Below are 144,179 nucleotides of genomic sequence, written 5' to 3' on the forward strand. Positions count from 1 at the left end.
AGCAGAAAATGAAAGACGGTTACGTTTATCGGAGCTACAAAATATTTTTGATGTACATACTGGATTAATTTGTCATGTATTGTTTGACACTATATCTTTGTCTGTTTGACTTATCAGTCACCACAATATGATGAAACATGATTTCGGTAAATGAAGGTAAAAAAAACAAACTGGTTGATTAACATACACCAATAATTAGGGTTGAAACTATCCAGGAATTTTACGTAGCTGAATTCTATGTATAATATATTTGTCGCAGTAGGGAAAGGAATACATTCCCAATACGCACGACACAGTCCATAACAAGAAAATATACCATTATTAATTGTGTTATGCGTCATTTTTAATACTTGTATAAAAAGCTTTTTAGTAGTAATGTAGTTTCTTTCTCTTGAGCATTTAACAGACATCTGGCAAAGCTTGGTTAATTGTTTTTTTTTATATATATTTGAATGATTATGTGACATAAAAAAATATGGTCCTTTCACAAAGCAAAGATTGTGTGTAAAGTAGACAATTTAATATTCAATCAATATAGTGTAGGTCTTGTCTTGGCGGCTTCTCGTGAGCAATTAGCTAATTGTTATTACTGAATCAGAAATGTCATATCAATGACTTCCACAACAGCGTTAAAGTATATACTTGATAAAATAAACTTGCCTGTTATAAATGTATAGTTAACCTATTAAGTATAAAACATTCGCAACGATTATAAGGGATCTCTGACAGTGTCTGGAGGGCAACAAAACCCGTCAAAGAGGTCATGAATGCATCTGCTATTAAAGAGCAATTCTTCCGAGTAGCCAAACATTTCAAGAAATATTTGATAGTATTATTACTTGTCAATATTTGAGTCCATTTTCTTTTTGAAGTTTCGACACACTAGAACGACGCCTGGCTATGATCGCCATGAACAGTAATAACCCATTCCCCCAAAGGTACAGTCACAATTGTAACATTCTTTGCGCAAAAGACTTCAAGCCAATTGCTAAATTGGAGAAAAATCATGCCATTAAACGGAATATGAATATAACCTCATCAACGTTTAACATCGATAACTTTCCTGACTGCGTAATTCCCTCTCGTTAGCCATGATTGTAGATCTTTGCGTAATAAGCAATCTTTTTGACCCCAAATGAACTATTATGAATTGATTATCGAGAAGGACAACTTACGCTGTTTATATTAATTATGCACGTGAGCACAGTGTCTGATTAATTAATTAGCAATAGCAAACTGTTCTTATAAAATAACAATTCCGACTTAATCCTTGGGTTATTCAAATTCTCTAGCGCAAACAAATCTTTTGAAAAGAAATGTATAAGTTCACTTAATATTAGCACAAAAATCAAAATATTTCTTATTTTAATTACGTATGTTAGACACATCGGAATTTCATCACATGATATCTTACAAGCACACACATTAATTTACTGAATCATTACTGGCATTTATCCTTGAAGCAACCTAGCGATACTTTTACGTCACAACATAACAAACAAACGAAAATACGCGCCATGAACTGCGAGTTTACAGTACAGCTTTCTTTGTTCTGTTATCTCCGGCAACAAAAGACGTACAGTTATCCTATAGCAAATAGTACATTAGTGTGGTGGTTTAACAAATTTGGTGTACGTATCGTGTACGATGACGCCCGATTTCACAGACAAGCGATGGACTTTGGTCGACATTTTCCTTTCTGTAACTTTCGTTTTGTAACTGGTTTTACAACGGACTGTGCGTGTGCAATGTCTGACATAGTGCTGACATGGTCTGTTATTAAAATTGAACTGGTTTTTATGTTAGACTTGTTTCTCTTTACCAATAATAAGTGTTTGTAGGGCCTTCAAGATCCTGCAACGGTAGTTTAAATACATTCATCATCAACGTTCTTCCAGAAAGACGGCCTCGAAAATATAAAAAAAGGAAGATAGAAAATAACGAAGAGGTGTATAGAAACTATATACACTGTACAAAACAATACTTGAACTTTCGTTTTCCTGGTAGAAAGAAATGTCTACATATGAATGAGAGACATAAGGATATCTTTCAGCTTATTGTTGGTAAGTTTCTACGGATTCACTTTGTATTACATTAATTGTTTAAAATGTCGTCTGGTTAGGGAAACACAATTTATACCAATATACTTCATGTAGTAGAAAGTCGTTTGCAGTTGAAATAAATATTCTTTGGAGAGTTCGTTTCATTTGTGCTAATTCTTTATCACTACACGACAAAGTCTTCTCCCCATAAGCAACCTTTTTGATTAAAAGCACAAGGAAAATTATTACTTAAACACATTCAAATATACTTTATCCTATTTCCTCACATATTTGTTTAACAAATTGCTCGATTTTAATAGTTTGATTCGTTAAAATGAGTCAAATGTCAAACAGAGTTTGCTTAGGCGATTACAGGCAATAGACAACCCTGTAACTGGAAAACATTAAGCAAACCTGAATTCAATGCACAATTGATTACAACTAAAATGTACTATTAGTATTAAAATATGATACATTAACAGTTCTCTCTGTCTGTAGAATCTCACCCACCATAATTTATTACTTAACACACAAAAAGTTTTGTTTATTATTTTTTGGCCAATCTGTTTGATAATTTTGAAGTGCACGGCTTTCCATATATTTTGTCGCTTATCTTTGGACGTCAAACATAAAGTGAAACACTATACAAGATTATGGCTGTAAAAAAAAAATTCGTGGATGAATTAAGTAGGTTATAATATAGACTAAAAAAGTTACCTTCTAATTTATTCACAGCTTTTGCCACACGTAGACGAAATGAAGCACGCCACAATTACAGCTGTTCTTTTTCTTCTCGCAATCGCCCAAGGATCAGGTAAGTGTATAACCTAACTTGTACGTCTACTGTCAGAAAACACAGTCGACTCTTTTGTTACCTTGTTTAAGTCAATCGGTTATATATTTTATATACAATATGTAAAACATATTTAGACTTGCACAATGTATATTGTATAAAAAATAACGGTATTAAACATTTGAATGTTTTCATTTTAATTTGTAGATCAATGTTACAACGACTAAAAATAGAATGGTAATCTAATAGATAAAATCCATTTAGAAAAGTTCTTAAAACATTCTTAATTTCCATTTATGCTAAAAACAACTTTCTAAGCAAACCCACCAATCTTGTTTAGCTTATATCGATAATCCATTGGTGAAACCCCCGGGATAAAAAACATATCACAAATAATGCATTTCGTCAATGCGTGATATAGGTGAAACCTGCTAAAGCTCTTTATTTTGCATATTGTTATATGTTTCATGTTTTAAAGGTTGATATAGTCTATGCTGTATCCAGTAGCGGAATTCAACTATTTTGGCCTCAGATTTTGCAGGACACATTTCTCTTACAAGAAAATGATAACGGATTGGAAGAAAACCACTTAAATTGTAAAGACACTAGCCTCGTTAATGTTATGTGCATTTTCTAAGCCTCGGTCTTGTGTGTGGATAAACGTTAAACTACAATATCTCTAAAATGCTTCAAGAAGATATTTTTTTACCTACCGAAAGATGTTTTAATTTTACGGTGTCACATGTAACTTGCCATAGGTTATTTATCATCTTGTTTCATGTATTCCTGAAATTTTGCAATTATGAAAAGAACGAATATCTTTTATATTTAATTATTCACTTCTGTTATATTATATTTGACAGCCGATTTCCAATGTCCGTCAGCCACATTTGTAGAGCTTGGGAAGGACGTACTTATTGATTGCTTAATTTCTGACGTGAACGACATATACTGGTTGAGAGGAACCGAGGAGGATCATTATCCCATCGTCAAAATAGAAATGGGTCTAAAGACGATAAGTAAAGTAGCACAGGATCATTTTGATATCACTGACGAAGGCGCCCTTGTAATAAGAGACGCTTCAAATAACCTTACCGGAAGTTACGTGATGTTACACTATCGAACAGACCTTGTTAGAGAGGTCGACACTGTGACCTTAAATGTCACAACCTTAGGTGAGTTATCGAAAAGGAGCATCTGTGGCACGTTGCATTTTCTTGCATTATTGTTTGATACTGAAGTGTGCAAACACATGATATCCACATACTATTCGGGATCTGGCTTTATAAGAAATTGCTAAAATGTAACGATTGAAAGTTCGATTTATCAAATAATGGATGCAAGCAATGCAATTAAGATTCATGATGAGCTCACACAAAATTAATTAAGAGAAAAGAAGAATAAAAATGATCGAGGTAGAAAACTTGCATAGATACGAACATAATGGTGCTCAGTGGTATAGGAGAAAAAAGAACGACATTGTATGCCCAGAGGTTCGAAACCGATAACTGTAGTCATTATACACATCATACATATATATATATATATATATATATATATATATATATATATATATATATATATATATATACAAACATTGTATTTATGATTTTCCTCCTTAAAAGGATTTTATATGTGATTTTCTTTTCGTTTCTTTCCAGTTGACTCTATCATTATACAGGGACCCACGGGTGGAGTATATCCAATAGGTAGCACTATAACCCTGTCTTGTACATTCCAAAAAGGATACGTAGTTGGATGGAACGAATACGAAAACAAAGACATTTTCGTAGCGGATACTAAGGTTACGGCTGATGCTAAATATGATAACTTTCGTGTAAATTTGTCAGACCAAATATCGAGTCTAAAGATCATAGGAGCAGATTTAGAGGACGCTGGGAATTATTCGTGCAATAACAAGTCATATGCTTTTGTGGAAATCGAAGGTAATTCAGCTAATCAATTTACAGTTATTGTTATATAGAAGTTTCGATTGATGTTGCTTAGTGTTAATCACTTTTGGATACAGGTTTTTAGGTATTAATTGGTTTTGATGATTTATGGTCACTTGGATATATGCTCATTTGTATTTCGGGTTAACGTGTTCATGCTGGAGTAGATACCAGGAGAAGGAAATAGCCCAATCACGATATTTAACGAGAAAGATACTGAAAAATCAATCACGCATAACCTTCGTTCTATTGGGAAACCATCTTTTCATGCTGTGTTCAAAGTGTTCATGGAGGAAGTTACCATGCACATATTTGATGTCACAAATTTACGTCTGCTACAGGATTTTTTTTTAAATTATTCTATCCCCCACTCTTATTTCTTTAATTGATATCCCATTAATGCGTATTTTTTTTATAAAACTTGTTAATTACCAGGGCACTACAGGTATTGAATTATGAACACGTATCGCTTTAACCTGAAAACAAACAAACAACAAATATTATTACAAAAGAAACGAAACTACAGCAGTGTAGCCATCTTATGACACTGTGAAAATATCAAACCGCAGTTCTCGAAACCAACATCCGGGATTACCCATTTATATTAGCCAATAATTAATGATTATCCGGCACACGAACTTAGTGCAGTTCTTCCCTGTAGCCCACTTGGCTATGAATATATATATATATATATATATATATATATATATATATATATATATCTTTTAACTTTCAACAGCTCCATCTTCATTGAGTATAATGTTTAATTTTACTGACGATGAAGGCAATAACTCTACAGAAAGTCACGGTGTCATTGATATAACATGTACCGCCAAAAATGCTAGACCGGCAGTGATGATTCGCTTTGAGACTGGTGGTAGCGAATGGATAAATCCGTCTGAAACTTGGACCGTATCTAAAGGCATGACATTTGATACATCTGCTACTTTGAAGTATAGTTTTCGTAAAAACCAAACCGACGTTTTTGTAACATGCCAATCATTTGGTCAAACAACTGTTCCTCCCATGAAGAAAACAATACATCTTTGTAAGTATATTTAACTAATTAAAATATGTGGTGAATGGAATAAAATCATGATTCGTATCTTATGCTATTCTTGATGACACTGTACAACCATGATATTTTGTGAATAAAGCAGACACGATGTATATATATATATATATATATATATATATATATATATATATATATATATATATATATATATATACGTATAATACTAAATTCCTTCGTGAAAATTAAATGACGTAAGCTTAAATTGTCAAAAGAGACTAGTTGGCATGTACTACTACTATAACGAACTATATTGATTGAATATCAAAGTTGTAAAGAAGAATTGTTACCAAAGAATTCACACCTGCAAAATATTATTTTGTTAATTCTTGCTGAAGATAATCTATCGCGAGATCATAATAACAATTAGCTTTTCATTTAACTTTAAATCATAGTTAAATAAAACATTGATTTAAAACTAGGAATGACACTGAGCTAGATTCAAATCCTGAGAACTGAAGAATTAAAAGTAAGGGAAACCCTTCGTTAGCTATATTAGTTTGAGCTAGGTAGTGGTTGAAGAATGAGAAATATATTGTTACGTTAGGAGGAAGTCACGGTTACGTGCTAAAATATTTGTGGTAATGAAGGAATGTAAACCTTGTATTAAAGACACACACTAGGTTCATATCTTTTCAGTTTTGGGCCTTTGATATTACGTAAAACAACACCAAGGAGTGACAACGTCTTCATGATCTCCATACACACATTTGTTCCTCGCTTGCTAACTTTACGAAATACCGTAACATGACATTTACAGTCATTACATTGTAAAATCTTTTTTATACCCATTGTGATATGTTTCAGTTCAAATTTGAATGTATTTCCACATTATGAGTTATGATCCATATAATAAATACAGAATTACCAACGAGACTAGAAACGTTAACAGAAAACAATGGTAATATTAACTAAAACACCAGTGATAATAATATTTAAACAAAAGCAAATTCATTTAATCATCTTTTGTGGTGTCATTTAAACTATTCTAGATAATATTAGAAAGAAAATTGTCAAGACATTTGAATGGTGATCGAATTTGAACGAAAGTTTATATTTAATAACCAGTGCCATACTTACTGATATAATGTTTAATAAGGTTTTTAAGAATAGGACTATTATGAACATGTAACCAAAACATCAAAGATTAGTACATTCGAAATAAGCAGTTTATTGTAAGAACTGTAAGCGAAATTTTGAAATATTATACAAAAACTATGGCAGCAGTACAACTTGGACTTGATACAGGGGTTGTAAAATTGTTATTACAGTATTGAAAATTGCTTATGAAGGATTGCATTGATTGAGGTATGTAAATAAACGGTATCAGTTTTATAAGGCCAAATTACAATCTGAACTTTCAATTTAATGACTATTGAAATAAAAAAAACATGTTGTAACTTGTGAGTCTGTGCAACAATCAAATATTCAGCTGATAGATGAAACCCAGGCTGAGTCAGATTCAACTAATCGTTGTCTTTTTATGGATTATTCCTTTTAGTCGTAATATCTTGTTAACATTATTTAACAATATTGAGACTACTTTATTTTGAACCATTGACATAGTCACACCAATTTGCAGTCTCGAAATTAACAACAGTGAAGCAACCTGCAGGTGTATATCCAACCCTCCTGTGTATCAGTACATGATATCAATCGACGGAAAGCTGGAAGTCGGCGAAACCCTTAATGTGGATAATTTGAATGGTTCAAACATTAGTTGTACTGGCGAGAACTTCATCGGAGTTGGAATATCTACTTCCAGAGTTGTAGGATCAATAAATGGTGAGTTAAACTTCCATTTAACGTATTTAAAACGAAGATTTGGATCTATTGTCTCAGCGGACACTGTAGAAATCACGATGTAAACCGTGTAACGGATACAAAGAGTTCCTTCTAATTCTTAGATATCGGTAGAGTTATACTCACATAATATGTTATTACCTTCCTCAAGTTGTTAATGTGGTAATTGAAAAATATCTCTCTATCAACAGACCCATCAATTCATGTTAATGTGATCATCATCGTAGCTGCTAGTCTTTGTGCTGTCATCGCATTAGTGGTTTGCTGTTGTTGGAGGAAGAAACGTAAATCACAAGCAAGTGAGTGTCGGCAACAGTCATTATTTTGTCTTAGTACATTACGTGCTTGACAAATGTTCATATAACTTTCCATATGAATGAAAAAGCAAAAGGATCCAACAATCATATTTAGCTTAATCTTTTGATCAATAACTTCCATAAACAGCTGGGAAATATCTCGCTCCATTTAGAGATATCCTAGTTTAAAAGTTGTGAGTGGTGGCTGCCACTTTGTAAATAGTAGATGTCATTGTGCCGCTAAGGTCTGCAACAATTTGTTTTGTTGTTTCATTTCATATTTCAATGTACAATCTTAACAGTTTTGACAATAAAATCATTGTCATCATTATGTGTATAATTAAAACTTTTTCCTAAATGTGATTGGTCCTACCTTAATGTGCGGAATTGTTGTTCCTCACAGTTATCTTTCCGTATCATAAAGATTAATGATGATGGTGTTGTGTCTCGTTTAAGTTTGTGCTGCTGTTGGATGCTCTATGTCCTATGATGTTTTCTGCCGTCTAGTTGCAACTCTCTGTTTAAATGTTTAATATTGGTAAATATACTCATATAAGACATTATTGATATTGTCATTTGATTTCTGAAAATTGTAATGTGGAAATCGAAAGTACAAACACAAAATGAAGTCATTCTACCGACAGAAAAATTAGTTGTAGACGTGATCACCATTGTATTCTTTGTAGTGTTCATTGTCCCATTATTCTTCTTCTATTTGTGTTATAAACCAAATGGTAAGTACCGGCATGGATTATTCTTCTTAGAAGCTTACGTGCTAAGCCAATTTGGATGTTTTTATATACCTTTTGCAGTGCCTTAATATTGATGAAAACAAATCTAACTATACTATGAAGCTTACTCTTTCTGATATATAACTTTCACAGACAGCTGTAACATATCCTGTTCTATTTGGAGACATCCTGTTTAGGCGATGTCATTCTGAAAATATTTGATGTCGCTGTGCCGTTAAGATCTTAAACACTTTGTTCTTCCTGTTCATGTTTTCAATGTACAATGTACACATTGTTAACACTAAAACGATTGTCACTTAGACTTGCTTAAATCCTCTGCCTCGTGTGGAAAGGGACTGGAACTGTCATATCCCCTTTATGGAATATGACCTACCGTAGAAGTGCAGGTAGCTGTTTATCATAGTTAAGAAAGTTAGTAAAATTTTTATTTTCCTTAGAAATTGTGTACTTACTTATATCGGAATGAACAATCCTACTAATCCTTATTCAGAGACTAAAATTTAAGAAAGGTTTCCAAGTGAAACGACGGTTGGACGTTTAGGAAAAATGATCCTACGTATTATACTGGTGTAGGCTACCGAGTATTCGATAACAAATGTTTCCTTTCTCAGTGTTATGTCATATATCATCTCGTTAAAATCATTTTCGTTTGGGTAAATTATTGCCATCTGAACCTCCGTATTATTTTCAATGAAATATTAATTCATACCTGTGTATGATGGTATATTTTCACCTGTTTCAGGTTATTATTTGCACAAAAGAATTTTGTCAGGAATCATCTTGTTTCGGATTATTACGTCTAAACAGATTCTGACAACTCAAACGAGTCCGCCGAAACTTCTAAAGAGCCATTGAGTGGTAACTTCTTTTATTGCAGCAACTTTCCATTTCGTAGCAATTATTACATCAACAGATATATCCAACAAATTTTTCAACATTTATCAACAAGTTAGAAAACCTTGATTTAATTGCTAAATGTACTTGCAGATAGTTTGTCAGAGTATGTGATTATGTGTAATCTTTGCATAATATTGGAGGCATGAATTGTAAAGAATATATATAGTTTTGAGGAGTTTTCGTTTTTACTCAGGAGATTTAAGTTTGTTTTGTTTCATATTCAGATCGCCCAAAAAAATGGACATTATATGATTTAGGTAAGCAGAACATTCATATGATAATGTTGTGTAAGTTGTATAATATTAGAAAGAATTAAGATGTTACGCTAAATATACTAACACGTCTGTGCTGTTCCGTTAATAGTTACTACCTAAGAACCGAGCACTTCATAGCTGCCAATACGATTAAGAATATCACTTATTGTTCGCAAAGAATAGATTTTTGGCTTAATTCGTTTTTAACTGATATATATACCGCCAAGACCACATTTAATTGGTAACAACGGACTACAGAACTTTATATTGTTAATGGAAGAAAACGGTTAAATTGACAAAAAAGAAGCCACTTGCTTCAATCTTTCATTATTGTGTTGATAGACAAGTCATGGTCATTTAGCACTAGCAGCTATTTACTCACAATGGACAAATACGGGCGGTTTTTGGGAGTGATGTGGGATAAGGTACTAGACATCGATATGTTAGTTGAGGTGAAAGAAAGTAAGTAGATTGCCGCTCGTCCTTTTTTTCGTACTTGTGTCATGGGTGGATGGGGGGGGGGCATAGACTTCGTGGGGCAATGGGACCTGTGACGTTGGATTGAGTGGCAAACCACATTTAAAGAATGTTATCTTCGCTTCACTGTAATGACAGAAATAAAACAATTCCGCATTCAAAAATAGTAAAAAGTTTGTCGTGAGTCATTTTCTACAACCTACTGGTAAGGAAGAGGCAAGAGAGATGAAGTAACATGACTCTTTCTCTTAACAGGCAGCATTCTCATTGTACCGCCACTCATATTGATTTGCAAAACACTTCGAAAACTTCATAGTTTTAATATTTTTCAACACCAAAAGAAAGATACAACAAAATAACCATTCATTCGATTAGGCATCTTTCTGAAGTGATTCCGTTCGGGTGTGAGCGTAGTTGTGTGTATGTTAAGAGGAGCTTATAAAACAAAGATCAATATATGGAAATGCAGCTCCAACTATTGGCAAAATACTCTTAAATAGAATGTCGTCTGTTGCATGTATTCTAGCGTTTCACGCAATGAATTACATAGAAGATATTTAGTTTCGTAATTATTATTATCTTTTCAGTACCAAGCTGGCTAGTCTGAAAATGGTAGGTGGTTGAACAGCTTAACAATCCGTAAAAGCAACTTAGTTTTACTTTGTTGGTAATTAAAATTAATACGCACCACTTTTTGGAACATTTTTTATTCTGATTCATATCGATAAATTGATTCTGAACATCATGCTTGATGTATTTGTGTTGATTGTTTTGAAACCAATCGTAAAGGATTAAGTCAAACCCAAAGAATTGTAAATTGTTTGGATCAAAACACTTGTTTTTATACTAAGCCGTGATTAAATTGCTTGTTTTCAGTGTTGTGCCAACACAAAAACGTACGAATATCATCCAGTTATGTGTAAGATGAACTGGTTTAGTCGGATTGCCGCAAATTTTAAAACCGAGGCAAACGACTGCATCGGCAATTAAACTAAAGACGCTTTATCACTAAAGAAACTTGTTTCAGAGGATGGCAATTCATATGATCACTTTGATATGTGTAATAATTAACTTTATGTTACCTTGAAGAGTTACTGGTAAAACTTGTCATTTTAAGCCAAAGGATTGAATTTTAGCTGGCGTGTTATTATTTGCTAAGTATCTGTTTAGTATTTCTTCACGTCCTGTATGGACGTTTATAATTGTTTACTTATGAATCATACTTTATCAAGGGGGAGGGGCAGATCTTGATGTAGTTTTATGTTAAACCAACATTCTCTTTCAAAAATCGATATATTTTCATATAAAAACATTGTGTCTTTCGTTGTAACATGTAATCATAAATGACGTTCGTAAAATTGTTACACATTAAATACTTAAAGGTAATACACCTGTTTGTTGGATTGTTTATCAGGTAATCAACGAAAGGAAGGGAAATAAACGGAGAATACGACAACAAAGACGAGGACTTTCTTTCATCATATCATTCAAGAGACTACGCTGCTGTGATCATTGTATAATTGTGATTTATTTGTGGTATACTGTAAAGAAATTGTTAATCATACACCGTTAATCGCAGCTATCATTGAATCAAGATTCTTTTTGAATGAATAATTGGAATCGGTTAGTGAACGTCTACATATTCTGCTAAGTTTTTCATGTGAACCTGTTTATCTTCGACGTTACATAGTAGGTTTCAATTACTGATGGCCTTCTATGCTTAAATGTGTTATAGTACGATGTTATAGTACAAGGTGATTCTTAATTGCAAAAGAAGTGAATAATGTCATGTTTATCCAGTTAATGGAAATATTATATACATTAAAATATTTAAACTTTCCAACAGCTGAAGATGCCTTTTTTAATTTTTAGGTTTTTTTAAGACACAAGGGTTAGTGATCTGTTGTTGGTTTTGGATAATACTCCAACCACCCTTATAACTGTTTAAGTTCATAAGTAAACGACGATGTCACCAACCTAAAGCTGAAACAAGTATTTGTGTGTGTGTGTCTCTAAGCATGAATAATATGTGACAACGTTTTTGCTTGTGATTATAGTCAATGTCTTCTCTCAGTGTTGGCGCTATTTCATTGTGTAGAATATTGCAGGCCGTGGAAGGAGTGATAAAACTAAAATAGTTGCTATATGAGATGATCGCATGGATTAATACTAATAACAAGGTGTCCTTACCTGTATTACCTTACCACGACCAAAACTATTCCATTGTTGTATTGAGTTATGATGTTGATGGTAGTTACAAGTACATTGAGTTCAGAAGTTGTTGAGCGTACATGTACGTTAATGTTAATTTGTTTCAACTTCACGATATACAGGCTATGACTGTCAACATTCATCAATTCCAGCCTGCAACTGCCTCTCCAAACCATTCCCATTAATGGCGGCAGCATTGGGTCTTGCAATTAAAAAAAAAAACAATAAAATATATGAAAAGCCTTAAGTCAAAGTACTTTAGAAGCAAAAACAGAAGGAGTTTTTGTTTGATTTTCAACTGCAGGCTGTAGACGTTGGGTCTAATGATTAACTAGCTATTTTCATTAACTTTAAACTACAAAGTAGGTTTATATAAGTACATTCACCAGTTTGTATGAACCTGGGGTATGCAAACACGAGTAAATCATTGTTTATTTACAAGAACGATACAAAAGGACTGATAACACAGCTGCAATCACTAAATTCATTAACGAACTGTGAGTTTAATGGTATTATATTGTCACTGAGTTACAGCAACCTCGATAAATACGCATTGTTGTAATCTTGTTAACAATAATAACTTTGATATCCTGACAGATCAAAATATGAACATTTTGAAACACATAAACAGCAACAGGGCAAAAGGGCGTTGCTATGGGACAATCCTCAATGAAAGATGTGGACAATAACTGGACGACTCCCCCCTCCCACCGATATACCAAGCCATTCACGACAGCACGTTCTTTAATAATCACACCTGATTGGAGGGTGGGAGGGGATGGTCGACACTATGTACAATCGTAACACGTGCGTAATACTCTCTCATTAGCAGTTATAAAAACCCTGTTATATGCATTCACATCAGTAGAATCACCTCACGCGTCCCGTAAGGTCTGTTATACGAAGGTCCGGTGTTCGGTTCCAACCTTCCAAGGAAGGACAGTACCGGTCGTGAAGTGGAATTTTACTGGTACGTTTATCTTTTATATTATAATAATATATGACCATTGCTGTGGCACTATTGAATCAGGGTCCATTTTACAAGAATAATGGAATCGTTTAATATCTGCGTCAACATTTCTCGAATGATTATTTAAATTTATAGTCACACCTGTAACAGTAAGAGGCGTTTTGCTGTATATGATACTTATAATAAAGAACCATGAATCACAATGAAATTAGACAATGATATTCTCATGATAAAGGTTGGGCGAGCCTGTGCCACTATATGATATGACGCGTTATCGTGTTCAACAAACATTTTTGTTTATAAATCCAGGTGTCCATGTTTTTTTTTACCGGGTCTAGTTTGTCACGTTAACCCGGCGCTTGAAAACGGTTGTAAATTTACTTAATTCACTTTACGTAAATTTAAATAGTAATTATGTACAAACAAGTAAAGAATCAGAATATAAACGATTTCACTACGTATATTTATCTTCCAGATCTCTTTAAGACAGTTTGCACTAAAGGGAATCTATAACGGTAATAAGTATATCGTTTGTAGTTACGGAAATGATCAAGTAAGGGAGCTTAGTCCATGAAGTATGTGTATCAAACTACATGATTAGATAAAACTGGTAAAACTCTGTTAATAATGAATAATTAATAATTAAGTAAACTAAGTGTCTTTAATATTGTAATAATTTACAGTCCGAACTAATACTTTACTATGAGTGTACTGAAAATGTCATTTAAATACTCAAATACAAAGTATTATAAATAAGCCAATTTAAGTCATTCTAAAATGTACAAGATTTTATTTCTGATCTCAAAAGGTACATCGAACTCCTAACCCAATTCTTGTTTTTATGTAAGATGGGTATATTCTGTAGGGTTGTTTTATCACCGCGAGTGAAGTTCTCAATATTGTACTTAATATTTTGAACTAGTGTAACACATAGTATATTTAATTGAGAGCAGCAAGGTCATAAATACTTGCATTTTACTTAAAGTACTTATGTATCAACCATAGCACATTTATACACAAAATTTCAATTTAAACAATATTATGAAAGGAAAATAATACCAACAATAATAAACCTACGACGTAGGTGATATTTTCTCTCATTTCAACACAAAGGATTAATTCCTTAATTCCCATGCAGTTCTAACTCCAAGTATCATGAAAGACGTGTTCTGAGGTTTCTTTATAAGCATTCGAAGTTGTCATAGGCATGTGTGCTGATGGTACTGGTACCTCATACGATCTGTCAGTCAATACCAGTTAATATACGTGTTCTGAGGTTTCTTTATATGCTTTCGAAATTCTCATAGGCATTTATGCTGATGGTACTGGTACCTAATAAGCACTGTCAGTCATTACCACTTAATACACGTGTTCTGAGGTTGCTTTATATGCATTCAAAGTTCTCATAGGCATGTGTGCTGATGGTACTGGTACCTCATACGCACTGTCAGTCAATACCACTTAATACACGTGTTCTGAGGTTTCTTTATATGCTTTCGAGGTTCTCATAGGCATGTATGTTGATGATACTGAAACCTCATACGAAATGTCAGCCAATATCTGTCAAGGAATAAAAAGGTGAATTATGCCAAAGTGTGTTAAAGGTTACTGAAATTTTGATTGAAAGTCATAAATATCTACATTTTAGGTAAAGTACACTTGTATCAACATTAGTACATTTAAAAATTACAGTTTAAACAATGTTACATTAAACAATAATATGAAATAGATATAGATAATATTTTTCTCATTTCAACACTTAGTTCTAATATACATGCAGCTCTAACTTCAAGAATTATATATATGTATACTTGTTCTGCGATTCCTTTATAAGCATTCGACGTTCGCATAGGCATGTATGTTGACGGTACTGCTGCCTCATACAAACTGTCAGTCAATACCTCCTGATATACCTGTAAAGAAATAACAAGGGAAATATGCCAAAGTGTGACAAAGGTTACTAGAATTTAATTAAAAGCAGCAAAGTTATACATATTTACAATTTACACGAAGTACATTTGTGTCAACCTTAGTACATTACTACTAAAAATTACGGTTTAAACACTAATATCCACGCAGCTGTAATTCCAATTATCATATATACCTGTTCTGCGATTCCTTTGTTTTTATATGAAGCTCTCATAGGCATGTATGTTGATGGCACCGTTATCTCATACGAACTGTCAGTCAAAACCGTCCGAAATATCTGTAAATGAATAATATGGACAATGATGCCAAAGTGTGTCAACTGTTAATTAAATGAATCCAAACATCATTACGTTTTTCTATGTACGACACATTTACTATCCTCTCAAAAAGATTATTAACACTACAAACTGCGAATTCAATGTTTGTCAACTATTTGCGCTAGGTAAGTTTTCTACTGTCAAACAAAGTTGTTGAGACTTGAATGTTTCAATTCACTTTCAACAAACCAGTTTCTTCTTTTTTTGTACTTCGTCTAAACATAAAGAGTTAAAGGTTATAAATAATTATTGATCTTATTGTTGTATTGTTATTGCTTGAAAATGTTTTAATTATTTATTTGGTTATAACTACTTAGTTGACATCAGTGGTGGCACATGAGTTTGCTGAACGACTCTTTTGGAACATTAGAAGCAAATTGATGAAATCAATGTTGATGGCTCTCGATATTTCTTTGGGGCCTAGTATATGTACGTTTAAAATAGATGTAGTGAGTCATTTTTGGGATATATTTAATGCATATTGATCATTTAGTTGTGATGTTTTGGATTTAAGGTAAATATGTAATACATGTACATGCAACACAAAAAAAGAACAATGGTTTTCTTTCTTATCATTCATATTGCCATGGAATCTGGAACATTGTAGTTACAACACGTTATAACAACAAATATTGTTCTGGAAAATTATCTTAGGTTGATGACTTACTTTCAAAAAAGATCCTTTTAAACTACCAATCATCGGTCGATGAGAAGGGTTACGATTCCAACAGTCAAATAGCATTGTGTTTCTGTAGATGAAGTCAGTTAGTTAACATCGAGACAGTTCTGATTTCGAAACGCAAGTCGCAAATACACAATGTTGCTTTTCCGATAATTATCATTGTTAGCTATAAATACAGCAATGTTACTTATTGGAGCTATAACAAACGTCTATTATTTAAAATAATCGTTGCAATTTAAAATCCTTGCATAACACTTTGCTTAAGGTAAGCGGGGAGTTGGAAGATATTTATTGCATGGAATAAATATGCGATCATCAAACATCACTGTTTCAAAAAGTCTTCATCATTAACGATATCGTCATCATCTTGTTGATAGGATGGTTAGTAACCCACATGGGTTATCATCAAACATCACTATCGTACAAACTACCTCTTGAACACAAAACGAAAACCTATATGTTACTAAACAATAAATTGGTTACTTTAACTGCAGATATTTCTGTGGCCAAGTAAAAGATGGTTCGTCTGACATTTGATCCAAATAACACTCTTTATCGTCAGGAAAAGGTAGCTTTCCTATAAAAACAAATTGGAAATAAGTGACAAAATAATACTAATAATACCACTACTACTTCTAATAATAATAATGGACATTTATATTGCGTCGGTATCCGTCGAAAAAGACGCTCACGGCGCATTGACACAAACAGTGCGACAGCAAAACAAAAAACAGTAAACATAGTACAAGACAAAAAAATGCAAGCAAAAATGGGCAACATTGAACAATTAATTAAATTGTTTTTATCAGATAAGTCTTGAGAGTGCGTTTAAAGGAAGGAAAAGATGAACTGTGTTTAGCATGTTCTGTAAGGCTGAACCACAGATAAGGGGCAGCAGCAAAAGCTCTTTTGCCTTATGATTGATTTGAGCAACTTTCACACAGAAGTAATATATTGTGTGATCTCATGAAACTGCGATTTGCGTGATATGGTTGCAGAAATTGCAGAAGCAAAATGGCGAAGTAATAACAAAATAGCGATATGAAAACACAATATTTTAAAAATAGTCATTTCCTTTCCTCATTTTAACTTGCCTAATATCATCATTCAAGTGTCTCATTGTAGAGATATAAGAAAATAGTATGCATTATTTACATACCTGCAGCCATGATCTCCCATATCACTACTGCTACAGACCACACATCGCTGGACACGTTATATTCATTCAAGCTCAGAGTTTCTGGCGGAAATTGATTCACCGTAACTGGAGTAACCTATTACACAGGCAGAAATTAAAAAAAAAATAATACATATTCGTATGTGAACACAGAGTATTTTTTTTCTCTCAATTACTGGTTGCTTATATTAGACTACAAACATAATTTTACATTTGTTTACGCTGCTTACTGTGGTGACCAACGGTTTGAGATTGGAAAGCTGCCAATGAACAAAGCCAGAGAATAAGGTAAACAAATGTCCACGTAAGCTTAAATCAAAGTCGGTTCCAGAAATGGATAGCCTGCATAACTGTAGCTAACGGTTACTTTTGTATATGATTATGGGAGTTTGATTAAGGAAAGATTAAAGTAGATAAAGACAGTATAACTTCATACTCACATCTGATTTCTTTAACTCAGCTATCTTCGGTGCGTCATCAGCCAGACAGAAATCGTAAAATTTAACTTGTCCTTCCTTTGTAAGCAAAACCTTCTTGGTAGTTAAACCGGGGTGGAGAAACTGTGGTTTCAATCAGAATTAAGTGGAATTCATATAAATCATATCCTAAAATATGTTTTGCTACATTTTCTGAAGATATATGGTATATGTTCTAATTTTAAAGTGTTCATATCAGGAATCTGTTATGGTTTTCATGTTTTAGATTCTTCTACCGTGACTATTCCATCTTCTTAACTGATTGAGTGGTGTATATTTGCAAAACTTCGGCTAAATTGAGACTTATAACATAGACTGGTAAGACAATAATCATGAAACACAGATATTATCTTTATGTGTACCAACCATGACTTAGAGTAAAAGAAGAATGCAGAAGAAACGCAAAGAAAAGAGAAACAGACAAACAAACACAAAGAAAGAACGCTAATCCTTAAAATTGAAATAAAAGAGAGAAGGGTTCTTTTCAGAGAGCTTACTCCAAATTTGTTAATGACATCTACTCCTTCTAGCACACCGGTTACGTGTTTGATGACGTCAGAAACGGTCAGTGAAATAGAGCAGTAGTTATTTTTGGTCAACATACTATGCAAAGTTGTGCAGTCGAGGTGCTCACTTATGAGATACATATTATCTAAAGAAAGTAAGGAAAATGGACGATTGAAGAATTCCAAATAGAATATGCTACAAATACACTTCGAATTTTATGCTATAGTCATTATCTGACATACAGGTACTGCACTCTTATTATTTCCGGTATACTTTTTGTTAAAGCTGTAACTTCTCTTCATACGGATGTTAATGTAATTTGATGCAATATCTTGAGATTATTTTCGAACATTTCGCACAATTGCGATTGTCTAGATACTCAAATTTCCTGCAGCTCTTACTTTATATAACAGTTCGTCGATATATCGTTGCTTAATCTGGTCGTGTTATCGGCTTTGAATTATAATTATAATTGACAGACCAGTTTTGTTTGGGTTTCTCGAGGATTAATGGTTGTAGAGAAATGCAAATTCAATTGTGATAGGATTATTTTAACTTGTTATTTCTGTAACAAACCAGTGTTGAGCTCATGCAATGATCATATATAGTAGAAACTCACCGCTTTGGATAGATATCGCCTCGATGGTCGTTAGATTGTTTGACTTTGGCAATTCAAGACTATTTCTTAGGAAAGCCTCCCATTGGATGTCTTTTGTCCTCCTAGCTGTGTCTATAAGAAGAAAAAACCCCATAGAAAACAAAAACAGAAGCAAATCATACAAACTTTACACAAATCACACGTAGAAAATATATGCAACTCTTAGTGTATATTAACAAGTCAATTACTAGTAAGTAACTTTATCATGTTTAATTTATTTGAATTTTACGTGCGGTTGGTAGTTCCGTCTACTTTGGAATATTTATTAAAAATGGATGACAAATGTAGTACGACTATTGATGCTACCGATAACCTTTCTATATTGTGTACACCTTGGTGCTTTGTAAAGTGTAACTTAGATAATTGTGTCTAACCTGCCATCGTTGTTATTACAACACAATTGTTGCTTCTCCAGGGAAGATCGACGGATCCCACCCATCTTTTGTATATTTTTCCCATCTTCAAATTCAAGATGATTGTAATGTCTTTCTCAGCAACCATCTTTAGATGTCTCCTTTTTTTAACATCTTCTCTTGTATAGTAATCTGGAACAAATGCAACGCGAATAGGTTGTGACTAGAAAACCTGGATTGGTGATTATGAAAACGACCACTCAAAGTTGTGTTGTAATGATGAGATGATATCAAATAAAGTGATGCTGATGTAAACTGTATTGGTGTGACGTGATCAATTAATTTGCTGAGGAGAAAACAATCAAAATAGACCCACTTCGTGTCCACCTTAATCTTCATCAATAAATATTTAAAATTATGTATGATATATGTAAATAAAATAGAACATACTTGCTTGGTTAGGATCAAGGGTACGTTTATCAGACTGGCACATTTCATTATTTGAAGTAGAGTCTCGGTTTCTGGATGAAATGAAACATACAAAGTACACAAATCGTGCAACGTGGAAATCCACAAGAGGCAGTTTTATTTGTAATTCCTAACAAATATGTTTACTTTTATTGAAATACACTAATATGCTAATCACGTTCAACAAAATATTACTTACGATTTTCCTTTAAGAAATTTCTGTAGAATGGATTGACGAGAGTTCAAATTGCTTCTTGGTGGCTTACCTTTGTTTTCGAAGTTTTATAGAACCTGTCAAAGACAGAGGAACATTATCCTGGTAACATATATATTGTAACACTGGAGTTCACTCTAGTCGAAACGCTGACTCGGTGTTATTTTCCTAACAGTTATACGGAACACGTAAGTAAATCAACTGATAGCATTGAAGGTCAATAAGCTGTTACACTATATGATGTGTGCTTTGAAAGATTTATTAATCGGAATCAAATAGTTTAATGCTGTTAAACCGGCTTAAATTTCATTTTGTAGGTACTGAGCGGTCAGGTGTCTCATTTCGTCAAGCAATTAGGCCCAATTGTAATTCGGTGAATTACCAGATATTGGTAATTCAAAAAAAAATGTTTTTAAAGGATAATATATATAATTACTCCAGCTGCGTAACGATGCAACCATTATAACATATGTTAGAGTTGTAAATACCAGCCAGTAAATATGTCATAACTGATTTTTACTTCCACAGATCATTTAAGATTACACCGTGAAGTTATATCGGAGAAGAGTATAAACAGGCCAAGGAATTCATAGACTAGTATAGATTATCTTTACCAGGCAAAGGATATCATAGATTAGTATATATTATTTTAACAGGGCCAAGGAACTCATAGACTCATAAAGATTATCTTTAACAGGCCAAGTAATTCATATATTAGTATAGGTTATCTTTGACAGGCCAAGGAACTCATAGATTAGTACAGATTGTCTTTAACAGGCAAAGGAAGTTATATATTAGTATATATTATCTTCAATATTTCATGTTTACACATATCTCTGTATTGGTGTAACTTTAAAGAATGTCAATTACTGAAAAGAAACCAAAAGCCTTCATTTTCATGTCACAGCATGTGTATCATTTAGCCATATTTTTCAAAAAATTGTTACAGAGGATAACCCACGGCATTATATATTATTAACATGATGCAGATAATTATATTCGTTATTTATATCCTCCACGTCTTAGCAACGATACTTTTCGATTTGAAAAATAATTCTCACAAAACTTAAAATAAATTGGACTACTCATGGGCAAGATGAAATTATAGTAGTACTTACTATTCCTCTTTCTTTGTGACGAAACAGCTTGATTATGACTTATACGTAACAGGCAAGCGATGCCTGTACTGCCAAAGCCAACGACCGCCAAACATGCTAGGATGATTAAAAGAACAGGAAGTAGGGTACCTGGCAATGTAATGAATGATTTTTTTATTAGTATCATTTTCAATTCGTCCGTTGATTACCTTTCTTCTCGTTAGAAAATCAGTGATGTATTGATCGGCGTATTATTCAATATGTCAATGGTAATTTTGCCTTAGTTTCTCTTCCATTTCGTTAAATATTGTTGTTTTCTTGTTTGAAAGATGTAAAACTACTTAAACAGAAATAGTGACAAGCTTTTTTTGGTAACTTTCTCCTTACTTTCCTATAGATGAAAAACAAGAAAGGAGGAATTTTCAACAAACTGTCCTCCAACTGCGAAAAGCCTGTGTTGGCAAATATATATGAAAAGTAGAGGGCCCAAGTTTTCGATCTTAGGAGGAACCTCTTTAGAATGAGAATTCTGGGGGAACCATTAAATTAGGCCCAAATAACCTTCAAATTAAATAAAACTAAAAACCCACCGTATTTTGAATCCAATACGATTTTATTAGACTTTCCAACGCCAATGTAGCTCACTCCAAAACAGATAACTGTTGAAGCTTCCAAGCCTTCCAACTTTAGAGTTCTCCCGACGACCATTTGTCCGTCAATTGATAGGATGTACTTAAAAACGGGTGGATTTGCTGTACAGTTGCAATTTACTTCAACATAATTTCTATGCAGGTTACAAGTTGGTGTAGCTATAGGAAATCAATTATAAACATGTGTTTATATAACGATATGAACAGAATGATGTTGATAACCAGTGTGGTAAAGGTATGCTATTATGACAACGCGACTTTTTTCCATTTCATACAGGCAGAGAATTAACCATGCCATTTTAAGTTTCAATCCTCCACTAGAAAGTGTAATTTACGTTAAAAAGATTACAAAATTGCTCAGTGTTAGTACTTTTCAATACTGCTTATGTCTGATACATGTACATTATTGTAACAAGTCTTCTCAAAGTCAATATAATTGATAGTTTATTTTCTAACTGAGCATTCTACGTATTTATTGAAGTAATTGAAATTGAAAAGTAAACATATATAAATAGGTCTTATACCCTTTGAAGTTATATATTCATCTCGAAAAAGGCAACAACAAAACAGTTATATTTCAACATAATGCATTAGGCAAATATTGATCTTTGCAGCGTTGATGTGGGGTGTGATAGCCTCCTTGGTTGGTTAGATAACTTTGGTATCATACTCATATGAGCTACGGATCGGGAGAACAGTAAATGTAATATCCGATCCATCAACATATAAAAGGTACGAACATGATTGTCAAGGTTTCACTCTGTGTCCATAAACCAAACCTAGGTGGCCCACAAACGCCATGGAGAAACGGTACGTATGGTTATCTAGAAGACTTACAGGTGTTTAAATAAGAGTTGAAAAAGATTCTGGAGAATATAAAACATTCCAAATACCTGATAAAAACTCTGTTCAAATTTTACATATAGTCACTTATTAGGAATGAATAACTTGTATTAAAAGTCTCGAAAGCATTACTTACTGGCATTTATGAACCACATCTCTATTCAATTAGTTAATTGTATCTCGCTTGACTTATCTCATGATCTATTGTAAAGCTACTAGTTCTAAGTATCTGGTGACCTTTCATTTAAATAGGTCAATTTTTCAAGTTTTTCAAATCAAACTATTGTTATAATGGAATTGCTATTATTTTAATATTACTATTATTTTGGGGGAAGTGGAGGGCGGGTTGGGGCAGCATGGTCCAAGAAACGAGGTCCTATAATTAATAAAGGGGGTGAGGGAGCTGGTGGTACGTTTCAAATATCACTTTCTCTATAACCTGTAATCAATTATGTGTATTATTATATTTTTCGGGTTATTAGTTTTAAACTTACACAATACTTGAGTCTCGGTTATCGGCTTAATGCTGGATTGTCCCGAAGTCTCACAGGTAACAACTGTTCCGTTTGGATCGTTAATGAATTGAAAGTTCAGAGTAACAGTAGTATCAAACACTGATCCACGAGTTAGTATTTCATTGTTTTTCGGTCTCAGCCAGTCACTTCCCCCGACTTTACATCTAATCGACACCGAGGGTTTCGCACCCTCAGCAAGACAAGATATTATAAGATGAGAAATTGTGTTTGGGAGCGTAGGACCTGGATTGCCAAATCCATCATATGCAATACTAAGTCTTGGTGCAACTGGAAAAGAGATAAATGAATGACAAGTGCACTAAATGATATGAAATGAGTGTAAGAGGAAGAAAGCAATGCACTGTTATAAATTGATTTGTTTTTATTATCATCATATTATCTTGCGGCAGGTGTACTTAGCAAATTAAGCTGATAAGTGTGCGTTACTCTATCTTTAATACGACGTAGCTTAGTGTCGCATATCATTTAATTTATTCAGACCTTCCGGTCCCAGTCACATTTAAAGCAAATGGTGGTGTTCCATTAGTCTAAATCAAACTGTTTTCAAAACAAGTATGATCACTTAATACTTATCTAGAGCGTCCAGGTCTCACTTATAACGTGTCTCAACACTCACTTGTCCAAAATGGTACAAGAAACTTACCTTGCAATCGTCGGAAAAAAAATAAAGTAAAATATCAGTCTACAGTAACAAAGGTGAACCATTGAAAGGTAAAAATATACTTACCATTTAAGTTACCGATAATAGAGAGATTATTTTATTTACATCTGGATAGGGGAGTTTAGCAGAATCTTTGTCAGTATAATATTGTAAAACAGAGATATTACACCTGAATAAAGTAGACTTTAGGAGCTGGGCACCTCAAACACGAGATGTGATGGCAGGGAAAATTCAAAGAATATTTTTTATTTACATGTTTATTTGTTAATGGTTAATGATTTATAGTTTCACAATATTAACAAACCATATCGACCTTACCTTCAATTTTCACTTGAATCGTTGCTTTACTGATAGTGTCACTACAGCTGTAGTGTCCTTCGTCCTCAAGTGATGCATTAGTAATTATCATACTCGATAGATTTCCTGAATCTTCTAATTCAAAATTGTTGTATATCTCATTCTTCGCATACCTGAGTTCTTCGTTAAACAAAATATCACCAGTGGAGGATGTCCATATCATACCCCCGTCTTCATTGACACAAGTAAGCAATATGTCGCGTCCAATTGGAAAAGTAGTGGTATGTGTTCCCTTCAATATTACCAGTTCCGCTATAAAAATCGTATAGAAAGGCAAGGTTGAAAAGAATAAACATTTATTCCGCCACACATTTTCAGTCAATAGACTTCATAGTAATATTTCTACCACAAAACGCCAAAAAAAAACCCGGATTATTTTGACGTATAATTCATACTAAACACTTGTTTTATCATAATTGATTTAACTAAATAAATTTAGATGTTGGAGAATTGAAGAAAAAAGTATATTAACAGTGAGAATATTGACCTTCTTTAAATGTATTAACTTTACCTGCATAAAACTGCTGAGTAATGACCAGTAGAAAGATTAGCCTCATCGTCTGGAAAAAAAGTGTATGCAGAGATGTGGATATTTAAAGTGTCTGGAAAATTATTTCGGATAATAAACACGACGGTACATCATAACTACAATATTAACCCCTAAATGCTTTTTGGTTTTTAGGTTAAGATAATTTCACAATCGAGTTAAACGATGGCACTGTTTCTCTGTTGAGAACTGATCTGTAGATTTGGACCGCAATTTCTGGTTGCACTTGATTTGTATATATGTTTCTTTTCATTGGGTACGTTATTTTTTTATTACGTTGATATTAATGTCGATTTCTGAGAATATACGCAATTACATGAAATAATAATGGGTAAAACTGACTCAGGAAATAGATGAACTGCATAATATATCTTAAATTATATACCACTTGAAATTGATCAATTTGAGACAATTACCGAGGCGAATGTATGAGTTTATTTCATTCAATGTTTTTCTATTTTTTTCTAAGTTCAAGCCAGCACTGTTTTAATAGCTGTATACAGTGAGTCTAATGTCATGTTAAAAATGACATTAGATACCACCTTTACGAACAGCAACCATAGAAGAGCTGTTGCAAGAAAAAGGTAGGACATATCAAGAAGAGGTTTGAAAAGGCTTTTTCGTTTTAACAACTCAAGTGATTTTGTTTTACGATATAACGATGAGTTAGTATTTATATTTAACTTCGTTGCAAGAAGATTTCAATCATCAACTTTAAGTACACTGTTCATAACTTAAAGAGATGTTCCTTTTGTTGAGGTTGAACACAAGCTTAATACAAAACTCAACGCGTTCTGCGTCGGTTTGTCAAAATCGCATCATCATAGAATTTTGGGATTGGAAAAAAAAGTACAAATTTTAAATTTTGTGTTATTTGTAAAAGCATTTGGCATCAGCAAAATTCACTATGTCGTATATTTGGCTATTAAGGTTTTGGTTTATATTTATTGTATTTTAAACTTACCTATCTATCCCAATAAAATACATTTTTGATGAAATTCTCAATATAACATCGACATTTAAGGAAACATTGCAATTTCAAGGATATATCAACACGGTATTATAATAGTATATATTCGACAATTAATTTTTGAGAATTTGTATTTTCCGAGCTTGTCATAAAGACGGTTTACGCAGAGATTATATAAAACAGGAGTCTTTTTTTACATGCACATTTACTTCCTATTATTCTGAAAAACGTTACATATTGTTTAACGAATGACAAAAAAAGTTCACATAATAATATCATAAAGTGATCGATTTTTTTAATATACATTTAAAAATATTTAAAGAGTTTTTTCATACCTGCTAATGATCTAATCACAACCAGAACGGAAGAATTATTGTGTTGAGTAATGTAGTAGTCTAGCAATGCAACTTCACAGGTTCATATAGGTTGTTTCTATCACCAGTCTTCGATCAATATCTAAAAACCATTCTATTCCCTCTTCATTAATAGTTCATTCCTGGCAGCAATGTTTTTCCGTCTAATTTGAATGAAACTCCCGGAATTTCAGGGTAGACTAAACGCTGCTGAGAAAATGTTTAATGTTTAATAAGTAACAGTGAATTTACATGAGCCTTTAAAAAGTAAGTAGGAAAGTTAATAATATATCGGTGTTTTCGTTTCGTGCAATTTATGCGATCTGGTAGCATTGTTCTGAGTAACGCAGACTACAGACATTACAATCAATGTAAATGATAACGACGGCTATTTTGGTAAGACATTTTTAGCTGCTTCCTTGTTCCTGGAGTACTTACTGTACTATAGTAATCAAGGTTTCCTAACAATACACATAAGAGAGTAACTCTTAACACTGCAGTGACAATAAATCCCTAGTCCCCAGACGACTCGTTCGTTATTTTTTTTTACTGATATTTAAATGGACTAACTGACTCTGTGTTACTCATTGACTCATTCCTGGTTAGTTTATATATTTACATGAATCTGAATCAATATGCGTCGTAATTATTGTCCACGTCTCCCTACCACTTATTTCAATGTAATGTAGAAGGCTCCACGTAATCAACAAAGGAAGTACATATCACAGTGACTCGACTCTACATTGAACACCGTTAAAGGATAAGCTATGGAGCATATATAAATATATTGACCCAGTTCTTGTTAAAATGGATGGTACTGTCATACATTTAAGATCCCAGCTCTTGTTAATGAATGGTAATGCCATTCGTTTGAAATCCCAGCTCTTGATAATAAATTATATTATCATATATATTTAAAATTCCAGCTCTTGTTAAGATAAATGGTCCTGTCATACTATTGAGATCCCAGCTCTTGTGAATGAATGACCCTGTCATAAATTTGAGAATCCCAGCTCTTGTAAATGAACGGTAATGTCATTCGTTTGAAATCCCAGCCCTTTATAATAAATGGTATTGTCATATATATTTGAAATTCCAGCTCTTGTTCGGATGAATGGTCCTGTCATACATTTGAGATCCCAGCTCTTGTTAATGAATGGTACTGTCATACGTTTGAAATCCTCGCTAATGTTAATGAATGGTACTGTCATACGTTCGCGATCCCAGCTCTTGTTAATGAATGACCCTGTCATACATTTGAGAATCCCAGCTCTTGTAAATGAACGGTAATGTCATTCGTTTGAAATCCCAGCCCTTTATAATAAATGGTATTGTCATATATTTGAAATTCCAGCTCTTGTTAAGATGAATGGTCCTGTCATACATTTGAGATCCCAGCTCTTGTTAATGAATGGTAATGTCATTCCTTTGAAATCCCAGCTCTTTATAATAAATGGTATTGTCATATATACATTCAAAATCCCAGCTCTTGTTAATGAATGGTACTGTCAAACATTTGAAACCCCTGCTCATGTTAAAGAATGGTATTGTCATACATTTGAGATCCCAGCTCTTGTTAAAGAATGGTACTGCCAAACGTTTGAAATCCCAGTTGTTTATAATAAATGGTATTGTCATACATTTGAAATCCCAGCTCTTGTTAATGAATGGTATTGTCATACGTTTAAAGTCCCTCACTGTCTAACGTTTTTACATATTGCATACACAACTTTATAGCTTTTTCAAAATTCAAAATTCACAATTCACAATTCTGAATACAATTAGTACCTCCTTATAAATTGAACATTGGTGACATTTTGGAATATACCGTTTCTCATCACAATGCAGCAATACAAACAGAAAAAGACATAATATAAAAGCGATACATAACCCCCTAATCTGGCATTGTGTAATATACCATTAGGTCCCAGATCTACTCTTTTTAGCCTCTATTTAAAGAATAGATACTACTGTAATCAGTGTATCTCCATAGGATGATATATTAATAATTTATACAAGTATATCCACAAGTCGAACCAGGACATTGGTCTACACATGTTGTCAATAACTATTCAGTAACCGTCAAATCCAATGAATTTCTCGTTATTTACTATTTAGTAGTAGAAACAATTTTGGAAACAATCTACGGGTGATACAGTAACTCAAATATGAATATATATATATATATATATATATAATATATATATATATAAGCAGTTTTTAGTACTGTTGATATTTGACAATATGACCGATCTCTTCATCTATTTTATCGGTCAGGCTTTGACGAATGGGAGATTAACGTGTGACTGTGCAGTCCTCTAGTTCTAATTATCTAGCAATTTAATGTAAACCTTAAGTGTGCTTAGGTTATATACTTTTAAGAAACAATCACATCGTGACAGAAGAATCCAAGAGGCAATAAAAGTGCCTCTATCGATATTTATTACTAGAGCACCAACGGCAGTGGTTATGAACAAATAATGTGGAGGGGGAGAGATACGTTTACTCACAAAGCAATTCCATTGTTTTATTCGAAATAACAAAATGTTAATAGGTGTTGTTTTTATTGCTGGAATTTCTTGTAGCTGTTATCCGTATGGAAAAGATACATTTGTGAGGATTTATTTAATTCACAAACAACCTCTCTCGCTAGCGTAACAAGTAAGCAGCATTTCATGCATTAATTCTTTAATATACTGTAATATTGTTATCAATAACATTGTAGCGTGAGCCAATCACACAAAGACGTATTAAGAAACCAACGTGCTATTTCTATGTGCTAATCAGATTCATTGTAGCGTAATGAAATCGTTCAGTATTATTCCACTTTCTTGGAAGTAACAAATAGCATGATATTGTAAACATATTGTATATTTACACCCTTCAAAGAAAATCCTTAACTGTGGTATTTGTTTGAATGTCATTTGGTGACATTTTGTGGCCTAGGATCCCTTTGTGGCAAAGAATGTCGTTTTGTGGCCTAGGATCCCTTGTCCAAGTCTTCCTTGATGTACCAAAAGAACCCGGGTGGATGCAAAGAGGGTCAGTTAAATCGAACAGAAGTGTACTAGGTGGCGTGCGTGGAACCTTGCTTATGGTCAGAGAGTCTAACTAAGCACTCTTCATGACCGGTATGAGTTCATCGTATACTGAATTCATGGCCAGATGAGTGGCTACTCTCTGAATGTGGAATATACGGATATTTTCAAGTGGCATTATAGTAGTTCTTAGTGTTAACTTTTCAACTAGTGCCATGATTTTTTCACGAAGTGTCAATTCTCTATGTTTTTGGTTCGTTTGTAACATCTTAGTTGACATACCAGACGTAATTCAATTATCTGTCACGGGGATACATAGGGGTTTCCATGAACCTTTGTGAAATCATTTAGTTGACAAAGATACACTAGTAACATTATATCATATGCAATAGGGGCAACCCCATCCCCGTTCCGTCTCACCTTTATAAATCTATAGAGGATATGGCTGAAAATGTTCACTGAGATTCCTTTATATTTTCTTTTATAATTGAACAGCAAAAATCTCTGTTAATCATTTTTATAAATTGAATGAGAATATTTTCATTTTCTAAGTATGCAGCCGACTTGATGTTGTGCATGTCAGTCATCAAACTGTGATAAAGACAGAATGTTAATGGTTTCTGGTTGTCATATTCATTAACTCTGCAAGCTAATGGATTTAAATTCTGAGAAGCAATGGAAAGCTACTATTATTGAAATGCCAAGCTTTCGGTTAGAGCTCCTTATTTTATACCTAAGTTATAACCTAAATATGCCTAAGAATGCACCTTTTGACTTGTTCTATGTTTCTTCTATGGAAGAACCCCAGAATATCTATAGTTGAGAGTTGGTGTCAATGGCCCACGGCAGCACACCTCCTTCGTAAACTACTTCATAAGCATCTGTCCCTAATATGAAGGCTCATGCTACAACCTCAAGTCCGGAAAAGTTGCTAATTTGGCTCCCCGCCTTTTGAAGTCATGTGCATTGTTAAAAATGAATTATTTAGACAAGATTGTCTGCGTTTTAAATCACTTAAAAAGAACATTAACTATCTACAAACGATGCAGTTGAAGTCTCCAAAATTGTGTGTTGGTACCAGTCTAATGCAGATCTGCACCAGTAACAGTCTTCCTTTCAGTAGAAACGGGTTATTCAAAGTAATGATTGCTAAAACAGAATTAATTTACAAGACGTATTCATTTTCTTGTAAATTAGATTGGAAATTACATATTGACAAACATTTTCTCCGACTGAAAGGGTGTCTCCTTTTATAAATGACGTTCTTCTTAGCCCATTGCGAATAAGGATCATATATTATTTCTGTCTTTTGTTATCTCCATTGTTCGCATATTTATTTAAGATTTAAGCTGTGTTTGGTATGAATTGTTAAGTTAACGATGAAAGAAAGCAAAGAGTCAAGTGTGAATTGACGTACATGTTTACACAAGTATGATGACATCTCTCTTCCACGTTTATCTTGGAGTATTGTTGGATTCGCTCCATGTCCACGTAAGCATAAATGTTGTTTTACTATGCATTTCTCACTATGCCTTTCATATTTTTTTAGACCCCATTTACTTTTACTACTGGGTTTACGTTAGGCTAGGGAACACTTTGAGACTACAAGTCAACAAGTTAACCAATTCAAAGTGATCGCTTTGTTCAACGAGTACCTCACTCTTACAACAAAAACTTCAGTTAGTAAATTATTATTATATTACTCGTGAATGCCACTTAGATTAATATTACTACTTATATTCATACCGTACGATAATATATTAATTTCGTTTTCATTTCCTGGTTAACGATTTGTAAATTTCACGGCACGGCAAAGTAGGAAGGTGCTACTAATGTTAATGCAATACTATACTGATGTTGACAAAACGATTTGCTTAACAGTTGCAAAGGGACGAATTTTGTCTCTGAACTCACTTCTTATATGAGTATAAGGAAAAGCGGACAGAATTGTCACTGCGTAAATGTGTTTTTGCACAACAAAAATATTTCTCTGTCCATTTTTTGTTTAATTTCCGACTTTTTAACTCGTTTTTTAAGGACTAACTAAGTTACACTTGTGAAGTTGTGTTAAAATGGTCAAAGAAGTTAAATTTATCAAAATGACTCGAAAACGAAAGCAAAGTAGGTAATTAGCAAGCTTCGACAAACACAAAGCTTCTGGACAATCAAATATTGCTTTCATATATTCACTTTTAACGAATTTTACGAATTTCGAAACTCGTAAAAAAGACAGAATGTATTTACATTAACATACATAGACATTTTCTGCATAGACTATTATCTAACGTAAGTGAACAACGATTAACTTGGATAATTTTAAATGTCCGATTAGTTCACTTGTATTTTGCAATGTTCATAGGTAATAGACAGCAAATAGTACTATTTCTACTCGTTACCTCAAACTAATTTTAACTTTTCAAAGATTTTGCCTCCAATGTTTCACGCTTTATCCTAAAATTGTGTTGCCCATTTCATCATTATGAACCTTTCTTTTAGACGTTTGACATGTTATCTCTCAGTATTATGTATTATTCCAAAAGTATAATATTTATTTCCACGATTGCGACCTTTCGTCGAAGTTATGATTTGAGATATTCACTTATTACGGTTTTACTCTTCAACAATTTGGCTTAATAGTGTTTCCTAAATATTGTAATAATTAATGTCAAGTGGTGATGATACTATGATAGCTTCAAACATTAATCATATAAAACCATAAAATATAGTTTCATTGTGATTGTTCAACTTTGAAATGTTCACGATCACATTCTTTCATTTTCAAGTATCCAGTGGACATGGTGACACATTGAAACAGGTTTGAGCAGAAGTCAATATTCACTTTAACAGCATTATGACGGCTTGGAAAAGGTAGGAATGTAACTATATAACCTATTATATCTAGCACAGTGGTTATCTGCCAACGGCCTTTGATCCTTAACGTAACATTGATGTGTTTGGTACTGTGAAATAGATGACAATTAGTGTAGTAATGGTACTTGTTACGTACTTTATATTCTCAAATTGTATGTTTGGATTAGCTAAAAAATATAGTGTTAAGTTATAAAATTATCAAATGATTAAATGTAAAAGCAGTGAAAGCAGGTTGACTCAAATGCGTTTATGAATGTCGTAACAAACAAATATGACTGTTTCCATTATAGCATACTTCTGGTCTGTTATTAATAATACGGCAAAATACGTGTCCCGGAGGCGTTTAAAACAAAAGAGTCTGGAAATGGCATGGCACTGAATAGACACTGAACAGAAATGTTGCTATCATGTGATAGTAAATCAATGAAGTAATGAATGTCTGTGACTACCTTTTCAATCTAAATGATTACGGCGAATCGGCGTGCGGGGATCACCAGTGACTGTAAACAGCAACTATTGACACGATTACCACTGTGTGTTTCTTTCCGTTGTTTATGCATGTACTGTGATGCTTGGAAAAGTTCAATGCAGAGGAATACAGAGTTAATAATACTTGTCCAATTCATCATTTGAAGTAAAGTTGTAAATATTTTCAATTACTAACTATTCGCAAAACCAAAATTGTGTACAGTAAACAAAGCAAAAGAAAGGATGCGTTTTATCTTAAATTTTGTTGATAACTGTCAAATAAATAATGTCACTGTTTTTTTTTTTTAAATTATTATTAGATTTTGAAAAGGCGTTTGAATGGAACTTAATTTTTGATTGCTTATTTAAAAAAAATGTTAACAACAGTTTCATTAGATGGATCCGAACGTTTTATTCTAACTCCTCAGCTTGTGTAATTAATATTGGCTTTTCTTCTCCATCCTTCAGAATTTCTAAGGGGGTACGTCAAGGCTGCCCTCTTAGTCCATATATTTTTACCATTTGTGTAAAGGCACTTGCTATTAAAATTAATTCTTCTCGTATATTAAAATGTATTTCTATTGTAGGTACTGAGTGTAGACTTATTCAATAGGGTGATGACACCTGTATTGTATTAGTATTAACATTTTGGAGCTTTCTTCTGGTTTAAGAGTAAACTATGACAAGTCTAATATTTTCCCGTTAGGTCCCCTTGCTTCTAAGATGCCCTATTTCTTAAGGAATTTCTCTTTGTGTGGACCTAAGGTCATGTCACGGTCTTGGAAATTGCCTTTGATAACTGTCAAAATATTCTTTTTCGCCTTTATCATCCCCAAATTTATCACGTCTAAAATATATTTTAACCCTATGGTCCGCTCGTGACCTTACCCAAGAGGCAAGTTTACAATCTTCAAATATTTGAGTATTTCTCAGTTTGTCTTCTCGTTCCAGATCCTCCCTGATCCCCCGCTCTCTTCATCAAAGAGTTAGAGAACTCAGTTTTTCGCTTCCTTTGGGGTGGTAAACCAGATAAAATAAGCGTTATACGCTCTCTGCCACTACTAGTTTGGGTGGCCTAAGGGCCATCCATATTCTTTCTTTTTATCCGTAGCTTGAAATGTGTGTGCCACTGGGTGAAATGGTACACTGAAGCGGTAAATGCTGATTGGAAACTTTATTTTGACCTTTATTAGAACAAATATGGAAAGGATCTTCTTTTTAAATTTAACTATTCTTGTAAGGATATTGCTATTCCTAATTCATGTATTAATGATGTACACTTTGCTTGGGCTAATTATAATTTTAAACTTGTGGAAGATAAAGGTTGTATAACCATCAATGATCTGTTAGATGACGGTTATATAGCTTTAAACTTTATTAACTTTAAACGTATTCATTTTATAGAGGATTTCCCTTTCACCTTATTTTATGGCCTTATTTCTGCTCTCCCCAGGCACTGGAAGAATATTAGGACCCCACTGTTTCCCATGTTTCGCATACGACCCACGTTGAAAAGATTCAGTGTACTCCTTTCCTCTCCAGGTGTATTTACAAGAAGTTAGTTAACTCCTATATTTCTCCCCCTACTTGATCCAATAACTGGACCCGCTCCGGTGATTTAGATTTAAGTGATGATCAGTGGCGAAATATTTTTCTCATTTCCTTTCTCTTCTGATGAAAGTTAAAGGTTCAGTATTTCCAGTATTTTTTTATCTATCGCATCATTGGCACTAGTTACCTTCTTCACCGTATGCAAATTAAGACTAATGCTCTATGCACTTTTTGTTACAGATGTGAATAGACCATTGATCATTTTTTTCTGGGATCGTGAGATAACCTCCAGCTTTATTTTAGGGGAACAGTTTGTTTTCTCAAAGCAGAATCTTGTTTATGGTTATAAATTAATTCAACAGCAACCACATAATTTGTTAATCTTGCACCTGAGGTATTATATCTTTAGTAAAAAGTTGATTTATGAGCCTCATAGTTTATATAAGTTTATGTACAAGTTTAAGTTCTACATGCAAGCTCAAAAGAACATCGCCAGCGGTGGTAGCACTCAGCAGTTTTCTTTCAATGACTATGATATAGCTTGTAAGAACGGTCCCTTTCTGTGTAATTAATTGGCTCCTTCTATTATTCCATTCAGTTATGTTCATTACATTCAGATACAAATTATATGTATTGTGTTGAAGTAAGAAAAAAGAGTACTATGGGTGTCACATATGTTTGTATTATTATTACAACATTGACAGAATAGAAACGAAATATGATTGTTACGTTAAGAGAAGTATTATGTTCATTATGTCACATTAAGAGATATGTAAATATTGTAGTATAAAATTAACAAACGAATCATAAACGAGTTGAGGACTAAAAACAAAACAAAAAACTATGAAATGCCTGGCCGGCCTATGGAATGCTGTAAACTGATAGTTCCGGCACTGGCAGCAAGATTATAATCGTCATTGAAGTATTGTTTGGTAATGAAAATGCGAAAAAGCTGCAAGAAGGTTTACCGGTAGTGTTATTTCTTTTATCTGTTATCTATTAGAACCATGTCGACAACCATATTGCTGCTACTTGCAACAATATCAAATAAAGGTAGGTAATAAACTTTCAATGAAAAGCTTTAAGTTTGAAGCTGTTATGGATTAATACGTCCTTGCTTTGAATCATAAACGTAAACTAACTTTAAGCACTGTAACTAATAATGTATTTACTTCGTTTATATTTTGAATTCATTGAGACTGCTCAGAAACAGTATGTCAATAAATTGACCTTTATATCTAATCCTGTAAATTATTATTGTTCTAGTGCATGCAGATATTACTAAGACTCCATCGAGTGGTGTCTTCCTGGAAGGTAGTGATGTTACATTGACATGCGTTGTTGAAGGAAATGAAAACGTTATTTGGGAAGATTTCAGTGATGCTACATCGATTTTCGTTGGCAAGGAAAAGAACACAGTAAAGAAGAAATATGACAACTTTGAGATAAGTTCAGTTGATGGAGATTTCAGTTTAATTATAAAAGACGTCCATTCATCAGATGAAGGGACCTATATATGCAAAGACAGAGACAGACTTGCAAATGCCACAGTGTCAATCGGAGGTAAAGCATTTCAAAGCAATGAAACCTATTATAAACTAAAACAATCTGGAATAGGGTTCACATTTCTAGCAATTGAGGAAAACAAAACAAACGAGGGAACAATCATTCCCTTTTGTTTACGGAACATGATTAACTTTATTGTCGTTTTTTATTGTTTCAGTTATCTGACAATTATATAAATAAATGAAAAATATGCTCAATCATGTATTCCGACAAAGATAAATACGTTTTTAACTGTTACAATCAGAATCGAGGTAATAACCAATAGGAATATAGTTTGCAGTTGATATTCGAAAATCATGACACCCAGAGAGGCAATTATATATAATGCAATAGTTTATGTTTAACTTGTGTAACTTTTATTGCGTTCAAGCTGGGGCCTATAATATATGTTAATCTGTCGAAAACGTATCTAATTTGACAGTATTACCGTACGTGTACCTCTCTGTAAAGCAGTCAGAAGCTACACAAGCATCACAGACTAGTACAGAGGTAAACATTACGTGTTCTGCATACAACGCTAGACCTGCAGTGTCTGTGTTCGAGCTAAGTGTCATTGGCAGTGAGAAGACGGTGATTATTACAGACGATAAATCCAATCTAAACGAAGATGGGAATACCTATAATTCATCAGCTTCTCTTCCTTACATCATGTCATCGGAAGAAATGTCGGTATGCTGCCGAATATTTAGAGACGGACTGTCTCTCAACCACATTGAAAATTTCAGTAAGTTATGTGTACCGTTAATACATTCATATAAATCAATGGAAGATGAGATTTTTTAAGGTGGTTGAGGATGACTTGGTGCAACTACAAACAATTGCTGGAAACAGGATGGAACATAGGAAACAATTAAAGAAACGTAAAATGCAGAATCGTTAAATCTATGAGCAATCACAACATTTTTGAAATAATATATCAATGTGGAAATGCTGGTTAATGTTACATTTGATCCAAGTATCTAATTGGTACCTTCTCATGTAAAATTGTTCTCACATACGTTTTAGCACAACATAATTGTAAATGTTTTAGGAGTTTTGTTCGCAGAATTGATGATTAGAAATTCAATTTTCTTCAACATCTGCACTAATTTGATAAATAAAACGCTTTGATTTCAACACTACAGATCTACCGAGATGTAACATAGCAATCACTGGTCAAGAAGTTAGATGCGCATGTCAAGGTTATCCACCGGTGGACACATATTGCATGGATTTTAACGGACATATACACGAAGGAGTTTTGGATATTAAAAAAAGCAACTTGGCGAATATAACATGCTTTGGCAGAAACGGAATTGGAACCGGACGGTCCGATCTTTTGCTTCCTGGTGACAAGACTAGTAAGTACAGGGATTGTTATAGAGGAATGGATCATGTATGGAAGAAATATAAGGCTTACGTTAATTCTCATCATAGAATTTGATATATACGTGCTTAAGAAGTAGTTTCTCACCAAGAATTATCGGGTTTAATTTTAAATGTGCTTATTAATTTTATGTTGTTCTAAAAAGGATAATTCTTTTTCTTTGTTGAGACAGCTCTAACCATTGCTGCCATATTCGTTACGACTGCACTTGTTCTCACGGTTATTGTTGTTGCTGTTATATACATAATTCATCGAATCGGCTCTAGGAAAAAGGAGTCATGTGGTATGTAATATATCTACTGATAGATGGGTAAATGGATGGGTTGGTGGATGGATGAGAGGATGGATGTTTGTATATAGACCTACACAGAAAAAATGATTTGTGGAATGAAACTGGGATGTGAGTTGTGGTTCACGATGTACAAACTACCATGACATTTATGATTGTTTTACCAAAGCTGCTAATAAACAAAACAGCCCGGTGAGGTTGGGCCTGTATTTTGTTAAACAAGTCAGATAATATGTGCCTGTTTTTGGAATTAAATTACCATTGTGTCACGAGCTAGTTCTGTTACTGTTCTTTGGTTGAGAGATTTCTGGGCTTTGGGCAGCTAATTCGAAGCTTCCCCTATGTTGAATTTTGAAAGAATATGTTCAGACTTAATAGAGCACCCTAAATTGTATGGATGACGGTAAATTAGAATAAGAATGGTCCAGTTACATTTATGAACAAGAGTGGCTGACAGGAGTCAGCACCAATTCTCAGTGCAAAGTATATATCAAAATGAATGATATTTTAACCGAAATGGTAAAATTAAAAGGTAATACAGAAACGTTGACTTCAATTATGTCTTCATTAAAAGACAAATTAATAATATTTGTTTAAATACATATATAAAGTAGTGTTTATCAGGACAATGCCCCGTCAACAATATCGAAAATCTAAGCTATGACTACTATTTTTCAATATGCTGCCGATATTTAACATGGGTAGAAAATGGTATTTTTCGAATATTAATTTTTGATGATATGTATAAGTTGTTGATCTAACATCACCTTTACACTACATTTGTTCATAAACCACTGACGAACAGAACACTGACTTATTTGGATAAATATATAAAGCTAGTTTTACCCTGACATGTGTCATATTCATATTAGGATACTTTGACTTTCTCAGCTGCTGTTAAACTTTACAACAAAATGAATTTAACAAACATAATGTATTATTATCAATATTTTTATTATGAATATACAAGTGCCGCTAAGGTACGTTTTGGTTACGTAGATTAACAGTTTCAACTAAAAAACCAATCATATGATAGATGATGGTTTGACTATTCGCGCATTATTCGCGCACTTTGCAACGTTTGCTGTCATAGTTAGAGTTTGTTAAGCTAGTCGATCTCCCACATTATCAACACTGGCTTTCAAATCAAATTTACCTCTACAGTACCTTATGAATTTTATCATCAACAGCTCCAGTAAAATGGCGCAAAAGGGAAAAGTAAGTTATAGAATTCTCTCAACAACGAGAAATAGACGCAGATGCCTTCACAGGAAGTTCCTGCAATCTAAACATCAATAAGCGTATGCAGTTATAGTTAAGACACTATCTAACACTAAATGACATGTCCTTACTTACAAAAAAAATTTAAAAAATACAAAGTAATGTGAAAAAGAAAAAAATGGAAAAAGAGAACAAGTGATGGGCCGCAAGACTGTACTTTTCAATTATAATATGTATTACTTGCGGTTAAACTGTTGTTACGTTAAAGTAGTTACATACGTGATAAATTAAGCAATGTGAAAGTGTGTACGCTTATTTCGTCTTTATTTAAGGAAAGTTTAGTACTTTCAAATCAAATCAAAGTCATAATCCTCAGCCTGTCTCCTCAGATATTCTTCCGCCACTTGCCTTTGGTTCATTATTGTTTGCTGCTACAAAGTTTGACTGTTAAATTTCTAATTTTTGTCTAGAAATGAAAATACAACAAAGCATCAAATAAACATACAGAACAACGACGTTCTAGAAACTGACGAGCTAAGTACGTTTTGTTTTAATTTTATTCCTTTCGACAGAATTTCAAAACATTAGTTGATAAGTTTCAAACAATATCGTTGTGCATGCTGATATGCGAAGGCAACTGATTGCCAGACAATGTTGTTCATTATGATTATTAGTGTTAACAATTCCTTTAACAACAGCGCATCAAGGGGATTTTCACTTAGAACAAAAGTTGAAGGGTTGAGGGCAGAAAAGTCGAAATTTCCTTACACTGTGTTAAAAGTTCGTGACTTTTTATCGACTAAGAAACATTATGTATAGTTTCTGCATGTTTAGTAAATTGTTCAAATTGCCTGTAAATGGCTAACACTTTTGAAACAGCAGTCTAGCAGTCAATATCTGCCTGCGATTTGGGTTTTTACTTTTCGGGCAGATATATACCTTCCCATGTCATTGTATCAAACAATTCTCTCACAGATTACTATTCTGCAGCTGATGTAAAAGAAGGAAGAAGCCCAGTTATTGTCGATGAGAAAGACATCTCCATCATAAATAGTATGAAGATGGGGAATATATACAACAGATGGTTGGGGACCGTCAATCTCCCTAGTAGATCTAATACTTGTGTCGTAATAACGAGCATCACAGGTTAGTGGAATAAAAACACAAAATTAAGTTGCGGCGATCACAATATCAATACCGTAACTCAATAAAATAACAGTTTTTGACAAATGATGTGAACATAATGTAGTTCATAAATATTTAAATAGATGGTGGAGTCTGTAAACATGTCATTGTGGCCAAATTTAATTATTCATTGCGGGAAGAATGAAACCTGGAAACAAAATATAATATCTCCGACACGATTGCTGATTTCTTAATGTAAATGTTGTAACAACAGTTCCTGGTATTGTATCTTGGTGAGATTTGGTGACACGGAAAAATAACCATTTTTATATCATCTTAGCAATTAATTTAACCGCTTTCAGCAATTTCTATATCGATACAAATTGTAATACCACTGTTAGTGTTATATGTCACATGAAGTATGAATCTATGAAAAACACGCGTAAATGGTCTGTTTTGGTATTGTGTATAATTGCAGAAATAGTTAGGAGAACCGACAACATCCATTGGGAAGCTTTTCTGAGAAAATGTCTTCAGTTGCCGGAATCGAAGAATCTTACGAACATCGAAGCAATATCTATTCAAAGTAGTGAGTTTTAATTTTAAATGATTAACTGTGAAAACTGTGAATACTGAGGATTTCGATATTCTTTCCATAAAAAACATAACAGCGCAGCAAAGTCAAATTGGTTTCAATACTATCCCAACGTTAGTCACTTTAAAATATTGTGTTTATTCGCATTCATTAATCTGATTTCCTCCTCTCTTTTAGATAACCTGTATCTCGTGAGCGAGCATCTTGTATGTGAAACTTTACATTGTTTGTTGACTCGAGAAACAGTAGAAAAAAGGAATGTATATTGTTGCAGTTCTCTGCCTGACGTCATTAAACACGTCACTGGTCTTTTGGAAGGGATGCATATCATAAATACGTATGGGGTAAGTTATGAAAATCTTTCAATTTTATTTTTATTTAGAGGTTTATGGTTGCTTAACGTAGCATTCTTTTTATCTTCTTTGAAATGTTAAAAATTAAAATATTTTAACTTAAACGTCAAGCAAGCGTAAATACTACACACAACCATATCTTTCTTGTGAATTGTTGATAGGTAATTTATATCATAATGTTGTTATAAAATAAATTTGCAAACGAAAGTGTCGAAATAATTATATTTTTTATTACTTTGTTACTGTTATTATAACCAGTTCCTTCATCCCGGCTTAACGACCAGGAAACTTTTGGTCACCACAGATGGACAACTTAAATTGTACGACTTCTGTCTCGATGGCGACGCACCAAGCATAGCTGCTCTGAAGAGATCAACGGTTATTCTACATTTTTTCTCAAATAATTGAACATAGTAGCATTATCAATCCCTGTTTCTGTCCGTTAGTATTAGTTAGCCCAAAATAACCCACAATGTGCTTTGCATATACTCTATAAGCAACGTTGCAATGATTAAAGCGTAGATTGATATATTATGACCACAAACTACGTTATAACTTTGATTAACAATCTTGAGGTGTGACCACTTAATAGTTCGTTACCTCAAGGTTCTCTCGGGACTTGAAAGAACCTCAACTTAAAGTTGGGTACTAGATAAGGCTGTGACTAACTTTACTGTTTTTTGTATTTATGTTCATATTTCCTTGGTGAAAGTTAATCGTGGAAGTATTTAATTCATTGAAAATTGTTAGGTGTTTTTAAGAACGTCAATATTTTCGATTTGGTCATTTAAAGAAACTCATTATTATTATAAATAAGCAAACAACATAAACATTGAGACACATGTGGCTCGATGGTGTTTATTAATAGCTTTCTTTAATATTTGTTCACGTCATCGATCTCATGTGAGAGTGGTTATTCAACTTGTGATATCTTCCAAAATGTCGGAATTTGTCTGGGACTAATGCATTTACTCAACCCTCACAGTAACAACAACCAAAACTGCACTTACAATGGAAATTTACCCTCTATTTATATTATTATCCTTCCACAATAGATGATTTCAGCTACTTTGAATCAATTTTCACCAGAAACGTTGATTTCCAGCGAATACACAGAGTCAAGTGACGTGTGGTCTCTGGCAGTAACGATATGGGAAATCATGTCCAATGGTAAAACAAAAACGTACTGTTATTCTTCCATGGATGTGAAAGAGCATATCCAGATTGGGTGTTGTGAATAGTTTGAAACTTAGTCAAGCAGGACTTGTTTACTGATCAAGGGGATTTGTGTACAGTTAGTCAATAGCTCTTCATGCATAATATGATATCATTCACATGATAAGTGTCATTGAACAATAACCAGGAAACGAAATACGAATCTAAACTTGTTAAGTACTTAATAGCATACGATCAATTCGCTGAATATGTCGAGGAATGTTATAACACGGATCCTCTTTTTCCTACATCAGAATGTTACAAAAGCTCATAAGGTTTGTAAATACTATGTTATGTCATTGAATTTAATTACAGGAAAGTCACCTTTCCCTGGTGATACAGAAATTACGTCGCATAAAGAATTGTTTGAACCATCATTACCTTGGCCGGAGAAATGCATCCAGATAAAGTAATTATAAATTCCATTAATATGGATATTGTTTTACTTTGATGGAGGTTATGTATATGATTGTTGTATTTATCTTTTGACATAAATATTTTAATATGGATGAAAGGATAATTCATTATTATGATTATGATGATAACCCGCAATTAATGTGATGACGTGGAACTTGAAAATACGATGACTAGGATATCCTTGAAAGAAAAGTTGATCATGAAATGTTCCTTTGAAATAATTTCCGCAGACTGGTTTGCTCCATATAACTTAAGCAAAAGGCAAATTGGTAATGGTGCGGTCCCAGTGCCGACCTTGCGCTACTCGACCTACTCGACCTGAAGGTCGAGTTGGAGGTCGAGTTGGTCGAGTTTGAGATCGAGTTAGGTCGAGTCAGGTCGAGTTAGGTCTAGTCAAGTCTACTAAGTTTTTGAAAATTTTTTGACATGTCAAAAATTTTGGCCGATTTCCTCATCGACCTTGTGTCGGAGATGGGGTCGAGGTAGGTCGAGAATAGGTCGAGGTAGGTCGAGAATAGGTCGAAAATAGGTCGAGGTAGGTCGATTAGAGGTCGGGTTCGAGGTCGAGCTGGCCTGACATGCCGATCTGTGTTCGCCTCTGAATCGATCTGTACAGACTTGTTCTCGACCTTAACTCGACCTGGGCTCGACCAGAAGTCGACCAACTCGACCTGAAGCCGACGTATCTCGACCTCAGCTCGACCAGAAGTCGACCAACTCGACCTAAAGCGGACGTATCTCGACCTCAACTCGACCTAATCGAGTCCGCGCCGTACTGCAAGTCAGCGTGTGATGCCCCTGTTGCCAAGTGACGTAGCGTTACCGCCAGCTTCAGTCCAGGCTCCAAAGGAAACCTACAAATACAGATAATTTTAATAAACATCCTGAATAACAATCAGACTTGTAGTGTGAGTACAATAGCTGAGTACGAGTACAGGACCTATTTGCTGATCGTGAGTACGAATACGAGTACATAGCCCAGATTACGAGTACGAGTTGCACTAGCGTCAAGTTCCAAAAATCCTGAGTACGAGTACGGGAACATTTTAAAATTCACGAGTATGAGTACAGCATTACTTCGTTGCATGTGTACTCGAGTACGGACTCACTACAAATCTGATAACAATCATAAGTAACAATTCCATACAACATTTCATAACATCTATTTAAACAAACAACATGCATAAGTATGGTAGGTTTTTGTACTCACATAAAGTTGGTGGTCTTCTTGGTGATAGCTGGAGATATCCTGTCGAGTATGTACCCAAACGTGTCAGCATCTACTCTCAGGAAATTACGGCAACATCTGGAGTCCTCTCTGTTGAGCTCGACCAATAGATGCTCGTACTGCCCAAAGAGGGGTCGTCTGGCCAGCCAGTCTCTGACCACAAGTCTTCGCCTCCTGGCCCTCCGACGTCGGCGGCCCTGCTGGGAATGATGTGCTTGCGGCTGAGGAGGAGGGTTGGCATGCTCAAGTTCATCCGCCAGTTCAAGCAGGTGCCAGGCAGTCTGCACCCACATTGTAAGCAGTCTGCGCTTCTCTGGGCTCAACAGGTTTACGTCAAGGTTCATGATGGTGATGTTACTACTTTGCAGTCCCCAAATTTAATGGGTACCTGGTGAAAATTGCCGCTGTAATTTATACAATTTGGAAACCAAGGGGATTCTCGGCAGACAAATCGAATTTCCGTCGCGAACCAGTCGCCCGGGTCGAGCTCAGGTCGAGTAGAGGTCGGGTCGGTCGACTTAGGTCGATATAGGTCGAGTTTAAATCGAGATTTGGTCGAAATTAGGTCGAGAAACAGGTCGAGTTGGTCGAGTATAGGTCGAGTACAGGTCTATCCAACTTGGCCGACCTGAGTCGAGACAGGTCGACTACGTCGAACTAAAATCGAACTAAGGTCGTTATAGGTCGTTGTGAGGTCGTTATGAGGTCGGCTCAGGTCGAGATATCCCCCAGGTCGAGACAGGCCAAGTAGTTTGTGGGGTCGCGTCGGTCGAGTTCCCGAGATCGCCACTGGGACTGCACCATAATATATCCAGGTTCACACCTTGCTATTACCTTTCCAGGTACTAATGAGAATATCTTGGAAAAGAATTGAACATTTTTTTTTCTTCAATATCATGATTGATGATACATAACCTGGAAGTCACGCTACACAGTAGGAAAATGTACCAAACCACAGAGGGTCGTGTGGCATGCTCCCATGTGCTACGAACGTATCGTACACAAAATTGTCAGTTCGAAGTGCAAAAGTTGCCTGGACAACAAAACGCCACTAAAACGGGGTATTCAGGTACACTTGCTAATTATTGCTTAGGTTTGAATGATAATGATGTTGAGATTTACCCATTTGTATCGATATATGCAGTCAGCGCCTTACTGATTCAGCGTGGCGGTATCATGTTACGCACTTGTTTCTTGCAGATACGGCCATAATAATTGTATTGCTAAGGAACAGCGAATCCGAATCCTATCGTTTGCTGATTATGTCTTTGTACATTGCGTGTAGCCATAATGTAGTAGATGCGTCCTTTCTGTAGTTCGATTGTTTGCAAGAACATTTTTGAAATTGAAAGTTGCGGTGAAAATTGAAAAAAAATCTACCACTTGGCTAGGTTTCTTGTTCACGTAGCTTTACTGGGAATGTGAAAGCCATGAGATCATGACGTTAGTTGTTATAACGTACACAGTCAAGAAGTATTATGAGAGTTCAGTGCTACAGGAAGCACGTCACATGACCCTCCATTCCACGCTTCTCCAAGTTGACGTAAAGAAAATCATATTATGTATACTTCAATGAATTAACTTGATTGTATTGCACTGGGTTCATCTGCAGAAATACACTACTGTACAAATGTTGGAGCAATAACTGTTCTTGTCGACCATCCATCCATCGTTTGAAAGGAACTTTCATGGAAGTAAGAGAACCGTTCTTCATTCTATAACTGCAATAACGTTTCTTATGATAAGGATATATATCTCGCATAACTGAATGAGGCATATCACCAATGATACTTAATTAAATGATTAAATGATTAAATTAAATGCTATTAAATTATATTACAATATGATATACAATATATCTGGAAATTATAAAATAGCAATAAAGAAAAACAGCAAAGAAGGTTCTTTTAAATGGCTTTAAAATATCAATTAAAATTGCGCCCAAGCAGTTAATGAAACATAAAGCAACACGAAATTTGTTGGAAAATAATGGTTGCATGTACTTTTTTTACATTATTTTCATTTCATATAATTTACTTAATAAGTGAATAATATGTCCAAATAACTCTCAACAGATATTTCAGAAGTTATTAGATGACAGTTCTTATGAGATACCGATGTCAACGACGTATGTGGCTATGGGATCAGCGAATATTGCTGAAGATACCTACTCATAAGATATATATCATGCCGGAAAGTAAGACTGAACTGAACGAGAACTAAAGAGCGATGTGCTGATTTATTCATGATTACATATATCATTCCGTAAAGTAGGACTTTGTAAGAATGAAATGATTTCGCAGTATGTGAACTGTACGAGAACTAAAGAGAGATATGTTAGTTTATTTATTATTTCTGCTGCACAGTTTTACCTGTCATAACTTTTGTTTTGGAAAGACCATGTTCAAGTGTAAACAAGCTATTTTTGTAGACCAGTTGAATGCAGTAAAATTTAAACTTACATGTGTTATATCTTGTGTATTGTATATGCTTGGTAGTGGATAACTAGAACTTGAACGTGATTTAGAATGTAGTACTATGTGGCTATGCAACCACTTTTCCAAGTAATATATTTATTGGGTGACATTCTTAATGATAACCGTTGTGATTTTATGTTTGGCACACTTAAAAAAAATGATTAAAACCTTTGTTATTGTTAATAATGCAACAAAAGTATTTACATGTTTTGGATTTAAAGAATCAATTTCCAGCTTCAATTCGTAAAGCTATTTTCATATGTTTAAGAGATAACGACTTGTAATATACGGTATACAATAACGTGGAAAGCCTTGCAATAAGAATACATTAACTAAATTATTTGACTCAGTATGTACTGATATTTGTGACAAATTTCAAATGTTGAAAGCTGAATAAGGTATTGTATATATAAGATATTCAGTTTCATGTAGATCAATTGTCGATTATTTTATGAAAATGCCGCAATTGGCAATAGAATAAAAAACTATTGCTTGATGATGTATATACAAATGCTTTGAAAAGAACTTTCACCTAATGTGCATGTATTTTATTTATCAAGGTTTAATAAAATTGTGTCTTTGTATAATCGAGAGCGAGAGTGAGGTGCTCGTAAAAGGGAGATTTAAAGAGTTCTACGTGAGTCATCCACATGGTCTGAGTGCTATAAAAAGCATTGTCCTTGTAATTATATAGGAGTATCAGAAGTTAACGCATTGTAGTTGAAACAAGTAAACAGTTTGAGTATGTATCATAAAAGAGTGTCTGGTTCTCTATATCCTTTATTCTGATTAGGTTTCGAATTTTCATTCACTTTAGATATGAGCAAGCTAACAGCTAACGAATAGCGGGTAGAAAATATGAGAAGTGAAAGGGTCTCAATTCTTAAATTATATGGTCATACGAAAGATTTTTTTCCGCCATTAAACTGTTTCAATCAATATTGCTCCCCACTAATTATAGGTTACCACAACACGAGAACACTTATCTGTTTGTCTTATGTTATATGCATGGAGTATTTTCTGTAAACTAGCCCAAGCTCATTCAAACTGCTGCATGAGTTATAACAAAACGACGTCGTTCTCAAACACTGACATAAAAATCCTTGAGCTGAACGAGAAAGTCAGCAATGCTCGATAGCTTTCTAGAAACTGAACCAAATATTGACGTCGCGTGATCATAATTCGACGAATAGCATACAGTACTCGTCTCGTAACATGGCCAGTAAACGGTATACCGTTGGATAACTGCATCGATCCTTCCATCTTTCTAAAGACAAATTTTTTGATAGAATTCACTCTATCTTCGACGTTTTGAAAGTAACTACAGTGCATCATAACAACATTCTCGCAACATAAATCAAGTAAAAGTTAAATATATCCCCTGCCACAAGGCAAACTAAACTATACAGGAAATACAGCTTCTCACTACAACAGATAGATTCACGCTATGAATGGTTATACCACCCAGGGATATTTGATATCATTATGCATAACCTAGAAAATGCACTACACGAAAGCATGTGAGCTGAAACCGGTATTAATGTGTTAAAGAATAAACGGGGAAGGGTTGGTTGCTATTACAAAGCAGACTCAATAGCTTTTGGATCAAACAAGATCAGACTATACCATTCAACACAGGCAAGTTTAACATGTCATATTTATTTTGTTTTAGGTCACTTATGATGACATGGCGTTCTTTTAAAATCAACAGAGTTCTCCCACAGTTAACGTCAGAATGTAGCACCGCCTACTCCACTCTTCAGTTGAATTATCAATATTTAAAGTACCATTTTTATCACTTTGTTTAGATCAAGACAAGCCATTATCATACATTGCAACTTATGAAACGCCAAAAGAACCACAACTGATGATGAGAATGTAATTTTATATGATTAAATAGTCATTTTATAGGATGTTATAATGAGTGTATACTATAATATACAAATTAAACTCGATAATATACACAATGTACACGATGATAAGAAACTTCATGGTGATAATATGAATCTACACGATGATAATATGAAAAAGTACATGATAATACTACGAAACTATACGTCTATAATAAGAAATTACACAATTACAATAAGACGCACTGTGTCTGCATATGTATGATATTCGGACATCTGTATAATGTATAAAGTATATGTAGATATCCTATAACTTGTCAGCAAAATACACGGTATGATGTTGCCGCCGTGGACTGGACAATACAAACTTATGTATCGTAAGTAATTGGTCATACGATTAAAAAAGTCACACACACACGCACACACAACAACATTCTACAACTGTGAAAACATAACAATAAGCTAACCTTTATGCGAGTCGTGAAGTTTACCTTATGAATTATATGCACACGAATTTGCGTATACGTACAGATATGCATACGCCAGTGTTTTATATCATAAGCAGTTTTAATAGTATCGTGTATTCGATTGTTATCATCGTGCGGTTCTTATTATTATCTTGATCATTATTATTATCATCGTGTAAACTCAGTATATTATGGTGTATTTTAAGTATATTATTATATAAATTTATATTATTATCATATAGTATCACATTATCATCAGTTGTGATCATTTTGGCGTTCATAACAATATGGTGTATTGCTAATAATTTAGATCTTGAACTCTCTAATTCCTCCTTGTGCAAGCGTATAGTGCTTCATTTGCTAACCGTTGAATTATAGGCAGAACACAACATCTTTTGTATTACGGGTTAGGAACGCTACGTTAGTACGTATTCTGTACATGGTAGCATAGTATTCCCGGTCATGAAATTAGCGGGGACATCAGCCTAAGCAACGATACAGTAAGCGAAGGATGATCAACTGTTGTATCCTTTGTTTGAACAGCGATAACGTAACAAATTCTTCATTCTATTTCATATAATTTCTATCATATAATTGTAGCGACATCAAAACTGTGGTAAGGCAAAGGATTCATACAAACAATTATTGTTAATAATCCACCCTAAATTTTTAAACTAAAAAAAAAACAGTATGTATGTGTACTTTGTCTACATTGCAACTGATATCCATTGTTTCAATATTCTTTGCATGAAAAATATGCCTTCATTTGTAGCATTTCTAGCTCTCTAATGTTGAAAGAGATTGACCAATAAGGATTAGTTTTCAGCACACGATGGTGACGGAACAGAAATCAACCTTTGAGAATGCAAGTGCTTAATATGATATTTTCCAATACTTATTGTTAATACTAATAATTGTTTTTCGAGTTTTAGAAATATTACCGCTTAATATTATCGTAACTTACCAATGCTTCTTAGATAATCGTTTAGTTTAACGAACGGTATACGTATCATAATGTAGGAAAAACAATTATAGCAAGTACGATTTTAATTTATAATTTGCATAAACTCTTCCATTTTGTCTTTTGCTTAGCAAGCTACGTTAATGCTTCTGTTTCTAGCGAATGCCAATAATTTTAGTTTAATAGGACGGCTCAAGAATTTTTACAAATAAGAGCGTTATCATCCAATTATCATAGAATTATCAGACGCTGTTTGGCTGTCGGTAGAAAATTGTTACACATGCTACAGCTGTTACAATAAGAACTGTAGTACAGCTGTGTAACTCTTGTAAAGCTCAGAAAATTAATAAAAAAACGACCGGTGATTGGATACTATAATGTGTTCATTTTAAAGAGAGGAAAGCACGCAATGATGATAGAGAAATTGAAAAACAGTCAATACTATTAACAACAATATAACCATAACAATAGCCGAGGAAATCATTTATGCTGTTAATTTAGGAAAAACAGGATGCCGATAGACGAAACATAACGCATGACGAACCAAGACATCATGTGTTATTTTTTACTTATATATCTGAGAACAATATAATTGAACCTTTCTAGACCTTTTTATCTAACGATGTTAGTCCATCTGTTTCCCATACATGCTATTTAAGTAACAATAGTGGTAGTAACGCGATTATACGATTGAGACATTGTATATTATTTCGTATAATTTAAGTCAGATAAACCCACTTTTATCCCGTTTGATTGATAGTAAGTGTTGCATTTATATCTTTAATGTGAATCCTTGGCTTAGGGTAATATGTTGCTTGCATACACAAAGCAATAATATATATAGTTTAAGAGCAACTATAATTTATTATTTAAAAGTATTATTGAACTATCTAGACCTTTTTATCCAATGACGTTAGGCCGGCTGTTTCTCATACATGCTAGTTAAGTAGCAAGAGTGGTAGTAACACGATTATACAATTGAGTAATTGTAGAGTATTTCGTATAATTTAAGTCATATTTGACTGTTTGATTGGTAGTAAGTGTTGCATTTATATCTTTAATGTGTATCTTTGGCTTAAAAGAATATGTCGCTTGCATACACAAAGCAATAATAAATATAGTCTAAGAGCAACTATAATTTATTAATTTCCAAACATTTGCCCACATGTTGCGAAAAAAACGCTACATACTGTACCGCATAATTCCTGATATGTAGGTACGCTCTTAAATGACAAAAAAAGCCTCGAAGATATTGTTTTTATCTTATCTTGGGGTGAATTATTTGGGTACAGCGTATAAATGTGAATAACCCATGATAGTCGTTCCATGACGTGACGGCAGGTAATCTGTCTATGTAATTATCACCATTAGACCTTGAACTTTGTCAAGGCTTTTATTCAACTTTCGTTTTGCAGTTTTTATTGTACTGTGAAGTACCGCCATCGTTGACTTACATACATACCGCTATGGAGCCTTTGAAACGGTAGGAATATAACTTAATACCTTATGACATTGTTCAACATTAATTTACAAATAATTATGACAAAGGATAAAATTAAATTTATTTGTTCGAGTTTGGTGTTGCATTGCATTTACTTACAATTTCTACACTTTAATGAATGCTCACGTAAGAATTCAACATGAGCTATAATATTGCAATAGCATATATTAAATGTTGGAGTAATATATAGGATATAGAACTCTTGTAAGCTGAAGTAAATAGTAAGATAAATGCTATATAAGCACGTGACATAGGTACGTTTAACCATTCCGTAAGAAACAAACAGTGAAATAGAGGTTGAACACAGCTTAACGTAGCAATGTAGCAGTGGCTAGCAATACGTCCCAGGCTAATATCCATTTTTGTGGTTCCACGAGGAAGTTACCATTGTTTGTTGTGGATACCTGCTGCAATTAATCATTAGTAGTATTTGTTAAAACCAGTAAAATAGTATATTACTGCAACTGCCGACTGATCTGACATTCAGATTGATTTTATTAATAGCTATCTGATACTATCTGATATAAGTTTAGTTCATTTCAACATTGGCTTACTCTTCATCTTCTCTTTAATCTCGTTCGCTGTAAGGACCATTCTGACAATCGTATTACTGCTACTTGGATTAATATCAACCAACGGTAAGTTAAACATATCTATGATAAAGTGTTCAATATTTGGTGGGTATTCGTTTCATGCTTAGGAGATGACGCAAGAACGAACTAAAATTTCTCTATTTATGATTCAGATTAATTGTGAGTATACAGAACCGAAATCGCAACATGTTGACTTTAATACCCACTCATTATGTGCATCTTGTTCTAGTGCATGCATATATTACTAAGGCTCCATCGAGTGGTGTCTTCCTGGAAGGTAGTGATGTTACATTGACTTGCGTTGTTGAAGGCAATGACAACGTTGTATGGGAAGATTTCAGTGATGCGACAGAGATTTTCATTGGCAAGGACAAGAACACAGGAAGGAAGAAGTATGACAACTTTGAGATAAGTTCAGTTGATGGAGATTTCAGTTTAACTGTAAAAGACGTCCAGATATCAGATGAAGGGAACTATGTATGCAAAGACAGAGACAGACTCGCAAAAGCCACAGTGACAATCGAAGGTAATACATTTCAAAGCTCTACAACCTATTTAAAGCTAAAAAAGCATTAAAGTCCTCAGTTTCAAGGCAATAAGGAAAACAAAGCTCACTAGACAAAAATCATCGTATTGGAGCATGATCAACCTTTATGTCTCTGTTATTATTTTAGTCATCTGTCAATCATATCAAAAATATTATGTTCAACCATATATTCCCACAAAGGTATTAACATATTGAGCTGTTACCATCTGAATCAAGGTAATATTCAATATGAATATAGATTGCAGTTGGAATTCGAAATTATGATGCCCAGAGAGGATACTGTATTGCAGTAGTTTTAACTTGTGTAACTTTAATGCGTCAAAACTAGGGCCTATCATATATGTTAATCTGTCGAATACGTATCTTACATTGACAGTATTACCATACGTGTACCTCTCTGTAAAGCAATCAGAAGCTACACAAGCACCACATACAAGTACAGAAGTAAACATTACGTGTTCTGCATACAACGCTAGACCTGCTGTGTCTGTGTTCGAGCTAAATGTCGTTGGTAGTGAGAAGACGGTGAATATAACAAACGATAAATCCAATCAAAACGAAGATGGAAATACCTATAATTCATCAGTTACCGTTCCATACATCATGTCATCGGAAGAAATGTCTGTATCTTGTCGAGTATTTACCGCTGGACGGTCGCTCAATCTCACTGAAAACTTCAGTAAGTTATTTGTCATGTTAATCAATGGTATATATTTAAGCTGAAAATGGCGTGAGGGAAAAATGAATAGAATGAAAAATGAAATGAATAGAAAACAGCATCAGAAGGCCTAGGAATGGAGCTCGATGGAAAATCTACCACAAACTATCAATCTGTCAAGTACTCTTCTATCAATTGACTACAAGAACCTAATGCACAATTCTTTTAAGCCTGTCGTTGATAACATTTTCAATTCACAGGTTACTAGTTTCAATAAAATCGATGTAGGCTGGTTTAACTATGGCGTAATTCAAAAGTAAATGGCTTAAAGTTAAAAACAAATTACAAATTGTAAACTTAATTTTAACCTTTAATTCACTTTTGATGTAGGACCTTATAAGTACCATATTGGGCCATTCATATTCATTCTGTAAGACAAACTGAAGGATTGTCGCGTCAGTAGTACAACAACGGACATGAAACTGGTGTCAATGATTAGTTAATAATAGTTCTCCACGAACCTTGTCCTGATCAATGACAAAAAGCTTTAAACTTTAACACAAACAGATATACCGAGATGTAACATCACAATCTCTGGTAACGAGGTTAGGTGTTCATGCCAAGCTAATCCACCAGTGACCACGTATTACATGGATGTTAATGGATATAAACATGATGGGGATGTTTTGTCTCTTGAAGAAGTCGAACCGATGAATATTAGATGTTTTGCTACAAACGAATTAGGAACCGGGCAGTCCGATCTTCTGTTTCCTGACGACATGCATAGTAAGTGTATGTGTTTCAATAGAGGCATGGACCCTATATGGAAAGTATAATGGGCAGTGCTTCTTAATTATTTGTTGAAAAAAGAAAGAAAATAAGCTAGGACCAGAAACTCATACTGTTAATCACTTTTCATGATAGTGTCCTAATACCAAAATGTATGTACAACTTGCATTTTGTTTCCTTAATGAGGGTTTTTGGTCAAAAGGAATAAGTCTAATCATCTCACATGTTTTGCTCTATGCTCCTTATCTAATGGGAAATTATTCAGAAACCGAAACTCATTTTTCAGTAGACAGAAAGAAGATGGCCCTAAACAGATGCTTCATTTTTTTTTAAACTAATCGTAAACTTTTGAATTTTTATGATATGGTTTATAAACATTTCTAAATTGTTCTCATAAATCTTTATACCAGGACTTTAGGTCAATACTCTGTTATGTGAAGAAACGAAAAACCATCTTTTTCAACTTTTCTCCCTGAAAAAGGTTTCAGTTTAGTCCCAGTAACAGTGATCGTGTCAGTTGTTATCTTTCTGGTGGTTCTAACAGTTATTTACATCAGATGTCGACCCGGTCCGAGGGAAAAAAAATCAGACGGTAATTTTGTATCTTTGTACATATAATCGGATGTAATTATATGAATTCATGGACACAATATTTTATGGAAGGATGAATGGATAGATTGGTAGGTGGGTGGGTGTTTGAGTGGGTCACTGTCTGCGTGTTGATATTATGCATGCCTGGCTGGATGTAATCATGCAGGTGTGAATGTGGTTTCCTTGATCGATAAGTGAGCGGCTGGGTACAAGAACATATGTGTGAATGAATGGATTGATAGATGAATGGATGGCTGGTCGATCGGATTGCAACATAAATGGATGGATGTGTTGATGGAAGAATATATATCCATTTATAATTGAATGATTAAATGTATGGAAGAGATGCATATTTGATATGGTATATAATTAATATTCTATTTTACTGAAAAATTATATTTTCTGTCAATGAAATATATCAACAGCAGTACTCGACCTTCATGTGATACGATGGCAACAAATACCTCTGATGTGAATGTCTCTGAATAGAGAGTTTTACTTACGTTGCAAAGCAAAACCATATTTTCGTTAATATGAACTAACAAATGGTTCACGAAGTCGAAACATTAATCTTTAGTGCCATCAACAGTGGTCAAGTCTTTTAATCTGTAGACGAAAGCTGCTAGCTGACGCTACAGTTTTATAATAATCTTGAATGCGTAAATTATCTGGCCTGATAAAACAATGATTTCCAGATTTTGAGGAAGAAAACATTCCGCGGTTGATACTTTTGCTACAATTGGCTCGCGTGTTCTACACCCGGCTTTGAAAATGAACAACTTTCGTAACTCTAAGTCTGAAAGCGGACTGCTAATTCGAAAACGCACCGTTCAAATTATTTTGCACAATAATTAACACTACAAATAATTACTTCTTAAACACAAACTACAACTGCTTAAATACCCTTAAATCGTTAAGTCGTATGATATGCAATAAAAGCATTTATAATCTACTACTGATCATTCTAACTGGATACCCATCAATTAGTTTCGCATGGAGTGTAGTTTGTAATTTTGATGTATATATTTTTCAATTTAAACAAATAGTATTGACATTGCTATGATTAACTACATAATGTTACACAGGCCTTAGAAGCATACAAAGAAAATTCCTAGTTAGATATATATATTCGTAAGGCCAGCAAGTTCTAACTAATAGTATTACACTACATAAGCCTATATTATACATGTTTGTGACATTCATCAATATTACATTGAGGTGAATATTCTTTGTCCCACGAGATAAGTTAATTCTCAAATTAGTTGCATACCTATTAGAGGTTTTCCTTTGAGAATTATGAAAACAAAATAGGTGAGGCAATTTGTATTGCTGGTGCTTTTCTTAGTTACTTACAATGATATCCACGATATGGTAGGAATGTTGGTTAGACGAAAAAAATTGTATTAAATCAACTGTTTAATTGATTTAGAACTTATAAATCCTGTTGGTACCGAAAGTCCTTTCGGTACTGTAGTAGCAGAGCTCGATTCAACTTGGATAAATACGTCCAACAACAGGTGTGGTACTTAGATACTCATATTGTAAAAAAAGAAAACACTCTTTGTCTAATTTTCAGATCTAATAAGGTCATGAGAATAAGTTTGGAAATCTTAACTCAATATTTTCGAGTCACGATAGTACAATGTATGTAACATTTTATGCATCTGATCTAGTAGAATGCATGAATGAAGATATCATTCATTACACCGAGCTTGTAATAATTACATTAGTATTCATTGCCTTTTTTTTATTAGGAATGTCGTATTCAAAATGTTTCGTTTTGATAGAGATAATATTGATGATTTTCTTCCCACAGAAGAGCAACGTCAAGAACATGGTGCTAACAAAGAAGAAAGTGTCAATCTAATCCTTAAGTCGTGAGTAACTTGAAACAGTGCAGAGCGCAATATTTAGTACAATTTTTTAAATGGCATTTGTTACTTTAACCTATCTCTACATTCGTCCCTTTGTTACTTTTGCATAATATACATTCTTACGTCTGTTCTTACTATCTAGATGTGATTTGTATAACAGTACTCCACATCAGCTGGAAGTTTTGTTAAACATTGATACTAACCTGTTTGCTTTTTCCTGTTTTCTTAGAGAACACAAACCACCTGGCAACGAAGGTAATTATAATATAAAGTATATAAAACAACATTTCATCTGCTTCTAGCATATAACTTTGACTAAGATATAAGAAATGTTGGTATCGTCGCACGTTTCTTTTTGATAGAGATAATATTGATGATTTTCTTCCCACAGAAGAGCAACCTTCAGTACATGGTGCTAAAGAGGAGGAAAGTGTCAAACAACCCTCTCAGACGTGAGTCACTCGAAACAGTGCAGAGCGCAATATTTAATACAATTTTCGAAATGGCATTTGTTACATTAAAATAACTCTACATTCTTGTATTTGTTACTTTTGCATAAGTATACATTCTTATGTGTGTTCTTGCTAACTAAATATGATTTTGATAATAGTTCCACATCAGCTGGAAGTTTTGTTAGACATTGATACTAACCTGTTTGCGTTTTTCTTCCGTTATATTAGTGAACAAATACCACATGGCAACGAAGGTAATTATAATGTGAAGTATATAAAGCAACATTGCATCTGCTTCTAGCAAATAACTTTGACTAAGATATAAGAAATTGTTGCATGGCCGCACGATGAAAAGTAAAATTGTTGATGGACATTAATTATTGTACGTAAAACGATGCATAACACAAACTCTTCACAATCCTGTGTGACCACTACATACTTTTTGCACAAATGGATATTAAGAACATTGTGTTGCTAAGAGTACGCCTACATTTCTTCTTTTCTTCTATAGAAATGTCCGATAGAAAAAATACAGACGATGAGGAAGCTTCAAGTATTTCCCCTAATCTGGGAGTACTGGACTGTTCTATCACAATTAACAAAAGTATAATATTCAATCATTCACTTCGAGAAAAACAAATGCATCGTAATTTAACAATGAGAGCACACTTGTTTCTGCTTGTTATTTCCTTCAGTGACTCGTCATTTCCACAAACGGATCTAACCAGCGACTCCAAAGGTACATATTTATGATTTTACTTCATACCTCACATGACCTATGTTAACAAGACAATACCATTAACACTCCACCATACAATAATTACTACGTACTCTAGTACTAGGAACTGTTTTTTTGTTAACAAACTTGATAATGGTAAATCCAAAATTGAGCTTGGTTGTCTTGAAAGCATACCAATAGGAACAACAGATTAGACCATGGTATTTCAGTAAAATATCTCATAGTTTCCTCTACAACCAAAGACAAAGCTGTCGTCACTCGTAGTTCTTAGAATGCACTTGCCAGTTACACACTTTGCCTAACAATAATTACTCATTCAGGGTTACAGTAACTTAACACTTTCTGATATTGGAGACGTGAATGTAATAATTGTTTTCAACGTTTTATCATCTCTTGATCTGAAACAATGCTATGTGGACAAACATTTTTTTCAAATGAAAACGCTTACATTTTAGTTTCTAAATTTGTCTTTAAATCTGTCTTCAGAGGTAACAATATGGTATGATAGACAAATTCATAAGAAACAAAAATAAAGTTGGCATTTTAGGCAGTTGTGTTTGATCAAATTACACAAACTTAACTCATTGTCTTCAAGATACATGTATTCATTTGTTGGAGAGTATTGGCTAGGTACTCATCTTCAAGAAAACTATCGAGGATATAATATAAATAATTCAACATATATTTCCACCCATAAAGATTTTCAGCCCCCAAAAATACTGTACTTGTGGGGTTATTTAATTTATTGTTATCACAACATAAGTATGACATATGACATAGAATGAGATAAGAAACAAAACTTATACAAATACTATATTTGTGGGGTTATTACAAATATCTTTTCAGAATGAGATGTCACACAATAGCTTATATATGTCTAACTAACAAGAACACGTGGATGACACAGAATCAGTTCCTCAAAATAAAGAAAGCCTGTCAAATGTAGACGTCTTTCTACGTTATGACAACACCTATAGTACCATAATTAAGTAGTAAAACAAGTTAGTAAAAGCATACGTTTGGAGTTGCCCTGACCTAAGCCTTTCATCCCTAAGAAATTAATGATATATTATGACTATTTTCATCAAAACATTGTGTGACATTTAATAAAGCCCGGTCAAAAAATATGGCAAATATTGTTTGTTTATTATGTCCATTTAATTTCATAGATCCAGAGAAGTTCATAAGTAAAATTCTATTGCAAGTCAATAAAGACTGGGAAATTTTCGCCGTTGACACTTTAAACATATCAGAAAGAGTTGTGAAAGAAGCAGTGATGAAAAATAACAACTTAGAAGGTGAGAATTTCATTATTTTGATTAAGAATTGGTATAGACGCTAACTGGCAAATAATATAAGAAAATTATCTATTAAATTGTTTTGGATTTCACCAGAATTTTTTTATAAAATTAATCGTCCGCATGATTCTAGATTATATTCAATTAGATTGTACCTTGCATAGAAATAATTCTTGCCATTGAATTCATCGCAGACCAAATAAACGCAGCTACTAAAAATATGACATCTGATCACATCGAGGTATTAGACAAAAATGCAGAATTGTGGAAGAAATTTGGCTTTGAATACGTTAAGGGAGAAAACGGATGCTTCTTACAACACATTACCAACACACAAGCTGGTAAGTGTATTAGTTAATTTGCTCTTTTGTTGAGAGCAACCATTTAATTTGAGTTTGTGGAAACCTAAGATCTTAGTAACAGGTTATTTTTACTAGTGTCTGCAATGTCTCTGCAAATTTATTTCTTACCAAACTACTTGTAGTGGGTGGGTAAATATTCCCTTTACCACCGCCCGGCTTCGAAGCCAATTAAAAGAGTTCATCATGTAACTAGTTTTATTCTAAATCACTCATTTCTTATTGTTTAATTATTACTCTGCATGTAAGTCTGGACGTGTCGTGTAATTATGTATTATCATGAGTATGTTATGCAATATTGCTATAATACTCTTCCCATCTCCCTTTTTGAATTGCAAGGGGCTCTACAAACATATTAACTCTGATTTTATTTTGTCTTTAATATCTAAACATGAAGTGCAACTCGTTAACATCCCGCTTCCTCTCCGCTTTAGACTACATTTATCGTGTTTTTTTATAAACACAATTGGATGTGGTAGTAGATTTCTGCTACTTTTATAATGTGCAAGTTTTTAACGATATTTGTGCTTTCGTGGTTTATTTTCTTACAAACGCCTTTTTCTAAAGTATTTATTATTGATAAATTCAATTTTAAATTTCAAGAAATTTTTCATTTTAGACTTAATGCTAGAAGCATCCCAGGAGAATGCTGTTACGAATATTTCAAGTAGGTTCGTTTGACTTTTTCTCTTTAGTTGAAATAAGTCTTAAAAGTAAAACATCATACGATGACTGAGAGGAACGAAATAATCCAATCAATATTACATGACATAATGTAGTCATTGAAACAAGACAGTTCCAATTGAAAAAAAATGTCTACACATTTTTCTACTGCTACTTTTAGTCCCGGAAGTGACGACATATTAGTCTCATGCGGAATCAGAATTGGTAAAATTGGAATGAAAAATCTTTTGAAAGCATTCGGCGAAAAGTATACTGGAAGTGAGGATGGTGCCACTATCTTGAAAATGTTAGAGCATACGAATGTGATAAGGAAACCGTATGTCAATCTTTTGCGAAAACTTACAAAGTGCAAAATCTATGGAGCGAGGAAAATACTACTTTTCAAATTCGAAACAGGTTGGTGAATTATGATATTGCAAAGTAACCTACGACATTGTCAAGGTCGCACAAATTTACAACTTGTTTTTAGTTCTAACTTATATTTCTACAAGGTCACAGTTTTTGAATGTCAATGTGAAGCTTTTGTATGTTAAAAGCAATTAATATGATATGTGTTAATATTATTTGATAAGTGAGAATATATTTCGATTTAATATCTCACTTGAAAATAATATCACGGTATCAGCGCTATTGTTTAAGTTTGTAATAAGAAATAAAGGAACTAGTTCGAAACGCATTCCTATGACAGTACATAGTTTTACGGGTATTCAAATATCTTAATTCGTAAACATTTACTATATTGTGATCCATAATTTACTATATAATGTAGTTTGCTCTTTGAAGTCATTGTTTCCTTCCGTAGCTTTGGTTGCCTTTGTAAGAAATTGAGATTAAAGTGGATTGTATGAATGACACGGTAATATGGTTGCAACATCACCATCACAACAATGACATGTCCAAGTTACGTTACTACCTTTTCAAATTATGTATTAGATTTACAGCAACTAAAAGCCACCATACGAAACTATGTGAAGAATGACTGGGAAATATTTGCAATCGAAATTTTAGACATACCAAAAAAACTTGTAGAGGATGCGGTTATAAACTACGACACTTACAAAGGTGAGATGTACTATTTTGTTCTTATTGTATATATATATATCGATGTTAATTATTAAATATATACAACCTAATAAGTAAAATGGAAGAATCATCTGAAAGAAGAATTTGTCTTGAATCTGAGTTCCAGTACCGCAATCATAGATTCTTTAGTGTTAAATCCTCAATATTATCCGGAAATGACAAATATTTCCTACGATTGTTTGTAGATCAAATTGAGGTAGTTATAAGAGAAATAACAGCGGAGCATATTGGAATGATGGATGACATCAACACGCATAACAAGTTGGAGAAAAAAAGGATACTGTCGGAGTTTAACCTTCAATCTGTTGAGAAAGATGGTAGATATAACTTCAGAAACCTGGACAGCACACAATCTGGTAAGACTGTTTGATGTGTTTCCCACTATTAAAAGACTTTATTTTTAAGCAATTACGAGTTTTTATCTACATATGAGAGTTAGTAAAACCAAAACCGACCAGATCATATAAGATGGCTTTTGAAATGTTTGTATACTCCACTCCAGAAGTGGTTACGTGTCAACAACATGCATGTATACATTGTATGTGTGTTTGACCGTACAAGTAAGTCGTTAAGCTCAAGTCATCACCATTCACCTCGCACGAATTGAATTACACTGTGAAGGTGGCATTGTGTCCGGTAGACAATTGAGTCCCGTTTGGGTGAGTTTCAAACAAGTGTACACGTAGCTTTGTCGTTGGATTAATATTTACAAGTAGCACTAGTATATAATATACTAGGGTCTTACTCTCATACTGCAATTATCGACATTTCTTTGATTTTCAGAGGCTAACTTAGTATCTTATAAACAATAATTGCGAACAATATCATGTGTATGTTACTGAACTTATTTAAACTTCAGAAAAGTCGTCAAACGAAGATATCATCTGCAAACAAGATCCACCAACGATCGAGAGCAGGTCTGTTAACTTTCTCTATTTGTCCTATTATGTGTATTATATGAACTTTACGTTTATGTCTTCATGTGGCCGCAATGTATACGCACTAGCAATGTAATAAATGCAAAAGCTAGCACATGTTTCAAAACGACATTTTGTGTTTAATTTTCTATTCTCATTTCTTATTCTATTAACCATCGACTTTGGTAACAAAAGAGACGATATGTTAAAATTATGCAGAGAAAGAATTGGGAAAGTTGGGATTCGTAGACTTTTGGCAGCATTGACAAAAGGCGATATTGAAACTGAAGATGAAACCAACGTCTTGGAGAAGCTGCATAAAGATGGAACAATAAAAAAAGACTGTGCAAATTTGCTCTCAAACCTTTCAGACTGCAAACTGTTTCGAGCAAGAAAGATAGTGATTGCTTATTTAGAAGCAGGTTTGTTATAATTTTTAAATTTAAATGATATGAAGATATGTGATACAAAGTCTCAATAAAATATCTTGAAAATTCTAAAATTGCTCATTTTTTTAACATATTGCGTTGATGGGATATGTATTGGTAATACTGATATATTTATAATTATCATAATATCATTATTGGTTCGTTTTGATTTCAATTTGGTAATCTGACTATTTTTAACATACTGCTCCATAATTGTAGAATTGTACCATTCGTGCTACCAAATAAAGCTATTTTGGTATAACTGTTGCCATTCGTACCATCAAAAGTTATTGCGAATGTGTTCCTTGACTTGTTTGAAATGCCCGTCTCCGTAAGTATGTACGCGTACATTTGGAATGATGTAAATGTAATATAAAATACTGGAAAATTATCAAAGTCCATATTATTAGAGCTGATGCCCTGTAACTAAAGTTAACCACTCCGGATCTGATATATTGGTGCTAATACGTTACCTTCGAAACATATGTTAACTCTCACTCATAAAAATGACTATTTCACCACAGACCTTTGGAATTACATCACCGATAGCATCTGTCCACAAATATCTTTGGACTGGGAAATTTTTGCAGTCGATGTCCTGAAGTTGCCTCCTAGAAAAGTTGTGGATATAATTGAACACACTAAGGACGAGAATGGTAAATCTCACTTGAAAAGCGCTTTGTCGTTATGTTTATTGAAATGTAGCACAATTATATGTATGTCTAGAGTATTAAATCTAAGTTGAGGGGGCACAGAAGTTCATTACCAATAGTAAATATGATTTTGATTTGATAGTTTATCACCAAAATAACTGCCCGGTATAATGCATATTTAATGCACTCAACAGCACAATGAATTATTCCAGTTTGAATGTTTTAAATTGAAACCGCACTGTTTTTACAAACACTCCCTCTTTACTCATCTAAAAAATGTTTTATTCAATGTTTGGCAAATGACGCGATTCTTAAAATAATTAATTTTAATAAAACAGAGAGCTAAACTGTAAATTTTTCATTAACCTAAAGGTCTACTAGTAGTTCCTACACTGGGTAGCTTGATGTTCCGGTACCCGGAATCACCCAAACCTCTGCCTCGCCCCCCCCCCCCCTACCACGACTAAGTACTTTAATACCCTGTTCTCATACAAATAGACTCGCTACCAATAATTCATCCAGAAAAACATACCAAACGATCACAAAGGAGTTTGGATTTCTATTTTAAGTTGTTGTAAATCTACGTGGATAGAGCACAGAAGTCCAAGGGCAGGAAGAATGTGATATTAAACGAAATCTATAGAAATAACTTAAATAACCGCTAAGCACAGTGGATCATCGGTGCTTTTTTTCAACAAATGACAACAAATTTTTGGTTCTAGGTTTAATGGATTCCCACACATGGCACTTTGTGTTCTAATTGTTGACTTGTTATCAATATCTCCAAGAAATGTCTGAATTAAAAAAGAAAAGAAAAAAAAAAGCACTTTTACAAGAATCAAACAGAGAACAAACGGGTATTGTTTAATGTTTAAGGAAAAGGGTAACTTACAGTTGATGTAAAGATCACTGGACCCCGACACCCTTAATATCTTGGCTCTCCGCCCCTGGCCGATTATGTTAATATATGTGTTCTCGCACATAAACTCAATACTCCAATTATTTGTTTGTATCAATGTTATTTCGACGACAATGAAACAAATGATTCACACTGTATTCCATTATGAAATTTTGACTATGTATTATATATATGTATATAAAGTAAAGGTTTAGTGACATAACATTGAGTAATGAACAGTTGAAATAAGCTGTAAAAATTATACAAAAAAAAAAACATTTAAACGGCTGCAACTGAGTCTTAATTTATCATAAACAGTTTAAGGATAATGTTTTCTTCATAAATGTTAACTAACAAATTATTCAGTGAGCAAAATGATGCTAGTTTGTTGTATAGCAACTTCCTATTTCGGGAAATGCGTTCTTGAATTCTCGAAAACCTGCCTTAATTCAAATAGGGAACCATTTCTTATGTAAAAGATCAGACGATATAAATCAATATATTTGATTTTCTGTTAACTTTTCAGGGCAGGTGCTGAGCATGTTTAGAAAATGGAGGCATGCGTGCGGTCATGAGACGGGAATTTCGAAGCAGTTTCTGCAAGATCTCATCAACGCCAGAGAAATCAGCAGTAAAACACTGTCAAAAGACAACAGACCAAACAATTCAAAAGGTACAAAAAAAGACTTAAATTGTATTATCAGCCTGATTCATTGTAGAAAATTGTAATCAAGTATGAATTTAACATAAGTTCTGATAAGTAGATACCAGAAAGTAAATTGTCTTGACGCAATGTGTAAGTTTACTTTTGGAAGTCACAAACTGCCAGTAAGTTAATTTACGTATTTGCTTCGGATAACAGGTTTGAAATATTTAGCTTCTTGAAAACTTGCTTCGCTTAATCAGTTTATTAGCTACATTAAGCGATGCAATAAATGTGTTATGAAATAATAATTTTCTAGATGCGGGTCTATGGCATTAGCACCTGGCATATGAATTCACAACGGCTTGTATTTGTATTAAAATGGGGAGAGGATAAAAGGAACTGATTAGAAGAACTTTTGGGGGAAAATGTTCTTATATATAATATAGGCACATTATTACTATTACTTGACTTGCACAAGGAATTTCCTAAAGATTTACGTTTGAAAAAAAAAGTGATAAGTATACACAAAATCGTGTCTAGCAAATCCAACACATCTTTCAGCCGAAATACTAAATTACTCAGGTCACGTTTTACTTGATATACTCAACGGAATAAAATGAATGCCATCAGAAATAATTGCATATTGAATAACGTGTATTGTTTTACATATAACTGTCAGGAAAATATGGGGGCAGCCAATTAGACCTGCAGAGTGCAGAATATTTGTATCTTAATTTATTACTTTTTATGTCTCAGACCTCACTTTGCATCAAAGCTATTATCACTTTGAGCATTATAATTTCAGAGACTTTAACATTTTGAATTATTCTCAACATAAACCATAAAATTATCAGTTGTTGTGATACGTTTCTCATTTTTAATCAGTATGTTTGTTGTTTTATTTTCTTTTATAGGGAAACCCACCAACGGAGGTGATTGCAGGTATTCATTTTCACAATATTTATAACTGTGTTTATTCTTTTTATTTGCTGTGATCAAATGTTCCTCGCTATTTAGTTGAACCTAATACAATGTTAAAGGATATATACCTGTATTACATGGGGTTCCTAAAATTCAATGTATTATAACCGTGTTTTGTTTTTATTGACAGTGAAGAGTTTTCGAAGATGTTAACACATTTAAGCAAGAGAATTGGTGTTTTTGGAAGAAAACGATTGGAAGAAATCAACTCTAAGGGTGTAAAAGTCAGAATTTTTGGACCACCAGAGGAGTTTCCAGTCAATGAAAGCTTTAACTCTCTAGGACAATTGTGCTTTATGTTGTATGAAGCAAACCTATTTACAGCAAGAGATGTAGTCATAACCTACATTGAGAAACGTATGATACTTTTTCATTTTAAATTAAATTATCTTGGTTGATGCATTATCAATAATGGAATCTTCTATAGTTTACACTTTTTGCTGTATGGGCAACTTTTAGTGTATTGTTTTCTTAATTAATATCTACATTTGCCCCTAAACATGAAGGTGAAGGGAATATAATAACATGGTAAGTCGGCCATATTAAAACTAACTGCATTACCATTCTAATATGTGTGTTATGCTAAGGATTTAAGAGTAATTCTTGGTAGAAATTCAATCTCGCCATTTGCTCAGATGGATTAAGGTGAATCAGTCATTGTTAAATAGTGTCGACATTATTCCATCAGGAAAATCTTCTCAACCCCTTAAGAGCCTGGGGTATTTGTCCTCCTAATTTTATGACAATCCACACCAGTGCTCATATCATATTTACATGTGCTACTTCAGATTGAAAAAGTACCATCCATATATTCGTAAAATGTGTCCTTTCCGCATTAAATTGACATTTATTTTCTTCAAACATTTCTCATTTACATCAAAGTCACATGTTCACCTACAAATTGCACGCTCTTCACGACCCATTTGTTTGGTATGATCCAATATAAATGTCATGAGGTCTATCCTTTTTCAATCTCATTCATATACTTAGAACTACATGAGGTAATAGAAACCATTTCGAAGAAAAGAGCATCTGATTGGGACGAATTAGCATTGTATGGCTTATCCCTATCCGGTAATGATGTTGCTTACCTAGAGAGAGCAGCCGAGTCAAACGAAGGCAAGTAGTTTGTGATTCATGAACGTTGAATATGTCAACATCATCTATAATCGGTACACTTTAAGTTTGGCATTGACCTTGCTTTAGACTGAACTTGTTCTTTTTAAAATAAGAGGTTTACTCTTGTGTTATGTAAAGTACCTCACTGCAATTAAGTGCACACTTCTTATGTGATACATGTGACATAATTGTCATGAACTGAAAAAGTACAATGGGAAACTATTCTTGTTGCCATCAGTATTTGTTTTATATCCTCAAGGGGACTGTCAAGAGTATGTTATAGGATTATATGTTGATAAAAAGAGTCCAATATTAACATTAACTTCATTCAACAGTATTTATTTACGTAGTTTTTACTTGTCTATTACTTAGCACGAGTACTCATGGCTATCTGCAAGTGGATGAGAACAAAGAAAATCAATAAAGATGTTCAGAAGACCTTGCAACAAAAAGCCTCTGATACTATATCTAAGATTAGGTACTGAATAAATAAATAATATATATATATATATATATATATATATATATATATATATATATATATATATATATATATATATATATATATATATATATATATATATATTTATATATATATATATATATACATATATATATATATATATATATATATATAAAGAGAGAGAGAGAGAGAGAGAGAGAGAGAGAGAGAGAGAGAGAGGTGGAGAATGAGAGAGATGTGGAGCCCCTTTTGGAGTTGCTTACGTAGAACTTGTTATCTTGGGATTCTTGGCGGCACTTTTATATGAGTTCCAGACGTTTGTTAAGGTGGGATCGTTTAGCTGCGATGATGGGGTTTTTTTTTGTTAGGCAAATGTACCACCGCTTCAATTCGTTGTTGTAGGCTTGTGATATGCTGGCGATCGACCACTTGATGGTGAATGGCTTGCTGGTTTGCTTCAGCTGCCCATCATGTTATAGAGTTCCGTAGGGTTTTGTTGTTTTTGGTGGTTGAATAACTGCTTGCGGTTGTCATATCTAAGCTTGAAAGGAGTTTCAGTTAGACCTATTTGGGTCATAGAGATGTAGTTTTGTTTGGCTTTGGCTTCAAAGATGGTGTTAGCTGCCTGACAATTTCCTTTTAGTGAGCAAATGTCCTTTTGTCGGCAGTTGCTAGCTTCCTTTAAGTTCTTAGTGTTAGTGGCTGAAATGTATTTGTTGTGTCCTTTTATTATGTTGGCGATGTTGGGCATGCAGCTATAGCTGATCTTTACCATGTTTCTGTTGAATATCTTGTTAAGTACTGACGTTTTGGGTGAAATGTTTGTTGAAATTATATTTCTACATATTTCGGATCGCTAGCGTTATCATGCACATTTACAAAATTCACTTCAGACAATTCGAACCTTCATCATTGATAGAATCGACAATGATGCTGAAATTATATATCGAATAGTGCTTGATTTAGCAAGGACATTATTGCAGAACACGCATGACTCATGTTGTTGTTTTCCTTCTTCATCCAATGTATTTTACTGGTTATTTTTTCGATGGTCTTTTTAGTCGTAGACTATTCAGAAAATCTGATTTTTATAAGTGAAAATAAAGGGAGCGATTGGAATAGGTTTACATATCAACTGTTTTTTTTTTTCATCAGGAACTGATGCTTGGCAACTTTTATCAGTTAACAAGTGAGTGGACAGACATATGGTGATCGACATAAAAAATGTCCGCTTCAGCTGCTTGTTTTTTTTTTCACTTTGTGACCGCTAAAATCAAGTGACATGATATTAGAGTTGCTTGAAATGGAAGAACAGAATTGACAACAGATATACTGATGTCAGTTGTGGGTTCACTCCAGAGCTGGTAGAGACGTTATCACTTAGTTATGTAACGCACTTACACCTCTATTTGTTGATATTAATCATGTATTAAGCTTTTTTGCAAAGGAACTTAATTCTTCTTTGAACATAATGTTTACAATTTTGTTTACCTTTACAAAAGTCAGTTGCTTCCTGATACGCTATCGTAAAAATGCTTTGTTTATTCACCAGAGCTTGTGAACACATTTTCACTGTATATACTCATTGTATATATGAACCGATGCATTGTATATATTAACCGCCTAACGATCATTTTTTTAATTATTTGTTATCACACTGTCCAGTTTCTCTCATATGTGTTTTCAATTTGTGCTATCTCAGACGAAATAAATTATCAAACAATGTTTTTTCTAGATATCATTCCCCCACCCCGTATTTAAAGTGTTCTTACTTCTTAAAAAACACAGAGTAGTGTAAACTCGTTAATAGTAACGTGGTTTATTTTGTGTATATACATTTAAATTGAGAAGGCACTGATCTATCCGTTCACTGCGCGTACATAATTGTCATGTTGAAACTAAATATCAAACAATTGACGACACAACACAAAGCATGTACCTCTCTATGAAAATTGTATAAAGCTTTGTGTTTTGGGTAACCATTCAATCACATCTCAAGTTGATATAACGCCTATAAAGACGAATACTGACAGCAATAGGACTATTCCTTAAATTACTTCAGAACCGATTAAGACTAATTATTCATTCATTTTTGAGTAAATTAAACATTTCTTTTGTGATTCTAATATGACGACTTATTTTATCGGTATCACAACTATAAGTTAACCGTTAAAACGGGATTTCCAAGGAACTGTCCTAAATTACCCAACAGGAGCAATTTTGAGCAGAACTGCTCATTAATAGAAAATACGTGTTGCTAACGGTAAGGAAGTACTTTTGAACAAATTCATTGTTTAACTGAGAAGTATTCGTAGAGATATTAAATTTCCTGCTAATGACTTTATGAATATTAACTTTCCCTTTGCTAACGGTAGTAAAGCATGGGCGTCAGCAGGTTTCAGAAAGTGAGGGGGGAACTATACTATCTAAGCGGAGCGCCACCATTGGTTGGCGCGTAGCGTACCAGAAAATTTTGGGTACATAAGACCCCCTAGATCGCAGGAGACGGCCTTCCTGAGTCGTTTTTAGTTACATCAGAACCAGATCTGTGAGGAGAAATTTTGTCTCACAAAACTAAATTCCGACAGAAAGTACTGGTAGAAAGATGCCGTTCTGACACCAAGGGAGACGAATTACACAGCGTCCATCTCAAACGAAATATTGAAAAAGTGGCGCCGTCACCTCCGGGATGAGTGGAGTGGTATATATAATACATGCATGTAGGTGCGAGACGTCAGTTGTTATGTGCCTAGGTACTTTAATAATAATAATCAGAAAAAAGGCACCGCGCGCAGAGCGTGTGTAGCGCCTAGCCGGCACTCAACAATAAAGATCTACCATATCCGGCGAATACATGTAGCCTTAATTACTTAACCCCTACACCCCTATTCGTCCGTCCAGTCCAAGGGACTGGAGGTAGTGATATGAACATAGTAACTCATCACCATCTACCTGTATGGCTTACCTAATCCCTTGGAACCCATACAAACAACATGTGTGCAAGATTCAATACACTTTCGAATGGTCTCTCCCCCCCCCCCCGAACGAATTAAATGGGCAGATTTAGGATATTGGGAGATAAATGACGGTGCAAGTGATAGATAGCAGGGGCCCAGGGAGTCCAGATTTCTTGACCTTAAATAGAAAATCGCGCATATGCATGTGATTTTTTTTAATAACTACTCTGAAAAGTGGGGGGGACAAATGATATGATATCCCCTCCACTTTTGAAAGTGGGGGACATGTCCCCCCGTCCCCCACCTGTTGACGCCTATGTAGTAAAGTACTGTTGTAAAAAATAATCTTCTTACTAAAAGTATGCCTAGAGATTATATCGCAATAATTGGTTTCCAGCTGATAAATCTAAGAATATTATTTTCTCTTTACCGCATTCCAAAATTGGACATGTTCATCACTATGTGACCTATCATTAAGTCTGTTACATCGTTAATGTTGTTTGTTACAAAAGATCCGAATGGATTTTATATTTTTTCTACAAAACAACGACATTGCAAATGAAAAAGAGATTGATCACGGGCTTCTGTAAATTGAATAGTACCCTACAATTGATTCTTTCAATGGAATCACTAAGATCTGCTTATTATTTGCCTTCAACTAGGTGTTTGTTGAAAAATGAACTGATGTAAACCCTAATACCATAAAGCTGTTTTCGTATATAAATATCAGGATATCATGTTACAATGCTTAGTAAGTATAGTCCCAAGATAACGGACTGATTTGCATCGTATAACACAAACGACTTTCAACGAATTTTAAAATTAACAAAAAATGTAATATAGTAGTGGTGTTTACGTCTAGCACACACATATACAGTATATGCTATAAATTTACAACATTCAGTCCAGTTAACAATTGATATAGCAATAAAATGTCATATAGAATGATAAAGTCGATTTTCTGTTGCTTATAACATAGTTTAGTGTACCAGTACTTAATTTTATCGATCTGCCACCCAAAATATATGTTGAAATCATGTTCTCTCTGCATAGAGCTACATCAAATGTGACATTTGAAAGTCATGGGGTAGTTAAATACACCGATTCTTTGAGAAGAGCGGTGTGTTTAATACAATTTCTGTAAAGAATCTGATTAATTAGCTATAATTATCTTATCGCACAGCTGTTGCTATCTTTTTAATGCCGTACACAAGCAACAGGATACACGTTTGACACCATGCACCAACTGACAACCTAAATATATGTTGAAAACCTTCTTCTCTTTGTGCAAATACAAATTATCTAGAGATTCTTAATTATAAGCTTGAACTATTTTAATGCACAGATGTTGCTAATTTGTATCAAAATGCCGTGAAACAGCAACAATATACACCTTTTAGCACCATTCTCACTTACATGACATAGCGACATCCGAACACCAGCAACAATTACCACATTCTATCTGGATGCCCATTTACAAGACCTGACGACGTTTTCGATTCTAGAAGTATCTTCGTTGAAAGCAACAACAGAGGGCCTGCATGGATCGACACGCCTGGCTCTTCTCACTCTTTCGCAATGAAAAACATATATATTGCAAAAGATCATTATTGTCAACTTTATTATAGTTCTTCCTTTTCTGAATACAGCATATGTGTATATGATGGTATACAATTCTGCACGCAAGCTAAATATTTCATTTAGTTAATGGATATTCCCGTAGCTGGAATGCTTCTTATGTTTTTTTGTTGTTGTTATTTTTAATTATTTTTAGGCAATGATATTCATACATAATTAATAAAGAGAGAAAGGGTAACGTTTTCACATTAGGACAATACAGCTTTTAGAGAAAAATGTCATGATGACGTCATAGAACACCTGATAAGATCCACTACCAAGAGTAAGGAAAAGTAATCTGCTAGAAATATTGCACATTAAAAATGATCAAATATGGTGTTAAGAAGGATTTAGTATGCTGTTTTCAGAACATTTCCCTATCCACTTTGGCACCGAGTTGTGTGCCACCAGAATATCCCTTGCAGAAACTAGTCACTTGCACATGGGTGATGCAAAGCACTTGAATCAATTATGCGTAGTTCACTGATTGGTACATTTTTTATTCCGAAAAAAATCAAGCTTACTCAGAAACCATTCCTATCTTAAAATATATAAATCATGTGTATGGAATCATACAAAAGTAGGGTGTACACCAACGGATACTTCAAGAAGAAATAGTAAACCAAGCTATGTTCTGTATTTCATTGGAAGCTTCTGCTGCAGATGTACACATACTTACGAGGGTTACTCTACGACGATGTTTTACGGGTTTAGTGCATGTTTAGCATCGGTCATTGCATACTACTTTATAAATAGGTGATGTTCAAATAAAGTACCACCATGTCTGCATCATCGAACCAAAACAAAACTTGATGATTGTCCACTTTACATTAATGGACTATCGTTCAAATGTAATTGCTTTACTTGATTATTGCCAATACAATTACATTTCTAAATGTTAAAATAGCAAATAGCTCATTCACTTTCCTTTCAAAAGTCAGCAATATTTATTGTAATAACAAGGATTAAGTTATTACAAATTGCACAAAATTATGACTAATGTTTTCTTACTCCCATATTTTACACAATGTTTAAAAAATGTGAGTGTAAGAAGTGTTCTGCTTCACTTAATTAACACATAACCTTAGAGACAATAATGTCACGATTGTAATAAAGTTAAAATACTGGTAATGTATTTTATACCGAAACAGTTCTGAACGGCCAAGGTATTTTTTTAATATATTTTGTTACATGTTTATTACGAATGTATTTGGAAGTGACACTGCACTAATTATTACAAATCGTGGAACACTTATCTCAGTCGTAATCATTTTTTTTCTTTAGAAATAAACAATTAACGAGTTCACCTTAGTGTGACTTGTGAATTATCAACAGAGTAAAGGACCCCAAATTCTAAGTTTGATGCTTTTTGATGAGACTATTACAATAAGTAAAACTTATAAGAAGAGGCAATATTCTATGAAACGTTTAGTGTTGTATTTCTGCGACGTTGTAATAACCGCTTATCTTACACTAAAAAGTCTGCACGATTGACTATATCGTGTGAAAATTGCGTTTGCCAATGAATTTGCTCATTTTAATGTCACTCGTGACTTATTAACAGAGCCAAAAGAAATATCGATTAATCTGTTGCTTGCTAATGGGGCTGTAACAAGAAGTGTACTGATACGAGTACTGAACATTAGTCTATAGAACGTGTCGTGTTGTATAGCTTCGACCCCTTGATTACGCTTATCTAACACCTAAGAAAACTCACATTTACACTGCCGTTGATTGATGCAGGATGCAAAAAAAAAGCTGTCCTTTTGCATACGTTGTCGATTCTTTAGTCTTTCAAATATTGCATATAAATGAAATATATTAACTTTTGTATTGTACGAACGGTGTTGCCTACTTTCAAATGTCTTTCTACATTTACCACATCAAATACCATTGCACTTTAAATTTGACGACGACACTTAGAACCAATCATGTACTCTACTTTGTTTTGTCGCTGGCCGCCACCCCACTGTACATCAACATTTCGTTGCAACTAATGGAGGTATGATCGTCGTTCTCGGTTTTGGAAAATGTTCGAATTGGAAACTACAGCAATTCAACAAGAGACTACAAATCTTCAAGTTTCCTACTGTCTGACAAGTAGCTCAATTCTAGTAGAAGAAACGTTGCCTTTATATTGTTATGTTACAGAGAAAACTTAACGGGCTGCAGTTAATTGATATTGATCACGAAGGTAGCAAGAATGGTTCATCGTATGAATAAAATTGACAATGTGCGCGAGTTAACTACTATTGTTGGAACTACGCCTTCAAATGTCACTTCTCAGAGACAATTGAATGTGTATGAACAAAGCGTAACAAAATGTTGATATATCAAGAAGATTCACAACAGGGCAGCAAGCTCAAAAAACGAGTTCTAGTGTTTGCTACCGTTTGAATTTGGTCAAAGTGTTTTCCATGTCCTTGATTACACAGGAAATATTTTTTAAACAAGTTTCGTCTCAGGAACTTAAACAAATTCCTTTGATGTTCCTTTTTCAACGATCTTTCTTTTTTTTCATTTCAATAAAGAACATGTTCTTTCGACCTTGCATAGTTAGCGTTACTTTCTTTTCTGCTACAGATTTATTTAGTTAAGATAGTTTTTTGGTTCATTTTCTATAAATACTCTCGCAGTAATTCATATTCCAAATATAGGCGTACTGAACAGTAACAACAGTAACTCTAATAACGTATTAACTAGTAAATTTCAATCCAATGTACCATGGCTTTTCATTGGCTCCCCATCAAAGAAATGCAGCAGAAATAGGAATCGCAACCATATATTTTGCACGCTATATGAAGATGCAAATTATTGTTTTGTCAATATGGAAGACAAATGACTGTATTCACTGTAACGTAGGAAAACAAGGTAATAATCTTCAACCAGACCTTTGTTTCATTATTCATTCGTTGGTTAACCGAAGTGGTTTATAAGCAGAACAACCAGGTAATACTGGGCCAGTATTGTGCTAAAGAAGTCATATAACATTTGTCTTCCTTTGGATATAACCTACAATTATGTCACCAGTTAGTTTTCTGTAGGTTTCTTCGGTTGAGCTATTTCTGGGCGTTAGGCAGCTTGTTCAAAGCATCCCAACGTTGAATTGTGGAAGAAAATATTCAGACTTAACAGAACATCCTAAGTTGTATGGATTGTGGTGAATCAGAATGTCACAAAATATTAAATACAAATGACTGGCGTAGTAAGTTATTAATGGTACGGTTATATTTATGAACCAGAGTGACCATTAATCTAATTCGTTGTTTTATTCACATTACTGTGCCCATTTCTTATGTATATTATATTTGTATGTTCTTTATAATCCTTTCTTATATCATTTTGTACTTTTATTGCTGTTGTTATTACTTTTAGGTTTTCTTAAGTTTGGTAATTTTATTTTCCAGGTTTTGGTTCTTTTGTACAGTGCTCTTGAGCATGCTTTATTTCTTGATAACAGCACTTTAATATATGGTATTTATTATTTATTATACTAGCAGGAGTAAGCAAACGTTCTCAGTGCAAAGTATGTCTCATCATTAATCATAGTCTAACAGATAAATTAAAATGGTCACATGGATACGTTGACTTAAATTATGTCTTCAAAAAAGACACATTTATAAATATTTGTTGGAATACATATATAAACTACTGTATAACATGAAATTGCCCTGTCACTAATATCGAAAATCTAAACTATGATTGTTTTGTCAATATGGAAGACAAATGACTGTATTCACTGTAACGTAGGAAAACAAGGTAATAATCTTCAACCAGACCTTTGTTTCATTATTCATTCGTTGGTTAACCGAAGTGGTTTATAAGCAGAACAACCAGGTAATACTGGGCCAGTATTGTGCTAAAGAAGTCATATAACATTTGTCTTCCTTTGGATATAACCTACAATTATGTCACCAGTTAGTTTTCTGTAGGTTTCTTCGGTTGAGCTATTTCTGGGCGTTAGGCAGCTTGTTCAAAGCATCCCAACGTTGAATTGTGGAAGAAAATATTCAGACTTAACAGAACATCCTAAGTTGTATGGATTGTGGTGAAACAGAATGTCACAAAATATTAAATACAAATGACTGGCGTAGTAAGTTATTAATGGTACGGTTATATTTATGAACCAGAGTGACCATTAATCTAATTCGTTGTTTTATTCACATTACTGTGCCCATTTCTTATGTATATTATATTTGTATGTTCTTTATAATCCTTTCTTATATCATTTTGTACTTTTATTGCTGTTGTTATTACTTTTAGGTTTTCTTAAGTTTGGTAATTTTATTTTCCAGGTTTTGGTTCTTTTGTACAGTGCTCTTGAGCATGCTTTATTTCTTGATAACAGCACTTTAATATATGGTATTTATTATTTATTATACTAGCAGGAGTAAGCAAACGTTCTCAGTGCAAAGTATGTCTCATCATTAATCATAGTCTAACAGATAAATTAAAATGGTCACATGGATACGTTGACTTAAATTATGTCTTCAAAAAAGACACATTTATAAATATTTGTTGGAATACATATATAAACTACTGTATAACATGAAATTGCCCTGTCACTAATATCGAAAATCTAAACTATGATTGTTATTTTTCAAATTGCTGCCGATATTTACCAAGGGTATAAAAGGGTATACATAGGGAAAATAAAGGGGAAAAAATTCGTTTTTATGGTGTGTATACGTTGTTGATAGGATATCCCTCCTTCATAACAAGAAAATTAACAGACCACTTATTTATATAAATATTCATTTACTTTTGCGTGTATCATATTCAAATAAGGATATTATGACTTTCTCAGCTGCTGTTATGAGATACTCTACAACATATTGAATTTGACTAAAATAATGTATTATTATCAATATTTTTATTTCGTTTTATAATTTCGAGAATTTTCAGTAATCGGAAAAATGATATCACATGTGATATTACATGAACTGTTATAACTGTCATAACTGCCGCTAGGGTACGTTAAGGTTACGTAGATAACAGTTTCAACGGTCCAACCAATCATATGATGATGGTTTGACTATTCGGGCATTATTCGCGCATTTTGCAACGTTTTCTGTCATAGTCAGATTTTATTAGACTAGTCTATCTCCCATATATATCAACATTGCATTTCAAATCAAATTTAACTCTTAAGCACTCTGTTCATCCTTTTTATCAGCAGCCCCAGTAAAATGGCACAGAAGAGAAAGGTAAGTTATAGAAATCACGTGGCGATAAGAAACCGACGCAGTTTGCTTCATAATATGTTCCTGCAGTCCAAATGTCAATTAGTTCATTACAGCGACAACACAGTTATAGTTTATACGATATCTAAGACAAATTGACAATTGTCGTTTACAACAACAACAAAGAAACGAACAAACAGAAATGTGAAAAAGAAAGAAGTGGAAAGGGGAAAATTAAACTTCATTACCTACTGTGCACTAGAAGACGAAACTTCACAAGACTAATATGTTTTTTTTTTGCGGTTAAATGGTTGTAACGCTAAAGAAATTACGTACATACTAGAGTTCGCAAAGTTATTTCGTGCACAAAGTCTTTTTTAGGAAAGTTTACTTTTTTAAACATCAAATCAAAATCACAATCTATTTCCCCTGCCTATTTATATATACATCCGCCGCTTTAGCATTATATCATAGATTTATATATTTATATAAGATCTGACTGTTTAATTCCTATTTTTTAGAAATAAAAGTATCACTACAAAGCATCAAAAGAACATACAAAACAACGACGTTCTCGAAACTGACGAACCAAGTACGTCTCATTTTAATGGTATTGCCTTCGAAAGAATTGCATTATATAAGTATTATGTTACAGACAATGTCGTTATTCATTGTCATATACGAAAGCAGTTTACTATCTGAAGCTAGTCTAACTGTTAGTGTTAAATATTCAGTAACTGACTGTGTTCAGCGTTAGTGACTTTTTATCAAATAAGAAACAAAATGTATAGTTTCTGCAACTTTGGGAATGCTCGATCTACTCATTGGTACATGCAGGTAAAGTGTTTAAATTGCCTGTAGGCTTTCTGCAGCGATTTTGACTTCACACCAGAAATGGGGAGACAAAACAACCCCACTCTGCCAGGAGCTGTATTATGTTTTATAAAGATAACATTTTACTGATAATGCATGTTGTGTATATATATTTGCAGATTTATCAGAATTTCAGCAAAACGATGCCTGTACTAAGTTGTTTGTTTCATAGCATGTGTAATTAGGTTGGGTATCGTTGGTGTAACCTGCATATATAATTCACATTATGACGTTTCAGTTTAAAAAATAACTGAATCTACTGCTTTTCAAGCTATGTTGTTACAATCAGCAAAAGTTTTCAAGATCATCTTCATGAATTACGCAAATAGCAATCCACTAATACTTCGTAAAGTGAAGGAAAACTGAATTCAATTTCATTAGCGTGGATCTTCATACCCATACACTCAACTCTAAGCCTTCTATATACATCTTTTCAATTATTTTTAAAAGATGCATACAATGGCTGCCATAAATTGTTCTTAATCTACTGCAATCCAGGCTTCAGGCTTTGTCTTTGATATAGCATTCTAGCAGTCAATATGTGCATGCGATTTGGGTTTTCGCTTTCCGGCCAGAATTATACCTTCCCATTGTATAATCAATTCTCTCACAGATTACTATTCTACCGCTGATGTAACAGAAGGAAGAAGCCAAATTATTGTCTATGAGAAAGACATCTCCATCATAAATAGCATAAAGATGGGGAACATATACAACAGGTGGTTGGGGACCGTCAATCTCCCTAGTAGATCCAACACTTGTGTTGTAATAACAAGCATCACAGGTTAGTGGAATAACAACACAAAGTTAAGTTGCGTCGATCACATCATCAACACCGTATCACAATAAAATAACAGGTTGGTGGCATTAAACGATGTAGTTAATAAACATGTAAAAGGACAGTGGAGTTTATAAACAATGTCATTGTAGCCAAATTTCAGTTTTGTTGAAAAAAAATGTAATTTGCCGAACGTTTGTCTGTAATTGCATGCACAAGAAAACCTGGAAACAAACTATAACATCTCTAAAACGACCGCTGATTTTCGAATAGTAGATGTTTTACCAACAGTAATGGTATTGTTTGTTAGTCAAATTTGGTGTCACTGAAGTAGAACCATTTTTTTTATATCATCTCAGCTTTCATCGATATCGATCTTCAGCCAACACATTTATACCACGGTTAATGTTACCTATGTCATATAAGGTATGACTCTATCAAGACACATGTGTACATGGTGCGTTCTTGGAATTGTGTATATTTGCAGAAACAGTTTGGAGAACGAACGAAATCCATTGGGAAGCATTTCTGAGAAATTGTCTTCAATTGCCGGAATCGAAGAATCTTACGAAAATCGAAGCAATATCTATTGAAAGTAGTGAGTTTTAATTTTAAATGATTAACTGTGAAATTTTGCTGTGAATACTGTGGAATTCGAGAATCTGTTCATAAAGAGCATAACAGCGTAGCAAAGTCAAATTGGATTGCAATACTTTCCCAATGTTAGTCACTTATAAATATATGACTTCTTTGTTTGTATAGTTGCATTCATTGATCTGACTTTATCCTCTGTTTTTAGATAACTTGTATCTCGTGAGCGAACATCTTGTATGTGGAACTTTACATTGTTTGTTGACTCAAGAAGCAGTAGAAAAAAGGAATGTCTATTGTTGCAGTTCTCTTCCTGACGTCATTAAACACGTCACTGGTCTTTTGGAAGGGATGCATATCATAAATACGTATGGGGTAATATAAGAAAATCATTCTATTTATTTTCATTCAGAAGTTTATGTTTGCTTTGTGTTGTATTATTCTGTCTTCTTTCTTGTGGTAATTTCAGAACCAAGCACATACAGAAAATGTTCATTTTTAAAGCTTAAATGTTACGGCAAACACGCAATCGTAAATACTACACCCAACCATAGTTTCTTACGACTTGCTGTTAGGTATTATATATCATAATACTTGTAACTAAAGAATTAAATATTATATATTACATTTTATTATTACTGTTATTATGAACAGTTTCTTCATCCCGGCCTATCGACCAGGAAACTTTTGGTAACCACAGATGGACAACTTAAATTGTACAACTTCTGTCTCGCTGGCCACGCATCCAGGATAGCCACTCTGCAGAGATCAAAGGTGTACTATTAACGGTTAATTCTACATTTTTTTCTTCAAATAATTGAAAATAGTAGCATTAGCAATGTCTGTATCTGCCCGTTAGTATTAGTGAGCTCAAAATAACCCACAAGTGCTTTTAATATACTCTATATGCAACATGGTAATGATTAAAGCGTTGGTTGATCTATTATTACCACCAATTACGTTATAAATTCTTATTCTCATTCTAGTGTTACAACTAAATTGTTTGTAACCTCAAGTTCTCTCGGGACTTGAAAGAACCTTAACTTATATTTGGATACTAAAAAAGCTGTGACTCATTTTACTGCCTGTTGTATTTCTGTTCATATTTCCTAGGTGAAGGTTGATAGTAAAAAGTACTAAATTCATTGCCAGTATTAGGTGTTGTTAAGAACTTAATTATTTGAAGTTCCTTCATTTCACAAAATAAATATTGTTATAAATAAGCATACAACATTAAAAACAACATTAAAACTTGAAATTGTTTGCTCATTTATAACAATATCAATTTTATGAGACACATAGGGCTCGATGGTGTTTATTAGTAGTGTTAGTAGTTGTTCACGTCATCGACCTAGTGTGATAATTTGTATTCAACTTGCAATATGTCCCAACATTTCGAATGCTGTCTGGGACTTAATGCATTTACGTAATTCAACCTCCCAGTTAGTAACAAAAACCAAACGGGCACTTACAATTGAAATTACCCTCTATTTATACTATTTTTTACTCATAGATGTTTTCAGCAACTTTGAATCAATATCCACCAGAAATGTTGATTTCCAGCGAATACACAGAGTCAAGTGATGTGTGGTCTATAGCAATAACGATATGGGAAATCATGTCCAATGGTAAAAAATAATGTTTTATTCTACTATGGATGTGAAAGTGAAAGATCCAGATTGGGTGTTGTGAATAGTTTGAGTCAATTAGGACATCACTGATCAAGTGGATTTGTGTACAGTTATTCAATAGCTCTTCATGCATGATATGATCTTAATCACATGATAAGTGCCATTGAACAATTACCAGGAAACGAAATACGAATCTAAACTTGTTAAACAGTTCATTGCTCGGTTTCTTTTGTCCCTACGTCAGAATGTACATGATGTCATTGATTTTTTTCTACAGGAATGTCACCTTTCCCTGATGATACAGAAATTACGTCGCATAAAGAATTGTTTGAACCATCATTCCCATGGCCAGAGAAATATTTTCAGATAAAGTAATAATTATTACATTCAAAGTTCATATGTATACTGTTTTGTTTTCATAAATGCTGTATCTTTGATTGTTGTATTTATCTTTCGATATAAAATACCTTAATATGGTAGATATGATCATTATTTAATATTCTTGTGATCAATTATAACCCGCAATTACTATGACGACGGTGGACTTGTTCTATAAAACTAAAGCAAAGTTAAGTTAGTAATACATCCAGGTTCATAACTTACAATACCTTTCCAGGTATCTTGACTACACAATGACTATGATGACGGTGAACTTAAAAAATAGCATAACGAGGATATCCTTGTAAGAAACGTTTATGATCAAGCTTGCCTTTGAAACAACATCCACTGTTCCATATGTTTTTTCCATATGTTTGTACCATATAACAAGCCAAGTAAAGTTACTAATTAATCCAGGTTGGAAACATCTTATAGGTACTACTAAAAATGTCTTGGAAATAATTACTTGTGTTTCCATATCATAATTAACTGATCGAAATATAAATAATATGGAAGTCCGAAGTCATAAAAGTGCCTGAACAAGAAACCCTATTATAAAGGGGCATTCAGGTACACTTGGCAGAGATTGCTTAGGTCTGAATGATAATGATGTTGAGGTTTACCCATCTGTCTCGAACATACGCAGTCTGTGCATTAAATATGGAAGGTGGCGTTATCATGTTACGCGTTTACTTCGTGTAGATACAGCTGTGATACTTGTTATGATAAGAAACAGCGAATCCGGTCGTCTGCTGATCATGTCTTTGCACATTGCGTGTAGTCATGATGTGGTAAATGTTTTCTATCTGCAGTTCGATTGTTATAAAGGAACTAGCAATTCTTGGAATTGAAAATTGTGGTAAACATTGAAAACATCCTCCACTTAGCTAGGTTTCGTGTTCGGGTAGCTCTACGAGGAATGTCATAGCTATGAGATCATGACTTTAGTTGTCGTAGCATACACAGTCAAGGGGTACAATAAGAGTTCAGTGCAACATGAAGAACGTCACATGACCCTCCATTCCGGGCGTCTCCACATTGACGTAATCGGCCCAGATTATGTATACGTTAACGGATTTATTTGATTTTATTGCACTGGTTCATCTGCAGAGATAAAATCCTGTACAATTGTTGGAGCCAAAACTGTGCTTGTCGACCATCCATCCATCGTTTGAAAGGAACTTTCATGGAAGTAAGAGAACAGTTTTTCTTTCTAAAATTGTCATAACGTTTCTTATGATAAGGATAAATATCGCGCATAACTGACTGAGGCATATCACCAATGTTATCTAAGATACAGACCGGTACGACACGCCACACTCATTGTACAACAGAGGCTCAGCGAGAGAAGAAGAAACATGTTGAAACATGCAACCTAAATGTCTGAAACATATGGCTGTGAAATTGTGATTACATCTTTATACCTTCTTAATTGAAATGAAATATACATAAATTATATTACAATATGACATGGATCATGTAAAATAGTATCATGAAGAAAGGCACATAAAGATCGTTTAAATGACTTGAAAATATCAATTAAAATTGCGCAAAAAAGCAGTTCATGAAACTGTTCAAGATAATGCAACATGATATTTGTTGGAAAATAATGGTTGCATGTACTTGTTTACATTATTTTCTTACGTTAGAGTGTAATATGTTCAATTAACTCTCAACAGATATTTCAGAAATTACTAGATGACAGTTCTTACGAGATACCGTTATCAACGACGTATGTGGCTATGGGATCAGCGAATATTGCTGAAGATACCTACTCATAAGATATATATCATGCCGGAAAGTAGGACTGTGTAAAAATGAACTGATTTTGTAGTACGTGTACTGTAAGAGAACTGAAGACCGATGTGTTGATTATTTATTATTTTGGCTGGACAGTTTTACCTGGCATATTGTTTTTTGCAAATATCATGTTTTCAAAAAAGTAACAAAACATTTATGTAGACCTGTGCAATACAGTTCACTTCAAACTGCTATGTTTTATATGGTGTATATTTTACATGCTTGCCAATGGATAACAAAACTTGAACGTGATTTGGAAGGTACTACTATGTGGCTATACAACCACTTTTTAAGTATTATATTTATTAGGTGACATTCTTTATATGATAACCGTTTTGATTTTGTTTTGTTTTGCACACATACCGTAGAAATGATTAGACATGAAACAAAATTATGCACATGTTTTGGATTTACGGAATGGATTTGTAACTTTATAGCTATTTTCATTTAAAGGCAAATATTTGCAGAAATAAAGAATTTTTAATATATACACTTAAGTGGGAGCCTGATCATAAGAATGCACTACCTAAATAGAAGGCAACACATTTTACCCATTATGCACTGATACGTTTGTGACTAGAGGTGATTACCAATATTGAAAGCTATATAAGTTTTCTATCCAAAATAATAGGTTGAATGTTGACCAATAGTCGACCATTTTATTAACAGGCAGCAACTAGCAATTGAAAAAGCTATTGCTTAATGATGTATATCAAAATGCTTTGAGAAGAACTAACCACTAAGTATTTTATTCTGAAAGGTTTAATGAAATTCTGTCTTTGTATCAAATTTACAATATGTATATATAGAGAGAGAGAGAGAGAGATGCACGTAAAAGGGGCTTTAAAGAGTTTCATGTAAGTCACCCACATGGTCTGAGTGCTAGAGAAAGCATTGACCTTGTGATTATATAGGAGTGACAAAACTAAACTCATTATGGTAGTTGAAACCAGTAACCAGTTTTATTATGTATATAGCAAACAAGTGACTGATTCTATATGTTTTGTTTTTATAAGCTTTCAAAAGTACTTCGTCCACTCTAGATATGAGCACAGCTAACACAAGTGCAGCGGTAATGAAAATGAGGAGGGTGTTTAATGTTAAACTAATTTGTTACACGAAAGATAATTTTCTCCTTCAAACTGTTTTAACCGAATTAGCTTCTCAAATGTTAAAGGTAAGCACAAAACGAAACTACTTAATTGTCTGTATAGTGTTATAAGCATGAAGTACTTTCTGTGAACAAGCTCAAAATTATTCACAATGCTGCATGCATTATACCAAAACGCTGTTGTTCTTGATTCCAGTGACAAATAAATCCTTGAGCTGAATGAGAGAGTTAGCAATGCTATGAAGCATTTTAGAAACTGACGCAAAGATTGTCGTCACTTGATCAGAATTCCACGAATACGATACTGTACTGGTCTTGTTGCATGGCCAGTATACAATATACCGTTTGAATACTTCATCGATCCTCCCATCTTTCTTAAGACAACTGACGTTAATTTTCTTATAAAACTCGCGCAACACGGAATGTGAACTAGTACTCTTGCAGTCCACAACACAGTCATATAGATTAGTAGTTAAATATATCCCCTACCGCCAGTCGCACCATGGTAAAACTAAACCGTACAGGGAAACCGCTTGTCCCAAAGGTTACCAAATGAGTTGCGTTATATTTTAGTAACCACCCAAAATCAATATACGATATTTATAACCCAGCAAGCTTATAAATGCAATTGAAGAATTATAATTTACTCAAATTAACTGTGAATAATTTCAACCTTATACGACAACATTAAATGAAGATCCACTTTCTCGAATCATGTGATCAGAAACCGGTATAACTTTTCAAAGAACAAACGGGGAGATAGTGGTTGTTATTACAAAGTGGAATCATTTGTTTGAACAAAAGATCATGCTATATTCATTTACTTTGAAGTTATTTCTGATGACTTGGCGTTCTGCTTAAATGCAACACAGATCCCAACAACGTTAAAGACGTCAGACAATATAATTTAAGGGGCGTACATGTGTAAAGGGGTTCTAGTCTATGCTCATCTGTGAGAGCTGTCCTACTGAGCGATGCGTAAAGATAAAAAGGACACACACACGATGTGCTTCGTACATTAAGTACATATATTGACGATCTGTCTCACTCCAAACTCGGCACTTGAATGCCCTCCAAATTACTAACAATTACGATTGCTCCTGCAAATAATATACAAACAAATAACAGAAATACCATTGACCAACACAGGGATCTATATACTTTCAATATGCAAATGATCTTTACTTGACAATATAAACAATTTAAATCACTTAACGTGCACTCTTACATCACTCCCCCGCCCGCCCTGCCCCAACGTTTATGTTTGGTTTAACCTGCTTGTGAAAGTGAATGTGTTATTCCACTATCCTCATGATACATTTAACACTTTAACCAAGCGCACACATGACGGCATTAAATACATATACATACAGTTACCCATGCCTTACACCTGGCATTTACTACAGCATCGTCACAATTATTTCTAGCAAACAACTACAGAATTGTCCAGCTGCTACTTACACGATTATGTAGATAACTATTTTAAAGGCAAAGTTCAATTAAGGGTGATATCAATAGAAATCTTTCAAACGAGCAAGGGTCGCCGTCGTGTTGTTCATTGTGCCGGGTACTCAACCTGCGGGGCATTTGCATTAGGATATGTAACATTCTGTATTGCCGTACCAGCCCCAGAAGATTGACTACAGACTAACGGAAGGGGTCCTGATTAAGCGGACTGGGATAGTTTTGATAGTCCTGTCCATTCTTTGAAAACGATTTCAACTCGACTGACCATTTGTACGGTATTTAGGACCTGAAGGGCTATCGCCTGTTATAATGTGCTGTACGGAGGGGTTTCAAGAGATTTCCCAAATCGCAAGCGTGATATGCTACAGGGCTTTCGACTTCATTCTGAATTACTTTCATTACCACTAACGGGCCTTCCCGATTTCATTCGGCTTTTCCTAGGGAGATCGATTCACACCTTGTCCGTACGGGAGTAACCCTTAAAGTTGACTTTCCTTTCATAATTAGACTTTTGAAGGTTCTTTAAGTTCGAATTGAATTCTCCCGCTTCCTTAAAAGTTTGTCTCAGATTTTGGTGTGATGACACAACATAATCTGATGGATTAACCGATGGAGAAACACTTGTCACATGTATATAATAACACATGTATATAATAAGAAATACCTGTACTTTGTACTAAGAAAAGCCATTACAATACATTGCAACGTATGGAAAGAACGTATGGAACAAAATGACCCGACTGATGAAACACAAAAATATACAGAAGATACATGATGACAATTATAATCTACACGATTATCATAATTAAGTACATGATGATCATCTAAACTGATTACTATACGAAGTGCTGCGTCTCCATATGAGTATGCATTTGCATGATAGTTTTGACATTTGCATTATTTATATAGGTTATAGAATTCCTCTTAATCGCTTTCAGCACAAATGTGTACCCATAATATTCTGTTGCCATCGTGGACTGGATAATAAGAATATCTGTATTGTAATTTGTGAGTGGTTTTACGACTAAACTCATGAATATTTGCATATGCATACGAGTATTCATACGAATATGCATTAGCGCGTTTTTATATTGTAAGTAGTATCGTGTTTTTTACTATCATCGTCGTGTACAATAGTATGATCAACGTGTATATTATAGTGTCTTTTCTGAATATAACCATACAAATACATATGTTATTATCATATATTACCATCAGTTGTGGTCATTTTGGCGTTCCATAGCAACATAGTTTATTGCTTACCATTTAGACTTTGTACTGTGTAAGTGCGAATTGTACAAGCGTAGTGCTTCAGTTACTCACCTTTGATTTATTGGCAGAAGACGACACCCTTTGTCTTAATGAACGGTACGTAAGTACGTTATATGCACATGGTACATGGTGCTGTTACGTTATGCTTTTGTTTTGGCAGAATAAGATGAAGACATCAGGAAATTAGCGAGGTTGTTGAATTAGCCTCAACAACGATAAGGTATGCAAAGGGTATTCAACTGTGAATTCGTGTTCACGCCGACTATCTCTTCCTTCTAGTTTTTTCAGAAACCGATGTAGCTATAAACCCTGACAAAGGTAATGAACATGGCTATCGTTTGTCTGAAAATCAATAACGTAACCGATTGTTCATTGTATTTCTATCATATCATTTTAGCTTCATGAAAACTGCGGTTAAACAAATGATTCATACAATCATATATAAGTAGTAATTGACCCTTAATTTGTAAACTAGAAATCAGTATGCACGTTGTTTAATTTGATTTCCATTGTTCCAATATTCTTTGCATGAAATACAAAAATATGCCTTCATTCGTAGCTCTCTCTCTTGTTGACTGTGATTTACCGATACATATTCAGTGCATGCTGTCAATGGAACAGAAATAAACTTTGCGTCTCTCCTGCCTTGTTTATTAACCCTTTTTGTAAATTATTTTACATACCGTTCCCGTTTGTAGTGCTGGTCAATCTTGATAGTTTAGTACCAATACTTTCTTCTTAGAAACTTGATTAGTCTATATGCATCATAATGTAACGTGTATCATTTAAACTCATAATTTGCATAAACTCGTTCATTTTGTTTTGGTTTCGCTATCTCCGTTACTGCTTCTGTTGCATGCCAATATTTTTAGTTTAATAGTCAGGCTCAAAAAATGAGAAAGTTAATATTTAACTGCGATTATAGGCGTAGGAGCCCAATTTGATTTGGGGTAGCTGTAACTACTTGACCGATACATAATACCAACATTTTTTGTTATTACATCGCATGCCATGTACATACAATCATTTGCCGTGTTATTCCCTTCCATATCGGTTAGAATTTTGGGAGGTCCTTACAATGATAATGCTAATAATAAGAGAGGTTTAACCATTGAACAACACATTCCAATTTATTTTGCTTTCAGTAGGTGCCCGAAAAACTCTCAGCATAGTGCTCGAATGATGCAACATGGGCTCAACATTCAGGAAGGACATGACTAACATTTCTCCTGCCCCCTCCTTCTCCCCTTGTTCCCCCTCCCACCACTCCTCTACTCATAGCTCTCTTCTTTTTTTCTCCACATCTTTCTGTCCTTGTCCTTCTCCAGTTTATTCCCTCCCCTTCCCTTAACCCTCTCTCTGTCCCTTCACTGTTTATCTCCTACCTCTCCTCTTTCCTTGTTGGTTTCTTTCTTTCTCCTCTTTATCCCTTGTCTACTAATTCCCTTACATACATCTCTTAGTGTTCACCATGCTCATTAACCTGTCTGTATTATGTGCGTGTTTTTTGTCCCTTCTGTTACTGTTACTTGTCATTTAGCCTTTGACGAAGATCCTGCTAGGATCGAAACGTCATGCCAACTTACTTTTACACATTCTCTTACACGGGCTCTCTAGTGGATAAGCAAATTTGCTTACAGTTTTATTTAATTTAATATTAATTTTTATTTTGATTCAATATTCAAGCAGTACAAGAAATTATAATGACTCATAAACGCCCAACAAAGTCACAAAGTTACTTCAATCGGTCAATTTAGGAATATTTACATAGGCGGACGAATACTGCATTAATTGTGGTAACCATGGTTCTTTACTTTGTAAATATGGTCAGAAATATTACCGATGACGAACCATGTTGCAGTTCGTCCTATGCGAATTGCTTGTAATCTCTGTTATGTACAGTAATGGTAGGTCAGTGAATCTAGCATTTGAAGTGCATTTAATTAACCGTCTTCCCTGTCCCCCCCCCTCCTTGATAATACTGCAGTCACAAGCTCTTTCGTTTTCATGGTAATTGTAACCACACTGTCACGATTTGCTTGATTGCTTCTTTCGTTTTTATGACCTAGAAAAGGGCGTTTCAGTCATTAGGTATTCAAAATTGCAAGTACTTAAAGATGTAGTATTACTGACTAACGTTTGAAGTGCGGTAACATGTATTGTACTGAAAACCATTGCGAGAGGTACAAATTACCAAATAGAAGAGTTTGAGCAGTTTTAATTGAAAGCAATCAAGCGATAAGTACCTTCTTAATGTAAATCAAATTCAGAGTAAACACCGGTTACGTATAGTGTAATTAGGTTTTGAAATATCCATAATGCTACAGTAGATGACAAGTTTAAATCGATGGCTACGGGAAAGCCGGAAAATTCTTCTAATGGAGCAATTAAATATTTTCGTTGTATCATGATGTGTGAAGAATTTTCGATGCACATATTAGTCCAAATGCTTACATGTTGGTTCTGTTGATGTGATATATAATTTCGATATTACAAAAAATATTCATTTACTTTTCTTAAGTTAAGTGAATATCTGTGCGATCATGGTTTATCTAGTTCCCGTAATGGTATTCCACGTTAGATACCTTAATATATGTTTCGAAACTTTTTTTATAACGGTTCCATGATATTGGGATTTGCAAGGTATTATTTTGTAATGTGGAATGGCCGAGGCCGGAAGGGTTCGATTTGAGTGTAGTGGACCATTTATCATTAATTACTGAAATTAAAAAAAAAAATCTTTGGAAAATGTTGCAATTTCGTCATATATATAACACTTCACAGGATTACAAACAACCCTGTAAACTTTGCAATACGCCGACCAGGAAATCACTTTAAACTAATATCCTTTTGTTGAGAATTATAGCAGATAGAAGTAGCTTTCAGTATTAGCTTTCCTTTGTGAGTGCTTTTCAAAAGAACATCCAAACATTTCCTCATACTAAATTACTCTGTTGTTAAGCTGTGTAATAATTAACACAATGAGGGAAGGGTATGAAACTCTTTGTAAGAAAATGTTATTGTTATGAAGAAGATTGTAAACTAGATTACTTTCTGTGTGAGTCTTTTAAGTTCAATCAGAAATGGATTTTGTTAGCCGATCAATTGTTTTACTCCGCCATCTTCATTTGTTTGAAACTATGATCATGCAACAACACACCTATTACCAATTCATAAATGTAATGACATTGAAGGGGAAATATTTCGGTCAGTTGGCTGTTGCAGCTTGTAAGTGCTCTATCGGTTATCATAGAACGGTTGCCATATAATGGATTTGACAAGTACCGGGACTAGCTAGGAATTCTGTCATGCATGGTGAAATATGAATCAATGCTGTGGGTTCCACTGGTGGATGTGGTGACGAAAAGTGTCCGGTTTGTCTATATGCGTTTGGGTGTTGTGTAAGCGCTTAAAAAAGTGTTTCCATACGCCGCCAACCTGTCACGCCGATTGACTTCAAACTTGTGGGTATATGCCTGGTCATGAGGCGAACTGTCTCTTTGACCTTTTAATAGGATTAAGATTATACCAAAATGCCAAATAACCCCCAAACAGCATTTTGGTCATCAAGCGCCAAAACGACTGAAACTCTCAAAACCATGTTAAATATCAGCCTTGACAGTTGCTAACTATGCATCAATAAACGTGAAATACCAAATGGTGCACGGTCAGTATAATAATAATCAAACATCAAATAGGGCCAAAATTGTACAGAAAGGGGTTTATATCCCATCTACAGAGGAGAAGGGGTAATGTCTGCTTTGATTAAAAAAATACAAGCATTAACTTCGACAGTTAAATGATGGAATGAAACTCTCGGAATTAGCCTTCGTGATAAGAATAAAATGAACATTATATATTTTTCCCTAGGAAATGTGGGGCAAAAGTTGGCCAAACTAGGTAACACCAATACCCTCTCATATCCTCCACTGTACCAGCCATCACAATTAACTATGTGGGCTTTCCCCCTGTTAACCACAATATTAATTCTTCAGTTACATTTGCTTGCTATTGTAAGGAATCAATGAAGTGTAAATCAATTGTTGACTTGATGCATTGTAGCGGAATGTACACGCAGTCAGTAAACATTAAATGTTCACAGAGTTATGCTACTGTACGTGTACAATTATGATATCGTAAGATACTGCAAGGGTGATCTGACGATGTTTTATAAAATCAGGATAGAAAGGCACATTCCATTCTCCACCTTTATGTTTCGTGTAATGCTGGATAACGGCAACTAAGTATTGGATGTAATTTTGGACTTACATTCTTCTCTTGGTAATGAGTATTTAACAGTTTCACGTTTGTTAGTCACGGCCATATTTTTAACAAGTTGGTAAGGCAATTCATTACAGGACTCGAAAAATATTTCGAAAAGTGGCAGCCCGTAGGGTTTTTACTTTCGACATTTTTGTTGCCCGACGACTTTTTGTAGGAGCCTGAAATTTATGTATGCACTTAGGACCGATATAGGTAAAGGAACACAATCATTCTCTTCACAGGTGTAAAGTTAGGGTCTCCGATTTTCCGCGACTTTGCTTTTGTTTGCCGCGGGATAGCACACAAAAAGAGAGGGGAAGAAAACGTACTGACTATTTTTATCAAGAAAACACAAGAAATGAGTAGACAGCGGGAGCAGGAGGTTAAGTTCTCAACACTTAGCTACATCATCGTTGTTAAACTTCATTTCTACAAAAAGTTGCCCACTAATATCGACCAGATAAAGCATAAAACTGCCGAGTTGGTAAGCCTACAGTTTGGAATACTCTAACAACGTTAGGGTATTATTAGGATGTTAACAAACAAACAGACGTGAGGATAAAAAACGCTACGTGTCAGAATACCAATACACTTAAGGAAGCCAAGAACCTCCTAGACTACTCATTGAGGCATTGTCTACATGTCATCGGACATAATTTGCAAAATATATCAAAATGTAAGGATTAATGAGATACGTTTGCTGTCATTCGCTGCCATGCGTTTTGCGAGGGGAATATTTTCATTGCGTAAAAGATCACTTTTATTTAGTTCATTTGGCTAGCGTTTTCAACAGAGTTAATAAATAGTTTGCGACCAGCCTAGCAAACCGAAAATAACCGAAAATATATTGAAAAAAAGCCGTACCAAATGTGTTAACGTGGTTTTATCTTCCTTGCCCATATACAAAAAAAATACACTATCGAAATCTGCTTTCAGGCGGCCTTACTCTAGGTTCTAAAATCATTTGTACCCAACATTACGTGACTGTGCACAAAACAAATCTTCGTCACAATATACATCACGAAACATTTCTGACATTTCAGGTGATTATTATGGATAGAAGCCAATGTTTAATTCAGGTTATTAACATTCAAATCACCGACAAATTGGTGTGTGCTAGCAATTGGAAAACCACTAGCATGTCATTAACTTCTGTTGTATGATTCGTTACTCGGTTTGACGAACTACCTTCGACACTTAGACATTAAGTATTATAACACATGTAATCGAAGTGAATCACGAACTTGTTCGTAAAAATTTTAAATATAACATTATATGATAAATAAAACTAATTTCATGTAGAAAAGACATTAGCGTATCCTAAATAAGAATTTTAACTACTCCTTGTGTTTACCAGCATGGCCAAAGTAGCAAGTATTTTTTTTAAATCTCGTAAACAAACGGGTAAAATATACGCCAACTTTATTACAATCCCTTTATCATTCATTGATGCATTCATGATATTTGCAGCAGTTCAAATGATACCCACGTTTTGGAGTCATTTAGAAAGGATTTTCCTTGTCATGTCACTTTTTATAAACTAGGTCTATACAGTTCAAAAGGGGTGCTAGCATTGTCTTTGTACGTATGTAAAGGTTGCATACATTGCAGCACAGAACAGAGAACTCCAATGGACTTCCATGACCCCACGACGTCATATCTATTGGCCGATACACGGTGCAGAATTATCTCTGCCAAATCGAACGTGCAAATGTTAGCTAATCCAGACAGGACGAAATATTTTTAGACGGTGTATCTAATATGTTTGGACTTGACTGCTTAGGCATATATGGTCGGGTTTAACGTGTGCCACATTACTGTAGGGCAAAAAATACCATATGCTAAAACATAAGTAGATAAAACAACCAAATACAAAATACAACCAAATACAAATTGTAAAGGTTGTCATGAATCTTAACTGCAACTTTATTCAAATGATACACTTTATCTTAACATGCCTACTCTAGGAAATTATCCATAAAAAGTAGAATCTCCCCAGACATAGCAAGTTCAAAAATGAATTTTCAGATTTTCAAATGACGAAATGAAAATAACAGAAATGCGCAACGTTTCGCAATGATTTCAATGATATTATGAACAGTTTCAGTGGATACGCTTCTGTTTTATCTTGATTCTGTTATTTGCAGTTAGATATTGTCATCAAGAATGCTGGGAATATGTTTCGTCTGAGGAGTTTTCCACATCTGGTCTCGTTATCTCTCTATGCAGTATATTTAGCAGAGGTACGCGATATTTGGCAGTAACGAACTATACCCTTAAACAAAGCCCCAATACTATATTTATAATAGTCCAATACTTTATCGAGCCAATCTCAAAACCTCTATACTAACGTTGGAAAAGTACGATATGACTGTTTGATTGTATACTAAGTTTGTACTTTGTACTCAATGAATGCTTAGTTTTTTATGGCGTGACTGTTTGTATTGATTCGGTTGAAAAGGACTTTATTCGTAACTTGCCTATCGCACGGATTACATATTATAGACTATATATTGCTATATGCAGACTTCCCAGATCAGTATCGTATGACTACAAGATCGTTTAATTTATGACTCGTCATATCGTGACTTTTAGTGTCGGTTCTTAGCACAATCGGTAAACACTCAGAGTAGTATAGGTTATTCCATTGCATATTTGGGTTGCATTCTATTAATCCATGAGCAGATCATTTGAGATACATGGTCATGATATCCATGTTGCTTGATAAGCTGAAATCAATTGATCAAGAAGGAAGGCGCCGTGTTTCAACCTTCATTTTGTCCATCCCATGTTTTTGTAAGTTGTTATCTTGCTATGAAAAGGATTTTAATCACAAAAGTCATGTGTGAGATTAACCTTTAACTATTCATTGAAAGAAGCCCGTAGCATGGTTTTCATCACTCGTTACATTCACCACAACAATTACTCCACACTGAGTCATGTGTCGTGTTCACGTTGCGTCTCACCTTAAAACGTATTAACTCAATAACTCACGATAATCTTATGACTAATAATGATAATGGTACAACAGTACACATTTTATTCTGCACCTTTCAGAAGTGAACACTACTGTCAATGTCATAAATTAATGCCCATTCGTTTTTTTGTTCAAGTATGTTTTAGATATGTCAATGTTTTCTTCTATAAACCGTTTATAATAAACACAACTTCGTTAACTGTGGTAAGTGTTGGCCACTTTAAAGTGACTCAAAGTGAAAGCAATATTACATTAGCATGCACAAGAGGGACTTAGGCGGCTTTCTGGTTACTGTTACCATGGACGTAAAAACAGAGTTCCATGGTGTTACCTACGTCATATACGCCAATGATGATTTCTTTGGCGGCGACCAGTGTAAATAATGTTGTTTACAAAACACGTCCAGAGGAGAAGAGAGTTTATAAATAATTGTTGTTTACAAAAACACGTCCAGAGGAGACAAGAGTTTATAAATCGTAAGCGTTAGCTTTTCATGTGGATGATACAAGTGTGGAGTAGGTAGTGACGTCTACTCTACGACGAATGTTACAAAAGAGGGGATGTGAAAGTCTTGTTTTATCATTACTATTATTATTATTCTAAATTGAGCAAGATCTATAACAAGAAGAAAACCCATATTTCAAACTGCTACAGCTTGGGTGGGTTTCGCCATCCTGCAACATCTCAAGAGCTTATGTACACTATGATAACAAAAAAATTGACATGAATTTTCGTCCCTTAAATTCGCTACAGGAGAAGAATAAGTCTCACAAACGTTTCAGCGTACGGGTGAGTTGCCCCCTGGACAAGGCTCGAAATTATATTCCGGAGCCATTATTCCTCTTTGCAGCTTTTGGGAACCTCGCAGAACCCTTTCACTCTCAGCTAATTATTGTGGAACAATCGCAAATATTTCTCAAACGACTGACAATGCAACTCTTACCCTCCCCCCCCCCCCGCCCCCCCCCCCCAAAACAAAACATATCAACAGAGATAGGCCCAACTATATCAAAAAGATTAAAGTATCTTTCGTTGCCAACAAAAATGGGAATTCATAAAGAAAGCCTGTCATACACATGTAAAGTCTCAGACTACCATAACCGGGCTTTTTGAGGTGCCATATTTGATAATAATTTCACAAAAGCCCAAACCAAGCTTGGTGAATTTGGAATCTTCTTTGGAAGTCCAATTATATTGCTGCATAGTTAAGTTTTAAGCAAATTCTCCAGCTGACACAGTTCTTTTTACTGTTAATCACTTAATTTATTTTATGATAAAACATATCTTGAATTTGAACACTCAATTTCTGCAAGTAAAACAGAGACGGACTGGAGATATTTTGTCAGACATATGTTCCAAATGTTATCAAAAGCGTGACAACATGTAAGTTAATTGTATATCATAAGTGTATATTTAACCTTCGCAGAATACCCTTGTGTCTATTTTGTTCTTACAGAGTTCTTACAGAAAATTATGTTCAATAAGTTCCAGGTAAAATTTATCACTATGTTTGTATAATTACATATTGTGTTATTTTCATATATTTAAATGATAATATTTTAATAGCTGTTATCAACTTCTTATGCTCTGTATTTCTCGGCAGAATGTAATAATTGACAAAACATATCATCTTAACCAAATATGTAATAAATTTCCCTGCTAAATGTAATCTTAACGGAAATGTACCTTTTGGCACAAAATTTAAAAATCTCTTAACGAGTTTAATTATAATTTTTTTACCCAAAAATGTAATAAGAAATAGCGAGAAATTCTAAAAGCAAAATGTACTCACAAAATGTAGAACACTTTGTATAGATAGACGTCATAAGTCACGTGATCATTTTAATAATCCAGCTATAGCCCATTGCTTAATTTCTGTCCCTATTTCCATCCAATTGCACCCTCGAATATCAAATCATTGCTCTGAATGGGAATAACACACTGTAGCCCATGGTCTCAACAGACACTGAAACAGGCAAAGTAGTCAAAAAATAGTATTTTGTTAGGTTTCTTTATTACAGCCGTTTGTTGTGCTGTCTATGTGAAACGGCACATGTTACAAGTATATATTGTACAATGTTTTTACGCTAAAAATATTTCATGATGTCGCTACTGTTTTTATGGAATAAGACTTACATTACATTTTTATTTATTATTTGGCATAACGGACCTGATCAAATTAACCTGTTTAGACTTTGAACTTCAGCTCCAATATCCTCTTTCGTTTTGGTTCTTTCGATTTACATACTAATCTATATTGTAGAAGTTAATCGTTGGCAAAATGGCGTCAGATATGCAGATCATTGTTTTCTTCCATATGCAGTGACTGTTACTAAGACTGTTAGACTGTTAGACTATCTTTGTCTTTCTTCTTGGAGTCATCGTTAACGACTTCAACTTACAACATGATGTGAGTATGCTGTTTTCTTATATTAAAAAATGGTTATCGACCATACCGAGTATACGAGATGTAATTGATGCAATGATTAACACCCTCTAAGACTTTACAATCAAATGATGGTTAGTGAGTTAGTAAAGTACTATATGTATATCATATTATCATTACCTTTCGTCGTCCAGATCCGTTTTACTTATAAATAAATATTTACCATGCGTTAGTTGAAAAAAAAACCAACGATCCACAAATTTAAGAAGATCGCAATCGTTTACAAGTACGCACAATTGAACAAAGCTACCGGTGGCAGTAAGGTAAATTGCATTCTAGCTATTGACACAGTCATATTGCACATTATCTGCATTATATACTTTTGACAGCTTAACATATTCTGGGTTTAGTGCATTTATAATAAGGACTAGAGTAAGATGTACCCTGACATAACATTGGAGTTTGTAATTTGAAAGAAACAATTGCGGTATACACTGTGTTAATAGTAAACTAACTATTTGGGTGTAACATCATGAACTATATATATATGCATGATCTTGAGAAGTAAATATACAATAAATCACGAAGAAGAAAAAATGCAGTTTATATGTAGTAGGTTAGAATCAATTTAATTGAATTAATCGCTAAATGTCTCAATCGGAAACTTTATACCTATGGCTGACGGTATAGTACCTGGTCTTTGATATTATGCTAGCTGAACATATGAGATTATCCATTCATATAATCGCTCTTTCAATATTATTTGAATTTATATTTTATCTTCTGTTTAATAAAATTGTCAAACGAAAGATTATTTTGCCATCAAACTGTTCCAAACGAAATTGCTTCTGAGATATGAAAGGTACCCACAAAAAGAGAACAAATAAATGTTTGTTTTTTAGTGTTTTAAGAATGAAGTACTTCTTTGAACTAGCTCCAAATCATTCAAACTACTGCATAAATTATACTAAACGATGTCGTCTCGATTACAGTGACATATAAATCCTTAAAAAGTAAGGTCAGCAATTCTCTATAGCATTGTATAAACTGACGCAAAGACTATCGTCACGTGATCAGAATTACACGAATAGGATACAGTACTGGTCTTTCAGCATGGCCAGTAAACAATATACCATTGTATTACTTATCGATCGCTCCATCTTTCATAAGACAACCGACTTTCACTCTATTCTCGTCGTTTTGAAAGTAAATACTCTGCATCGTAATAACATTCTCGTAACACGAAATGTAAACTAGCACAACAACAACCACGACACAGGTAAAATGGTACTTAAATACATCGAATACCGCCATGCGCACCATGGTCAAACTAAACCGTAAAGGGAAACGACTTCTCATAGGCCACCCAGGTGATATCATTATGCATTTACGCACTGCTCATGACGATTGGCTTTCATGAAATCATGTGAGCAGAAACCAGTATAAATATGTTAAAGAAGAAACGAGGAAGGGTTGGTTATTATTACAGAGCGGACACATTAGCTTTTGGATAAAGAGGAGCAAACTATACAGTTCAATACAGGCAAGTTCAAAATGTCATATTTGTTTCGTTTTAAGTCCCTTAGGATAACTTGGAGTTATAAAATTCAACAGAGTTGCCATACGACGTTAATGTCCTATAGTAGCACCGCCTACTCCATCCTTCAATTGAATTATAAATATCTGAATTCTTATTTCATCACCTTTTTTTAGATCAATCATATATTGCAACGTAAGGAACACCAAAAGAACCACAAATTATGCTGATAATACAATTTAATATGAAAAAGTAATCATTTTATAGGATAATATATTGATTATATACTTAAGTATATATTTTAAAATCGATAGTATACACAAGATACACGATGATAATATGAATCTACAAGTCTACAATATGAAAAGTACATGATAATAAAACGAAACTATATGTCTATAATCAGAAAGTATACGATTATACAAAGAAGCGCTGCGTCTGCATATGTATGATATTTCGGACATTTGTATAACTTAAACAGGATATAAAGAATTCCCTCTAACTTCCCTCTAACTATCAGCAACATACCCGGTGTTCTGTATCCGTCGTGAACTGGATGATATGCACTTATGTATCGTAAATGCTGCTTAGTTATACGATCAAACACGTCAAACACACGAAACAACACTCTACAACAGTGACAGTGAAAATAACAAGCAGCTTACCCGTATGCGAGTCGTAAGGTCCACCTTATAGGTAATAAGCATATGCATTCGCCTTTTCATACAGTTATGTATACGCCCGTGTTTTATACCATATGCATTTTAAATAGTATCGTGTATTCGATTATTATCATCATGGGGTTCTTAATATTATCTTGATCATTATTAGAATCATCGTGTAAACTTATTGTATTATAGTTTATTTTTGTATATTATTATATAAACTCATATCATTATCATATCATAACACATTATCATCATCATCAGTTGTGATCCTTTTGGCGTTTTATATATGGCGTTTTGTATTGCTGACAATTTACACTTTGAACTCTGTATTTTCTCCTTGTACAAGCGTAGTGCTTTAGTTACTAACCGTTGCGTTATATGCAGAACATGACATTCTTTGTATAACGGGTAAAGACATAACGTTAGTACGTAATCTGTACATGGTACACAGTATTTCTAGTCAGGAAAGCGAGAACATTGGATTAGCCTAAGCAACGATACGGTAAGCGACGGATGATCAACTGTTCATTCGTTTTGGCGATTATGATCTCTTCGTAATTTGAAACCTTCAAAAACCGATAGCGCTTCTAAAGACTGACAAAGGTAAAGAACATGGCTATCGTTTGTTTGAACAACAATAACGTAACCAATTCTTCATTGTTTTTCCTGTAGTTCTATCATACAATTGCAGGGACATTCAAATTGTAATTTGGAAAATTTCTCATACAAACAATTATAATTAATAATCGACCTTTAATTTGTAAAATACCAAATTAGTATGCACGTTACTCTGCTTACTTCGAAGCTGATCTCCGTTGTTCCAATATTCTTTTTATATAAAATATGCCTCCATTTGTGGCATTTCTAGGTCTCTCATGTTGACAAAGATTAACAAATAAGGGTTATTTTTCAATAAATGCATTTTAGAAATGTTACCGGTCAATAGTATCGTAACTTAAATTTGGCGTATTTACTTGCTTTAATAGTTTAATAGGAAGGCTCAAGAAATATGTTACAAATGTTAATCTTTTGCTTACGAAACAAAAAGAGCTTTATCATCCAATTATCATATAATTATCAGAATAAATCGGTCTTGGGTTGAAACAGTTCGTCAGTTATTGCAGATGGGCTGTGGGAAGAACACGTGTTACAGCTGTTAAAGTTTGAACTGTAATACAGCTGTTTATTTCATGAAAGGCTTAGAAAAGAAACATTCAGTAATGGGGGATTTTATTGTGTTCATTTTGAAGAGAAGAGAACATTGTGATAGTTAACCTGATATACAGTAAATACGATCAATATCTACATAACTATAACAATAACTGAGGGTATGTTTCCGATAGTGCCGATTGACTTAACATAACGCAGGACGAACAAAGACATCACGTGTTATTTTTAACTATGTTGAGTTTTATTTTATTTGCGTATAGCTTATACATTAGAGTAATCCTACATAGCTGTTCCCTGACGTGACGGCACTTACTCTGTCTATATCATTATCACCATTAGAGTTTGAACTTTGTTAAGGCTTTAACTCTACTTTCATTCTGCAGTTTTTATTGTACTTTAAAGTACCACAATCTTTGATATACATAACGCTATGGCGCCGTGGAAAGGGGTAGGGATATTATTGCACATTAATACATGCTCATCTAAGAATTTAACAGGAGCTATTTCTTACTATAGCACACATGAAGTTTTGCAGTGATCACGAATAATTCAAGCAATTTAAGCTGAAGCAAATAGTAACATGAATGATACATAGACACTTGTGCCATAGATACGTTTAATAATTTTTTAAAGAAACGAACAGTACCATAGGGTAGAACATTGCTTAAAGTAGCAATGGAGCAGTGGCTAGCAATATCCATTTTGTGTGGTTCCACGAGGAAGTAGCCATCATTTGTTGTTCATATCTGCTTCATTTATCATTATTCGTAATGTTAAAGCCACTGAAATAAAATAACACTGCAATTGCCGAAATAACTGAACTAAACTGGTATTCCAAATCGATTTTATTTAAAGCTATCTGCATGTTTTAGATATTTATTGATGAAATTATATCTGATCTTTTGTGCGACTGCTTGAACATTGTAAGGTAGAAATTCTGTGCTGATATATATTAGTACATTTCAATATTAGCTAACTCTTCATCTTTTCTTAATCTCGTTTTCTCTAAGGATCATGCCTATAATCGTTTTACTGCTACTCGGATCAATATCATCCAACGGTAAGTTAAGCATATATGTGATAAATATGTTAATGTTAAGTGGGTATCCATGTCATGCTTATGAGATGATGCCTAAACGAATAACGATATGTCTATTTATATTTTAGATTAATTGTGCTTATTCAGAACCAAAATCACAACATGTTGACCTTTATATCCAATCCTGTAAGTGCTCGTTATTCTAGTGCATGCAGAAATTACTGAGACTCCATCGAGTGGTCTCTTCCTGGAAGGTAGTGATGTTACATTGACTTGCGTTGTTGAAGGCAATGACAACGTTGTATGGGAAGATTTCAGTGATGCGACGGAGATTTTCATTGGCAAGGACAAGAACACAGAAAAGAAGAAGTATGAAAACTTTGAGATAAGTCCAGTTGATGGAGATTTCAGTTTAATTATAAAAGACGTCCAGATATCAGATGAAGGAACCTATGAATGCAAAGACAAAGACAGACTTGCAAAAGTCACAGTGACAATAGGAGGTAAGACATTGCTAAGCTCTCAAACCTATTTAAAGCTAAAACAATGCAGTAGAGCCCTCAGTTTTAAGGCAATTGAGAAAACCAAAGCTTACGAGAAAACATTCATTGCCTATTCTTAAGAAAATTATCAACTTTATTGTCTTTTTCATTATGCCAGTCATCTGCCACTCATTTAAAAAACATTATGATCAACCACATATTACATACACGCATTTCAATATGGAACGTGTGTAACCAGGATCAAGGTAATAATCATAAAGAGTATAGTTCGCAGTTAAAATTCGAAAATTATGACACCCAGCGAGGCAAATGTATTGCAGGAGTTTGCATTTAACTTGTGTAATTTGAATTACGTTGAATTTTGAGGTCAATTATATATGTTAATCTGTCGGATGCGCATCTTACACTCACAGTTTTGCCAATCTTGCAACTGTATGTAAAGGAATCAGAAGATACACAAGATTCACAGACAAGTACAGAAGTAAACATCACGTGTTCTGCATACAACGCTAGACCTGCTGTGTCTGTGTTTGAGTTAAGTTTCATTGGTAGTGACAAGACGGTGAATGCAACAAGCGATATGTCTTATCAAAACGAAGATGGAAATTCCTATAATTCATCAGCTACTGTTCCTTTCATCGTATCATCTAGTAATATTTCAGTACATTGCCGAGTACATACAGCTGGACAGTCGCTCAACCAAACTGAAAACTTCAGTAAGTACTGTGTCATGATAATCAATGTAAATGTTTAAGTTTAAAATGGCTGGGGTTAATATGAATAGGAAACCTTTAGAACCACAGGAATGAGAAGCTCCAAGGAAAATCAAATTAACAACTAGAAATCGAAATTATAAGTTTTCTGTCAAGTACCAACACAATCAAAATGTCTACGAGAAACCAGAGCACAAAGCTTTTACAATCTTTTTGTTGACGACCATTCCATTGCACAGGTCCAATGCATTTAATGTAGACTAGTTTAATGCAGTAGCAATTAGGACGCTTATGGCTTAAGTTTGATGAAATTAGAATTGTGGATTTAATTTTAACGTTTAAGTTCCTTTGGATGTATGGCACGAATTAGTACCCTTTATGACATTTAATATCCAGTCTGTAAAGGCACAATGAAGTACTATAGCATCCCTGATACAACTACTGACTTATTAAGAATAGTGTCAGAGTTAAGTTCGTAATTTGTCTCCACAATACCTCCCATGATCAATTAAAATACGCATTTGCTTTCAATACGAAACAGATCTACCGATGTGTAACATAACAATCTCTGGTAACGAGGTTAGATGCACATGTCAAGCTAATCCACCAGTGCATAAATATCGAATGGAACTTAATGGAAATTCACAAGACGGAGATGTTTTGTATATTGAGGAAAGTAACCTTGCGAATGTAACATGCTTTGGTACAAACGGAATGGGAACCGGACGGTCCAGCATTCTGTTTCCTGGCGACAAGGCTGGTAAGTACAAGCATTTCTATAGAGGCTGAACAACAAATGGAAAGGTAATTTGTCTTTGCTTAGTCTCAGAATTCTAAATGAGTTAGTAAAACAATAACGTTGTTACGCTAGGACCAGGCTATCATTTCGTTCATCACTTAACTACATTACTAAATTGCAGCTTGTACTGTATTTGCTGATGATGTTTTCGCTGCGTGAGAGTAGTTCGAAGACACCAACACTTTACGATCCAGAGACCTTGTCTAATGAGGCAGCAGTTATGTTAACAGCGATTTTGCTTCAGTAACTGAATTACAGTGAACAGAAGCAGCATGGCCTTTATTTAACAGATGTTGCATTATTTTCGAACAATTAATGTGAATTCTGATCAAATATAATTTTTATTTAAAGCTTTACACAAGGTTTGAACATTAATCGAATGCTACTCTAACAATTTCTTTCTGGGACAGGTTTTGGCATATTCTCAATCGTAGTCATGATTTCAGTTGGTGTCGTGCTCATGGTTCTGGCTGTTATATACATCAAACGTCGATTGAATTCAAGAAGAGGGAAATCAGACGGTATGTTTTTATATACACATGTATTCGTGCGTGGATGGATTATTCCATTGAAAGGTCAACGGTTGGATTAATACTGAACTAATGGGTATACGGATGGATATGTGTGTGAAAGACTGGCTGCCTGCCTAGCTCCCTGCATGGCTGTATATATTTACTATTGGTTTATTGATCGATGGGTGACTGACTACAAGCATGTGGATGTTGCGTATGTTTGATGGGTTGCAAGATGAATGGATGGCTGGAAAACTGTATCCAGTGATAAATGAATGAACGGATTAAGTACATAGGTGATACTGTTGATTGTGTGCGCAATAAATAATGTGTTTGCCTTAATTACTTATTCTGACGATGAGATATATTAACGGAGCAGTATTCCACCTTCAGTTGATCAATTACTACTCCTGATGTGAACAAATCCGTATGAAGTATTTGGCATTAAGTTGAGAAAGAAAGCCGTATCTTATTATATAAAATAACATGATAATGTTTCATGACTAAAACAAATCCTTTTATTGATGACAACAGTAGCACTAATAATGTTTGCGTTACATTTATGGTTTACTTGTCTTAGCTGATTAAATTTAGATTCCAAATTTGAGTTAAAATATTGGAAGCCACCAGACTGAAAAGTTGTAATCCATAAGCCCTTTGTGTTCTCCTCCCACATTCGTGTTCGCTTAAGCGTCGTAAAATAACTGCATGTTATATTATTATTACATCTGGAGACGACATAAAGCTTGCTGAAGCTATATTTTATTGAGAATATTGTAACATTTCAATGTGTTGTCTGAAAAAATAAGGAAATGTGCGATTAATAACAAGGAACCAGTAAGGACGCTGCCAACATCTTTCTGAGATGGTGAATAATAAGTGTTCGCATTCGATCATATATCAGCCAAGTACTGATACGTAAGCTATGTGCGCTTGTCCTCGAACCATGAAGCTGGAACACTTTTGTTACCATGGGTCTGAAAGGATAATGCTTGTCGCGTAAGTAGTCTCTGTATTTGGAAAGCGCACTGTTTAAATAAATTTGCACACTAATTTTTGCTTATTATACACAATCTTTAACCTTAAATGTCAAAAATTCGTTAAGTCGTATGGCATGAGACTAAAGTGGCATGCAACAGAGACATTGATATTAAATTAATGATCAACCTAGCATGTCATTCATTAAGTAGTTTGGAGTGCAGCTTTATATATCGATGTATGTAGTTTACCTAATTTAAACAGATTACCTTGACAATGGGCAATTGATAACATGTTTAGGTATCAAGGAAAGAGGAGTCCTACATTTTATATTTAGAGCATCAAGTGCAGCAATTGCAAGCAATAAAATAAGCTTATATATTGCATGTTTTTTATATATGTATAATTTTTATACGAATATCGATATCTATTCGTGGTTAGACGGACGCAATGGTACTACAAATAGTGATTCAGTTCATTGTCACGTTACAATGCCTTTCTGTATTTAAATTATTAGCAAACAAGTGAACTTAGGACTAATGTAACTATGTTTACTACACTTCCCCATTGTCTGCCCGTTATGCACGTAAACACATATTTCTCTCTTTGTTAATGCAGCTCCTTTTGTTGCCCGTTTAGGAATTTATCAAGCTAGATGTTGTTGTACCTACATAACTGAACAAGGTTTAATAAATATGTTTTTTGTAACTAATGCCCATTCATGAACATCTCAACTGAATTAGCAACGTGCTGCACTACAGCTTTTTACAACTATTTTGATACTCAAATGCTCATAATGTAAAAAAGTACTCTTTGTCTCTCACTTTCAGAGCAAATGAGATCATAACAATAACGTTAAATTGCCGTGTCAAATATTTTTGAGTCATTATACTGCGAAATCTATTGGGAAAAAATTATATATTAAATAATCTACATTTCAAGCTCTTAATATATAACTTTACTATTTGAGTATTCACACGTAGTTTCACGCTGTATGTTGCTTGTCAACTTTATTCTAAACAGTTTTGCAATATTTAGGGATATTAAAAACACTAAAGTTAACTATATAATTATGAACGGAGAATCGTCTTCAAAATATTTGGCTTCTATAGAGCTGTTGATTTTCCTTCCACAGAAGAGCAACCTGATGAGAACGAAAAAATCGAGTTACTCCCGCAGTCGTGAGTAAATCGAAACCTTGTAGAGAGCTTCATGGCTACTTTATACACTTATATAATTGAATTTGTTACTTTTTCATAACAACCGCATACATTCTTACCTTTGTCCAGGCGATCCAAATGATTTTATTATTGACAATCATGATCCACATAAATGAACTTAAGAAATATGTTATCCTTTTTAATGTCCAGGGGAGCTATCTCAAATGACACAGAACTATCGAAAGATACAAAAGGTATTGAATACATACGATGAATACTACAAATAGTAATACTTTATGAATTCATTTGTCAATTTTTGATGAGGTCATTTCTTTCTACTGTAAATCAAACTTGATACAGTAAATTATAAAATACGAAAACTGCGGATATGTTTGTGTCCCCTTCCTCAACGATTGGTTTTCATCATTCTCACTTATGTTGACACCTAATATTGTTGCCTGGATACGAAAACGAGGAATAAAGAATAAAATGATGTTAATGTGATAGTTGCACTAACCACGTTGAAATGTGTATATCATTTGTTTTTATTTGTATTTGAAAATGGATTGCCGAAAACTGTGAGATATGTTTAAAAATTGTCACAAATGCCCCTCCTTACCCTTTCAGTGAATTCACGATGAAACAATGTGTAGTAAGGCTGAACATATAACTACAGAAGTTATAAAGGGTGATCAACGAAAAAACAAAAACAATTAGGGACTTTTAAACCTAACTCTTTATTTTTCGTAAGTCGGTTTAGTTTACGTTATACTCTAAAAGCATACTAAAATTAAAACAGACGTTTACAACGTAAACATCTTACGAGGCAATAATGTTTGTTTTAATTTTATTTCTCTATAAAGGAAATCCTGATGAATGCAATGTGACGGAGAACAGTCCTGTCTCGTAAGCTGTTAATTTAAATATATCATTAAAAAACTTCGATATATACTGCATCTGTCAACACAATGTCATTTTATCACGACTAATATTTTATTGGTGTTCTTGCCAATGTTGTTTCTAAATTACTACACGGAAGTCACATAAGCTGGTCATGTGTCTTCCATTTAGCAGTGCTGAATGCATGTCTTGCTCTCTTCCGTTCGTTAATCCAGTGAAACGATATCACATCAAACACTGGTGTGCCACAAGATACGGTTCTAGCACCATTTTTATTTACGAATATCATTCACAAAATGGAAATTTGCAATCTACAATTAGCAGATGATACCGCCCTGCTTGTTGTGATATCAAATGGCGTTGATGTTGCATACGTGGATCAGACAAGTGATTTTGTTCACTATTGTGGGCAAAACGTTTTAGAACTTACTGTTAACAAGACCAAAGAATAAGTGATCGACTTTCCGAAGTCGACGAATGTTTCCATTGAAGTTATTATAAATGAAAATATCTTTGGAAAGGGTGGATAATTAGAAGTATCTCAGGGTGGTGATATATAAACGGCTTTCCTTGCATGCACACGTAGATGTTTTATTGAATAAACTAACTAGGGTATATTGTCTGCGAATGATGAACAAAAAAAATGAGTAAATAACAGTATTTTTCCCATGTTTTATAACTCTGTCATTCGTTGGGTATGGCAATATAATTTTGTATCGTGGGATGGTAATGCGATTATGGAAAATAAGCACCGTATTGAAGTCATTATTAGACAGGCAAGTCGTGTAATCGTCGTCTCGGAGGATCGAAGAACATCACACAATACTGGCCTTGTCCTACCAACAGCTTCTAGATGGTAGAATATACACAATTACGTATGATGATGGCCACCCATTGTGTGTGCTTCTGGACAGGGCGATGATCCCTCGAAGTGGTAGGAAGCGGTTGCCACTGGCCGGTACAAATCGCCACTTGTCCTCCTTTATTCCACAAACCTACATTTCAAACGCTAGAACTGGCCTGTGCGGTACATTATGTAAGGACTGTTCAGGTTTCTTGCCTTGTCCATTGTATTGTTTTAGATGTTTCGAATTTTTCGAACACGAAATATATGTCTATTGATTACCGCCGTAATACGATTTCCCCTCCACCTGTCATTGTTAAACAGACTGAAGTACGTCGTATTTCTTTTTACAGGTATCTTAGAGGAGTGCTGAATGATAAATTGACCAATTTTGATAGTATGATGAAAAAATTAAACTGTACATTGTACTGCCTCAGAAAACTTTCAATATTCATACAGAAATTTTAAATATATTTTATATTTTTGATTTTTGTGGTATTTGGAGATATTGCTTGGTTTGCTGTTGTTTTAATGTTAGTAACACGGAGAGGGATCGTACGGATTCTATCATCAAGGAAGCTGCGTCAGTTGACTCTGTCTATTGGTGCCTTCTTCAGTCCAAGTTGAGCACTTCAATCACCCTTTGCACGATCATTTCCATAACAGGCAAATTAAGAGAGAATTGGTAGACTGAAGCTTCCACATCTGAAGACAAACCGACACCGCATTTTTTATCCTTGCCAGTATCACAACACCTTGCATTTTTTGAGTTTTGGGTGTATTTTAGTTCTTTTTTTTCGTGGATGTGTTTCTATTCTTGCCTTTACTATTCTTTATTGATTGTACATTATATTTTGATTTTTAATTCCATTTTTCCATTCTGCAATTTTATGTCCAAGTGTCCGAATTTCATTCGGAGAAATAAAGTTTTACCTTTTTACTCACTTGTACATATCTTTATAATTTTATATTTTTAAACATTTTTGTATCATGTTTTCTATTTTTCTCTTCTTTTTAGAGCATACAATTTCCTTTTATTGGGATTTAAATAACCATTTCTTATATTTCACTTTCACCGACACTTGTTATGTTTTTCTTGTCTTCAGTGACTCATCATCAGGCACAATTAAGCAAACATGCGATGTAAAAGGTACAGTAATTTTTTCATACCTTCTTCTCGGGAAAGACGTTAAGAACAATATATCATCAAGCCATAATACTATCTATTAAATGTTTGTTGCAGTCTGTGCTACAGAGACTTTTACTTTACACAAAGTGTATATTGTAATGATCGTTAATCTAAAACCGTACTTGAAGTTATTGAAACATGATGCGGGATGTGATAGGGTAGGGTATTGTCACAAGCTGATATCCGAATGCTTCAACTAGACTATCAAAACACACAGCTGGCGTCACTGGTAGTTGTTTGAATGAATGTTACACACGCGTATTATAGAATATTATATTAACACATTTCTGATATTGTGGACGGCTTTATAATTAGAAAGTTTTATCACTCTTTGATCTTAAACTATCTTATTTGGATAAACATTTATTTCAAATAATAACGTTTTCATTGATATATTGTATAAATTCTCTCTGTTAATCCATTCTCATTCCCTTCCTAATATAATGCAATATTCAGAGATATGTTCGAACAAATGTAGTAAGTACACTAATCAACGTTTTCATTACAGTGAAGTAAGAACTATTAATATTGCTTGGTCGAACACTGACAAATGTTTTGTATTCTTTTATTTATTACCAAAATTTACTTTCATAGTTCCACAGGAATTCATAAGAGAAATTCTATTGCAAGTTAAGAAAGACTGGGAAATATTTGCCATTGAAATTTTAGACATATCAGAAAAAGTTGTGGAAGAAGCAGTAAAAACAAAGGACAAATTCGAAGGTGAGAAAATGATCAATTATTAAAAAAGCGTTAGGCTAAATTCGTTTGAGTGTTTGTGTACTGCCTACGACAATTGTTATTCAATTTAAAGAAAATAACACTTTTGTATGTTTCTCGGATATGTCTGACTCGAATGTAAAATTGAATGGGACTAATTCTTGCGATTTGGAATCATTATAATATGTGATTTCTTTCAGAACAAATAACTGCAGTTACCGCAAATATGACTGCTTATCACATTGAACTAATAAAGAACATGCTCAACAACAAAAAATCAAAAGAAGCAAACCTGTGCAAGCAATTTGATATTGAATTTGTCAAGGATGAAGGTGAAATCTCCTTAAGGAGCAATAGCAGAACATACGGTAAGAACTGTTTGTCTTAATTATTTGTAAAATCAAGGGCTTGCTTTCACATTTACTTGACTGAGAGAGTAGAACCGTCAATATATGTCGGAGCACATAGTATAATCATTTGAAATTTGAAGCGGATACTTTTTGGTTTCTCCTAGCGATTTTAGACTCAAGTAAAAAAGGATGATTTCTCGGACATTTTACCTGTTAGCAAATTATTGGAGGCTCTTAATAAAGTTAATTATAACCGATAACCCTATCAAAAAGCTTAAAGGAGAAATAAACCCTAGCTTTTTTTTACATCCATTCTTACGTTTTGACAGATGTTCTTTCCAGTAAAAGCAATAGAAAAGCATAAAAATCCCATCTTTGAGATGAATAAACGATTTGAATGTAGTTAATGTGTCGCCCCATTTTGCTTAAATTGAGCCAGTTCCCGGATGTACCGTGACGAAAGCGAGCCACTTGGCGTATTTCAAGAAAAAATGGTTGCCAATCCCTAAAATAATTAGAATTGTACTTTCAACAATAGTAATGAATAAAATATCAATCAAAAAATAATTTTGTTTTTATTGATCTGTAAAAAAAGCTTAAAAAGTGTGTAAAATTAATCATTGTAAGGACTAACGAGTATCAGTGGAAATATAAATTTTGGGATCTTTTCAACGATTTGATTTTACCGTGTTTAGATTGCTTTCACCGCATACTCAGTCCTAGCGAAAGCGTTACTTACATCAATCATGGCACTCCAAAAGTTAAATCATTTACTGTCGAGCAAATATCTTGAAAAAAAAGAAAATGGAAGCCTTTGGATTGAGATCGTATCTTTTCGAAACAGAATATTCAGAGGAAGAACTGAGACATTGAGAGGGGGAGTTGTGCAAAGAATCACAGTCCGCGACTGTTGGTGATGTTGGCTCGAATTCCGTTGCTGATACGAGTACCAGTTCCGCAAGCCACTGCGAAGAATAGTATATGTGTGCGCTCTGCTCGCCATTGGAAAGCGAGAAGAAGATATTGTTCAGCCACGAAATGAAATGGGGGTGTAGGCGGTTTTACACTATCTAACGCAACGTAGTGGCCAAGAACCTGAAGTATTTTTAAGGGAGGGCCCGAAGAACATGAACTTATAGCATGCTCCTCATGGTGAAAAATAATTGCACCTATTAGGTGAATTGAGTGTACTTTTAATAGTAGGAAAGACTAGCGTAGGTTCTTATGACCAACTAGACCGGTTTCTGCTCTCAACTTTTATAGGAGGAGCTTCATCAGTAGTAAGCCTTGAATTTTTTTATATTCGGCATGAGCGTCTCGTTCTCAAAATGCATCTATTTTCTGTGCACGAGTTTTTATGGACTCATAGTGCATCTATAAGAGCATCTAAAAGTGCTTCGTGTGAACCTTGAGAGTCAGCTGATTCTTCGTTAGTACAAAACCTTGAGTTAACAAGTAAATCTTTGAGATTTTGGGCCCTTTTGTAGGCAAGAATCGGTTCTTTTGGAAACAGTTTGGATAATTCCGCGTGTTGCGAAATTAAGTGCCAATGTTTCAAAAGTGCTTTTTTTCAAATGTGTGGTTTTGATATGGGGTGTATAGGTAAGCTTGAACACCAGTGGTGGTTCCTTTTGTTTAGGATTGGTAGTGAGGTAATGCCTACGGTTTTCAAATGTTATGCCTTTAATGGCTGTGGCAATTTCCTCTTTACTTTATCTTTTTTCCTTTTACTGCTTCCTCTTCCCCTGTTCGGTTAACACAACCGAAAACTTGGCATTCAGGCATTTTAACCGGCGAAATAAGCTAAGCGAGATGCTCGAACATAGTGTGAATAGACTTAAACTCGTATGCAAAGCTTCATTGTTTTGAAGTTACGAAGTGGCTCACCTACGTCACTTTTGAAGCACCCTCGATCCTCAAACTAACAAATGACCTTGGTTCAAATGGGTCAAAAAATTAATTGGGAAATTCTGGTAAAATTCAGGGAAACTTTATTTTGCTTAGTTTTTTTCACAAATGGAATAAGAAAATTATCCCCTACCGCATGTACACTGCAAAAACCCATAGTTTATTTCTCCTTTAAACTTTACCATTTCCCTTTTATTTGTCACGTGAATCTACATGTGAAACGAGAAACTGTCAGTCAGTTTGAATTTGTATTAACAAGTAGGCATATTCTATGTTTTAATTAATGTTTTTTTAAAGGAATAGACATTTGCGACAAATGAAGTTCGATGTTCTGTCTAGTCTAAATCACAACAAATATGATTGTTTAAGCTCTGTTCCATGCTTTACGAATAGTTTCTTACAATACACAGCCTTCTCCTGTCACTATAAATGTTCACTATAATATTTCTTAATAACGGTATTCTTGTTCATCGTATATATTCTGTCTTGTTAAAGGTAATGTTTAAATGCATATATTATCTAGATCCGGGCCCAGAAACAAAAACAACTAATAAGCAGGCTACAGGAACAGACGAAGCTAACGACCAAGCTACAGTAACAGAAGCAACTTACAACCACGCTGCAACAAAAACAGACGCAACTAACAACCTGGCTCCAAGAACAGACGCAAGTAACAATCAGGCTCCAATAACAGACCCAACTAACAACCAGGCTCCATTAACAGACGCAACTAACAACCAGGCTCCAAGAAAAGACGCAACTAACAACATTGCTCCAAGAACAGACGCAACTAACAACCAGGCTCCAAGAACAGACGCAGCTAACAGCCTGGCTCCTAGAACAGACGCAAGTAACAACCTGGCTCCAAGAACAGACGCAACTAACAACCAGGCTCCAAGAAAAGACGCAACTAACAACATTGCTCCAAGAACAGACGCAACTAACAACCAGGCTCCAAGAACAGACGCAGCTAACAGCCTGGCTCCTAGAACAGACGCAAGTAACAACCTGGCTCCAAGAACAGACGCAACTAACAACCAGGCTACAGCAAAAACAGACGCAACTGATAACCAGCTCACAGTTACAGACGCAACTCACAACCAAGGTTGCACAAATGATGCAACCAGGTTCGTTTCCTTTTGTCTTACCTTAAGGCTTAAAAGAGGTCTAATTGAACAACATTTTAGGACTTTTAAAAGGATAACGGTAATGATGGTTTTTATTATAAAGTGTTAAAGTTTTAAGGAAATAATTTATTTGAAGACTTTCTTTACATTTTCTTTGGCCATAATAGAGACGACCTATTAGTTTCATGTGGAAAAACAATTGGAAAAGTCGGAATCAGTAGACTTTTGGAAGCATTTAAACTAAAGATTGACACTGATGACGGTGCGGCTCTTCTGGGGACACTAGAAAAGACGAAATTGATAAAGAAACCGTATATTGATCTCCTGGGAAAACTTTCAGAATGCCGACTATATGTAGCCAGAAAGATAATACTATACCATTTAGAAACAGGTATGCAAATTCCAGTACAACAAAGCGTTCAATCGTAAAGCTCTCAACAAATAAAATACACGTTTTCATTACCCATAGTGTAGTCAGATTGTATGTTGTCTTAGTTTATATGTGTTAACTACTTTAAAACTTGAATGTAACTCGTCATCTGATCAAACAGACTCATGTTTATAACTTTTTGTTATTCTTCGACCGTATCCAACTCTGAAATAGTAACCAAATTTCTACTATTCTGGTTAAGTTTATAAAATATATCCTTAGTATATTACTGTTTGTACTAAGAATGCCATTATAGTAAGTTTGTCATACATTTTGATATCTTATTTAAGAATAGAGCCCTACTTCAAGAAGTTGCACTTAGAAATTTTGCAAGCCACTGTTTTCCCCACAACCAAGCATCCAAAAGATAAGTATTTTCTGGGAAAGTTATTTTACTTTCCATTTCATTTATTAGATGTACAACAACTACAAGACCTTATTAGGTATCGTGTGAAGAATGACTGGGAAATATTTGTAACTGAAATTTTAGGCATATCAGAAGATACTGTGGCGAATGCGATACACAACTCTGACAATTACAAAGGTGAGACGTGGAATTTTGTTCACAATTTTGTTCTTAAAAAATCAATGATAAACATTACATATCAATAGAAAGAATGCATTTGTGATGAATCGCAAAAGTCTGTTTGTGCTATCATGAACTACTTGGTATCTCTCTATTGTTTGTTACTTTCTACATTTCTTATTTGTAGATCAAATTGAGGAAATAATTGGAGAAATAACAGCAAAACATGTTCAAATTATGAGTGGAATATATAATAAAGAAAATCATGAGAAACCAAATATCTTGTCGGAGTTTAACCTAGAATGTGACGAAGAAGAAGGTAGACTTAACTTCAGAAACCTCGACAGCAAGCAATCATGTATGTACTGTTTAAGTATTTTGTTCGTGTCCAATTTCTTAAAAGAACTAAAATATAAAACGTATTATCTATAACTAGTATTTAAAATATGTCTCATCATATTACGTAATATTACCGTTGACGTTGTTAACATTTCTGTTTGTATTCTCATAAATATCTTTTGTATGTGTTATTGTATATTATCAACATATATTTCCATGTTCATGTGTCTGACCACACATGTTGGTAGTTTCTTTTTCCAGTCAACATCATCATTCACATATTATGACTCGTATTAGAATGTGAGCTGGTATTGTACTATATGGGAGCTGTTATCATTCATGTTCTCGACATAGAAATAAACTTAACCTGCAAAACTTCTATTCACCAGTTTTATTACGTATATTGATTATATATATATATATATATATATATATATATATATATATATATATATATATATATATATATATATATATATATATATATATATATATATAAATATATATATATATATATATATATATATATATATATATATATATATATATATATATATATTCAGCATTTAAGTCTTTTATTAGGAGACTCTCTTTAATCTTCCTCCTGAACCACTGGGATTCATTACCAAAAGCGACACAATGGTCAACAAAAGTAGGAAGATTATGTTTGTGTGCAGTACAATGAAGGTTAATAACGCCTTTCTGACCACCAAAGGAGCTCATCAGATGTTCTTTGAATCTATCCTTAAGCCGTCTATTGGTTTCTCCGACATAAAAGGAATCGCAGTCTGGGCAGTTTATCCTACATACAACATTGTTGGCATAATCTAACTTATAAGAATCCTTGAAGTTGAACAATGCAGAAATTTTCTTTTGCAGAAAAATTATTTTGATATGAATGTTGTGATCACAAAACCCTTCAATGTAACTACATAAAGTCTTAGCTAGTTTATCACTGCTGGGGCAACAGTATGGTAATTTTACACAAACTGTATTTTCTTTGGTCTCACCATGATCAAATTTAATCACAGGACCCATGCCCAGTTTTTTCACAATTTAGAAGCACAGTTCTCCTTTTCATGCAAAAACTTCCTAGGGTAGCCATGTAAAGTCAAAATGCGTCTAATAAATTGCAATTCATGAATGAACAAGGAATCCGACGAACACAATCTACGTACGCGTTCATGCAAAGCCTTAATAACCGCAATTTTATACTTTTTGGGGCACCAGGATTTCCAATTAATAAACAACCCTGTAAAAGTTTTCTTACGGAAAACGGAAGCGGCGATTGTTTCTGTACCGCTGGAACCAACCATTCTGAAAATGTCTATATCTAGAAAAGAACATTTACCCCCGTATTCTATTTCATATGCAAATTGAATAGATTTATGGAAAGAGTTCAATACCTGTAGAAAATTATCCACATAGCCTGCTGAAATAACTACAAAAATGTCATCCACATATCTTCTATAAAATTTAAGTTTAGGACAAATTTGGATCAATTTCTTCTCAAGGTGGCACATAAACAAGTTGGCTAAACAAACACTCAAGGAAGAGCCCATGGCACACCCATCAATTTGCTCATACATGGAATTGGTAAAAATAAAGTGGGATGTAGCTGCTTTAAGCAATAATTTCCTAAAACCAGCACGTTCAATTGTACAAACAATGCGTTTTTGTATATATATATGTAATTCAGAATAACATCAATTGTATATTCAATAAGAACATTGGTGAATAAAGAAATTACATCAAAACTAGCCATTGGCAGTCAAATCATTAGTTGTAAAAACTGTTAATATGAAAATTATAATTTGGTTTATCCCTTCAAGAAGCCGCGAAAGAGAAACGACGCAATCTATGTTTAAATCCATCAATGAGTGAATTTTGGGATGGTAAACCACCAAGCCTGTTAAGATTACGGTTCAAGTCTTCGAATGAAATTTTCACATCCACTAGATTAGGAGTGAACGGAATAGATGTGGATAAGCCAATTTTCAATGCTTCCTTCTCTTCAGACGGAAGCTCTAATGAGCTAAAGTTTTGTAATGGCGTTATTTGAGTCCAATTCCGTTTGAATATGTGATGATTTAGTCGAAGCATTCAGACTGGATAGTTTTTGCTGTGTCTCTTTATGTAAAATTACCATACTGTGGCCCCAGCAGTGATACACTAGCTAAGACTTTATGTAGTTACATTAAAGGGTTTTGTGATGACAACATTCATATCAAAATAATTTTTCTGCAAAAGAAAATTTCTGCATTGTTCAACTTCAAGGATTCTTAGATTATGCCAACAATGTTGTATATAGGATAAACTGCCCAGACTGTGATTCCTGTTATGTCGGAGAAACCAATAGGCGGCTTAAGGATAGATTCAAAGAACATCTGATGAGCACTTTTGGTGGTCAGAAAGGCGTTATTAACCTTCATTGTACTGCGCACAAACATAATCTTCCTACTTTTGTTGACCATTGTGTCGCTATTGGTAATGAATCCCAGTGGTTCAGGAGGAAGATTAAAGAGTCTCCTAATAAAAGACTTAAATGCTGACTTGAATAGAAACGAAGCGAGCTATTTGGAACTATTTTTATACCTACTCACTTTTATTGCTGGTTTGTGCTAATCATTCCTAGTTTAAAAATTCACTCATGCTTATCACTATTGTCGTCTTCGGATGTATATTAGCCCTTGTATTTAATTGATCTTGTACAATTGCCTGAGGATGGAGTGGTAATCTCCGAAATATAGCAGTACGTCGTTGTTAAAGATATTCGCTTGTTTATCTTTTATATTATCAGTATGGACCACAACTATCTATCTATATATATATATATATATATATATATATATATATATATATATATATATATTTATATATATATGTATGTGTGTGTATTATATATTATATACTTTTGTTATATATTTCAGACACATCAAATGAAGAGAGTATTAACCAAGATTCGCCAATTATCGAGAGCAGGTTTGATAAATATCTATTTTTCTTGTGATGAGGCTTTGTGGTGGCAATGTTTCTCGTCCTTGACATGAATTAAAAAAATGTTTTGTTTCATTTTCATCTCATTTTTTTTCTCATTTTGGTTAGAGACGAGATGATAGCTTTATGTAGGGAGAGCATCGGGAATGTAGGAATCCGTAGACTGTTGGCAGCGTTCAAACAAAGTAATATTGAAACTGAAAAAGAAGCCAACGTCTTGAAGAAATTGGACAAAATAGGAGTAATAAGCAAAGACTGCAATAATTTACTTCGGAAACTTTCACATTGCAAACTGTATCGAGCCAGGAAAATAGTGCTTGCCCATTCAGAACGAGGTTTGTTGTTTCATTTTGTTTTAAAATTCAAATAATATGAAATGATTATAAATAAATGAAAACGGTGTGTATATTTAGCACAATGTCAAGTTGTATGATATCACTCTATGTCTAATAAACTGCAACCGAGTCCAGCTAAATGAAACATAAGATTCTGTGCTACCAGTCTTTGAAAATTTAGTACATTTGTATCCGTGCTGATTCATTTTCTTTCAAACATATGCATTGGTTTTCCTCGATACTTTACTATCAAATTTTCAATTATTTATGCACCACAGATCTTCTGAGACACATCACTAAACTCCATTCAAAAATATCGGTAGACTGGGAAATATTTGCAGTTGATGTGCTAAAGTTAGATAAACTTGATGTGATCGAGATAATTGAAAATAACAAGGACGATAATGGTAAGTTCTCCGTTGTTTATGACGATGTAACTTTGAAGCAGTCTATACTTTTATAATATCATTTATATGTTTACTTATTCAGGTTGGTATTTTGTAATTAACCTGTGTAAGCATTATAAGCCGTTGACAAGAACAAAGGCATTATGACAAGTAGAATATTATAAAATAAGAAAAGTAAACGGTATTTCTCATCTCGCACATGGCATCACAATCGATCCTGCTTATTTTTGCTTTAAAATAAATCCTGGGTTGAGGTATTGTATCCACAATTGTTAGCAAAACTAAGCAACAATTTGGTCTGTCCTGTTCAATTAACTAAAACCTGATAGCTTAAATGATATGCTATCAATGAATATGCTTTCGTTACCTATTTCAGGGAGGGTACTGAGCATATTCAGAAAATGGAGGTCCACCTTCGGTCAGACAGATGAAGACTTAAGCCTGATTCTTCATAAGCTTGTAACCGGCAATGAATGTGCTGACATAATACTATCGGAACAGAACAGAAAACGAAACTGTTCTGCATTAGCAGGTAAACGACATGCACTGATTAAATATACGCCAATTACTTAGATATGTCTTTATCAATAAATGTAATAAAGGTGACAATGAATGGCGGATGAAAGAGGCACCTTTTCTTTAGTGTAATGTTGTCATTCACTGTGAAAAAAAAGTCTAGTAGTGCACAGCAAAGTGAATTACAAAGTAGCTAGTTTTATGGAAACAACCATAACATTGCCAGAGATGTATGAGAAACACAGTGTTTAAGACTTAAAAGTAAAACAAAATGTAATAATGAATTCTTCCACGGTGGGGGAAATAGGTTGAGAAAGTATGTTCATAGTTAACTATGATATATTAATAACTAAGTTCATAGACAATACAACTAAATTGCAACACAGCTCTTAAGTGATAGATATTGAACATATTATTATTATTATTATAGTGTAACGTTAAACTGACCCTTAAACATCAACGGGATTGTGTAATCATTAACAAGCTCGAGAATAAAGCCAAAAGTTGAATAGATAGAGAATACGAGATAACACATGATAAACGTTTCCGAGTAATGATCAAGCGGATGTTACCCGAAAACTTAAATCCATATCACCGGACATTTTGTCAAACTAAGCTATGTAGAAATAACAAAGACCTGAACATTAAGTTTTATCACTAAATACATACAGTTTCAAGCGTGTAATCACGATGCATTGTACATGTTTCATAATGGAAATGGATGCACATTTTAGAGTCGATATCAATTGCCCCGGGGAGTATAGTATTAACAGTGCAATTCAAAAGTCATACACTTGACAATAGCGTGTGTGTATACCAATGAGTTACTCTACTTAAAACCCCTACAGAACAATTTACGTTAACACAACACATTTTAACCTATTTATAGCTACAACATACTTTATCATTGTATCACAATAAGATAAAATATCATTAACTGAATCTGTTCTGCGTCCTTTCGCAAGGTGTTCACTTTCGATATTTATTTCTTCAACCTTACTCACCGTTTTTAAATTACTTTCCAATTAGGTTTTTATATGTTTACGTGTCACTGTATTTTATTATTATTTATGCAGCTCTCTTTTCTGTTCTCTCGTTTTCTTTTTGCAGCAAAGCGTGGTGACACCGACACCTGCAGGTATAATTTCTGTGCAATATCTTGTAATTTCCGTTTCCATAACCACATATTGTATGCCTTAAATTTTGGAACGCATAATCAAATCATACCGAAGTATTGAACGTGTCAATGTTTATGTTTATTAATATGTATGATTTCCATGTATTTTGTGCTATTGCTTACTTTCAAAAGAATACAGATATAGCCTCCCTTTTTTCTCTTTAAAATTTCCAGTGAAGACTTGATATCGATGTTATCAATTTGCAATAGCATGATTGGAGTCGCTGGAACGAAGAGACTTGCAGAAATTTCAACCGAACAACGAAGTTATTGGCAAAAATGGATGTTCAATAGGCAGAGTGAAACACCAGAGTGGCAATCGATTACGTACAACATTGTGTCTCTAGGAAGATTAAGCTCTATTCTATACAAGGCAAACCTCTTCAGTGCAAGGGATGTTGTCATACAGAATATTGAGAAAGGCATGTGTAAACTTTGTATATTCAAACAGTTCAGGTATCAGTTAACGGAAGTAGAATGTTTGTATTAAATAATAAGCGTAAAACGCTTTTATTACCATGGCTGTGGAGCCAAAGGTCATAGAACGATAATTCTAGAAATTTGGAACCATTTTCTCTTCCTGAAGTGTTGTTCTTAAAATCGCTAAGACAGACTACGTATTATCTCAAAACGGATCAGCTTCTGTCGTTTTGATTTCTCTTTCTGTTCTAACACCTTTTATCTCCAATAAGTGCTTTGTTTTGATTAGCACACACATTAAAACGGTGCAAAGGTTTTAAAGTATCAACATGATGTCTGATTTCAATTTTTTTCTTCACGAAATTATCTTATGCATTTTCAGTACTACAAAATGAGATATCAACGATTTCGAAGAATAGAGCAAGTAACTGGGACAAACTCGCAAAATATGGTCTATCCTTATCCGATAAGGATGTTGCTTGCTTAGAAACAAAAATTAAATCAAACGAAGGCAAGTACTTTGGAAATATTTCACTCCATTACCAGTTGTCAAGGTTATATATCTAGCACATAAAATGTATGATGTATACATATATATGTATATATATATATATATATATATATATATATATATATATATATATATATATATATATATATATATATATATATATATATATATAAATATGTTGAGACTAGTTGAGACTAGTGGAACACTAGTTATTGTTACTCGGAGTTTCACGCGTTGGGCGATCTTCAGACAACTGATAGCTGCAAGTTATGCTCCTAGTATATATAGGCTCCTCGTCGGGATTACCGGGGATTATAGGGTTGTTGGTGTATTGTGCTTCTGTCGGTGTATGCTCTTTTGCGTCTGTTCTGTTGGTGAGTTGTTTTGCCTTTCTTCGGTGTTCACGCCTTTGTTGTATGTGGTTCCCTTGTCGGTGTTTGGTGGTTGGGCTGGAGTTGTTTATGTGGAACTGGTTTCGTGGCGGCACTTCGATATGATTTCTGGGCGTTTGTTCAGTTCGACTCGCTGATCGACCAATTGATGATGAATGGCTTGTTGTTCTGCTTCAGCTGCCAGACGTGCTTCGAAAGTTCCGTTGCGTTTGGTGTTTTTGATGTTTGAACGACATCTTGTGGTTGCCATATCTAAGCTTGAAAGAGGTTTCCGTTAGGCCTATTGAAGTCTTGCAGTTGTCGGTGGTTGACACTTCGGCCTTGTATATGATGTTTGATGCCTGGCAGTTTCCATTTAGTGGGCATGTGTCCTTTTGACGGCAGTTGCAAGATTCCTTTATTTCGTTGTGTGAGTGGTTGATATGCGTTTGGTGTGTCCTTTGATGATGCTTGCGATGTTGGGCATGCAGCTGTAACTGACTTTCACGGTGTTTCTGTTGAATATCTTGTGTAGTTTCGATGTCTCCGGGAAGTGTTTGTTGATGGGTTTCAGGAATGTGCCTCCTATGTTAGTGGCTACGTTGCTGCTGAAAGGGAGGTTGAACCAGATGATGTTGCGCCTTCTGTTGCGGTTGTTCTTGGATGGTTGGTTGGCGATGTATGAGAAGCCCTCAGTGTAGTTACTTGACTTGAGTGCTTCCTCGTAGGCTGGTGCGGCTTCCTTGAAGATCTCCTCGTTGTGGAAAGCAAGAAGTGCCCACCGCAGATCGAAGAACTGAAGCCGTTCGAGGACGACTTGCTCCGAAAGATCGAGACCGTGAAGTTCAAAAATTCAACAACCAATTCCAGGACAAACTCAGAAAAGACGTCAGCAGGATTAAGCAATCTACCAAACTGCTCATCCCGGCCGACAAAACCAGAAACCTATACGAGACAGACAACCAACTACACGATAAACTCCTCAGGCAACACATCACAAATAATTACTAGACGACCACCACGACATCTGTCAACCAAATCAACGCTGAAGCTAAAGCCATAGCCGAGAAACTAGAGATCGACAACCGCATGGAATCCATGGCCACCAAGCAAGCCTTCATCACCCTGAAAGACCATAAGGTTAACTTCGAGAACAACCTCCCATGCAGGCTCATCAACCCGGCAAAGAGCGAAACAGGACTTATAAGCAAGGTCATCCTAGACAGAATAAACAACGCCGTAAGAACCGCTACGAAGGTCAACCAATGGAGGAACACGTCATCCGTCATCGAATGGTTCAAGAACATACAAAACAAAGAGAAACATACCTTCATCAGCTTTGACATTGTTGAGTTCTACCCCTCCATAAGAAGAAGCCTTCTGGAAAAAAGCCATAGCTATGGCTAAAGAGCACACTTACATCTCCAACCTAGACATGCAGATCATCATGCACTCCAGGAAGTCACTCTATTCGATAATGGCACACCTTGGATGAAGAAAGGACACAACGACCTCTTTGATGTCACCATGGGTAGCTACGATGGGGCCGAGGTATGCGAGCTCGTAGAACTCTACATTCTAAACACCCTAGAAAGAGAATATGGGAAGGAATGAATCGGGCTATACAGGGACGACGGTCTAGCAGCCTTCAAAAACACCAACGGTTGTAAAGCAGACCGGATAAGAAAACACCTGATCAGCTTATTCAAAGATCTGGGGCTCAACATCACCATCGACTGCAACCTAAAGATCACCAACTTCCTCGACGTAACCTTCAACCTCAACACCGGAAAACACTACCCTTACAGGAACGACCGCCCAGTGTACATCCACAGACAATCCAACCACCCACCCAGCATCACCAGGTCCCTACCAGCTTCAATCAGCAGACGCATCTCCGCCATCTCCGGTAATCCCGGTAATACCGACGAGGAGCCTATATATATATATATATATATATATATATATATATATATATATATATATATATATATATAAAGTTGATTGGATATATATATATATACTTTATATATATATATATATATATATATATATATATATATATATATATATATATATATATATATAAAGTTAATTGGATGGCGTCTATCTTGACGCAGAGTGCTCTATGTCCGGTGGACAGAGCGATATATATATATATATATATAATCCCGGTAATACCGACGAGGAGCCTATATATATATATATATATATATATATATATATATATATATATATATATATATATATATATAAAGTTGATTGGATATATATATATATATACTTTATATATATATATATATATATATATATATATAAAGTTGATTGGATGGCGTCTATCTTGACGCAGAGTGCTCTATGTCCGGTGGACAGAGCGATATATATATATATATATATATATATATATACACACACATATATATATATATACACACATATATATATATATAAATATATATATAGAGAGAGAGAGGGGGAGGGATACAAATGTATCTATATATATTATTGGTTCGAATTATATGTTATTGAAACTACATAAACATATAACATTACAAATTATTCGGTCTTGTAAATCTTGTTAAAGAAATTGTTATATTAAATATTAATTATGTTAGATATATTTAGCAATCGTCGTAAATGCTGACATAAGTTGCGACACGAACCTCTTCGAATTAAGTAAACCAGTTAATGACTACTTGAAAAATTTAAGTATTTGATTCGGACAATAAAAATAACGAAAAGGAATATGAAAAGAGAGAGGATTATGAAGTGAGATAATTGTTACCCGAAGAGCCCATCTGTTCTTTACTTAGAAAGAGTACGTATGGCTATTGCAAAGTGGATGAGAAAAAACGAAATCTCCGAAAATGTTCGAGAAGTTATGATTAATAAAGCAGATCGTAACTCAACAAGTTAAGACCGGTGAGTTGTTGAAGACTGTTTAATGCCCCATGAAATGAAGAAAATCTTATCAAACATTGGTTTGTGTTTTGTGCAATATCCGCTAGCAAACCCATTGCGTAGAATAAGAGGCGTGACGTAAGGTGTTGTTTTTCTTTCACTGCAGCACATAGTATTGATATCAAACAAATTCCCCAATGTCTCGTCTTCTAATGTTCTTACTTTACAAACATCTGAAAAACATCATTATATCACTGACTCCATTTCAACTTTTAGGTAGCTAACATTTCATATATAGTATCAACTTTTCTTTAATCCAGCTATGCACAAAGACTACTCAAACGCCTTAAAGTTGACCGGAATGTCGCACAGATATTTGACTGATTTATTCAAATCAATCCCAATCAACATTTCAGTGAGCAATGTTCTTCATCACTAAAGAATTATTCAAGCAAAAGAAGTCAAATGAGACAGAACAAACAAGAGCGTAAACTTTGAGAGAAAGCTATTGACAAAGAGCTATCAAAACGAATAAGGGGTACATTACTACATATACCTCTTCAGGACAAAGTGCTACGACATGTAAATGTTTTAAATAAAATCAGTATTGTAGATAATATAACACTAGGTAAACAAGATCATTATTCATGCTGCTGAAATTGAGTATTTCACTCGGTTATATACTGTGAAGTCTTTTTTTGTGAGGTCCTAAAGTTAAACCAATTGTAGATAATAAAAAAGAAAACATTGACGCAAAGTTTTCATTATTGTTCTTCACAGTTCGCCACAGGATTTTTCTTAACTTTAAAGCGTTAAAAGGGAATGAGTGATGTGGACACCCTAAACTGGAATATTACAACCAATCTGTTATTGTTACTGAACAGTCGGATTACAATGCGTTAAATATTTGTATTATGGATGGTTTACAATGAGAGAACGAAACAAATGACATCATGTCAAAACATTCCAATGCAAATTATAATATCATAGATACAAACTGAGTAATGATATAAAATGTTCGCTATTAATTTCAATTGGAGGTCATCGTGTAACAGTCGACATATCGCTGTAATAGTTATTATAAGTATGATATTTCTTTTATCATAATTGTTGAATTGATCGTTTGCCAAATGAACTGAATAACGTTTTCACTCCACGATTGGAAATGCATGGCGATGTTGTTAATCAAGTAGAATATCTCATAATTGTCTTATATGAACATGATCATTCTTTTCTTCAATGTTCAGTTTATAAGTTTCCGTATATTTATGCACTTGAATGTATATATTACCCAATCCACCCAGAGAATATGAATCAGTCACAAGTGCATAAGATAAGAAAATGTGTCACTATTCAAAGTCGATATTTCACATGCTAAATTCAATTGTTTCATTGTGAGATTTGGTCATTGGGGCGTGTCTTTATTTCAAGTAAGAGTCATGTCTGCCGCGTTCGTTATAAAAGAAACACGATGCAAACTAACTTGCTATCACATCGAACAATCTTTTTCCTCAGGTTGGTTGTTACATTGATCAATAAAATTATAAGGAATTTGTGTCGCAGTAATTACGGCTTTAAAAACACAGAGCAATATGATCACGTTTAAATTGCTTTGTGATAGATTATATTAAAACAAAATTAAATACTACATCAATCAAACTGGAACAATAAACCATGAACGGTTGGTGAATAGTAAATAAGACTGTCAAACGTAAAGGAACTTTCATGTAGATAGGTATTGAACAATCGGGAGCTTTAAGTTTGATATCATTGACTCAATTACTTCAATGACAAGCTTTATCGCTCAAACTGTGCGAGGGAAGTGGGATCGTAAAATCATCCAAATACACTAAATTCAAATCAATATTTATAAAAGATCCGAAAACATAGCTAGAAAGTTGATAGTCTCACAATGTGGTTTCAGCTATTACTAAGCATGTTTGTATGACATGCTGCTAGTTGCCACAATGATATTACAATTTAAAAAACGGTAACTGCCTGCTGATGATATATATGTAATTATGTAACCATGTAGGGTATAAGCCGTGCTTGTAGTGAGGGTTAGGCGAATTATTTTTTTAACCTAACATAAAAGAATGGCCAGTGAGTGTCATGGAGAGAGAATGATATCTTGTCAACAGTAGCCTTTTCATTATGAAAATACAATTTGGTAAAGGCATAGTTGATAGGGCATAAATGAAATTAATTTTTGTGGGTATCTGCAACATCATTTAGGCTAAGTAGAGGACTTGGGATTCTTCTCTCTGGAACGGTGGATAAAAATGCGTTGCCACAGCAGTTGATTTCCAAGCCAAACATAATTAGTGTATGTGTAATACGGATGAGTAAAATGTTGGTCAAGGGACACGAACATTATTTTGAAAGAATCGTTTTGGACTATTTTTGTTGTTCGTCTTTCATTCTTGAACAAATATTAAACTGTACTGAAATATAAGAAAACAGGTTGCATCAATCCAACCGCTGTTCTATTAATTAATTTATAGTATGTTACGTTATTTAGTGCTCTATTTAGGGTATTCTTCAATTCTTACCAAACGCGTGCCGAGCTTGGAAACGTCCTTCTATCAGAATAATAAATGTTTTTGTGGAGTGATAAACTAATAACCATAATTAATGCCCTTTTCTCCCTCTTTTTCAGCTGGCATTTGGATGAACGTTTGAGTAGTCAGAGATACAAACATTTCATTAGGTTATATCAAAGCCTGACTGATTACCTGATTACGTAATAAGATCGCATAGAGCTTCAGATTTATCTGCATACTTTTCAAGAAAACAAAATTGTTATGCCAAATTTAATAATTACCCAAGAAAAGTTCCTTCACTCTGTATACAAAAAGTTTTATTTCCCTTCTGACATTGAACACTAACACACAACCTGTATGTGGTACCATTCTGTCAAGAAACTCGTTTATGTTTTCTTCTCTAGTTCACTTACGTAAAATTTTACTCGTACCTTCAACATTTCTTCGTTGTTCTTCAAATGTAACCTTCAAAGTTTTTTTTTTTGTAAAATTGGAGCATTCTATAACGTTGCTGGGTAATAAATTTGATATAGCCAAAATGGTGGCTATTGCCAAGCATCCGCGTTAGGAAGATATATACTATAGAGAATCCACGAGGTGTTTGGTTGTGTACCTGATTCTTTCAATATCATACATTACGTCAATATAGTACTGTTTTAGCCTTCACAAGATGTTCCCCTTTTTGGAATTCAGTTCCCCTTGTTTTATTTTAATTAGTATATAACCTTTATACATCAAAAAGTTGTTTGTGAACTGACGATTAACCTCGACGATATCGTTATCTGCTATCACTACAATTACCTTCAATTATATCTGCAATTTTTATACCGTTAGTGCACAATGATTTTGGCTATCACAGGATTAAGTTGCTCGTTTCTAGTGAAAAGAACATGCTATAGAGATGGCTTAGGGACGGGTAATATTTTGTTAATGAAAAGCAAGTACGATCATACTAATAATGCAGAAATGAAAGAGCTGCAGAGTCGTACTTTAGATTACTTAAAACAGCAATTCCTAAATCGTCAGCGACATAAACGTAAAAACATTTGATGGAATTCAGCAACAAATTATCAGTATCAATTGACGAAGTACAACAAAATAATGGTACAATAAGCTACTTTCAAAATTGCGTAATTATAAATCATGCGTCATCTGTTATGTGTGCCACTCTGAAGAAAAGTGTTTGGTATGGAGAAGGTGACGTTCGTGTCATTCTTTATCAATGAGAGTCTCTAAAAAAACGGAATGATAGAAATCTTAAGACCCTAGCATTGTTTTCTTTAAATAAATATCAGGATACATCATGTCAGAAAATCCGGTCCTGAAGCAACGACAAAGTGAGACTATTGATGAAGAATGCGTACTTACGTAAGTGAATCTTGAGGCATGTTGCGAAAAAAATATATTATCGTGACTTTACGGATGAGAGATATTTTAAATAGAAGTCGGTTAGCCATATTATAGGAATGAACGACCTTCTTCATTAATTAATAAGTTTATTATTATATATCAAATATTGTATCGCTTGAACTGTTGAAAAAGAAACATGCTAATATGAATAGTGTTTATTTTAATGTATTACTCGAAAATAGAAGTTAGAAGAACATTGACAGACATTTTGATGTAACTTCATTTCGTACTTGTTTTTCGTGTCTGCTATACAGAGCCGCACCAATTACATTACCTAGAAATGAAAGGGACTCTCAAGGCAGCGAAGCAGTACGGAAATGGGTTTGTTATTTTTACGAACCCTCTTGGCACTTTCTTTTATCACTTGAGCTGCAGGTCACGTACTGTAGAGGTGTTGAAAACAACATTTGAAAAACATGCACATGATTTTTTGCCTTAATCCTTATTTAGAAGCATTGATTTACGACTCCTTTCTCAAATTCGAAACGCTCTATTTTTCTGCATCAATATACCAGCTAGAAGACAAAGACGTATGTCTTCCAGCACTCCATTAAACAGATGTTTTAGATGAAGGACTGACTTTAATGTTTTGTGTCTGTCTTCTTTTTATGATATATGCATTTCGAGATATTCATCAATGCAAGTTAATGTTAATACATCATTCACTGTAGTATATATTCAACTGCACATGGTGGGATGCCAATAATTTGAAAGCACATCCCTCGTCACTGAATGGTACATATCTTATTTCTAAATATAATACCAAGCTTGATGCGATAACATCCTTGCCTTTGAGACAGAACGTAAATAGAAACCTAATATAAAACTAAGGTTTCTTCAAGTCTTGAGCACAGATGCCACAGACGCTGTCATTCTTCTTACTGTGGTGAAAATTGATCATGACGAGCTGTGTGAAATGTTTCCAGTCAATGTTTGTTGTTAAAATATTATTGCCGGATATAAATACTCGCTCTAACGTACAGATAATGCAAGAGCCAACTTAATACAAGAGCCAACTCGTTAACAACTTACCCGTAACCGTTTAGCAACCGCTCCCATTAATTATAATCGTAGAGCTCTTTTAAAGCTAGGACGGAACAGTCATCAAGTAAATATCTGACAAATCTTATTTTATAGATAATATATGCCTAAATTACATCCTCTATTTCACCACTTTTTTTGCCAACAGTTATTTGTACCTTCTATTGGATACGATGTAATGTGATTAGTAATTGCTTTAAAAATATAAAGAAACCCACTGCTGCATTCAAAATGGAAATGGTCACATGTGATAGCACAATTGAGTAACATTGAATGTAAATACAAGTTTGTTTTATATAGAGAAATATCTGGGACGGATTCGTTTCGAACCGATTTGATATACATATGTTGTTTACTTTTGGATATAATATGATCTTCTTTAGTTGCTACGTTACTTTCTCGCATATGCAAATGGATTTTTAAGAATTTAGGTCATCAATCCCAACCTTTTAAAAAAAATCCATCCATCTCGTCATTGTTCTTGATGCTGTTCCAAAATGTAGATCTTAAAATACATAACTTATAACACAATATTATCGATGACAAATTAAAAAGATTTTTCGAAAGATTCGAAGTTGACAAATGAAGCTATCTGGACATTCTAATTCTAAACTTCATAACTAATAACATAATATCGTTGATGACAATTATCAACTTGAAGACATTTCGAAGTATTCGAAGTTAGCAAACACATCTATCTGGACAGAAATTTAAAGCTCGGGGCATATATATGTGAATATATATTTCAATTAGAAACATTGAATGCGTAGCAAGACATTTACTTTAACAATTTCGGGTAAAATATAACTGTCCAAACTCAGCTGGAAAACGATGATTCACCATTATTAGTTATCCTTTATCCAACTAAAGGACATTAACTATCACACAGCAAGATATATGTTACATTGTAGTAGATTTCAAGTGAACACGATTCTTTATCTAATGCTGACAATCACCACCCCCCCCCCCCCTCCCCAGCGCTCCCGATTCTTTCAGAGAGGAAAAAAAACATTTCCCGCTACAGTAATTCACACTAATATTGACTTTGTCTTTCTACTTGAAACAAAAGTTCCTGCACTATCTCGCGTCCTACATATCAGTATTACTATAACTAATGCTTATTTTTGGATGTTTTCGGACTATAATATTAAGCATTAAGCATTGACTTTCAGAAAACAATATCACGAAGATACAAAGCAATTTTGGACCACATGTCCCATTTTAACAAAAACAAAAATATTCCAATATTCTTTTGCGCTGACCTTAAATCAAGTATAGATTCCTTACACCAAATATGATTTTCGAACTTTCAATATTGCATGTGTAAGATACGAGATTTTAAAACATTGTCATATATTTTGTCATTGCAGAGGAATCAAAGTGACCTGAATTACATTGAGATTGATCATACCCCTATCAAGAATGCATCAAATGGTGCCAAGGAAACTAACACTGTGACAGAGTATGCAACGATTCTTAAGACTTCGTCTACAAATGAAACTTTTCCAGGGACAGGTCGAGTTGAGTGCAAGTAAAGAGGAAATCTCCATGGCTCAGACTCGAACCAGTGATGCAAAGTCAGAATCGCAAGTCCTTAGTAAAGTCGACGGTATGATAACTATTTTTTCAAACTGTCGTTTATTTAATCTTACCAGCGGTTGGGAAAGAGACAAGGTGTCGACGTCATTCTGTCCGTCTATCTGCATTCGATATGTTTTTCTATCTGACTTTATTTGTAACTGAGGAACTTTAAAGTACTCCTTTTTTTAAGTAATATGTGATTCTTTGTTACATCTTAAATTGTATTATCTCATTTTGTTACGAAGTGTACTGGGATGAAATATTGTTTCCCGTCTATCTTTTGGCCAAAAAATAAAACATCTGCTCACATCACACCAATTTATTTACAGGATTGAGACTTGGTTGGTTGGTCTGAATTCAGGTGTGTGTGTCTGGGAGAGTTTTTGAAGTTAGGGAAAATAAAGGACAAAATGGGAGCATTCATCAATTTGGGAGATAAGATTTGCAAGATTACAGCACTTTCCTTGTTGCAAACCGCCAAAGATAACGTGAAGTAAGAAGGTGAAAGTTCAAAATTTGTCCAAAAAGGCTATCCGTAGAGTACTCATTTAAACAGAAAAATGTTAAAAGTCACTCGACCAAAGGTGGCCAAAGGTCAAACTCGACCAAATTCATGCTGGTTTTGCAATCACCACATTGACTATTGAGGGCCGATGGACTTCACACTTGTTAATTGTGTATCTAGGATTGAGTTGTAGATGCTGCGTAATTAATAAGTCATTAGTCGAGGGTGAGACAACCAAAACATTTTCACCGTTACGCATATTCACAAAAATAAAAACACAATAGCCTAAACTTTAAAGCACAAGTGATTACCACATACTTCATTATGTTAATTAATGTTAAATTTCAAAGTTCAAGGATTTTAGGAGGTATGTATTTAGATCCTTATGCTTTAACCAAAATGACCAATATGTGAAGGACTTAGCAGCTGGAATTGATTTCAACAAGAAAATTATAATATGTTATAATTACTTTAATGAATGTACGTATATACATTCCAGATTGCAAATTAGTCGAAGTGATCAATGTAATGCAGAAACATGAGGTGTTATTACTGATAAAATGAGTTTGTAAAAAGTAACAGATGCACGCACTCCATAGTGTATAACATGTAATCTATGTACAGCAAGAATAAAAAGCGATCTCCTATGTACTGGTATTCGAGAATTGTTACGTAAGTAATCCATTTATGGTACCATTCCTTTATACGTTGAAAATGAAGTTTCATAAAAAATATATGTCAAATTTAATTTGCAAAATTGAAACATATATGGAAAATTATAATTCAAATAGGTTGCACATCTATATCCAACCCATATGGTAATCATATATTTTGAATGATAAAAGTAGCTGTTTAATTGTAAACAATACCCATATTGTTGTGAAAACCCACAGATAAAATGTTGTGTTATAAAATAGTTAACCCTCTCGATTCTTTCATTTTCAGTCTAGAAATTCATAATCCCAGAATCTTACGCGATATTTATAAATTACAGCACGTTGTATTAGAAAAGAAATGATATTGTGTGCTTTCAGATTACCATGTAATAAATAAAAAACTCAAAAACGTAGCAATTACAGAGCGCCTAGAGTGAAGGTCATTACGCTACATTACAATCATTCATGTATACTGCGACAAAGAAGGAAACGCATAATTACCAAGTCATTGTCCACCGCTCTAAGACTCACCTCAGTTTATTGTATTATTTATCTCCTTATTGCTTGATACTCTCAGATAATCTGTAATATTGTCACCCCACTTGGGTATACGTCTATCTTAAATCAAGAATTTTCTGAAGGTGGCATACTCCAAATAGAGTTTATATCAGTCCTTTCGAAAGTTCTCCTTCCGGAAAAGTGCCAAAAGCAGTAGAAAAACGTGGCTTGCATGTTAAGAAGCATACAAGGAAGTACATGTGGTGCAACAATTGGGTCAATTGTAAGAATTTTAGACCCCTTTAGGCCTCTCAGGAGCAGCGTACGAAAACTGTTTACTATTGAGTGAAGAGGTTTGTTTACAAGTGGCGAAAACTGCAGGCACTCATAGCAATAAAAATATTCACTGTCATGATACAACATTAATAACGCCATGAATGGCCAACTTGTCAGCTATCCATCCAGTGATGGGTAGCGTTTAGCTAGTGAGAACGTCTATCTAGACTAAGACACGATACATTACTTTTGTGATTTAGTGTGTGTCAGTTAAGGGGGCTTTTTATCAGCGTATGCTACCCGAAGAAGGTTCCGGGGAGACCGGAAACACTAAAACAGACTTGTTCAATAAACCTACGAATATGCACAACTATACCTTGTCATCCACCTCATTGTACCAGAAAAAAATCCATACTGTCAAGCGTTGCGCATACAACGCATTTGCGCCTCTGAAGTCGACTTTGATTTATCAAAGAAATGTCACCACCTTCTCAACGTATAGCATTTTCGGGGTTCTCTTAAAATTGTCATCACAAAGGCCAACAGCAAACCCCGCACTGAAAATATTGACGTTCACAACTTTTCAAACCGGTTCCAAAAGGGTATACCATTGCTTATTGAATTCCATTCTGGTTTCCCACCACTGGCTCATATCATTCAGAAGATTGTTCATGTACGCCGAGCCTCTGAAATTAGTTTTCTCAGAACCAATCTGGCATTTGATTTACAAGACTTAAAAACCTACAGAAAATTTTGGTTTGGGCATCTTTTCAGCTTACTTGTCGATTATACTGGGGCCTTTCAGAGCAACCAAAATAGAGCCACGTTCCAAATTCGGCAGAAAATAAACTGCTTAAATGACACATACCTTATTTTCTGCAATATTTGCAACGTACAATACTTTGAATGGTTTACAAAACTATTAAGAATGAGAATGACTCAATATGGATTGGCGATCAAGACAGAAAAAAGTTTTCCCTTTACATTCAGTGAAACGAGCAAAGCTCTGGAAATGTTATGTTCCGTTAAAAAGTTATCTTTTATTTGTAAACATGGTAGCAGTTTTCAACTAAATGGACAATAGCTAAGTTGATATATTAAAAAATGTGTTCAAAATGGCAAATAGTGTGTACTTAAATACGTGTGTATTGGCTCAACATCAGCAATAGCTTCAACATAATTTCTATGGAGGCTTAAAGTTGGTTTAGCTATAGAAAATCAGTTATAAACATGTCAATTTGTTGATAGCGTAGAATTTAAATGCATTCATAGATGCATCATAAATAGGTCTGATATGCATTGTAATGTACTAATATCTCGGAAAAGACAACACCAAATGTTATATCTTAATCTCTCATTTCAGCATCTTGCATTAAGCAAATGTGGATCTCTGCAGTGTTGCTATGGGGAATGCGGTCCACCTTGGTTGGATAGATCACTTCACTATCATACTCATATGAATTACAGATTGGGAGTAATTAAATTTCAAATTAATCTCCGACCTTCTAAATTTAAAAGGTACGAACATGATTGTCAAGGTTTTACTCTGCGTTCATATATGCATACCTTCCTCACCCTCTCCCTGGAATGGTAAGATAGTGAAAGTCAAGCAAAGAAGAGGAAGAAAATTACAACGTTTTTTGTTATAAAAATACGATAAGTCCATTTGCCTTTTAAGCAATCCATTGCAGGTATAGGGTGCTGATTAAACTAGTGGAAGTAATTCTTGGTATTGCTCAACTTTAATCATCTGACAAATATCCCTTAACGTGTGGCCTTAACTGAAAGGCACGCTACAAGACCGATCCAATGTGGTTAGGATCATCGTAACCACAATTGACAGTTATCCTAATTTGTAATCTATTCTATGGATCATGCGTTGTTGAATGGGAGGTTAACGTATAATTGTGCAGTCCTCTAGTTCTAGTTTTCAAGCATGTAGTGTAAAACCTATACTTTTCAGAAACAATCATATTGTGACGAACGATAATCCCCATGCTTTGCTACACATCACACACTATTAGCAGAATAGGTGCATCGTACGATGATTGCGTGGTTTTCAGTATCAGCTTACAGTTAGGGAGGGGAGGGGAGGGGAGAGGGGAGACATACGTTCACTCACAAAGCATTTCCAGTGTCTTATTCGAAATAATGAAATGTGAATAGGTGCTGTTCTTTTAAAGTTCGAATTTCCTTTAGCTGTTATCCGTATGAACAAAATACATTTGTGAGCATTTCATCAATTCACATCAAGCCTCTCTCGCTAGCGTAACAAGTCAAGCAGCATTCCGTGCATTCACATATTTAATAATCTCGTATGTAGTTATCAATAACATTGTAGCGTGGGTCTATCTAAAAAAAAAAGCGTGCAAAGAAACCAACGTGATTTTCTTTGTGCTGAAGCTTAATCAAATTCAATGTAGCGTAATGGAATCGTTCTGTATTACTCCACATTCTTTGAAGTCATAAATATAATTGTATCGTAATCCTACTGTACATTCTCAAAGAAAATCTTTTACTGTGGTGTTTGCTCGAAAGTAATTTGGTGGTATGGGACTTTCTTGTGGCCCATGATCCCTTGTCCATGTCTCCCTTCATGCATCAAAAATAAACAGGGTGGATGGAAACAGGCTTGGTCAAATCGTACAGAAGTGTACTCAGTGGAGCGCGTGAAACCTTTCTTATGGTAGCCGCTCTTCACGACCGGTATGTTTGAGGTCATTGTCTACTGAATACATGTCCTGAGAAGTTGCTATTCTCTTAATGTGGAGGTCTTAAGTGCTAAAATAGTATTTGTTAGTCTCAAATTTTCAAATTGCGCAATATTTGTTCATGAGGTTTCAATTTCACTATTTTGGTTTGTTGGCTACATCTTAGTTGACCCACTGTTGGTGGACTTAATTCATATAAAAGGCATAATTTATTCTTGGCCAAGCAAAGCAATTTACCTGTCCTAGGGATACACATGGGTTTCCATGAACCTTAGTAAAAAATAATTTGGTCGACAAAGATAAACTAGTGGCATTATCTATACAATAGGGGCAACCCCATCCCCGTCCTGTCTTTATAAATTGTTACGATCAACTCGATCAAGGCCAGACTACACCTCCCCTTGGGTTCACAACTCAAATGACTAAACAATACATTGTAAAATTGAACTTTAAATATAACAACAAATATTTATTTAATTGTGTGTTCAAGATAATTAAAATCAAACAAAGATCATTTATCAATATCTAAGCAGTTTACACTTAAACAGATTTAATAAGTTACACTATAATTTACTCACGACTTGGTGTGTGCCGCGACGCGAGCTGCAGCTGAAGCTGTAACACTGCAGAAGAGATACTATATAAGTCCAGTGACAAAAAATCCTGGCGAGTATTCCAGCGTACAATTAATGGCGAAACTTGTCGGCGGACGAATGTCCAATACTGAAGAAATCCAGCTCTCAGCTTGATGACTTCCACTTCGGAGGTCGACTACGAATAAATGTCCAAGTTGTGCTTGTAGCTTGTTTATCCTTGGATTCCTGTCCTTGGGTAACTCAGAGGCCACAATAAGTAGTGCTGACTGGCACAGAACCGAAGACGGCTACACAACGATAGACGACTACGAAGCCAATAAACTTGTGACAAATCCACTAATATAAAGACATCTATAACTTTACTGTCAAACTAAGTGAGTATTTACTCACACTGGAATTGTAGAATTCACTTGAGCGAGATGTTATCAAACTCCTGATGCCAAGATGGTTAAAACTCTCCGATCTCCAATTATCAGGTGCTTATATAGCATTTCCAAAAAGATCTTGCAATGTCCATCCATTCTAGAAGCATCTTAGCTCCAGCTCAGGTCAACCAATCACAATTACACATCAGGCAGACAAAGTTCTACCACTCCAAAAGGTCACTTCACCTTTCCAGGAAATCCTCACCTTGCAGTGTAAACAACTAGTGTTCTAAAAATAGCACAGGGGATGTCCCCTTGGCAGCACTCCAATGTTCTAGCATGTTCCAATGTGTTTGTGTTGAGATGATCTAAATTGATCTCAAATGTTCTAACTCTTCTAGAAGCTTCTCAACTTTTCCAAATATTCTACACACACCAGATATGCACACATACCAGGCATTTCTATATCTTGATTCTTAGATTAATTTATAATATTCTATAATATTAATTTATAATACAACTGCTTGTTGCAAAAATCATACAGATTATAGAGACTACTTAGGGGCCTGTAACAAAATCCATAGAATACATGGCTTTGAAAGTTCACTAAGATTCCTTTATATCTTCTAACATAGTTGGACCGCAAAACTCTCCGTTGATCATTTTTATAAATTGACTGATAATATTTTTTATCTCTTATAAGTATGCAGCCTACTTGCTGTTGTGCACGTCAGTCATCAACCTTTGATAAAGACAGAATGTCAAATGTTTCCGGTTGTCATTTCATTAACACTGTAAGTTAAAGGGCTTACATTCTGAGGATCAATGAACAGCTACTATCAGTGGAATGCCAAGCTTTCGCTTAGAGCTACTTATTAAAACCTATATTACAGTATAAATATGCCTCAGAATGCACCTTTTGACTTGTTTCTATGTTTCTTGTTCTAGTTGAGAATCGGATTTATTCACCCACGGCAGCACTCCTCTTTTGAAAACTACTTCATAAGCATCTGCTACTCCTATGAGGGTCATGCCACTACCTTAAGTTCAGGAAAGTTGTTAATATGGCTCCCCGCCTTTGGAAATCTTGTGCAGTCTTAAGAATGAATTACTTTTAGAAACATTTTCTGTGTTTTAAATCACTTAAACGAAAATGAACAAACGCTGCAGTTGAAGTCTCTAGAATTTCTATTCTAGTCTTGTACCTGTGAGAAGAATGCCAGTCACAATGCACATTCACTGCTCTTCTCTTGCTTCTCCGTTTAGTTGTTTAAACCAAATTAGACCGGGTTCTGCTCTCCAGCTTTGATTTAAGCAGATATGCACCAGTAACAACTTTCCTTTTAGAACCAAAGGGTTGTTGACAGTAAGTTTTGCTAAAACACTTAATTTTTATATTTATTATCACATATTGACAATCATTGTCTCCGAATATGCAGTGTTTTCTTCAATACCTGAAGTTCTTCTTAGTACTGATTAGGGACCAGATATTTCTTCTATTCTTTTTTACCTCCAGTCTGTGTATAATTTGTTCTTTGTATAAATTGAAACCCTACGATAAAAGAAGGCAATGAGTAAAGTGTGGATGGACGTACAAGTTTACACAAATATGTCAAAATCTCTCTTTCTCGTTTTATCTAGTTGAATTTGTGGACTCGCTTCATGCTCACGTATGTATGATTGTTGTTTTACTATGTCTCTTACATCTTACTAGATCCAATTTACCTTTACTATTGGGTTCACTACAGTTTAGGGAAGAATTTGATGATAACATTCAACAAGTAGGCAATCCAAAATTATATTTTTTCAACGACTACTTCACTCTTGCAACAAACCCTTCAGTTAGTAAATTATTCTCATATATATATATATATATATATATATATATATATATATATATATATATATATATATATATATATATATATATATATATATATATATATATATATACATATATTTCTATATATATATACATATATATATATACATATATATATATATACACACACACATATATATATATATATATATATATATATATATGTATATATATATATATATACATATATATATTTATATACGATGTTCAAATAATGTTTGTAATTTGTTAGAAAAAAATATATAATTAACGTATATAAGAAATGAGAATAGAACAGCTTAAGCAGGAAATAATATAAAATACATTAAAGTTTCGTTGTGCTTGTTATAATACACTCGATATGAGTAACACTTAAACTTCGAACTTGCCACACTCTCACAAACTTTCAGTTCCTTTTGTTTAATGAACGTTGAAACACACTTTCAAATGTGTGTTAATACTTTGAACAATACACAATACAAAATACTTTACTGCGGCTTGGAAAAGGTAGGAATGTAACTGTATTACATCATATCATCATATTATAATATAAGACAGTAGTTATTCCCTTATAAGAGTTTTAACAAGGTGTGGAGCTTAAGGTAGCGTTGATATTTTATAGGTGTTTTTGAGGTGGTAGGTAATTTAGAATTAGTTACTTGTTTTATAATGTACACACTCAACTTATTTAAATTATGCTTGGACTTATCAGGACATATAGTGTAACGTTTATTAAATCGTTAAATTGTATAGGCAGAGTAGGTATTTTAATGTAACGTAGCTGTGTATATGTATGTCGCAAGAAACGAATATGACTGTAGGGAACACAGATAAATATAAGCATCTAGCTTTGACTTTCAATAGGTCTCAGTCTAGGCTATTTTCTTAATAATGCACACCACAATATTCGTGTCCCGCATGCATTTTGAAAAAAAAAAACATATATTAAAGTGGCATGGCACAAAATAGACATTTGTTGGAGCATCAGTATTATTTCTTAGTAAGTCAATGAATAACTGAATGTCGGTGATTACTTTTGTTGTCTAAATGATTAGTGAACTGACATGTGGATTTAACCAGTGACTGTAAACAGCAACTGTAAGCACGGTTAAGCAATGTACGTTTCTTTTCGAGGTGTATGTATTATGCCAACACATGTACTCTGATCGATGACATGTTAAGTGCAAATATATACAACGTGAATACTCTTTATTCAAACTGCCCGATATATAAAATGAAGTCAAGTTTATTTAAGTAAAATATTTCGTATGTTTCCCTTTTATAACTATGAAATACTTTGACAAATGGATGCTGTTATTTGAATTTACGCTTGAATCGATTCGTTTAATAACTACAGGCATTGCTTCCATATTCCTGAATAACAACGCCAACTGGATACAAGAACATAATCGTCATTTAAGTACAATGGCTGATACAAATAAACAGTTAGTTTAGAGTGTTACTGAAATTTATGGAAAACGACTTACGAACCAAGACACACTGGAATATCATCTCTCGCAATAATAAATCATCATACTGCATAACATCGGCGTGTAACGTATAAAACGCAAATACGTATTAGCAATTGACGTGGTAATGCATATGCAACAAAGCTGCAAAATGGCTCACCGGTACCGTCATTTCTTTTATCTGTTATCTGTAAGGACCATGTCAACAATCATATTACTGCTATTGGGAGCGATATCAACTAAAGTTAAGTCATAAATGCTAATGATAAGTTATGAAATTTTCATGGACAATACATTTTCTCCTAAAAGTTATAAACTTTAGTTAACTCACATAAAGTATTTGAACTAATGATGTATTTAGTTGGCATATATTTTGAGTTAATTTCGACTTGTCAGAAACAATATTTTAATATGTTTATCTTGATATCCAATCCTACAAGTGCTTCTTGTTCTAGTGCATGCAGATATCATTAAGACTCCATCGAGTGGTGTCTTCCTTGAAGGTAGTGATGTTACATTAACCTGCGTTGTTGAAGGCAATGACAACGTTATTTGGCAAGATATCAGTTATGCGACATCGATTTTCGTTCGCAAGGAAAAGAATACAGAGAAAAAGAAGTATGACAACTTTCAGATAAGTTCTGGTGATGGAGATCTCAGTTTAATTATAAAAGACGTCCAGCTATCAGATGAAGGGACCTATGTATGTAAAGACAGAGACCGACTTGCAAAAGCCATAGTAAAAATAGGAGGTAATACAAATCAAAGCAATAAAACCTATTTAAAAGAAAAGTAATTCAGTAGAGGGCGCTCACTTTCAAAGGAATTGAGGAATAAAAAGCTCACATTTTGGAACATGATCAATTTTATTGTCTGTTTTATTGTATCATTCATCTGTCAATTACATAAATAACATCATGCTAAATCATGTATTCCGCCAAAGATATATACGTATTGAACTGTTAAAATCAGAATCAAGGTAATATACAATAGGATATAGTTTGTAGTTGAAATTCGAAAATTATATCACTCAGATAATAATATTACAGTAGTTTGTTTCTAAGTTTGTGTAACTTTAATTGCGTTTACGTTTGGGGCCAATCATTTATATTAATCTGTCGGATGCGTATTTCAAATTCACAGTTTTACCAGTTTTATACCTGGATGTACAGGAATCAGAAGCTGTACATGCGCCACAGACAGGTAAAGAGGTAACAATTAAGTGTTCTGCGTACAACGCTAGACCTGCTGTGTCTGTGTTCGAGCTAAGTATCATTGGTAGTGAGAAGACGATGACTGTAACAAACAATACATGCAATCAAAACGGAGTGGAGAAACCTATAATTCCTCAGCCTATGTTCCTTTCATCATGTCATCCGACGATATAACAGTATATTGCCGAGTATATACAGCCGGACAGTCGCTCAACCACACTGAAAACTTCAGTAAGTACTGTGTCATAGTAATCAATGTACCTTTAAGAAGGTACATATTAAAGTATATACCTTTAAGAAGAAACTAAAATTAGACCATGTAAACCAATGGCAATGTTATGCTTATAATGTAATTATATCGTCCCAAAAATTGTCTGTTACACCTTAATATAATATGATGTGAACACTGTAGAATTAAAAATCTTTCATGTTCACTGAAACAGTAACGATCAGGGAGACGAATTAAGTAATTTTCCGTGTAATTACTATAATGATTCTAGTTTTAATACCAATATTAAATGCCCTGACATATATTCCACAATTCTTCATATTAATATCAAAAGTCTTACGAAGAACTTTGACCCTTTTGTAATTTTATGCATTCTATTAACAATTTAAAATTCACTTTAATATGCATTACAGAAACCTGGCTGCATGATTTTTCTCCTATTAACACCCTCCAAATAGACGGCTACAAACTCTTTCAAAGAAATAGAAATAATAAAAGAGGAGGTGGTGTTGCCATTTTCACAAAAGAGACTCTAGGTGTAAAGATAAGAACCGATCTTATTCATTTAATGAGTGATAGCGCTGAGTCACTTTTTATTGAGCTAAATAATGTTAAAGTCAGAAATACAATAGTAGGAGTCATATACCGACCACCCGAACAACAAGTTAATCACTTCGTTGAGTGCATGGGTAACTGCTAAGAAGCACTGAAAACAAGGGTGTCTTTCTTGCAGGGGATTTTAACATTGATGTTATAAAGAAGAACGAAGTACAAAGAGTACAAGAGCTTCAAAATATAATGTCCTTATACTCTTGTTATCCGCTAATTGATAAACCTACACGGGTAACTTCTGCTACGTCTTCTTTGATCGATAATATTTTTGCAAATTCTACAAATGTTTCTAAAATGGTATTTTATTGACTGATATTTCTGACCACTATCCAATCTTTTGTGTTTCAGGAAGTAAGATTCAAACTGAAAGAAAACATGCTATTTTTAAGAATAACACATGCCGCAAAAATGTTAATCACCTAAAGAATGAGATCAGTATCCTCAACTGGTCTTTCATTACTAATGACCAAAATGCCGAATCTGCCTATAGTAATTTTTCCAATATTTTCTCACGGAACTTTAACAAGTGTCGTCCATACAGCAGGGTACATAAGAAAGTTAATTATGGAAAATCCCCATGGATTACTGCTGGTATTCTAAAAACAATCAGACAAAAACACAAACTATATTCGAAATAACAAAAAACAAAAAAACAATACCTACTGCATAGTAATCCAACTTAGTTGTACTTCCTGTTTTTTTTTTTCTCTTATGTTTCTTTCTTTCTCTTTAATAAGATTTTGACTTTGTGGGTGATGTACCTTTCACTTTCTTTGTTACAAAGGGACCAGACCAGAAAAGTATCCACTTATTTCTGGTTCCTCTACTTCCATCTCACATATATATTATTTCAATACTCTATATTTACTGTTTACTGTATTTGATAACATCTTTATTTATCCTATACTGTTCAAAATGTAAAAAAATGGAATGTAGCAAATAAATTCGATTCAATGTTTAACTTGAAAATGGCTTGAGGTAAAATGAATAGAAACACATTGGAACCACTGGAATATGAAGCTCTGTTGAATATTAAATAAACAACTATAAATCGAAATTACATGCATGTTATTATTTTTTTCAAGAAACAACACGATTCGATCAAAGTGACTACGATAATTCAGAGCACATTTTTTATCAAGCCTGCTGTTGACTACCTTTTCAATTCACAGGTTGCTAGTTCTAATCAAATTAATATAGACTCGTTAAATAAGTAGCAATAAGAAAGCGTATGGTTTAAGACTAATATACATTTATAATTGTGGAGTTTTTTTTAACCTAGTTACTTTGGATGTACGGCATTAATTAGTACCATTTTTGGCTATGCAATATCCAGTCTGTAAGGCTTACCGTATTATAGCATCGGTGATGCAAAACAGACACACAGAGAATAGCGTCAGTGTTTACTTCATAATGTTCCCCCACAATACCAACCATTATCAATAACAAAACGGCGTTGATTTAAACTTAAAACAGATCTACCGAGATGTAACATAATAATCTCTGGTAACGAGGTCAGATGCACTTGTCAAGCTAATCCACCAGTGGACAAATATCGAATGGAACTTAATGGAAATTTACAAAACGGAGATGTTTTGTATATTGAGGAAAGTAACTCTGCGAATGTAACATGCTTTGGAACCAACGGAATGGGAACCGGACGATCCAGCATTCTGTTCCCTGGCGACAAGGCTGGTAAGTACAAGCAATGGTTTACAGGCATGGACCATTTATGGATGAACAGTATAGTTTTCTATAGGAATTCTAATCAATAAATAAACGTGCTTCTGAAGTAGTTTCCTTTTCAACATGATCGGGCTTTAATGTTTTCACCAGGTTGTGCTTCTTATTAATGTTATGTTGTATTAGAAAGGATATTAATTTCTTTCTCTTTCTTGAGACAGGTGTAACTATAGCCGCCATATCGACCACGATTTCACTTATTCTCATGGTAGTTGTTGCTGCTGTTATATGCATAAAACGTCGAATCGGCTCAAGAAAAATGGAGTTTGGTGGTATGTAATATATCCATTAATAGATGGGTAAATAGCGGGGTTGGTGGATGGATTAGTGGATGGATATTTGTATATAGGCTTACATAGAAATATATTCTAGGTTTCATCGAATGTAACTGGGATCTGATTCGTGGTAACACGACATGCAAGGTACAATGGCCCCCAGCAAAGAACTACAACATAAATATGGATCAAAAGCATGTATTTTACACCATATGCAAAGGTGTAAATTCTTGTCTTGTCAATATGAAAGAAATAAATACAACCAGCTAAAGTTGGCCCTGTAGTTTGTTCAACAAGTCAGATAATATTTGTCTTCTTTTGGATCAACTTACAATTGTTTCACCAGCCAGTTCTTCCTATAGTGTTCTTTAGTTGAGAGATTTCTGGGCCTTGGGCAGCTAATTCGAAACTTTCCCAAGCTGAATGTTAAAGAATATGTGCAGACTGAACAGAACACCCGAATTGTGTGGATTATAGTGAATTAAAATGTTACAAACTAATTAATACAATTTATTGGCTTAGTAGCTTATTAACGGTACGGTTACATTCATGAACAAGAGTGGCTGGCAGGGTAAGTATCATTCCTCAGTGTACAGTATATATCATCATGAATCATATTCAAACAGAAAAAAAAGGTAAAATGGATAGAGGTGATATTAAAAGTTTACAAAAAATATGAACTATTTGTCATTCAGATTTGAAGACATATATAAATCTGAGCTATGATTTCTATTTTTCAGATTGCTGCCGATATTTACCAAGGGTGGAAAACGGTAATTTGCTACGAACTATCGTTTATGATGTGTATAAGTGGTTGATCTGATGGATGTCACAAAACCTATTTGGAAAAATGTATAAACTTAGTTTTACCCTTACATGTATACTATTCAGATAAACTTAGTTTTACCCTTACATGTATACTATTCAGATAAAGATGTTACGATACTCTTCAAACAGATTAAATAAGAAATTAAAAAGTATTATTAAAGACATTTTTCTCTTCGTTTATTATTTTAGTTAATTTCAGTAAACGTTATCAGTCATCGGAGCAATGCTCACACATAGTGCCGTCGGTTGCGTAGATACACATTTCTAACTGTCCTACCAATCATATGATTGATGATGGTTGGACTGTTCGAGTATTATTCCACCATTTTAAAACTTTTCCTGTCATATTTAGTTGATTATGTTAGACTATTCGATCTCCCATATTTATCAACATTGTTTTCATCAACAGTTCTAGTAAAATGGCTCAGAAGGGGAAGGTGAGTTATAAAAATCACGTGACAATAAGAAGTAGACAAAGTTAGCTTCACAGGAACTCCTGCAGTCTAAATATAAATAAGGCCCTTACAGCGACAATGCAAATATTTTTTATCACAAAATGGCAACTGACCCTTAGAAAAGATAGAAACGAACAAACAGTAATGTGAAGAAGAAAGAAGTGAAAGGAGATCATTAACGATACACTTTATTACCCGCTGTGCAGTATAAGAGGAAAATTTACAATTATAATATGTACTTCTTGCGGTCAAATTATTGTAACGTTTAGGTACATGGGAACATGCAAAATTTCGCACACTTATTTTGAAGGAAAGTTTTGTTTTTACAATTA

The 144,179-nt window shown here is 34.2% G+C and overlaps 8 protein-coding genes across 16 annotated transcripts in view; 6 read left to right on the plus strand and 2 right to left on the minus strand.

The window, feature by feature from the left end:
* Nucleotides 1-1,524: 1,524 nt before the first annotated feature.
* LOC139977930 (uncharacterized) lies at nt 1,525-11,894 on the plus strand. Of its 3 annotated transcripts, XM_071987663.1 has the most exons (10): nt 1,527-2,063; nt 2,778-2,856; nt 3,699-4,010; nt 4,497-4,781; nt 5,527-5,835; nt 7,429-7,647; nt 7,857-7,964; nt 9,835-9,867; nt 10,929-10,953; nt 11,756-11,894. In XM_071987663.1, exons 1-9 carry the CDS (start codon nt 2,028-2,030, stop codon nt 10,946-10,948), a joined length of 1,401 nt encoding a protein of 466 aa, XP_071843764.1. In that variant the 5' UTR covers nt 1,527-2,027; the 3' UTR covers nt 10,949-10,953; nt 11,756-11,894. The 3 variants fall into 3 exon arrangements, with proteins under 3 accessions (XP_071843763.1, XP_071843765.1, XP_071843764.1); XM_071987662.1 differs by lacking the exons at nt 9,835-9,867; nt 10,929-10,953; nt 11,756-11,894 and adding an exon at nt 9,014-9,538 and having other exon boundaries at nt 1,525-2,063; XM_071987664.1 differs by lacking the exons at nt 9,835-9,867; nt 10,929-10,953; nt 11,756-11,894 and adding an exon at nt 8,846-8,959 and having other exon boundaries at nt 1,526-2,063.
* Nucleotides 11,895-14,940: 3,046 nt separating this feature from the next.
* LOC139977929 (uncharacterized) lies at nt 14,941-26,503 on the minus strand. Of its 2 annotated transcripts, XM_071987661.1 has the most exons (18): nt 26,300-26,503; nt 24,959-25,007; nt 24,409-24,699; nt 23,388-23,696; nt 21,991-22,209; nt 21,422-21,550; nt 20,356-20,380; nt 20,072-20,142; nt 19,643-19,813; nt 19,230-19,340; nt 18,601-18,755; nt 18,068-18,187; nt 17,610-17,724; nt 16,934-17,027; nt 16,436-16,517; nt 15,627-15,728; nt 15,334-15,435; nt 14,941-15,082 (listed from the first exon to the last, which is right to left on the minus strand). In XM_071987661.1, the coding sequence occupies exons 2-18, from the start codon at nt 25,002-25,004 to the stop codon at nt 14,984-14,986; spliced, it is 2,241 nt and encodes a 746-aa protein (XP_071843762.1). In that variant the 5' UTR covers nt 25,005-25,007; nt 26,300-26,503; the 3' UTR covers nt 14,941-14,983. The 2 variants fall into 2 exon arrangements, with proteins under 2 accessions (XP_071843762.1, XP_071843760.1); XM_071987659.1 differs by lacking the exon at nt 14,941-15,082 and having other exon boundaries at nt 15,226-15,435.
* Nucleotides 26,504-32,138: 5,635 nt separating this feature from the next.
* On the plus strand, nt 32,139-46,729 carry LOC139977934 (uncharacterized). Of its 3 annotated transcripts, XR_011796745.1 has the most exons (17): nt 32,139-32,223; nt 35,249-35,298; nt 35,512-35,808; nt 36,233-36,544; nt 36,936-37,151; nt 37,350-37,460; nt 38,657-38,684; nt 39,158-39,225; nt 39,663-39,833; nt 40,291-40,401; nt 40,585-40,751; nt 41,019-41,138; nt 41,816-41,930; nt 42,291-42,384; nt 44,463-44,689; nt 45,233-45,314; nt 45,696-45,721. XR_011796745.1 is itself a non-coding variant. In XM_071987670.1 (16 exons), exons 1-16 carry the CDS (start codon nt 32,207-32,209, stop codon nt 45,795-45,797), a joined length of 2,061 nt encoding a protein of 686 aa, XP_071843771.1. In that variant the 5' UTR covers nt 32,139-32,206; the 3' UTR covers nt 45,798-46,729. The 3 variants fall into 3 exon arrangements, 2 of the variants coding, with proteins under 2 accessions (XP_071843771.1, XP_071843772.1); XM_071987670.1 differs by lacking the exon at nt 44,463-44,689 and having other exon boundaries at nt 45,696-46,729; XM_071987671.1 differs by lacking the exon at nt 44,463-44,689 and having other exon boundaries at nt 36,233-36,535; nt 45,696-46,727.
* LOC139977943 (uncharacterized) lies at nt 42,767-44,428 on the minus strand. Its single transcript, XM_071987690.1, has 2 exons — nt 43,603-44,428; nt 42,767-43,246 (listed from the first exon to the last, which is right to left on the minus strand). The coding sequence occupies exons 1-2, from the start codon at nt 43,962-43,964 to the stop codon at nt 43,138-43,140; spliced, it is 471 nt and encodes a 156-aa protein (XP_071843791.1). The 5' UTR covers nt 43,965-44,428; the 3' UTR covers nt 42,767-43,137.
* A 3,673-nt stretch (nt 46,730-50,402) lies between the features above and the next one.
* Nucleotides 50,403-64,184, plus strand: LOC139977931 (uncharacterized). Its single transcript, XM_071987666.1, has 21 exons — nt 50,403-50,858; nt 51,465-51,514; nt 51,699-51,995; nt 52,393-52,695; nt 53,242-53,460; nt 53,945-54,055; nt 55,871-55,931; nt 56,158-56,183; nt 56,320-56,380; nt 56,609-56,634; nt 56,892-57,119; nt 58,289-58,417; nt 58,612-58,758; nt 59,396-59,447; nt 59,621-59,856; nt 60,394-60,522; nt 60,729-60,899; nt 61,403-61,460; nt 61,656-61,882; nt 62,413-62,544; nt 63,966-64,184. Exons 1-21 carry the CDS (start codon nt 50,842-50,844, stop codon nt 64,166-64,168), a joined length of 2,883 nt encoding a protein of 960 aa, XP_071843767.1. The 5' UTR covers nt 50,403-50,841; the 3' UTR covers nt 64,169-64,184.
* Nucleotides 64,185-67,803: 3,619 nt separating this feature from the next.
* Nucleotides 67,804-82,817, plus strand: LOC139977940 (tyrosine-protein kinase BTK-like). 2 transcript variants are annotated; one of them, XM_071987686.1, is made up of 11 exons: nt 67,804-67,837; nt 76,402-76,429; nt 76,927-76,997; nt 77,892-78,062; nt 78,544-78,654; nt 78,856-79,022; nt 79,302-79,421; nt 80,161-80,275; nt 80,556-80,649; nt 81,767-81,848; nt 82,336-82,816. In XM_071987686.1, the coding sequence occupies exons 1-11, from the start codon at nt 67,810-67,812 to the stop codon at nt 82,435-82,437; spliced, it is 1,089 nt and encodes a 362-aa protein (XP_071843787.1). In that variant the 5' UTR covers nt 67,804-67,809; the 3' UTR covers nt 82,438-82,816. The 2 variants fall into 2 exon arrangements, with proteins under 2 accessions (XP_071843787.1, XP_071843786.1); XM_071987685.1 differs by lacking the exon at nt 67,804-67,837 and adding an exon at nt 73,707-74,093 and having other exon boundaries at nt 76,399-76,429; nt 82,336-82,817.
* Nucleotides 82,818-82,843: 26 nt separating this feature from the next.
* Nucleotides 82,844-121,485, plus strand: LOC139977336 (uncharacterized). The gene is made up of 27 exons (XM_071986623.1): nt 82,844-86,624; nt 95,003-95,037; nt 95,870-95,956; nt 100,318-100,367; nt 100,553-100,849; nt 101,263-101,565; nt 102,104-102,322; nt 102,772-102,882; nt 104,987-105,032; nt 105,222-105,265; nt 105,875-105,917; nt 107,862-107,905; nt 108,539-108,667; nt 108,865-109,032; nt 111,446-112,049; nt 112,217-112,440; nt 112,895-113,023; nt 113,193-113,363; nt 116,275-116,326; nt 116,450-116,676; nt 116,955-117,083; nt 117,460-117,615; nt 118,710-118,737; nt 118,951-119,198; nt 119,579-119,707; nt 120,807-120,916; nt 121,090-121,485. The coding sequence occupies exons 3-27, from the start codon at nt 95,952-95,954 to the stop codon at nt 121,483-121,485; spliced, it is 4,062 nt and encodes a 1,353-aa protein (XP_071842724.1). The 5' UTR covers nt 82,844-86,624; nt 95,003-95,037; nt 95,870-95,951.
* Nucleotides 121,486-132,857: 11,372 nt separating this feature from the next.
* The window catches only part of LOC139977937 (tyrosine-protein kinase SRK3-like), a 17,412-nt gene continuing 6,090 nt past the window's right edge, over nt 132,858-144,179 (plus strand). The window contains exons 1-9 of one of the 3 annotated variants that reach the window (XM_071987677.1): nt 132,858-133,007; nt 136,428-136,527; nt 136,803-136,831; nt 138,380-139,243; nt 139,635-139,936; nt 142,023-142,241; nt 142,451-142,561; nt 143,305-143,337; nt 143,802-143,829. In XM_071987677.1, the coding sequence (XP_071843778.1) occupies nt 139,804-139,936; nt 142,023-142,241; nt 142,451-142,561; nt 143,305-143,337; nt 143,802-143,829 (524 nt within the window). In that variant the 5' untranslated portion in view covers nt 132,858-133,007; nt 136,428-136,527; nt 136,803-136,831; nt 138,380-139,243; nt 139,635-139,803. Of the gene's footprint in view, nt 133,008-136,427; nt 136,528-136,802; nt 136,832-138,379; nt 139,244-139,337; nt 139,937-142,022; nt 142,242-142,450; nt 142,562-143,304; nt 143,338-143,801; nt 143,830-144,179 lie in introns of those variants that run through there. The other 2 variants (XM_071987678.1, XM_071987679.1) reach the window with 2 other exon arrangements.

The sequence above is a fragment of the Apostichopus japonicus genome, chromosome 12 (genome assembly GCF_037975245.1).
Source record: "Apostichopus japonicus isolate 1M-3 chromosome 12, ASM3797524v1, whole genome shotgun sequence".
In the NCBI taxonomy this organism is placed as follows: Eukaryota; Metazoa; Echinodermata; class Holothuroidea; order Aspidochirotida; family Stichopodidae; genus Apostichopus; species Apostichopus japonicus.

Coding starts and splice junctions, on each gene's coding strand:
- LOC139977943 (XM_071987690.1), bottom strand. CDS start 43,964: ATGAACCTTGACGTAAACCTGTTGAGCCCAGAGAAGCGCAGACTGCTT. Junction 43,247..43,602: donor AAGAAGACCACCAACTTTAT/GTGAGTACAAAA, acceptor CTGTATTTGTAG/GTTTCCTTTGGAGCCTGGAC.
- LOC139977931 (XM_071987666.1), top strand. Junction 55,932..56,157: donor GTCAATCTAATCCTTAAGTC/GTGAGTAACTTG, acceptor CTGTTTTCTTAG/AGAACACAAACCACCTGGCA. Junction 62,545..63,965: donor ACACACTAAGGACGAGAATG/GTAAATCTCACT, acceptor TTAACTTTTCAG/GGCAGGTGCTGAGCATGTTT.
- LOC139977940 (XM_071987685.1), top strand. CDS start 73,940: ATGTACCATGGCTTTTCATTGGCTCCCCATCAAAGAAATGCAGCAGAA. Junction 78,063..78,543: donor TGTAATAACAAGCATCACAG/GTTAGTGGAATA, acceptor GTATATTTGCAG/AAACAGTTTGGAGAACGAAC. Junction 79,422..80,160: donor CCACTCTGCAGAGATCAAAG/GTGTACTATTAA, acceptor TTTTACTCATAG/ATGTTTTCAGCAACTTTGAA.
- LOC139977930 (XM_071987662.1), top strand. CDS start 2,028: ATGAGAGACATAAGGATATCTTTCAGCTTATTGTTG. Junction 2,064..2,777: donor TATCTTTCAGCTTATTGTTG/GTAAGTTTCTAC, acceptor ATTTATTCACAG/CTTTTGCCACACGTAGACGA. Junction 5,836..7,428: donor GAAGAAAACAATACATCTTT/GTAAGTATATTT, acceptor CCATTGACATAG/TCACACCAATTTGCAGTCTC.
- LOC139977934 (XM_071987670.1), top strand. Junction 40,402..40,584: donor AGCAATATCTATTCAAAGTA/GTGAGTTTTAAT, acceptor CCTCTCTTTTAG/ATAACCTGTATCTCGTGAGC. Junction 40,752..41,018: donor ATATCATAAATACGTATGGG/GTAAGTTATGAA, acceptor TATTATAACCAG/TTCCTTCATCCCGGCTTAAC.
- LOC139977929 (XM_071987659.1), bottom strand. CDS start 25,004: ATGAGGCTAATCTTTCTACTGGTCATTACTCAGCAGTTTTATGCAG. Junction 23,697..24,408: donor GATTCAAGTGAAAATTGAAG/GTAAGGTCGATA, acceptor TCTCTTTTCCAG/TTGCACCAAGACTTAGTATT. Junction 15,729..16,435: donor TAAAAGGATCTTTTTTGAAA/GTAAGTCATCAA, acceptor ATTCATTTACAG/ATATTTCGGACGGTTTTGAC.
- LOC139977336 (XM_071986623.1), top strand. Junction 101,566..102,103: donor CAACCAAACTGAAAACTTCA/GTAAGTACTGTG, acceptor AATACGAAACAG/ATCTACCGATGTGTAACATA. Junction 117,084..117,459: donor AAATAACAAGGACGATAATG/GTAAGTTCTCCG, acceptor TACCTATTTCAG/GGAGGGTACTGAGCATATTC.